Here is a 144,179-nt window from a genome sequence, read left to right on the forward strand (position 1 = left end):
TACTGTATGGCTTAACAATAATGGTATCTTCATGGGTAAAGTATTCTGTAGGGAAATAGATCCCCCTTTCAGGTCTCCGAGCAGGTACTAACCAGGAGGATGTTGTCATCGGGAGAAACAACGCCGGCGTCCTACGGGAACGCTAGATCTCTTAATCATGTATGTGTAAAAAAGGAAACAGTGAGGATGAAGTTACATATACTGGGTATTAATGATGTATGGGGCAGGAAGAAGAGGACTTACAAAATCAAGTAGGGGTAATGCAGGAGCAGGCCTAATAATGAATAAGAAAATAATAATGCGAGTAAGCTTCTATGAACAGCACAGTGAACGCACTATCATACCCAAGGTACACGCGAAGTCAACGCCCACCACAAAACAGGGTGTACGTAAAGTTCGGCAACACTTTCAATTATTTGTTGCATAAGAACTAAAAGTTGTACAGATGTCATACATATTGCATTTTGAAGAGAAACTCTGAAAGATTTTTTTTTACGAACATTCGATACGCGAACCTTGAGAGTCCCGGCAGACGTCAATACGGTAATCGAATTCTTGCCATACCCGTCCCAGCATGGCATCGTCGACTGTGGCAGTCGCTTCCCGTATTCTCTCGCGGAACTCTGCTACATTACGTGGTAGAGGCGGTACATACACAAGATATTTAATGTGTCCCCACAGAGAAAAGTCAAGCACAGTGAGATCTGGTGATCGGGGAGGACATTTCATGAAACAGCTGTCCCCACGGCCGAGCCATCGATGTGGCAGCTTCGTGTATGCTACTACCGCTGCCTATCGCAAATTACCAAACTACGCTGTGGCGGTATACATGAAAAAAAACTTTCAGGGATTCTCTTCAAAATGACATATGTATGATATCTGTACAATGTTTGGATCTTGTGCAGTAAATAATTGAAAGTGTTCCCTGTATTACAAGATTAAAGACTTACTAGCTCCGCAGATGCTGAGGAGATTGAAAGATAACAGAAATTATTCAGACATTTAGCGGAGACGAAAATATCATTTTGATAGGTGACTGGAATTCGGTAGTAGGAAAGGGAAGAGAAGGAAAAATAACAGAAGAGCATCTCTTTGGAGAAAAAGAATGAAGCGGGAAGCTGCCTGGTAGAATTTTGTGGCTGTATGTGTATCAAGATCTCAGATGGCAAGCCAGTACTAAACAAAGAAGGGAAAGCTGAAAGGTATGTGTAGAAGAGCTGTGCAAGGGAAATGAGCTTGAGAACAATATATATAATATACAGGGTGTTACAAAAAGGTACGACCAAACTTTCAGGAAACATTCCTCACACACAAAGAAAGAAAATATGTTATGTGGACATGTGTCCGGAAACGCTTACTTTCCATGTTAGAGCTCACTTTATTACTTCTCTTCAAATCACATTAATCATGGAATGGAAACATACAGCAACAGAACGGACCATCGTGACTTCAAACACTTTGTTACAGGAAATGTTCAAAATGTCCTCCGTTAGCGAGGATACATTCATCCACCCTCCGTCGCGTGGAATCCCTGATGCGCTGTTGCAGCCCTGGAGAATGGCGTATTGTATCACAGCCGTCCACAATACGAGCACGAAGAGTCTCTACATTTGGCACCGGGGTTGCGTAGAAAAGAGCTTTCAAATGCCCCCATAAATGAAAGTCGAGAGGGTTGATGGTAGCAGACAAGCCTGTCTGCTAGAGAACAGTAGGACCAACGTCGGAACAGATAGCTACGCTTTCTAAAAGCAAAGAGGTTTCTATTCTCAGTATGGTCCTGTCTGTCCTTTGTCATGTTGGTATAGGAAGCTGCCTCTCTGGTCACTTCCGTTTGTATCTGTGAAGCACCCCCAGTAGGGGCGCACGGTGAGCGTCTGAAGTGGCAAGATCGCCGGCTAAGCGCGTCTCTGCTAAGTCCGTAGGACAACGGATTTCTTAAGTTCAGCCTAACTGAAAATTTAATCACCTTTAGTTCAGGTTTAGATCTAGAATATCTTATGTTATCTTAAATTGCAACGCAGTGTAATTCGAGTGTGAAGTTAAGAATATCTTGCAGTAGTTGCTTTGTCACTAATTTGTGAGTAAAGTGGAACCACGAGTTGATGATCCGTAACTCTAACTGAGATCATCAATCTTAAATGCTAATGTGCGTGAGATTATAACGTCTCCTCTTGACAATATTTTTCAATATAGCAACTTTTCTTTATGTTCAACCCACGTGGGGTGTACCTTGTGAGACCAGTACCACGTGCTTATACAATTGTTTGACCCATCAGGTTAATAGTAAGACGATAGTAACCAGTTGGAGGTTTTTCTTTTGTAAATTGCGTTTCGATGTAATTTATTTTAATTATCAAAATTATTGTGGAGTTACACTCTTTGTGTAAACCAAGTTGACCACGTGAAGCAATTGGTGTAATCATCAAAGTAGTCCTCAGCTATTCTTTTCGGGAAGATTTCACAGAGAGTTAGTATGAGTTTAGTATACCAGTGTGTGGTAATTTCATGATGGACAGGATTGCGCTACGAACGTAACTTCTTTGGGTGAAATTTGAATCGGTTGGTTATGGTTAATTTCCTCTTGCATATGTCTCAACGTTCTTCGTGTGTTATTTTATGAATGCAGTGTTGTAAGTAGTCTCCCAATCTTCGCACCATATTTGATGTGTTCCGTAAGATTACAAAATCACATTTTCACAACCCTAAATAAGGCACCAGTTTAGTTATGAATCAAGTTTAATATGCTGAAAGTTTAACGGAACAATGGTCAATGTTAAAATAAATGTCCAAATATAAACTGATTTATTTCTTTTTATTTAAATTCTCCTTTTATATATATATATCACCGGTTGTTGTAAGATGACTATTAAAAGATTATAATTAATGTTAGTCTGGTTGGGAATTTGGTAAGTTAGATTGGATACCTGGTGAAACAGTTGCTCAGTAATGCAAGGTTAACTTCCCCAGATAGCTCACAGCTTTTAACCCGCTTTTATAGTCTTGAATATCAGCACCGCTTTCAGAACAACTTAATGCATCAACATTACAAAGGAGCAACCGACTTTCCATGATGATTAAGATTTCACGCAGACACACTGTGCTGCGGCACAGGGCTTATTATACCAGAAGAGCGCCACTGAAGATGGACCTAGTTCATCGAAACAAAACGGAAAATAAGTTGTAACACTGACAGGTAATACGTTTACTCTGAAATGCTACCTTTTCAGACAGCTTAGCTTGATAGTAAGAACTCTTTCTTCTCTCTCTCTCTCTCTCTCTCTCTCAGTTTGGTTCAGTGCCACAACTTGCAGCCTCCCGTTGGCAGCAAAGAACTAGAAACAGGTCACACTTTTGTCCGGCTGTGGCCCTGACATTGACATTCACGCCGACCCTCGTGGAGGGGGTCTTTCCTTAAGGTGAACGCGGCCGACGGAATGGTATCGAACGCGTGATCGGTGCCATCGGTCATTGGCATGCAACGAGCGGCGACTACTCCCTCTTCCGTTCAGTTGCCACCCGCTTGTGTGTGTGTGTGTGTGTGTGTGTGTGTGTGTGTGTGTGTGTGCGCGCGCTTTTCATATCCGGCAATGCATTCCGTGTCACATTGTGCCTCTCTAAGTAACTAATACGTGTCCCAAATCTGAAGAGGAAGAAAGTTCTACCACTTCCAGCTAGGTACTTGTGTGCTATGAACGAACTTTACTAGACTTTCTTTTATTTGCAGAATATTCCATCGATACTTGAAGGAATACACATATATTAAAAACTGAAATACACAGATTGATGATCTGTAATAATATTTTACAATTTGTTGTGAACCGCCTCTCGGCATTCTATCCCTGTGTCAGACCACTTAAAACTGAAGAGACAGTCCACACAATATAAGCGACTGGCTTCTAGCTGTACAAAGACTGTTATTTCCAAAGATCTGTAAGCATATCTAAATAAAAGTACAAAATAGGTATGCTTAAATATGACAAGGGTACAAGCGTATGTTGTTGTTGTTGTGGTCTTCAGTCCTGAGACTGGTTTGATGCAGCTCTCCATGCTACTCTATCCTGTGCAAGCTTCTTCATCTCCCAGTACCTACTGCAGCCTACATCCTTCTGAATCTGTTTAGTGTATTCACCTCTTGGTCTCCCTCTACGATTTTTACCCTCCACACTGCCCTCCAATACTAAATTGGTGATCCCTCGATGTCTCAGAACATGTCCTACCAACCGATCCCTTCTTCTAGTCAAGTTGTGCCACAAACTTCTCTTCTCCCCAATTCAATTCAGTACCTCCTCATTAGTTATGTGATGTACCCATCTAATCTTCAGCATTCTTCTGTAGCACCACATTTCGAAAGCTTCTATTCTCATCTTGTCTAAACTATTTATCGTTCACGTTTCACTTCCATACATGGCTACACTCCATACAAATACTTTCAGAAACGACTTCCTGGCATTTAAATCTATACTCGAGGTTAACAAATTTTTCTTCTTCAGAAACGCTTTCCTTGCCATTGCCAGTCTACATTTTATATCCTCTCTACTTCGACCATCATCAGTTATTTTCCTCCCCAAATAGCAAAACTCCTTTACTACTTTAAGTGTCTCATTTCGTAGTCTAATTCCCTCAGCATCACCCGACTTAATTCGATTACATTCCATTATTCTCATTTTGCTTTTGTTGATGTTCATCTTATACCCTCCTTTCAAGACACTGTCCATTCCGTTCAACTGCTCTTCCAAGTCCTTTGCTGTCTCTGACAGAATTACAATGTCATTGGCGAACCTCAAAGTTTTTATTTCTTCTCCATGGATTTTAATACCTACTCCGAATTTTTCTTTTGTTTCCTTTACTGCTTGCTCAATATACAGATTGAATAACATCGGGGAGAGGCTACAACCCTGTCTCACTCCCTTCCCAACCACTGCTTCCCTTTCATGTCTCTCGATTCTTATAACTGCCATCGGCTTTCTGTACAAATTGTAAATAGCCTTTCGCTCCCTGTATTTTACCTCTGCCACCTTCAGAACTAGTAGAAGCGAACCTCGGGGAAGATCAGTTTGGATTCCGTAGAAATGTTGGAACACGTGAGGCAATACTAACCTTACGACTTATCTTAGAAGAAAGATTAAGAAAAGGCAAACCTACGTTTCTAGCATTTGTAGACTTAGAGAAAGCTTTTGACAATGTTGACTGGAATACTCTCTTTCACATTCTAAAGGTTGCAGGGGTAAAATACAGGGAGCCCCTGGAAATGTCTTACAGTTTAAAACCTGGTTCCTAAATCTCTGTCGTACCATTATATAATCGATCTGATACCTTTTAATATCTCCAGGGTTCTTCCATGTATTCAACCTTCTTTCATTTTTCTTAAACCAAGTGTAAGCTATGATTAAGTTATGCTCTGCGCAAAATTCTACAAGGCGGCTTCCTCTTTCATTTCTTAGCCCCAATCCATATTCACTTACTATGTTTCCTTCTCTCCCTTTTCCTACTCTTGAACTCCAGTCACCCACGACTATTAAATTTTCGTCTTCCTTCACTACCAGAATAATTTCTTTTATCTCATCATACATTTCATCAATTTCTTCGTCATCTGCAGAGTTAGTTGGCATATAAACTTGTACTACTGTAGTAGGAGTGGGTTTCGTGTCTATCTTGGCCACACAAGTGTATACATTACGAATATTTAAGGACCCCTGACTGTTTATTCAACGTAAATACATAAAACTGCAACCAGCCACTTTTTTGAAGTAGGTATTTATTCCATCAACCCGTTTTGGAACCTTTACAGGCTCATCTTCAGATGGTATACAGGAGGTTACATACCTACACCGAAGAGCCAAAGAAAGTGATACACTTGCCTAATAACGTGTAGGGCCCCCGCGAGCACGCAGAAGTGTCGCAACACGACGTAGCATGGAGTCAGCTAATGTCTGAAGTAGTGCTGGTGGGAGCTGACAACAAGAATCCTGCAGGGCTGCACATAAATCATTAAGATTACGAGGGTAACAACACGTTGCAAGCCATCCCAGATATGATCAATAACGTTCATATCTGAGGCGTTTGGTGTCCAGCGGAAGTGTTTAAACTCAGAAGAGTGTGTCTGGAGCCACTCTGTACCAATTCTGGACGTGTGGGATGTCGCATTATCATGCTGCAGCTGCCCAAGTCCGTCGGAATGCACAATGGACATGAATGGATGCAGTGATCAGACAGGACGCTTACGTGCGTGTCACCTGTCAGGGTCGTACCTAAACGTATCAGGGGTCCCATATCACTCCAATAGCACACCATTACAAAGCATCCATTAACTTGAGCAGTCCACTGCTGACATGCAGAGTCCAAGGTTCGTTAGGTTGTCTCCATACCCGTACACGTCCATCCGCTCGATACAATTTGAAACGAGACTCGTCTGACCAGGCAACATGTTTCCAGTCATCAACAGTCCAATGTCGGTGTTGACGGGCCCAGGCTCTGTGTCCTGCAGTCATCAAGGGTACACGAGTGGGCGTTCGGCTCCGAAAGCCCATATTGATGATGTTTCGTTCAGTGGTTCGCACGCTGACACTTGTTGATGGCCCAGCTTTGAAATCTGCAGCAGTTTGCGGAAGGATTCTACTTCTGTCACGTTCAACGATTCCGATTCTCTTCAGTCCTCGTTGGTCCCGTTCTTGCAAGTTCTTTTTCCGGGCTTAGCGATGTCGGAGATTTCATGTTTTGCAGGATTTCTGATATTTCAGGTGCACTCATGGGATGGTCGTACGGGAAAATCCCCACTTGATCGCTACCTCGGAGATGCTGAGTCCAATCGCTCAATGCGCCAAGTATAACACCACATTCACACTCACTTAAATCTTGATAACCAGCAGCAGTAGCCTATCAAACAATTGCGCCAGACACTTGTTGTCTGATATAGGCGTCGCCGACAGCAGCGCCGTATTCTGCCTGTTTACATTTCCCTGTATTTGAATACGCATGCCTATACCAGTTTCTTTGGTGCTGCAGTACACATGAAACCGTAATGCTGGGTGCTAGCTTTGTGACAAGAAGATGGAACATCAGCACGCAGCATTATACTTTAAAATAGCTGTGTAACCCCCCGTAAACCATCTGAAGCTGAGCCTGAAAAGATTCGAAAACTGGCTCATGGAATAAAATATCTACTTCAGAAAAAAAGACTGGTTGCAGTTTTATATATTTACCTTCAAAACAAGAAACATTATGTAAAGATATACTCTGCTCTGCAAAACTTAAGGGCGAGATAAAATAAAGTAACTAACAATGCGGTAGAAATGAATCAAAGGGCGGGACATTTTGTCAGAGTTCTCCCTGTTGTGCACAGAATGCTGGACGCCATTTGGCTTGACTATAGTGGCGAACGGGATGGCACCGCTTGTAAGTAGGCTGTTTAGGTTTTTTTATTGGTAACGCCACGTAGCGCTCTGTATGAAAATCACTGGCTGTGCTGTGTGCAGTCTGTGGCTGGTTTGCATTGTTGTTTGCTATTGTAGTGTTAGGCAGCTGGATGTGAACAGCGCGTAGCGTTGCGCAGTTGGAGGTGAGCCGCCAGCAGTGGTGGACGTGGGGAGAGAGATGGCGGAGTTTTGAGAGCGGATGATCTGGACGTGTGTCCATCAGAGACAGTAAATTTGTAAGACTGGATGTCATGAACTGATATATATATATCATGACTGTTGAACACTATTAAGGTGAATACATTGTTTGTTCTTTATCAAAATCTTTCATTTGCTAACTATGCCTATCAGTAGTTAGTGACTTCAGTAGTTAGAATCTTTTATTTAGCTGGCAGTATTGGCGCTCGCTGTATTGCAGTAGTTCGAGAAATGAAGATTTTTGTGAGGTAAGTGATTCATGAAAGGTATAGGTTATTGTTAGTCAGGGCCATTCTTTTGTAGGGATTATTGAAAATCAGATTGCGTTGCGCTAAAAGTACTGTGTGTCAGTTTAAGCACAGTCATGTATAATTTTTCTAAGGGGACGTTTCACGCTGAAAGAGGCAGCTGAAGGAACTGGAAAAGACAGTGTGTGTGTGTGTCAACCGGCTTACAGTTACGATGCACTGTGTTGGTGATCTTCATTACAACATGACCCAGAGACGACTTTTGCACGACTTCACACGGGGAAGAACCATCGGGAAACTGGAAGAAGGTCGAAGTGTGACAAGTGTAGCCCAGCAGCTTGGTATTGCTCACAGCATTGTTTCACATGCATAGAGAACGTTCCGAACCATCACCCGAAGGAGAGGAGATGATCAACCACAGTGAACTGCAACAGCAGATGGCAGCTACAGTGTGCAACAGGCAAGAAGGAATCAACGTCAAACAGCGGGTACAGTTGCAACCACATTTAACAGGACTGCAACGCACGCAATCCTACGCTCCATAGTGGCACGGCGACTGCATAGGATTGTGGTCTCCTTGCCCGGCAGCCAGCTCGTTGCGTTCCGTTGACACCGCATCTTTAGGGATGCTGCCAAGAGTTCAAAGGGAGTCTACATTCTGTATCACAGAAGTATCCGGATGATGCTATATTAGTCGGAGGCGACTTCAACCTACCTAGTATAGACTGGGATGTCTATGGATTCATTACAGGTGGTACATACAAGCCGTCGTGTGAATTACTTTTGGACACATTATCCGAAAACTGTCTTGAGCAGCTAAATCGACAGCCAACGCGTAATGGAAATATTTTAGATCTGGTTGCCAAGAACATACCAGACCTCATCGACGGTGTCAGTGTTGAGACAGGGATTAGTGATCATGATGTTGTCATTACGACTATGGTTACGAAAGTTAAAATGTCGATCAAGAAGGCTAGGAGAGTATTCTTACTAGAAAGAGCAGATTAGCAGTTGTTAGCATCCCACTTAGTAAATGAATCGACTTCATTTACTTCCGGTACGATGCACGTGGAAGAATTATGGGCAAATTTTAAACACATTGTAAATCACGCATTGGACAAGTATGTGTCGAAAAATTGGGTTACGGACGGAAAAGACCCACCGTGGTTTAACAGCGCAATTCGGATAATGCTCAGGAAGCAAAGACAGTTGCACTCGCGGTACAAGAAAGATCGGGAGAATGAGGACAGGCAAAAATTAGTAGAGATTCGTGCTGCTGTAAAAAGATCGATGCGCGAAGCATTCAACCACTACCACCGTAATACCTTAGCAAAAGATCTTGCTGAAAACCCAAGGAAATTCTGGTCTTACGTAAAATCGGTAAGCGGGTCGAAGGCTTCCGTCCAGTCACTCACTGATCAGTCTGGCCTGGCAACGGAAGACAGCAAAACGAAAGCTGAAATTTTAAATTTAGCATTTGAGAAATATTTCACGCAGGAGGATCGTACAAACATACCGCCGTTTGAGTCTCGTACAGATTCCCGTATGGAGGACACAGTGATAGACATCCCTGGGGTTGTGAAGCAGCTGAATGGGTTGAAAATAAATAAATCACCAGGTCCTGATGGGATTCCAATTCGGTTTTACATAGAGTACTCTACTGCATTGGCTCCTTACTTAGCTTGCATTTATCGCGAATCTCTTGCCCAACGTAAAGTCCCGAGCGACTGGAAAAAAAGCGCAAGTGACGCCGGTAAATAAGAACGGTAGAAGGACGGATCCTCAAAATTACAGACCAATATCCTTAACATCGGTTTGTTGCAGGATTCTCGGACATATTCTCAGTTCGAATATAACGAATTTCCTTGAGACAGAGAAGTTGCTGTCCATGCATCAGCACGGCTTTAGGAAGCATCGCTCCTGCGAAATGCAACTCGCCCTTTTTTCACATGATATCTTGCGAACCATGGATGAAGGGTATCAGACGGATGCTATATTCCTTGACTTCTGGAAAGCGTTTGACTAGGTGCCCCACTGCAGACTCCTAACTAAGGTACGAGCATATGGGGTTGGTTCCCAAATGTGTGAGTGGCTCGAAGACCCAGTACGTTGTCCTCGATGGTGAGTATTCATCTGAGGTGAGGGTATCATCTGGAGTGCCCCAGGGAAGTGTGGTAGGTCCGCTGTTGTTTTCTATCTACATAAATGATCTTTTGGATAGGGTGGATAGCAATGTGCGGCTGTTTGCTGATGATGCTGTGGTGTACGGGAAGGTGTCGTCGTTGAGTAACTGTAGGAGGATACAAGATGACTTGGACAGAATTTGTGATTGGTGTAAAGAATGGCAGCTAACTCTAAATATAGATAAATGTAAATTAATGCAGATGAATAGGAAAAAGAATCTCGTAATGTTTGAATACTCCATTAGTAGTGTAGCGCTTGACACAGTCACGTCGATTAAATATTCGGGCGTAACTTTGCAGAGCGATGTGAAGTGGGACAAGCATGTAATGGCAGTTGTGGGGAAGGCGGATAGTCGTCTTCGGTTCATTGGTAGAATTTTGGGAAGATGTGGTTCATCTGTAAAGGAGACCGCTTATAAAACACTGATACGACCTATTCTTGAGTACTGCTCGAGCGTTTGGGATCCCTATCAGCTCAGATTGAGGGAGGACATAGAAGCAATTCAGAGGCGGGCTGCTAGATTTGTTACTGGTAGGTTTGATGATCACGCGAGTGTTACGGAAGTGCTTCAGGAACTCGGGTGGGAGTCTCTAGAGGAAAGGAGGCGTTCTTTTCGTGAATCGCTACTGAGGAAATTTAGAGAACCAGCATTTGAGGCTGACTGCAGTACAATTTTACTGCCGCCAACTTACATTTCGCGGAAAGACCACAAAGACAAGATAAGAGAGATTAGGGCTCGTACAGAGGCATATAGGCAGTCATTTTTCCCTCGTTCTGTTTGGGAGTGGAATAGGGAGAGAAGATGCTAGTTGTGGTACGAGGTACCCTGCGCCACGCACCGTATGGTGGATTGCGGAGTATGTATGTAGATGTAGATGTAGATGTAGAAGAGGACAGGGACAGTACCAGCGAGGAATTGTGTGGCGTGCTCTTTTCAGACGAGAGGAAATTCAGTCTGAGTAGTGAGTCTGCACTTACCCTTATATGGTGAGAGGTGGGGACAGGTGGTGCACCCAGGAACGTTGTTGAATATAATCCGTTTGGCGTTCCGAGTGTTATGGTGCGGTGGTGAGACAAAATGTTAATGTTGCACGGGCATGCTGACCGAATCTTTAATCCTGTACGCTTAATGGACAACGTTATTGTGACACTGTAATCCTTCCTAGTGTGCGTTTATCGGGGAAAGATTCGACCCTGACTTCATTTTTATGGATGACAATGCACGTTCGCATCGAACTGCGCAGGCTGAGGAGCTGTTGGAACGAGATTACATTCGACGAATGGACTGCCCTGCATGTTTCCCCCGGCTTAAATCCCATCTAGCACTTGTTGGATGCGTTGGGGAGACATGCTGCTGCACGAAAGACCATTGAGAAGCTCTCAACCGCGGTGGTGGAAGAACAGAACGCCCTGCCACGGGGTTTACTTACCAACCTTGTGGGCAGCATGTACGCACGTTGTAGAGCATGCACGGCCGTCCTTGGTGGTCACACATCCTATTAAAAACCGTGGTCAGCCTTCTGTAGTATTCAGGGGACCATCATGAATCGCGGTGGCTTCATTGTATAATTATTGTCTTTGATATGTATCTTTCTTTCAGTTACCTTATGTACTAAACTGCAGCAGTTATTTCTATAAATAGTCCAAGTTCCATCAAGCTTTGTTACTTGGCAGTGACACATTATTAGAAAGTTTCATTCGTCCGTAAGTTTCGCACACGAGTTTATTATGTAATGCTAATATTTTAGACTCTAAAGATGTGAGATTTTTTGTGTCATCAGTCTTCTGACTGATTTGATGCGGCCCGCCACTAATTTCTTTCCTGTGCCAACACCTTCATCTCAGAGTAGCATTTGCAAATAAGTCCTCAATTATCTGCTGCATGTATTCCAATCTCTGTCTTCCTCTACAGTTTTTGCGCTCTAAAGCTCCCTCAAATACCATGGAAGTCAGTCCCTGATGTCTTAACAGATGTCCTATCATTCTGTCCCTGCTCCTTGTCCGTGGCCGGCCGGAGTGGCCGAGCGGTTCTAGGCGCTACAGTTTGGAACCGCGAGACCGCTAGGGTCGCAGGTTCGAATCCTGCCTCGGGCATGGATGTTTGTGATGTCCTTAGGTTAGTTAGGTTTAAGTAGTTCTAAGTTCTAGGGGACTGATGACCTCAGAAGTTAAGTCCCATAGTGCTCAGAGCCATTTGAACCATTTTGAACCTTGTCAGTGTTTTTCAAATATTCCTTTTCTCTCCAATTCTGCTCAGAACCTCTTCATTGCTTACTTTATCAGTCCACCTAATTTTCAGCATTCGCCTGTAGCATCACATCTCAAATGCTTCGATTCTCTTCTGTTCCGGTTTTCCCACAGTCCATGTTTCACTACCATACAATGCTGTGCTCCAAACATATATTCTCAAAAATTTCTTCCTTAAGGCCTATGTTTGATACTAGCAGACATCTCTTGGGCAACAATGCTCTTTTTTCCAGTGCTCGTCTGTTTTTGAGATCCTTCTTGCACCGACTGCCATTAATTCTTTTGCTGCATAGGCAGTAGAATTCCCTATCTCCATTTACTTCGTGACCATCAAACCTCGTGTTAAGTTTCTCGCTGTTCTCATTTCTGCCACTTCTCGTTACTTCCATATTTGTTCGATTTACTCTCAATCCATATTCTGTGCTCATTAGACTGTCCATTCCATTCAACAGATCACGTAATTCTTCTTCACTTTCACTCAGGATAGCAATGCCATCAGCAAATGGTATCATTGATACCCTTTCGCCTTGAATTTCAATTTCACCCCTGAACCTTTCTTTTATTTCCATTATTGCTTCTTCGATGTACAGATTGAACAGTAGGGGTGAAAGACTACATCCCTGTCTTACACCCTTATTAATCCGAGCATTTCGTCCTTGGTCGTCCAATCTTATTATCTCCTCTTGTACATATTGTATATTACCCATCTCTCCCTATAGCTTACCCGTATTTTTCTCAGAATTTCGAACATCTTGCACCATTTTACATTGTCGAACGCTTTTTCTAGATCGACAAATCCTATGAACATGTTTTGTTTTTCTTTAGTCTTGCTAAGATATGAGTATAAATGCGTAAAGAACAACGTTTGACTGATCTAATCATGCTAAACTACACAACATATACAGAAATTAGTTAAAATCTCTAAACTATACACCGTGAGCCAGAACATTATGACCACTGCCTACCGCGACGTTGGGAGCCGCTTGGTGGCGTTACAGGCACGCGACTCGGTAACAAAAAGTGTGTAAGCCGAGCAGACACGGATCGGGGATCAACCTAGCGAAGATATGGGCAGAAAATGGGGAAATCCATTGAAATAAGCGAATTTAACAAAGGGCAGGTTATTATTAGGCACAGGCTGTGAACGAGTATCTCGAAAACGGCGAAGCCTATCGCGTGTTCACGTGCTGCTGTTGTGAGCATCTACGGAAAAAGGTAGAAGGACAGTGAAACTACAATTAGGCGCTAAATGGCTGGATGTTCACGATTGTTCACAGAACATGGGGTTTGATGGCTTGTCTGCTCTGTGAAGCAGGATATATTACCATCTGGTCTGATCTGTGGCATCTCTGCCGAAAGAGCACAATGCTGGTGCAAGCAGAGGTGTTGCAGAGCGGAGCGTTCATTGTACATTGTTGAAGATGGCGCTCCAGAACACAGCAGCCCTACGTGTCCACTTTGTAGAGGACAAGGGGTTATTTTTTAGGAAATATGGTGCCAAATTGTGATTTAGTGTGTTTCAGTGCGCGATGCGCCAGCCTCACGGCAGACGGCGGTTGAAGGCTGGCCGGCGCGTTATGCAGGTGACACAGTTTTGCATGTCGGTATGTGTGTACGTGCGCGGCAGCCATCAACAGCCAGAACGCAGCATTAGCAGAATTAAGCAGGCGCGAGCCGCGTGTAGCGCGGTTGCGTTAGCCAACTCATCGAGAACATTCTAATAAACACGGCGCCGTGTAACCGGCGGATTCAGCAGCGGTCTGTACTATTTAAGGGCATCAGAGGTGGGCGTCAGCATCGGTTCGACCGATTGGGCGTTCGGTCCCTGTTACGTTGTCGTCATCAGTGACGCTGTTCCCGAGGACCGGCCGGCTGAGGGCGTTGCCCGCTGCTGCACTGGCGACTCCCGGCATCGTCACGAGCCGCAGCGTCAGCAGGAGGCGAGCTAGGCTGGGCCTCGTGCTGCTAACCTCCTACCACCTGCGCAGCCGCTAACCGAGCACAGCATCACGTTCCCCGGGCTGCGCGCATCAGCACGTCTCCACCACGACACGAGCGGTGGGGCTGAGCTACTGGAAAATGTATTGGAAGAACCAACAATAAAGAGGAAGATTGCTAAAAACAGCCACCTTCTTCTACCCAGCCACGCCCTACAACCCCGACCACGTCACCGCTCCGGTCATCCTATTACAACTTGTTGACCCAACGGCATTGTCAATTACGACTGCGGCGAGCATGGGACCATCGGGATTCGACCGTCTGTCGATGGAAACGTTTAGGCTCTTCGGGTGAATCACATTTTTGCTGCACTGAGTCGATGTTCGTCTCTACAAATGCTGTCATCGAGGTGAATGGCGGCTCCAAACATGCAGCGTGCCACGAACGCAGGCTGGTGAGAACAGTATTATGCTAAGGGAGACATTCTCCTTCACTTGCATGCAATCTGTGATACCACTCAAAGACACGCTGACAGCTGTGAACCACCTGCATCCCTTCATACTTGATGTCTTCCCCGACGACAATGTCATCTTTCAGCAGTATAATTGTCCGTTTCTTGGAGTCAGAACCGTGCTACAGTGATCTGAGGAGCATTATAGCGAACTCATGTTGATGTCTCAGCGACCACAATCGCCTGATATAAATCCTATGGAACGCATATGGGTCGCTATCGGACGCCATCACGGCGTACTCAAATCAGTATCCCGTTATTTATGGGAATTGCATGGTCTATGAATAAACGTCTAATTCCACATACCTCCACAAACCTATCAACAAACTGTCGGTTCCCTGATATGCAAAATCAATGAAATATTCGTTTCAAAGACTGACAAACAAGCAGATAGTCATAATGTTTTGGTTCATCATTCTAGACAAACTGGTATTGAAGTACAAATAAAAAAGTATACGTTATATTATATTGTCTTAACAGACATGAAAAGTATATATGAAGTGTAAAGCAGTACCCAGATGAGTACTGGCACAGTTGACTAAGGTATACGGTACAGAAACGTAGATGGGTGTATGAGATGAGCTGTAAAAGAAGGGAGAGGCGGGAGGGGGGCGGGGGGAAGATAGGAGACAACCCAATCGCTATATGTGCCAATACTCACCTGGGGTACTGATTTTCAAAATTCCTGGTATACATACTGAACATAGCTTGAACTGGAAATCACGTTTTATTTGTAGATCTTCTCAAACGATTGAACTCAGCAGCCTTTACTCTACATGTAACTGTGGATCTTAGTCAGGGAAGTTTTTGAAAATTAGCTTACTTTGCTTAATATATTCATTGATATCACAGAGTAATATTCTGGGGTAATTGCGCATATAGATAGAAAATATTTTGAGTAGAAACAAACTGTAAGAGTAACATGTGGTGTCCATCCTAGATCCAGGCAAGCAGCTGTCTGAAATATTAGACGTACTGAACATGGCCTCAAAATACATTTAACCTCATATGAATTTTCTTATAAATATTCAGGAGCAACTTTGAAATGATAGTAATATTCATAAACATAATATTAGGAACAAAAATAACCTTCGCTATCCACAACTTAACTTTAGTCTTGTCCAGATAGGATCAGAGCTTGCAGCCATACAAAACATTTGGCTACCTTCCTAGTGAATTAAATGTTTTAAAAACAAATTGAAATCATTTATACAGCAGGCCATTACATTTGCAACATGATGAAAACGTCTAAATTGCTTGAATGTACTACATACTGGCACAGGAGATGAAGAAAAATATGGAAATACAGCGACAAATCGATGCTAGAACGCAAATACAGATGCTAGGTAAGCCTGCAGGTTGCGCTGTATAATCGTGAGTGCATTATATCGCAGCTAAGTGGCTTCGACGTGGGAAAATTGTTCATGCTCTTATGGTGGGTGCTCCCGTAACCGATATGGCCGAAGTGTTTCGTGTTTCAAGAGGTACGTATCGATTTACACCGCACGCAGGGAAAGTGGAGAAATCCTCCGCTAAGTCACAACAAGGACGGAAGTGTGTGTCGAGTCATCGTGACAGATGTTTATTGAAGAGAATTATGACGGAGAATAAAAGGACGGTAGCTGCAAAACTCACTGCAGAACCCTTTCAGCACCAAAACAACACAAAAAGAGTTCTGTAAGCATTTAATTCCAGGGCGAATTGCTCATTACTGATGCAAGTGCCTGTAACTGGAAAACGTGGTGCCGAAGCCATAAAACACTGGACTATGGAGAAATGGAAGAAAGTCATTTGATCGGATGAGTCTTGAAACTTCCTAGCAAATTAAAACTGTGTGCCGGACCGAGACTCGAACTCGTGACCTTTGCCTTTCGCAGGCAAGTGCTCTACCAACTGAGCTACCCAAGCACAACTCACGCCCCGTCCTCGCAGCTTTACTTCTGCCAGTACCTCGTCTCCAACCTTCCGAACTATACAGAAGCTCTCCTGAGAACCTTGCAGAACTGGCACTCCTGAAAGAAAGGATATTGCGGAGACATGGCTTAGCCACAGCCTGGGGGTTATTTCCAGAATGATATTTTCACTCTGCAGCGGAGTGTGCGCTGATATGAAACTTCCTGGCAGATTAAAACTGTGTCCCGGACCGAGACACGAACTCGGGAGCTTTGCCTATCGCGGGCAAGTGCTCTACCAACTGAGCTACCCAAGCACGACTCACGCCCCGTCCTCACAACTTTACTTCTGGCAGTACCTCGTCTCCTACCTTCCAAACTTTACAGAAGCTCTCCTGCGAACCCTGCAGAACTAGCACTCCTTAAAGAAAGGATATTGGTAGAGCACTTGCCCGCGAAAGGCAAAGGTCCCGAGTTCGAGTCTCGGTCCAGCACACAGTTTTAATCTGCCAGGAAGTTTCATATCAGCGCACACTCCGCTGCAGAGTGAAAATATCATTCAGGAAACAACCCCCAGGCTGTGGCTAAGCCATGTCTCCGCAATATCCTTTCTTTCAGGAGTGCTAGTTCTGCAAGGTTCGCAGGAGAGCTTCTGCAAAGTTTGGAAGGTAGGAGACGAGGTACTGCCAGAAGTAAAGCTGTGAGGACGGAGCGTGAGTCGTGCTTGGGTAGCTCAGTTGGCAGAGCTCTTGCCTGCGAAAGGCAAAGATCCCGAATTTGAGTCTCGGTCCGGCACACAGTTTTAATCTGCTAGGAAGTTTCATATCAGCGCACACTTCGCTTCAGAGTGAAAATATCATTCGGATGAGTCTTGTTTCACACATTTCCAACTTTTAGTGTACTATAAGTCTCAAGAGTTCGTTGATGCTTTGGACAGCCTTAACTTGTTATCCCACGTAACCCATGGCTACTTCGCAAGGTCGCATTACTTTTGAGGATATGCGACCATTATTGCTGATGAGGTACATTCCATGGTACAGTGTTTGTTCCCTGATGGTGATGTTGTGTTTCAAGAAGACAAGTCCCCTGTTCACACAGCTCGCATCGTCCAGGGCTGGTTTCACGAGCATCAGGATGAACGGCGCATCTCGCCTGGCCATCACAGTCATCAGATCTCAATATCATTGAACCTTTGACGTCTACCTTGGAAAGAATGGTGTGTGATCGCTATCCACTGCCAGGATCGTAACCAGAACTTGCCATTATTTTGCAGAATGAATGGTATAAGATTCTCTTGAAAACCATTCAGGTCCTGTATTTATCCATTCCGAGGCGACTGAAAGTTGTTCTGAATGCCAGCGGTTTTCCTACACCGCATTAAGCGTGGTAAAGCGTTGTGTTCTTGGTGTTTCCATGTATTTTGTCCAACCCCTGTACACGCGTATCATTAGTATTTCAGCTCAGCCACCCAACGTAGATAAGAGTAATGCCTTTTAAAATCTGTAATACACTGAAGCGCCAAAGAAACTGGCGCAGGCATGCATATTCGAATACACAGATTAGTAAACAGGCTGAATACGGCGCTGCGGTCGGCAACGCCTATATAAGACAAGAAGTGTCTGGCGCAGTTGTTAGATCGGTCACTACTGCTACAGTGGTAGGTTATCAAGATTTAAGTGCTTACACGGTGTTATATTCGGCACACGAGCGATGGGACACCAGCATCTTCGAGGTAGCAATGAAGTGCCCATTTTCCCGTACGACCATTTCACTAGTGTAACGTGAACATCAGGAATCCGGTAAAACATCAAATCTCCGACATCGCTGAGGCCGGAAAAAGAACCTGCAAGAACGGGACCAACGACGACTGAAGAGAATCGTTCAACGTGACAGAAGTGCAACCTTCCACAAATTGCTGCAGATTTCAATGCTGGGCCATCAACAAGTATCAGCGTGCGAATCATTCAACAAAACATCATAGATATGGGTTTCGGAGCCAAAGGCCCACTCGTTTACCCGTGATGACTGCACGACATAAAGTTTTACGCCACTCCTGGGTCCGTCAATACCGACATTGGACTGTTGATAACTGGAAACACGTTGCCTGATCAAACGAGTCTCGTTTCAAATTGTATCGAGCGCATGGACGTGTACGGGTATGGAGACAACCTCCTGTATCCATGGACCCTGCATGTCAGCAGGGGACTTTTCAAGCTGATGGAGCCTCTGCAATGGTGTAGAGCGTGTGCAGTTGGAGTGATTTGGTAACCCTGACACCTTCAGATACGACTGTGACATGTGAGGTACGTAAGAATCCTGGGGTCTACTGAAGAACGGGATACAACCCGTCGGCTTTGACCAGTGACGTCAGAATTTGCCAGAGATCATTTATTACACAGATGTAACAGCTGAGAGGAGTGTTCAGAAACAAAGGAATACACGAGAGAAAAAGTATGGTAGACATATATCAAGGCGAGTAATCTTTCGACCTTAATGTTAAGGATGTCGCTTGTGTCCTAGTACTTCTTTGGAAAATAAAGGGAAAAAAAGGGATAGAAGTAGTGGTAGCAGAATACCTCACGTCACATGTATATGAGCTGTATCCCCAACTTCAGTCGAGCTGTATAGGTTAACTGCAATACGGGATACAAATTTAACATATGTCTTGGATGCCAATAGTATCGACTGAAAGTTATAGTCTTACGAGCGACGACAAGAAAACCAACAGCAGTAAAATGTGTATCCCATTCTTTAGTTGAGCTATACAGGTGAACTGAAGAATAGAAAAGTAGTACTAGGGAATGGGAAATATCGACATTTATAACATACGTATTCTGTACTTCAATTGACCTATGTATGTCAATAAACTGAATAATAGGATACTAGTGCTACGGAAGACGAAAAATAGCGCCATACATAACATTTGTATACTGCTCTTCAGTTGACCTATATAGGTAAATCACATCAATGTTACACCTATCGCTCTTTTCGTCTAGGTAATACCAGTATCCTGTACTTCGGTCGCGCAGCTTGAGGCTGTTGCCAATTGGTCACCACTGTGGGGAGCCGGACTTGGGTATCACGGGGATGTCAACCTCGTCCCGTCTGTCCCCAGATCGCTCTGCCACTGTGGTTGCCCCGGTTGCTGCCCACAGTGGGGCTGAGCCCTCGCCTGTGGTTGATTGGGAGGTCATTCCAAGGCGTGGCAGGCAGCGAAAGACGCCCCCAGAGGCTGATCAAAAAGCTTCCCCGGTGCGTCTGACAAACAGGTTTCAGGTACTGTCTCTGGCTGAGCCAGATGCAGCTGCCTGCCCTGTTTCAGAGGATGATTCTCAGCCTTCAAGGTCCGGGCAATCGTAGAGGGTGGGCTTATTGGTAGTTGGGAGCTCCAATGTTAGGCGTGTAATGGGGCCCCTTAGGGATATGGCGGCTAAGGAGGGAAAGAAATCCAGTGTGCACTCCGTGTGCATTCCGGGTGGAGTCATTCCTGATGTGGAAAGGGTCCTTCCGGATGCCATGAAGAGCACAGGGTGCAGCCAGCTGCAGGTGGTGGCACATGTCGGCACTAATGACATGTGTCGCTTTGGATCTGAGGAAATGGTCTCTGGATTCCAGCGGCTATCTGATTTGGTGAAGGCTGCCGGTCTTGCTTACGAGATGAAGGCAGAGCTCACCATCTGCAGCATCGCTGACAGAACCGACTGCGGACCTTTGGTGCAGAGCCGGGTGGAGGCTCAGACGGTTTTGCGACCGTGTTGGCTGCAGATTCCTTGACTTGCGCCATAGGGTGGTGGGGTTTCGGGTTCCGCTGAATAGGTCAGGAGTTCACTACACTCAGCTGGAGGCTACACGGGTAGCGGAAGCTGTGTGGCGTGGACTGGGCGGTTTTTTAGGTTAGAAGGCCGCGGGAAAGTACGGGGTGGGCTGCAATATCAAAGGGTGCATGGAAAATACAGGACGTGCTTGGATCAAGGAACAGTCGGAATTGTAGTTGTAAATTGTTGTGGTTGTGCTGGGAAAGTCTCTGAGCTTCAAGCGCTAATAGAAAGCACAGAAGCGGAAATCGTTATAGGTACGGAAAGCTAGCTAAAGCCTGAAATAAGTTCTGCAGAAATTTTTACGAAGTCTCAGACGGTGTTCAGGAAAGATAGATTAGGCAGAATTGGCGGTGAAGTGTTTGTGTCTGTCAGTAGTGGTTTATCTTGTAGTGAAGTCAAATTAGATACTCCTTGCGAATTGGTATGGGTGGAGATTATACTTAACAGCCGAACTAAGTTAATAATTGGCTCCTTCTACCGACCCCCAGACTCCGATGATATAGTTGCTGAACAGTTCAGAGAAAATTTGAGTCTCGTAACAAATAAATACCCCACTCATACGGTTATAGTTAGTGGGGACTTCAACCTTCCCTCGATATGTTGGTAAAAATACTTGTTCAAAACCGGTGGTAGGCAGAAAACATCTTCCGAGATTGTCCTAAATGTATTCTCCGAAAATTATTTCGAGCAGTTAGTCCACGAACCCACGCGAATTATAAATGGTTGCGAAAACACACTTGACCTCTTAGCCACAAACAATCCAGAGCTAATAGAGAGCATCATCACTTATACAGGGATTAGTGATCACAAGGTCGTTGTAGCTAGGCTCAATACCGTTTCTTCCAAATCCACCAGAAACAAACGCAAAATAATTTTATTTAAAAAAGCGGATAAAGTGTCACTAGAAGCCTTCCTAAGAGACAATCTCCATTCCTTCCGAACTGACTATGCAAATGTAGACGAGATGTGGCTCAAATTCAAAGATATAGTAGCAACAGCAATTGAGAGATTCATACCTCATAAATTGGTAAGAGATGGAACTGGTCCCCCATGGTACACAAAACAGGTCCGAACGCTGTTGCAGAGGCAACGGAAAAAGCATGCGAAGTTCAGAAGAACGCGAAATCCCGAAGATTAGCTAAAATTTACAGACGCGCGTAATTTGGCACGGACTTCAATGCGAGATTCCTTTAATAGATTCCACAACGAAACATTGTCTCGAAATTTGGTAGAAAATCCGAAGAAATTCTGGTCGTATGTAAAGTACACAAGCGGCAAGACGCAGTCAATACCTTCGCTGCTCAGTGCACGATGGTACTGTTACCGACGACTGTGCCGCTAAAGCGGAGTTATTGAACGCAGTTTTCCGAAATTCCTTCACCAGGGAATATTCCAGAATTTGAAACACGAACCGCTGCTAGCATGAGTTTCTTAGAAGTAGATACCTTAGGGGTTGCGAAGCAACTCAAATCGCTTGATACGGGCAAGTCTTCAGGTCCAGATTGTATACCGATTAGGTTCCTTTAGATTACGCTGATACAATAGCACCCTACTTAGCAATCATATACAACCGCTCGCTCATCGATAGATCCGTACCTACAGAATGGAAAATTGCGCAGGTCGCACCAGTGTTTAAGAAGGGTAGTAGGAGTAATCCATCGAACTACAGACCTATATCATTGACGTCGGTTTGCAGTAGGCTTTTGGAGCATATACTGTATTCAAACATTATCATTATCAATCACCTCGAAGGGAACGATCTATTGATACGTAATCAGCATGGTTTCAGAAAACATCGTTCTTGTGCAACGCAGCTAGCTCTTTATTCGCACGAGGTAATGGCCGCTATCGACAGGGGATCTCAAGTTGATTCCGTATTTCTAGATTTCCGGAAAGCTTTTGACACTGTTCCTCACAAGCGACTTCTAATCAAGCTGCGGGTCAATGGGGTATCGTCTCAGTTGTGCGACTGGACTCGTGATTTCCTGTCAGGAAGGTCGCAGTTCGTAGTAATAGACGGCAAATCATCGAGTACAACTGAAGTGATATCAGGTGTTTCCCAGGGAAGCGTCCTGGGACCTCTGCTGTTCCTGATCTATATAAATGACCTGGGTGACAATCTGAGCAGCTCTCTTAGGTTGTTCGCAGATGATGCTGTAATTTACCGTCTAGTAAGGTCATCCGAAGACCAGTATCAGTTGCAAAGCGATTTAGAAAAGATTGCTGTATGGTGTGGCAGGTGGCAGTTGACGCTAAATAACGAAAAGTGTGAGGTGATCCACATGAGTTCCAAAAGAAATCCGTTGGAATTCGATTACTCGATAAATAGTACAATTCTCAAGGCTGTCAATTCAACTAAGTACCTGGTTGTTAAAATTACGAACAACTTCATTTGGAAAGACCACATAGATAATATTGTGGGAAAGGCGAGCCAAAGGTTGCGGTTCATTGGCAGGACACTTAGAAGATGCAACAAGTCTACTAAAGAGACAGCTTACACTAGACTCGTTCGTCCTCTGTTAGGATATTGCTGTGCGGTGTGGGATCCGTACCAGGTGGGATTGACGGAGGACATCGAAACGGTGCAAAAAAGGGCAGCTCGTTTTGTAATATCACGTAATAGGGGAGAGAGTGTGACAGATGTGATACGCGAGTTGGGATGAAAGTCATTAAAGCAAAGACGTTTTTCGTCGCGGCGAGATCTATTTACGAAATTTCAGTCACCAACTTTCTCTTCTGAATGCGAAAATATTTTGTTGAGCCCAACCTACATAGGTAGGAATGATCATCAAAATAAAATAAGAGAAATCAGAGCTCTAACAGAAAGGTTTAGGTATTCGTTTTTCCCGCGCGCTGTTCGGGAGTGGAATGGTAGAGAGATAGTATGATTGTGGTTCGATGAACCCTGTGCCAAGCACTTAAATGTGAATTGCAGAGTAGCCTAATCATGTATATGTAGATGTACTTCAGTTGTCCTTTATACGTCAACTGAAGTACCGTATACAAATTTTACGTGTGTCGGACTTTTCGCCTTTAGTAGTGGTAGTGTAGAATCGAAGCAATCGTACTGATACTAGTGTTGGGAAAGGCAAGAAGAGTAACAGCTGCAAAATTTGTATTACGTACTGCAGTTGACGAAAACATACGTAACAGTGTAATACAACAATCAAATATGTTAAAACAGACAAATACAGTAAAACAAAAAAAAATAAAAAACTGAACTTACCACACGGAAACTTCTCCGCAAAGAAACCGAAGCTCGCCTAGAAAGACATCAACAAAAATCACATACCCACATACACAAGAAACACAACATTACGCAAAACACACACACACACACACACACACACATTCACCACCACCCTCGTCCCAATCTGAAATTAACTAACAAATTTTGGACGATACATTTGCCCAACACCTTTAAGAAAACACTTAAACGGGAAATACGTATCGGGTACACTACGCCTCCATGAATATTCATCTAAGTGACTCTGTAGTGTCGAATTCCGTCGTTTCCCTCACCCTACAAAAGATTTTACAGCTGACCAAAAACCTTTTATGCTATTTGTACAAGCCTCAGTGGATAAAGATCTGAATTCAGTTTTGTGATTAACAACAAGACGCTGATAACCCCTATTCCCCAAATCCCTATATGAAGAAAAACCATCTGAAATCACTACGGAACACTCTGCAACATTATTTTCAACTAATGTGACCAAACTTTCCTTCGTTCGATCGGGAAATACTTTAAAAACTACATCGTCGCATTCTTGGCATGAAACTACAGCCCCCCAAACCCTTAATCCTACCGGAGGTTCAACCCTGTTGTACTTCCTTTTGCCAAAATGCGACTCGTCGATTTTGACTGTAACACACCCCCCCCCCCCCCCCCCCTCAACAGCCCCTATACTTTAAATATTCCCCACAAACTTCCCTACAAAAAGAGTACCAATCTGCAACTGTACGCTCACTCACACGACATTATGCACACACAGCCACACAGGATACCTCAAACACCAACAGCATGTAATTTTTATGATAACCCTCAAGGAGAGCTTAGATTTCTCGAACCATGTTCCTCGTCTAATGTACCGCCACAATCGATCTTTGGTGCAGCCCCATACGAATAAGTTGTGAGTTACGGCGAGCGGACACACTTGTCACGCGCCTATGTTCGCCGTACTCACGACATCGAACGTAATAGGTTCAAATGGCTCTGAGCACCATGGGACTTAACATCTGAGGTCATCAGTCCCCTAGAACTTAGAACTACTTAAACCTAACTAACCTAAGGACATCACAAACATCCATGCCCCAGGCAGGATTCGAACCTGCGACCGTAGCGGTCACGCAGTTCCAGAATGAAGCGCCTAGAACCGCACGGCCACACCGGACGGCGAACGTAATAGGCAACGAGACCATTCATTTGTAAAAATCGAATCGTAGCCGTCATGTCTACGCACATAGCCTCTTTTAAATCATCCAGATTCATTGGAATAGATAAATCCATACCTACAAACGAAAATAAAAAACTAAAAATTCTCCTAAAATATAAAATTATTAGTCCAAATTATCTCAAAATCACTAAGAATGACAGCCGGCCGAAGTGGCCATGCGGTTAAAGGCGCTGCAGTCTGGAACCGCAAGACCGCTACGGTCGCAGGTTCGAATCCTGCCTCGGGCATGGATGTTTGTGATGTCCTTAGGTTAGTTAGGTTTAACTAGTTCTAAGTTCTAGGGGACTAATGACCTCAGCAGTTGAGTCCCATAGTGCTCAGAGCAATTTGAACCATTTTTTTCACTAAGAATGAAATTAAGTATTGAATGAATTGCAAACAACGAATTACTTAAATCAATGTACACGAAAAAATTTTTACACAATATCTAGTGCTGCCTTTTAAAACCACATTAAATTTTTTAAATGTACAATTATGGCGCTTATCCGCAGCAGACGACTTATTATCTACGGCTGGAAAGTAAAGACACTAATATCTACGAGCAACCTATGACGTCATTGGTCAAAGCCGACGGTTGTATCCCGTGCTTCAGTAGACCCGCATCCTGTCTGATCACCCGCATCCATTCATCTCTATTGTGCATTCCGATGGGCCTGGGCAGTTTCAGCAGGACAATGCGACCCCCCACACGTCCAGAATTGCTACATAGTGGCTCCAGGGGTCTTCTGAGTTTAAACACTTCCGCTGGCCTCCAAACTCCCCAAACATGAACAGTATTGAGCGTATCTGGGATGCATTGCATCGTGCTGTTCAGATGGGTTCTCCACCCCCTCGTAATCTTACAGATTTATGGACAGCCCTGCAGGATTCATGGTGTCAATTCCCTCCAGCACTACTTCAGACATTAATCGAGTCCATGACACGTCGTGTTGCGGCACTTCTGCGTGCTCACGGGGGCCCTACACGATATTAGGTAGGTGTACCAGTTTCTTTGGCTATTCAGTGTATAAAGAAAGATTATGGGGCGAGGTTCTCAAACAGGAATCCCATTTGAATGATAGTGCTATGATTTGTGTGAATAGGAAGGACTTCTACAAGCACATGTCGGAATTCGAGAGAGACAGGATGACGGCCCATCGAGACTGCAGTTTACTGCTCCGCGATATGGCAGCTCGCGTTGGTCGGGTTTCCACGACTGTCATGCTAATATGCAATCCATGCGTTCCGGAAGCCAACGCCGTACAGGATCTCAACGGCCCCAAGCGACTTGCGCCAGAGAGGACAGACCTATAGCGTCAGGCATCAAACGTCTAGGGCTGATAGATCACGTGACGGGGTACTACAAGTTTTGTTAGAGGCAAAATTTTTAATGATGCTTCCCTGCGACGCTTGGCGTCATTTGTGTTGGTTATGCCCCTGACTGGCGCCAGGGCGTCAGCACTCTGTGGCGTGTGTATATCTTTTGTGTTGTCTATAACACAATCATCTTCTAGATACTCATTCTTAATATTTTCTTGTCGAAAATATATCATTTCACAGTGGTAGGTAGTGTGCTGCACACATGGTTAGTAGATCCTGTTTTTTCGACGAAATCACGTCGCCCCAGATCCAGCGAATACCAAAGGACACCTAGCGTGGCAGGGAAGCGTAAGCGATCATTTTGTTCTCAAACAAAAGTTGTTCTCCCTGACGTGATCCATCACCCCAAAATGTTTGAAGCAATGACCGTGAAACACTGAATTGTTCGCTCAGCCGCGCAGGATCGTACAGCCTCCTCATGTACGTTACTTAGGACATAGGCTTGTTTATGGCAAAACAATTATCCATGCAGACAGTGCTAGACTGACTGTCACAGTGCGATAGCTGTTGGAGCTTTCTATATCTACATCTACATAGATACTCCACCAGCCACCGTAAGATGCGCGGCGGAGGGTACCCTGTGCCACAAACAGCCTTTTCCTTTCCTGTTCTACTCGCAGATAGAGCAAGGGAAAAATGACTATCTATATGCCTCCGTATGAGCCCTAATTTCTCGCATCTTTTCTTCGTGGTCCTTACGTGAAATGTATGTTGGTGGCATTAGAATCGTTCAGTAGTCAGTTTCAAATGCCGGTTCTCTAAATTTTCTGAATAATGTTCCTCGAAAAAAAAATGGTAGCCTTCCCTCGCCTTCCCTTCGAGTTCCTGAAGCATGTCCATAACACTTGCGTGTTGTTCGAACCTACCGGTAACAAATCTAGCAGCTCGCCTGTGAACTGCTTTGATGTTTTCCTGTAATCCTATCTGGTATGGATTCCAAGCACTCTAGTAGTACTCGCACTAATAACCTACATGCGGTCTCCTTTACAGATGAACCACACTTTCCCAAAATTCTCCCAAGAAACCAAAGCTGATCATTCGCCTTCCCTACTACAATCCTCACATGCTCTTTCCATTTCATATCGCTCTGCAACGTTACACCCTGATATTTAAACGTCGTGACGTTGTCAAGCAGGGCACAACTAATGCTGCATCTGAGCGTTACGGGCCTGTTTTTCAACTCATCCAGATTAACTTACACACACACACACACACATTCCATTGATCGTGACTGTGCCAAATATCTCACGAAACAAGCGTCAAACGATAAAACTACAAAGGACGAAACTCGTCTAGCTTGAAGGGGCAAACCAGATGGCACTATGGTTGGCCCGATACATGGCGCTGCCATAGGTCAAACGCATATCAACTGCTTTTTTTTTTATAGAAACCCCCATTTTTATTACATATTCGTGTAGTACGTAAAGAAATATGAAAGTTTTAGTTTTAGTTGGACCACTTTTTTCGCTTTGTGATAGATGGCACTGTAATAGTCACAAACAATTTTAGTCTAACAGTTGGTAACAGGTAGGTTTTTTAAAATTAAAATACAGAACGTAGGTACGTTTGAAAATTTTATTTCGATTGTTCCAATGTGATACATGTACCTTCGTGAACTTATCATTTCTGAGAACGCACGCTGTTACAGTGTGATTACCAGTAAATACCACATTAATGCAATAAATGCTCAAAATTACGCCCGTCAACCTCAATGCATTTGGCAATACGTGTAACGACATCCCTCTCAACAGCGAGTAGTTCGCCTTCCGTAATGTTTGCACATGCATTGACAATGCGCTGACGCATGTTGTCAGACGTTATCGGTGGATCACGATAGCAAATATCCTTCAACTTTCCCCTCAGAAAGAAATCCGGAGACGTCAGATCCGGTAAACGTGCGGGCCATGGTATGGTGCTTCGACGACCAATCCACCTGTCGTGAAATATGCTATTCAATATCGCTTCAACCGCACGCGAGCTATGTGTCGGACATCCATCATGTTGGAAGTACATCACCATTCTGTCATGCAGTGAAACATCTTGTAGTAACATCGGTAGAACATTACGTAGGAAATCAGCATACATTGCACCATTTAGATTGTCATCGATAAAATGGGGGCCAATTATCATTCCTCCCATAACGCCGCACCATACATTAGCCCGCCAAGGTCGCTGATGTTCCACTTGTCGCAGCCATCGTGGGTTTTCCGTTGCCCAATAGTGTACATTATGCCGGTTTACGTTACCGCTGTTGGTGAATGACGCTTCGTCCCTAAATAGAACGCGTGCAAAAAATCTGTCAACGTCCAGTAATTTCTCTTGTGCCCAGTGGCAGAACTGTACACGACGCTCAAAGTCGTCGCCATGCAATTCCTGGTGCATAGAAATATGGTACGCGTGCAATCGATGTTAATGTAGCATTCACAACACCGACGTTTTTGAAATTCCCGACTCTCGCGCAATTTGTCTGCTACTGATGTGCGGATTAGCCGCGACAGCAGCTAAATCACCTACTTGGGCATCATCGTTTGTTGCAGGTCGTGGTTGACGTTTCACATGTGGCTGAACACTTCATGTTTCCTTAAATAACGTAACTATACGGCGAACTAGCGGGCCAACCATACCGCCATCTGGTTCCCCCCTTCAAGCTAGACGAGTTTCGTTCTTTGTAGTTTTTTCGTTTGATGCTTATTTCGTGAGATATTTGGCCCAGTCACTGCAAATGGCTCTGAGCACTATGGGACTTAACATCTGAGGTCATCAGTCCCCTAGAACTTAGACCTACTTAAACCTAACTAACCTAAGGACATAACACACATCCACGCCCGAGGCAGGAGTCGAACCTGCTACCGTAGCAGCAGCGCAGTTCCGGACTGAAGCGCCTAGAATCGCTCGGCCACAACGGCCAGCAGTCACTATCAATTAACCACCCTGTATATATATATATTCAAGCCATGTCCGGAAAGCTCACCTAACGACGCTATAGAGCGTCAAAGTTGTAGGCGCCCGCACCTGTAAACGAAATGTATGTACGTGTATACAGGGTGATCTGTAATGATGTTACAAACTTTCAGGGGTTATGGAGAAGAATAAATGTGTCAATATGTGGTAAGAGACGCTGTACCGAAAAAGGTCGCGTCTAAACTTACAAGTGAAAACTGTTCTGATACCTCTGACAGCGAAATACATGTACTGGTACTGTTGTTGCTACGATTGTAGGGTAGGCAACTTTCAGAGGTGGTAGTATGGACCAAAAGCACAAAAAAATTCCAGTAAACAGAGCTCTAAAACACTTACCTTAGCAGCGAAGATGAAGAAGTGCTCATAGCTCATCACCGAATCACCCTGTTTATACTTACACTCAAGAGCCGAAGAAACTGGTACACGTGCCTAATATCGTGTAGGGCCCCAGAGAGCACGCAGGAGTGCCGAAACACGGCGTGGCATGGACTCGACTAATGTCTGAAATAATGCAGGAGGGAACTGACACCATGAATCCTGCAGGGCTGCCCGTAAATCCGTAAGACTACGAGGGGGTGGAGATCTCTCCTGAACAGCACATAGCATGGCATCACAGATATGCTCAATAATGTTCACGTCTGGGGAGTTTGGTGGCCAGCGGAAGTGTTTAAACTCAGAAGAATGTTCCTGAAACCACTCTGTAGAAATTGTGACCGTGTGGGGTGTCGCATTGTCCTGCTGGAATTGCCCATATCCGTCGGAATGCACAATGGACATGAATGGATGCAGGTGATCAGACAGGATGCATACGTACGTGTCAAGTGTCAGGGTCGTATCTAGGGATGTCAGGGGTATCATATCACACCAACTGCACACGCGCCACACCCTCTATCCACAGAGCCTCTATCAGCTTGAACAGTCCCCTCCTGACATGCAGAGTTCATGGGTCATGAGGTTGCCTCCATGCCTCCATACCCGTCCGTCCGCTCCATACAATTTGAAACGAGACTTGTCGACCAGGCAACATGTTTCCAGTCATCAACAGTCCAACATCAGTGTTGATGGGCACAAGCAAGGTGTAAAGCTTTGTGTCGTGCAGTCATTAAGGGTACATATCGATGATGTTTCGTTGAATGGCTCGCACGCTGACACTTGTTGATGGCCTATCATTGAAATCTGCAGCAATTTGCGGAAGGGTTACATTTTTGCCACTTTAAACGATTCTCTTCGGTCGTCATTGGTCCCGTTCTTGCAGAATCTTTCTTCGGTCGCAGCGATGTCGAAGATTTGATGTTTTACCGGATTCCTGATATTCACGGTATAGTCATGAAACGGTCGTACGGGAAAATCCCCAGTTCATCGCTACCTCGGAGACGCTGTATCCCATCGATCGTGTGTCGACTATAACACCACGTTCAAACTTGCTTAAATCTTACTAACCTACCTCTGTAGCAGCGTTTACCCATCTAACAACTGCGCCAGATACTTTTTCTCTTATACAGGCGTTGCCGGCCGCAGCGCCGTATTCTGGCTGTTTACATATCTCTATACTTGAATACGCATGCCGGTACCAGTTCCCTTGACGCTTCAGTGTACATTTACAGGAGCCGGTGCCTATAACTTTGACGCTCTGTAGCGTCGTTGGATAACGTTTCTGGACATGGGCCCGTACGTAAAAGTAGATGTACTAAGCTCCCTCTACAACTACCAGACGTGTGTAACATGAATTGTGAAACACCTTGTATGTTCAGGAGCTTACAGCAGAATGAGAATGAGAAGTTGGTACCTACCTTGGTATGGTAATGAAGAGAAAAAGAAGACGAACCGCGAATATAGCCATTAACTACGTAGCAGCAGTCCTGTCTGCCTCTACGAGGATAGAGCATTCCATCGTCTAACCAACAAACATCGAGTAGGCCTAGAAGATGTCACACCCGAAATAGAGTGCAAAGATAAGGATATCGAATATAAGTAAACCACATCAGACACATTAGACACAGATCGAAACACAGAAGGAGAGGAGGAGAATGCATTGACAACAGCACAAACCCTAAAAAAACATAGACATCAATACTAGCTGTCACTGAAACTGACAAAATTATAGAAAGCTAAAACCAGGTAAACATGTCAAAAATTTCCGCAGAACTTATACAGGCCGACACAGAAACACAACCAAAATTGCCAAACGAAATCACAAACAAAAAAGAGTAAGATAAACAGTGATAACGAGCTAGCAAGGCCGTAAACACTTAGCTTATAACGAAGACCGATAACACTGTCCGTAAAACGGAGGAACCGCTCTTGAAACTATATTTCACCCGATCGTCCTAGAGTTAAGTATTTTTCGTACTATATACGTCTATGCAAATAATGAGTATAAAGTGGGCAGGTTGTAACTTTCAAGGATAGAAAAGACAGTAATAGTTTCCACATATGCAATGAATTATCTAGCTGAACAGATAAAGAGGTTCTGCTTTAATTCTTCTGCTAGAATGGCTGCCACAGTCACGCGATACCTCGACAGCAGAGACATCTGTGGATGCCTTTGAGAAAGCTAAAGCGTATCTTTGAATGGGGTGCAGCCACAGTACCTCTCGTAATGTGTAGGCAAATAAAGACACTTACAAAAAATTGTTCTGAGCAACGACATTTATAAACAAAACAGACTGGTCAAGGCCCATCGTATTTGAAGCCAAGTGAAAATTTTGCCGTCATGTTTTGCAACGTCAAGTTGGGCTCAGATTTTAGATTGTGACACAAACTGTAAATTTCTTAACCTATGTATTGCAATAGCAAATTGTTTTTATGTACAGTCCATTTATGTAACATGGTTTACTCGACTAAATTTAGAAAAATGTGTGTAGATAATAATAACAGACAATAGTGTGTAACTCTAGTAAGTAAGGCTCTGACTTACCCAGTAGACTGGAAAAAAATTGTAATGAGTTGATGTTAGAGCAAAATTAAAATAAAATAAAATAAATAAAAATATAAATTAAATACTAGTCCTACCACAGGATCATATGTTTGTTTTTGTTATACAAAAGCATTTGCTGCTTCCAGCCACAGAAACGATGCATTTTTGGAAATTATCCTGATGATGAAGTGTGTTTGTCGTACATTATGACATCTCATGCATGACATTTGCGATGTGAGAGCTGCTGCATTGTTTTGGTGGCTGCACTATAATGTTGTGGCGTCTCTGGCACAGAGTGCCTTATCTTTGACTCTGACCTCTTTGAACTGCTTTGTTCCATGTCTCTCTCGGCGCACAACTTGTGTACTACCATACTTTGTTCTTCTTGCTTAGTGTCTAATAAAAGCATTTACGATATTTAAAGTTATTACCGACCAGCATAACATGATAACCACAGTAGTGACCCCGACGTCGTCGTCATATGATCGCGAGTTATTTTGTGCTTCTCTTCATCATTAACAGACTTTGTGTGCCAGCCCACATTGTCTTCAGAACTATGGATCTACCAGTGTCTCTCAGTGCTAGTGCCATGCATCCAATTAACTGTGCTTGTGACCACAAGTGGTCAAATGTACCTAATGCACGTTTAGTTAAAAGTGAGCAATTACCTATGCCCAGCCACGCCAGCACCAACTTAACCTCAACTGGACCAACATGGCCACCATCAAGTGTGACAGTTCACAACGACCATAACATGGACAGTGTGAACAGCCTAATGACACTGTGGACTACCAACCAGCGAAGGACGTTGTGGTTTACCCCTCAACTACACAGTGTCCTTTGGTTCGGTTTGATGTGCTGACGAATTTCCACAACTGTGATTCGAACATTTCTGTGCACGGGATAGAACATTCTTTTATGTCTAGTGTCACAGCACCCTCCACTCCCCCCCACCCCCCACATGCACGCCGTCTTGGCGACGCCTCGATCATGCCGGTTTCCATGATTGTCGCTCTGTGGTTACACCACGACCACTTCCCACCCACTTTCGTAATGGCGCTGGCTTTTCCGCCCACGTCGGTTACTGGGTCAGCCCCCCATGGCTCCACCATGACCACCTTCCACCCGCTGTTGCAATAGCACCAGCTGTTACACCCACATCATGTTCATTGTCAGGCCTGCAGTTGGGACACAACAAACCGACTTTTGCACCCGCTCACTCTACACTGTGTGCTACATCCGGCCACCCCCGCCCCCCCCCCCCCCCCCACGCAGACCTCGGGCGACGCACCGTCCACTGTTACTACACTCCCAGTGTTGGGAGATTCCTGCTCTGCTCGCATGGATCTCCGTCTGCCGGTGCTGCATCAACATGTGTTACCTGCGAGGTTTCCTAAGCTACTTGCTTTTTAAAAAGGTAATCCAAAGACTTGGTTTGCATTTGTGGATCACCTACTGGATATCCACAGTATTTTGGACGACAACACAAGTTTTGTCTGCCTGGTGAGTCACCTCCACATTCATCCGGATCTCATCAGTGATGCTGGCCGTGGTGGCCAAGCGGTTCTAGGCGCTTCAGCCTGGAACCGCGCGACTGCTACGGTCGCAGGTTCGAATCCTGCCTCGGGCATGGATGTGTGTGATGTCTTTAGGTTAGTTAGGTTTAAGTAGTTCTAAGTTCTAGGGGACTGATGACCTCAGATGTTAAGTCCCATAGTACTCAGAGCCATTTGAACCATTTTCATCAGTGATCTGCTTCTCTCACCATCCACCTCGCACAAGTATTCGATGGCAAAAGCACTGCTCTTTGAGCGCCTTTCCCGCCCCCCAGCAGAGGCTATCCATCATATTATTCATAGTGAGCACCTCGATGACCACACACCTTCGCAGCTTTGTCGGCACCCCTGTGCATTAATTGATGATCAAGCATTACCTGAGGCCGCACTTTGGACATTGTGGATGGTCAAAACGCCTTCAGATCTACAACTTTACCTGCTGTTTCAAGTCGCCAGCCCACTCAAGGTTCGCTTATGCATGGCTGATTGAGCTTATGCTATCATTCATCACCAACACTGCCTGTCACGGACGACACCTCCATCACCGTCAGTTGGCACACCTGCACCTTCTGTTCTGCACCCTGCCGGCAGAAGTCAGCATGCTCGCCTCGGCACCTCAGCTATCTGTCAGGAGCTGCCACCTAGCTGCCTGCAGGGGATACTGCCTGCAGGCTCCTGACAGCAGCTGACCTCACCTGAGCAGCAGCCTGAGCGGCTACCAGCAACAAGGCAGCCAGCTGTGGCCCCCTCCCACTCCGCACTGCCTTGCCTCCCAGCCTACCCACTGTGCCGGTACCGTGCTACTTACAGGGACACTGCACACAACTGTCGCATGCCTTGGACTTACTCAAACGATTCCGGCTGGCACGTTTAGGTGCCACGTCCCGCCTCGTTTCTTCGTGACACCTTCTGTCTGACAAAGCACCACTCGCTTCAGCAGTGTGACATCTCTCTGCCACTGACTTACCATTGGGCACTCACTTTATCATCAATACCAGTGCTGATGTCAGCGTTATTCTGGCCAAGCAAGCCAGCAACACACTTTCACCTACTAACCTCACTTTGATCGCCACCAATCATTCTCCTGTTGTGGTCCTTGGCATATTAGTACACCGCTCTCTGATTTGTAACTCGTGCACACATATATCGACGAACTCTGCACCCAGAACAATGTGTTATATGCCCACAGTGCCTGTGCCTCTGCTGAATTGTCACATGCACAGAGTACAATACGTTGCCTATCTGCAGAACTGCAATGAGTCGACCCAACACTCCTCTACTGCATGTTCTCCCAAATCTGCTCATGTGTCAAGCAACCCACCACCTGCTGCCATTTTCCCATCACTGCAGACGAATCTCCAGCAGGCACCTGCCTGCGATACTTCAGATTTCTCACACTGCATGGCTGCTGCACCATGCCTTCCTCTGATGCCTACACCCAATGCCCTGCCTACATTGCCCCATACTGGCAAGGTCTGTGAACCGGCGTTGCTTCTGGACCCTCTCTCGACCCCTCTTGTTGGCCTCCTTCCGTGAGTATGGGCCATCTCAGTAATGGCACTTGTCATAGGATTTGCACCAGAGACAGCCCACCTGTATGTTATAAGACCAGGCGCCTTAACGCTTCCAAACTTCTACACGCAAAAGAAATCATTCAGGATTTGTCGGCATTGGACGTGCACTGTCCCTTCAATACCAACTGGTCTTCACCTATCCAGCTTGTTCCTAAAAAGGATGGCTCCTTACACATGTACGGGGACTACAGGTCTCTTAATGTTCACACAATTATCGATAACTACCCCATTTCTCATATCTTTGATTTCAAGCAATTACTACAAGTTTCGAAGTTTTCTCTGTTTTAGATTGTTCAAAGGCGTACCATCATATACCTATGCATCCTCTGGTTATTCCAAAAATGACCGTCATCACACCCTTCAGCCTATTTGAATACTGTTAAATGACTTATGGATTGAAAAATGTTGAGCAGACGTGGCAGCAGTTCATTGATTCCATTTTGCTACATTTACCATTTGCTTACACTTACTTAGATGATATACTGATCTTTTCCTCTTCTGCTGAGGAACATCAAGTTCACCTCAATGCAGTCTGTTCGGCCCTCACTGCCAATGGCATGGTGATTAAACATGATAAATCTCAAGTATGTTTCACAATTGTTACGTTCCTAGGCCATACTGTCTCTGCCGACGGCCTGTGACCAGCGAGTTCTTGTGTCGAAACCATACTTGATCTCCCTCTTCCTGAAGATTACACTCAGCTCCGTAGTTTTCTGGGTATGGCAAACTTTTACGACCGCCATATTCCTCAGACTGCCTCTGGTCAATTGGCCCTCACCGACGCCCTCTCCAACAAAAACACCACGAGGAAACGGACTGGACCAAACCCATGCACCATGCATTTGGTAACTCTAAAACTGCCCTCGCCAAAGCCGTTACACCCACCCACCCTGACCCTGAGGCTCATGTTTTGATCACGAATGATGCCAGTGACTCAGCTGTGGGTTCTGTTTTACAACAGCACACTGCCAACTCAGCCCAACCATTCCACTTCTTTTCCAAGAAACTGACTAAGAGCCAGTGTAAGTGGTCAGGTTTCGATGTGAGCTTCTCGCTGTGTATGAGGCGATTAAACACTTCCGTAGTGGCCTTGTGGGGCGACCTTTCACGATCCACTCAGATCACAAGCCTCTCATGGACGCTGTTCCTAATCTGGCTAAGGACCTTCCACCAAGACATTTCCTTCATTTGGACTACATCTGTTAGCACTCATCTGACGCATGCTATATCTGCAGTGTGGAGAATGTTGTGGCAGATTACCTATCCTGCATCTGCATGCTAACTGCACTGTTGAACTTGGAAGAGCTCGCCTCACTTCATGCTGAAGACGACAATATACAATGATTAATTTCAGATAGTGACTCATTGTTCTTTGTCCATCCACACATCCTACATGGGTTCTTTGAGACATCTCTATGGGCACTCCTCGCCCCTTGGTCCCTACTGCTCTTTGACATGTGGTCTTTACTGCTTTGCACACTTGGCCCAACCAGGAATGTGGGCCTCAACAAGGCACTTCATCTGGCCCTGCATGAAGCACTACTGCCACACTTGGACCCACGCGTGTGTACCTTGCCAGCATAGCAATGTTGGCAGGCATGCTCAACCCCCATTAGGCAAGTTTGATGTTCAAAGAAGATGCCTTCGGCACATCCACATCGACATCATGGGCCCCCTCCACCCTTCCAAGGGGTACAGATACATCTTATCAATCATAGACCGCGTAACATGTTGGGTTGAGGCAGTCCCTCTAGTCGACATCACAGCCGAGACCATCGCTCATTCTTTCATATCCAGATGGGTCGAGCGATTTGGTTGTCCTCTTTCCTTCATAACTGACCAGGGACGACAGTTCGAGTTTGTCCTCTTTGCACAGCTGTGCGAAATCTGTGATGTTGCTAAATTCCATACCATGGCCTACCACCTGCAGGCAAACGGGCTGGTCGAACAGTGGCACCACACCATCAAGACCATGCTTATGTACCACAGCGGCATATGGTCCGAGGCCCTCTCTTGGGTCCTGCTGGGCATCCACTCAGCACTTAAAGAAGATCTGAACACATCACTTGCTGAGATTCTATACGGCGAGCCCCTCCTCCTTTGAGCAGAATTTGGGGAGGACTCACTATCAGCTGATACTATGGACCTTCCGGTTCTGGTTGAAAGGGTTCATGCACACGCTGTATGCCTCTGCACCCCCTGCCATGCCCTCATTCCATCCCACCTGTGGTCGTTCACAAGGACCTTGAATCATGTGAATTTGTGATGCTGTGCAACGATTCTGTGCGAGCGGCCTTGCGACCACCTAATTCGGGGCTCACCAAGTGTTATGTTGAGGTGTGAACATATTCGTAATTCATCTACATGGAGGACCACAGACCATGTCCGTTAATCGCCTGAAGCTGGCGTGGTCTATCCCTGACCTGTCTTCCAATGCTTTCCATGTGCCTTCTGTTGCTACCACCCCGCCTTCCATTGCAGATGACCTGACCTCGATCATTGCCTCTCCAGATATGCAGCAGTTGGCCAAACAGGACCTTTTGCAGTACAGTTTCCAATGCACCTTCCTCTCGCACAGGCTGCCGCCTACAACAGCCGCCTACAACAGCCGCTCTGGCATGCGGATTAAGATTTCAAGTGATGAAGCTTCCCTCCACCGTTCTCTGCACTCTGCACTGCCGGGGTGGAGGCGGGGGGGGGGGGAGGCTGTGGCGTCTCTGGCACAGAGCCCCCTATCTTTGACCCTGACCTCTTTGAACTGCTTTGTTCTATGTCTCTCTTGGCGCGCAACTTGTGTACTGCCATGCTTTGTTCTTCTTGCTTTGTGTCTAATAAATGCATTTACTATATTTAAAGTGTGTTTTTACCGACCAGCATAACATGATAACCACACTATAAACAAGCGTATTTCTGTAATAAACCAACGTGTCTTTCTGTGTAAAGTCAGGCATATTCGTTCAAAGGCGCATTGAACAATTTGTGCCAGTCTTTACAGTGAAAGCAAATGATGACTACACAAACAATTTAAAAATGTGGTTCGAATGCTTAATTCTTATTGCTGTTGAGGAGAATTACCTATATGTAAGCAGGACTTCTTGTTGTTACAAAGTTATGTTGTTTCCATGTGGCTTTGGGCTATTTAATGAAAACCACAACTGTCATGTTTTATGTCACGTTGCGTTAGGATATTTGTTTCTCGGAACAGAGCAGTTATGAAATCCCCTTTGGTCAATGAATTAAGGTTGGAATATGCATACAGTTGCGTAACCAGCTGCATCACTCAACGTTCTGCAGCCCACCATAAATATGTTATCAACCTGCTGCTTTCATTGTATAAAAGCAAATAAAGCAAATATTACTGTTTAACAAGCAATAGTATTGCTTTTACAGTAGCATGCTTTCAAGAACCATTTGATAATGGATAAAATAAAACTGAATTATTTTATTGCATGTTTTGCACTCAGATAATAAACGAATCTCTACTGAACATCTAATAGTTATGTTGTAAAGCTAATAGGAATAAATAGAAATGAATTTAAACAAGTGTATAGTATACAGTAATCAACAAGTATAATAATAATTAGTGCTTTGTTTAGACCTACAGTTATTCGATATTAAAATGTACCTGAGACTATATTTCTACAGTAAGTTAGCCAATTTACAAGAAAGGGCTATCTTTACCCTATACATAATATTAACTTCATGTACATTCATCTGACCTATTTTCCTTCTCGCAGGGTAACATGAAGACTTGGTTGGATAGGATGTCTTGCAGAATAGAAAAGAAAAACTCTGTGTGTGTGTGTGTGTGTGTGTGTGAGAGAGAGAGAGAGAGAGAGAGAGCGAGAGAGAGATAGAGAGAGAAATGTGAAATGAATATTTATGAAGTACGGTATATGAAAGTTGCAAAATATGGCGTGTTGTACTGAGTGAAATTTCAGCATTTACCTTAAATACATTTTCTGGTACAGAACACTTCCTTTATTTATTTTTATCACAACACTGTCATTCTCATACCTCGGTTGTATATTCTACCTTGTAAACAAGTCAATAAGAAATCAACAGACTGAAGGTGAATCATAATGATGGGGACAAAAAAATCACAGACACACATGCATGCACACACTCACACACAAGACACACACACACACACACACACACACACACACACACACACACACACACACACACACATACACACTGTAATCAAAGTAAAAATTGTGCTGCCTTTTTGGAATTACCTTGAAATTATTGTCTTTATGATTTCATTAACAGGCATAAACTATTAGTATGTAAGATGCTATCAAACTCCTGCATGTATTTTTTAAATGAACACACAACCATCTGAATGTTTTATTGTTTATTTAAGTACAACCCAGGTTTCGGCCTTTTATGCCATTTTCAAGTACTTGATAAAAGCAAAAATTGCATACAATAAGATCAAATAAAATTTCAAAAAATGTAAAATGTCTTGAACAATACATGTAAATTGTTGTATAATTACGAAATATGTACTTACTTTTTATGTCTGTAACATATATTGCAGGGCACTTAATATAATGTCAAGCTCAAAGTTGGTCATAAATTAAAAAAATATGCCAGATGTAAAATTAGCATCATGTAACAAATCAGTAAATAATGGTGGGAGCTCGTCAAATTTAGTAAATATTGGGTTATATTGGTAAATAAAAGATAAGTGCATGTTCTTAAAACACAGTGATAGTGAAATGAAAGAGTGTGGTAAATAGAAGATGTGAATACTAAAAAGACAAAGTGTCATAGATATAGGGCTATTAATGTTAAATATATTCAGACTATATATAATTATCTTTGGAGTGGTAGTGTGCACTGTCATCTTTGCAATAAACATGTATAAATACGATCATCAACAACTGTAAGTGGATTATGTTAATTTGGATGAGGAACTGAAGTCTAAAAGGAACAAAATGAAATAAAATCAAAGGACATTGAATCACATATAAGAATATCGTAAGTGCCATTAATAACACAAAATACGAAAGTTAACAATAGGAGTCAGTAATTAAGAAAATTCAGACACTTAACAGTGTAATTAAGACAGAAAGGGATGGGTATGAAATCAAATCAGAGAGAAGGGGCTGAATAAAATGACAGTATGGATGTGAGTGCAGATCTGACTAAATACTGAAGCAGGAAAAATCAAAATGACACTGAAGAGATAGGAAGAAGTTGTGGTGGTGGATTTGGGGGGGGGGGGGAGGAGAAGAAACTTCGACTGACCTACCTATAGGCAAGTGGTTTAAGGCTCAAAGTAGAGGGGGGGTTGGAAGCGGCAAGATATTGTAATATATAATGACAAGCGATATATTGTGTAACAAGGAGGGGGGGAGTGCAGTAGGTGGGTGAGGAAGGGTAGTGATCGATTAGATTAGGTTGGCAGAGTAATGCTGGCAGGGTGGAGAGCAGGGGGTGAGAGGAGAGACCAGAAGACATGGGAGGAGGAGGGGGGATAGGGAGGAGGGGGATGTGTGGGGGTTCCAAGGTGGATAGAATTGATAGAAAACATGAGACTGCAGTTACAGTGGAACATTTATGAAATATAGAAAAAGTAGGAAAATATATGGTAATTATATTATACTTATGGGAATGCAAAAATCCATTGCACTTGTATAAAATAGAGTAGTTGCCCCTTAGGAGGAAAAAACACCTAATGAAAGCCACTTTGGTGTTACCTAGCAAAAAGAGATTAGTGTATGTGTAAAACCTATCTTAATCACAATAGGTACAGATCTTATTTGTTACATGTTCCACACCCACAAGACTCATCTCATTTTTGGGTCTTTGGAGCATAAACTGAGTCTAATCTAATCTAACGAGAACGTTAACTAAGCACAGGGAGATGAAACACCAGCCAGCATATTTGGTTAACATTGACTTGACTTAGAGACTATTTATATAAAACTTGTTCCATATTTGGGTTTTGGATGTGAGAATAATAGTGAGCTGGAGGGGAAAGAAATGTAGTGTTAGAAGTAGGCATTAGAGGAAGGGGAGGGTGAACAGAAAATGTAATATTATATGCTTCTAACATACTATGTCTGTTGACTTACATCATACACATAATATTTAACTGTTATGCTATTTGTTACAGTAAGTAACAGTATGAAGTATTTTACTTCTATGTTTGCCTATGGTTTTCCCAGTTCAGTAGGTGTGATGAAACTATTATTAACTAATGTACACTGTTAAAAAATCATGTAAATGATTTGTATGAATGTTGTATATATTGGATCCTCCATTGTGGCTTGTGCCTACAAATGCATCTATTTTTGATACTTTTGTCATTGGCAATATGAACATTAAATCTTCTTTAAGTCACACCATATCTACAATGTTTAATGGTTTTATGTTCATTGTTAATAAGATACAATGTAAATGTGTACTGATACATTACTGCTTAGTTAAACCAGAATAATTTTGTTTAGGTGTTTTTTACCTGCTATCAAGCAGTTATTCAAGACTTCTGCTGGCTTATCACAGCTGTTATATACTTTTTATTTGTGTATTGTGTTACATATGCATGCTTGGATGCTGCACTGTTGTGGTGCAGTTATAGTCCCTTATTCTCTATTGCCATTTACCCTTCCCCCCCCCCCTCCACTCCCTCTTTGTTACCCGCCTTTCTTATTCCCCACACTGTTTTTTTAATCCCCTATTCACCCCCTCCTCTAATACCTACTTCTAATACTCCATTTACTACCCCTTCACCTCAGTGTTACTCTTACATTCACAACCCAAACATGAAATGAGTTCTATATAAATAGCCTCTAAGTCAAGTCCAGGTTAATTGAATATGCTGTAAATTCTGTCACCTCCCTGGCTTAGTTAACATCCTTGTAATAAACAAGATCTGTATCTATTGTGGTGGTGGTGGTGTGTTGGGCTTATGGTATCTATTGTGTTCGAGATAGGTTGTACATGTTCACTAATCTATTTATGCTATGTAACACCAAAGTGGCTTTGCTAGGTGCTTTTTCCTACGAATGGGCAACTATTTAAATCTATCTTTGTGGCCTTTAAGGCCTAATCATCATACTCTGGCCATCTGCAGTGTAATTTAAAAACTGAAATGTATGTATGACTGTATATTCATTCAGAAGTCAAGTATGATAACTTATACATGAGGTTATATGTTAGCTTATCTGTTCCTGTTATTTATATGATAAGAACAATGTACTTGTGCGCTAAACAACAATTTGTAAAAATTTGGCTCATCCTATATCCTGAGATACAGTGTGTGTCAGGAGGAAGGGTACATGATTTGAGGGGTGATGAAAATGGTTACTTTGAACAAAAAACTTCAAATGAACATATGCTCTTTTCTTAAACATATCCAACATACAGCTGTTTAATAATCACTGGCATTAGTAACTTATCCATCTTCACCATCACTCGCATGCAAATACAATCGAAGCGAAATTAGGCTACATAGTGTTGTCTTTACTGATCATTTAAATGCACACTTCACTTGTCCATTGTGAGGTGACGAGTGCTGCAAGTGTCTACATTGCTCAAGTAAACAACCTTATGAATGAGCTCCAATCGAGAACACAGTAGCTGTCTACAAGAGATGCAAAATGCATTGCAGTTAACAGTGGACAGTTTGACTGTCTTTTGTGGGGAAATGTACAAAACTAAGCAAAACATTGCACCATAATGTTTCATTTACTGTCACCTGCATTTGTATTGTTGCCCATTGTTTTCATTAGTTTTCTTGGAGACTGTTAAGAACAGAACATATGTTCATATGGCATTCTTTGTTCAGAATCACTAATACTATCATCCCTTAAAGGATGTACCTTTAGTCCTGACTCACCCTGTATATTCCCATATGGATCTACAGAATTCTAAATAAATAAATAAAATAAATAATCTACACTCCTGGAAATTGAAATAAGAACACCGTGAATTCATTGTCCCAAGAAGGGGAAACTTTATTGACACATTCCTGGGGTCAGATACATCACATGATCACACTGACAGAACCACAGGCACATAGACACAGGCAACAGAGCATGCACAATGTCGGCACTAGTACAGTGTATATCCACCTTTCGCAGCAATGCAGGCTGCTATTCTCCCATGGAGACGATCGTAGAGATGCTGGATGTAGTCCTGTGGAACGGCTTGCCATGCCATTTCCACCTGGCGCCTCAGTTGGACCAGCGTTCGTGCTGGACGTGCAGACCGCGTGAGACGACGCTTCATCCAGTCCCCAAACATGCTCAATGGGGGACAGATCCGGAGATCTTGCTGGCCAGGGTAGTTGACTTACACCTTCTAGAGCACGTTGGGTGGCACGGGATACATGCGGACGTGAATTGTCCTGTTGGAACAGCAAGTTCCCTTGCCGGTCTAGGAATGTAGAACGATGGGTTCGATGACGGTTTGGATGTACCGTGCACTATTCAGTGTCCCCCCGACGATCACCAGTGGTGTACGGCCAGTGTAGGAGATCGCTCCCCACACCATGATGCCGGGGTGTTGGCCCTGTGTGCCTCGGGTCGTATGCAGTCCTGATTATGGCGGTCACCTGCACGGCGCCCAAACACGCATACGACCATCATTGGCACCAAGGCAGAAGCGACTCTCATCGCTGAAGACGACACGTCTCCATTCGTCCTTTCATTCACGCCTGTCGCGACACCACTGGAGGCGGGGCTGCACGATGTTGGGGCGTGAGCGGAAGACGGCCTAACGGTGTGCGGGACCGTATCCCAGCTTCATGGAGACGGTTGCGAATGGTCCTCACCGATACCCCAGGAGCAACAGTGTCCCTAATTTGCTGGGAACTGGCGGTGCGGTCCCCTACGGCACTGCGTAGGATCCTACGGTCTTGGCGTGCATCCGTGCGTCGGTGCGGTCCGGTCCCAGGTCGACGGGCACGTGCACCTTCCGCCGACCACTGGCGACAACATCGATGTACTGTGGAGACCTCACGCCCCACGTGTTGAGGAATTCGGCGGTACGTCCACCCGGCCTCCCGCATGCCACTATACGCCCTCGCTCAAAGTCCGTCAACTGCACATACGGTTCACGTCCACGCTGTCGCGGCATGCTACCAGTGTTAAAGACTGCGATGGAGCTACGTATGCCACGGCAACTGGCTGACACTGACAGCGGCGGTGCACAAATGCTGCGCAGCTAGCGCCATTCGACGGCCAACACCGCGGTTCCTGGTGTGTCCGCTGTGCCGTGCGTGTGATCACTGCTTGTACAGCCCTCTCGCAGTGTCCGGAGCAAGTATGGTGGGTCTGACACACCGGTGTCAATGTGTTCTTTTTTCCATTCCCAGGAGTGTATATACAGGGTGGTCCATTGATCGTGACCAGGCCAAATATCTCACGAAATAAGTCTCAAACGAAAAAACTACAAAGAACGAAACTTGTCTAGCTTGAAGGGGGAAACCACATGGCGCTATGGTTGACCCACTAGATGGCGCGGCCATAGGTCAAACGAATATCAACTGCGTTTTTTTAAATAGGAACCTCCATTTTTTATTACATATTCGTGTAGTATGTAAAGAAATATGATGTTTTAGTTCGACCACTTTTTTTCACTTTGTGATAGATGGCGCTGTAATAGTCACAAACATATGGCTCACAATTTAGACGAACAGTTGGTAACAGGTAGGTTTTTTAAATTAAAATACAGACCGCAGGGACGATTGAAGATTTTATTTCGGTTGTTCCAATGTGATACATGTACACTCCTGGAAATTGAAATAAGAACACCGTGAATTCATTGTCCCAGGAAGGGGAAACTTTATTGACACATTCCTGGGGTCAGATACATCACATGATCACACTGACAGAACACAGGCACATAGACACAGGCAACAGAGCATGCACAATGTCGGCACTAGTACAGTGTATATCCACCTTTCCCAGCAATGCAGGCTGCTATTCTCCCATGGAGATGATCGTAGAGATGCTGGATGTAGTCCTGTGGAACGGAACGGCTTGCCATGCCATTTCCACCTGGCGCCTCAGTTGGACTAGCGTTCGTGCTGGATGTGCAGACCGCGTGAGACGACGCTTCATCCAGTCCCAAACATGCTCAATGGGGGACAGATCCGGAGATCTTGCTGGCCAGGGTAGTTGACGTACACCTTCTAGAGCACGTTGGGTGGCACGGGATACATGCGACGTGCATTGTCCTGTTGGAACAGCAAGTTCCCTTGCCGGTCTAGGCATGGTAGAACGATGGGATCGATGACGGTTTGGATGTACCGTGCACTATTCAGTGTCCCCTCGACGATCACCAGTGGTGTACGGCCAGTGTAGGAGATCGCTCCCCACACCATGATGCCGGGTGTTGGCCCTGTGTGCCTCGGTCGTATGCAGTCCTGATTGTGGCGCTCACCTGCACGGCGCCAAACACGCATACGACCATCATTGGCACCAAGGCAGAAGCGACTCTCATCGCTGAAGACGACACGTCTCCATTCGTCCCTCCATTCACGCCTGTTCGCAACACCACTGGAGGCGGGCTGCACGATGTTGGGGCGTGAGCGGAAGACGGCCTAACGGTGTGCGGGACCGTAGCCCAGCTTCATGGAGACGGTTGCGAATGGTCCTCGCCGATACCCCAGGAGCAACAGTGTCCCTAATTTGCTGGGAACTGGCGGTGCGGTCCCCTACGGCACTGCGTAGGATCCTACGGTCTTGGCGTGCATCCGTGCGTCGCTGCGGTCCGGTCCCAGCAGGTCGACGGGCACGTGCACCTTCCGCCGACCACTGGCGACAACATCGATGTACTGTGGAGACCTCACGCCCCACGTGTTGAGCAATTCGGGCGGTACGTCCACCCGGCCTCCGCATGCCACTATACGCCCTCGCTTAAAGTCCGTCAACTGCACATACGGTTCACGTCCACACTGTAGCGGCATGCTACCAGTGTTAAAGACTGCGATGGAGTTCCGTATGCCACGGCAAACTGGCTGACACTGACGGCGGCGGTGCACAAATGCTGCGCAGCTAGCGCCATTCGACGGCCAACACCGCGGTTCCTGGTGTGTCCGCTGTGCTGTGCGTGTGATCATTGCTTGTACAGCCCTCTGGCAGTGTCCGGAGCAAGTATGGTGGGTCTGACACACCGGTGTCAATGTGTTCTTTTTTCCATTTCCAGGAGTGTACCTTTGTGAACTTATCATTTGTGCAGATCGGCCGTGACAGCAGCTAAAACACCTACTTGGGCATCATCATTTGTTGCAGGTCGTGGTTGACGTTTCACATGTGGCTGAACACTTCCTGTTTCCTTAAATAACATTACTATCCAGCGAACGGTCCGGACCCTTGGATGATGTCGTCCAGGATACCGAGCAGCATACATAGCGCACGCCCCTTGGGCATTTATATCACAATCGCCATACGTCAACACGATATCGACCTTTTCCGCGATTGGTAAACGGTCCATTTTAACACGGGTAATGTATCACGAAGCAAATACCGTCCGCACTGGCGCAATGTTACGTGATACCATGTGTTCATACATTTGTGACTATTACAGCGCCATCTATCACAAAGTGAAAAAAGTGGTCCAACTAAAACATTCATATTTTTTACGTACTACACGAATATGAAGTAAAAAAATGGAGGTTCCTATTTTTAAAAACGCAGTTGATAGTCGTTTGACCTATGGCAGCGCCATCTAGTGGGTCAACCATAGCGCCATCTGGTTTCCCCCTTCAAGCGAGACGTGTTTCGTTCTTTGTAGTTTTTTCGTTTGATGCTCATTTCATGAGATATTTGGTCCAGTCATTATCTATGGACTACCCTGTATACAAGTGTAATGAATTTTTACATTTCTGTAAGCATATTATAATAATAAATATTTTTCCTACTTTCACTATATTTCATAAATATTGCAGTTGACTGCATTCTCATGTATTCTATCCACTTTGGACCATTCCACACCCTTCCCACCTGGAAATCCCCCCCCTCCCTCCTGAGTCTTCTGGTGTCTCTCCCATTCTCTCATCCCTTGTCAGCATTAATATACCAGTGTAATCTAATGGATCCCACCCAGCTGCCCCCCCCCCCATTCCTCAATGCTTTGTTTGATGTTATATATCAGAATCTCTTGTCACCTCCCCCCCCCCCCCCTATTTTGAGTATTTTGAGCCTGCAACCACACGCCTATGAGTAGGACTGTAGAAGTTTCTTGCCCCCCACCCCACCCCCAGTCCACCGCGCCAACTTTCTTCCACCTCTTCACTTGCATTTTGATTTTTCCTGCTTCAGCATTTAATCAAATGTGCACTCATATCACTACTGTCATTTTATTTGACCTCTCCCCATCCCCAACATATAATCTCCTCTAATACTGCTTTTCCCACAGCTATTGTCTTTTACCATTGTCCCCCCCCCCCCCAATGTATTTGATTTAAAACCCATTTCTCTCTCTCACTTACGCTGTTAACCGGTTGTAAGTCTTGGCTTAATAATGTATATTCCTGTATCTCTCCCATCCCTCTTCAGCCAGCATCCATTTACCCCTCACTCTCCTGAATTTTTAACTCCTATTGTTAACTTCCGTATTTTGTATTACCACTGACACTTACTATATTCTTATATGTGATCCACTGTATTTAAATTTTATTTCATTTTGTTCCTTTTAGACTTCAGTTCCTCATCCAACTTGATGTAATCCACTTACAGTTGTTGACGATCGTATTTATACATGTTTATTGCAAAGATGATAGTGCACAGTGCCACCTCAAAGATAATTATATATAGTCTGAATATTATAACATTAATAGCCATATATCTATGACAAATCACAAGGACGCTAATAAATTGAATTGAATCGAACTTTGTCATTTTAGTATTCAGATGTTCAATTTATCACACTCTTTCATTTCACTGTCATTGTGTCTTAAGAACATGCGCTCATCTTTTATTTACTGTTTCTACTAAATGTGATGTGCTTATTATTCACTAATCCGTTACAAGATGGTGATTTTTACATCTGTCATTTCGTGGGTAGCCAATATTTTTCTTAATTTATTGCCAACTTTGAATTTGACAACATGTTAAGTGTCCTGCAATGTTTGGTAAGACATAAAATGTAACTACATATTTCGTAATTAAACACCAATTTACATTAACCATTCTGCCGCGCGGGATTAGCCGAGCGGTCTGAGGCGCTGCAGTCATGGACTGTGCGGCTGGTCCTGGCAGAGGTTCAAGCCCTCCCTCAGGCATAGGTGTGTGTGGTTGTCCTTAGGATAATTTAGGTCAAGTAGTGTGTAAGCTTAGGGACTGATGACCTTAGCAGTTGAGTCCCATAAGATTTCACCCACATTTGAACTTTAACCATTTAAGACATTTTACATCTTTTGAAATTTTACATGGTCTTACTGTATGCAATTTTTGCTTTTAGCAAATACTTGAACATGGCATAAATGGCCGAAACCTGAATTGTACTTAAATAAAAAATAAAATAGTCAAATGGCGGAGTATTCCTTTAAAAAATATTGTATGATTGTTGTTGAGAAACATCAAAAACTGTTTCCTTCGTGTGTGTCATTGTCCACTTCCCTACATACTGTTACATGGTCTACAACTGAAAAGACGACTCAGCTGAGCTGAAATAACTGTTTGCACTTCCTGCAATCCTCAGTGTGTTGTGTGTGTGTGGTGGAGTGGTGGGGGGAGGGGGGGACGAGAGTAGAGAGAAACGTGTCAAATATGTTTTTAATATTTGGGATACGTTTGGCTTTGTAGTACAGTTAATCAGAGATCGGATTTTTTTCCAGTTTCTATTTAGTTTGTAACGTAGTTCGAAGACATGCATTAAATGCAATCATTATATATGTCAAAGTGTTACCACTAAGGGAAATGTGTTCTAGCCTACAAGGAGGAGGAAAATAAATACACGAAAACTGGACAAAAAACGACGAAGAAGTATGTAGTATAATCGCTGATGTGTGGAAAATTTAGTACTTTTTGGGACACTTTTAAAGGCACTGGCTTACTATTAAGCCATTCTAAGATGATATCACAGCAAAGATTTGCCACAATGGACTCGACACTATGATGAAGTTCCATATAAAACCCAAAGATAGTTGTGATTGTCCCAGATATTAAAAAAAAGAGTGCATCTGTACTGTGACACTTGTCGCAAACGAGCAAAGATGCCTCTTCGTTTTATTCTTCAAATATAGTGCGTCCGTTTTATTCCAAGTATCGAATGCAGATTGTTATGATGTTTACAAAGTGTCTAAACCAAATCAATGGCACCTACGAAGGGAATCTGTTTGTACTAGCGATGTAATGACATTCTAAACGTACAAGGTGCTTTCAGGCAAGCCTATGGTGTCCCGAGATCAAGTGATCATGGTGGTTATGTCTCTTGACCACATACGACTTGTTCTGCATATCCGAATGCTCGCTCCAGAGGTATTTCACTGCATGGTATCTACCACAGAACAAGCAAAAAGAGAAACGGAACTCCCATGTTAAAAGTGGGAAACACAGACCGACAGCAGCGCCTCAAGTGGTATGGAGATGAACTAAACTATGAAAACATTGCGGGTTGCGTCCCCTCCCCCTAATTTATTTACGTTGTAGGTTTTTATTTTTATTTTGATTCTACTACCTTATTTTTCTGGGCATACTATGTAATTATTTTGGCTGGCATCATAATAAAATAATTGAAACACATCTATAGCACACTGTATTACAGCAGAGAAAAACCTATTCAGTAATATTTTCAGTTTATTTTTGACGTTTGCGTCTGACAGGCAAGAAAACATGATAGTAGCAGCGACTGTCAGGCGCAAACGTCAAAAATAGACTTTTAAATTGACATGCTTATATTGTTACCTATCAACATGTAAAAGCTCCAGCATAGATGCAACACTTGAAACTGAGAGTAAGTCGAAACAAGCCTGTAGTGTAAATAATTGAAGCAAAGAAAAATAACATTGTAGCAGCTAAACTGGCTACAAATATTCCTGAATAATGTCATAATTTTTACCTCATACAGGCTGCTGGATCAATGGAGAAAAAAAGCCTATTATTAAGAGAATAAGCAGCAGTTAAAGAGGTTCAATTAAGAAATATTTATCACAGTATTAATTAATGAAGAATTCTAAAATTTGTTACAACTATGTTTCAGGACTAGTAAGTTTCAGGACTAGTAAGTTCTGAGTAACTGCCCAGCAAACTTGCACTACTGACCATTAATTTCTTACAAAGGTTCCTACATCTTACTACTGTAAATGCTTCAACACAAAAAAGAAAACATCAATATCACGTACCTAAAGCAGGAAAGGTGGATAAAAACAGTGAAATGAAAACAAAAGTTACTTTTTATTTATTTCTCAAGCACAAACAAAAAAAATTTTCTTTTAACTGTTATAATGCTTTAAACCGTTTTTCACAAGGAACACCTGTCACATGTTTTGGAAACACACCCCAGTTTAGCCTATGCCTTCTTTTATTCATAAAATCATCTTCGAAAAAATGATCTTCACAAAGAAAATAAGAAGCACAGTTCGCATCTGGTGACAGTTTACAAACACTCTTCCACTTTAGAAGCAATTCTTGATGTTGTTTTGGAAACCTGTAGAAATGCTTGTTGCAAATTTCCTCCGTTGAACTCACGTAATAGCCAGATGAACAGCTGGGGAACTTGTAGGAGTATTTCAACGTCAATCTGTTGTGTTGAATATTCTGAAAAAAACATAAAAGTCTTCATTAAATAAAACTACTACAGACATATCAAAGTTATTTAAATAAACAAATGGAAACCACACTGCTTAATTCACAATAGAAGAGAATAAATTTCATTTATAGGCTACGAGATTATTTAATGAAAAATCAAATGTCTTACCTTACAATTAACTGTGGACATTTTTCAGCAGGAAATCTCTTCAATTTCACGGTGAACTTCACGAATTTAAAGTAAAAAATCTGTTTAATTGTGGACATTTTTCAGCAGGAAATCTCTTCAATTTCACAGTGAACTTTATGAATTTAAAGTAAAAAATCTGTTTATATTGAAGATGAGTAGCATGTAAATAAGAAACAAATACAAAGACAACTGCAACCGAGGACCACAGACTTCAGTGCAGAGCAAGACGATAGAATATTTCAAAACAACCACCACTGGAGTTTAGACAGCTCTCATTGGTCAATTCCAGCTTCGTTTGACCCCTAGCGCCTCTAGTGGTCTGGAATGGAACTACGTAGCTTGTTGCCTCTTCACCCATATAGCTTTCACCCCCGTGGCATCTACCACAGTCTAACAAAACAGTCACGACACTTCGCCTCGTTTTTGTTACCTACTGCGCCAGCAGCGCACCAAGCGGCCAGTAAATAAAACTGTTGATTTCGGCGCGATCGTGAAAGCGAAAGCGAAAGGGAATAGTAATTGTTTATTTTGGTTTGTACAATGGTTTTTACGTGAAGCAACACCAAGAAGAAGACACCACGTCTATCTTTTTTTTAAGTTTCCCAAGGGCCCTCAGAGCTATATGCTGTAGGAACCGCCTGATGACACACTTTGGCGTTTATTCTATGAAGAATATTATTTACGATGTGTTTATTCTTTGGTTTTGTTCTAGCGCTATGCCATCTCTTTTTATACATCTTGGCTTTTGTATTGTTCCTGTGTTCAGCGACATGCAAAAATAAAGTAATATTCTTGAACGCATTACTCTCTCTCAAAAATAATTATTAATTAGCCTCAGTCTAGAACAGGTACATAAACAACTTGAAGCACTGAAGTTAGCATCAGAGATGCCTATTACTCCAACGTCAAACACGCGTGCGGCAGTACAAACCAACAGCCTGACGGAAAACATGCAGCACGTAAAAATTCGAACAACGCAGTTCCTGTCTGACAAACTGCAGCTATGGTTTGCAATGATTGAACTCACGTTTGCCCAAAGCGAGATACATGATGAGCACACGAAGTTCGCAATAAAGGTGACTGAGCTGGATGCTAGAGCAGCAACTACAGCATGAGATGTAATACTCCGACCTCCATCAGAATGACCATAAGCGGTGTTGAAAAACTTATTACTCACCAGAATGCGTAAACTGTTAAATCAACGCATACGGCAGGTGCTTAAAGAAGAAGCTATAGGCGACAGGACACCGTCGGAATTTTGGAAGCATTTGCGCGGTATCGTCAACGCAGATGAATTGTCATATGCGACACTCCTAGATCAATAATCAAGCACGGTAGAAGCTGCACTAAGTAACTCATGGAAAAGACAACATGCAGAACCTCTCGGAGATAGCAGACAAAGTCCACGACCATAGGCAATCCACGAATGGCTTGCATGACAATCTTTAACGGGGAAGAAGTGTCAGAAGTGATAGCAGCAATACAGAAGACTCAGTATACGGGCGTCAACAAACAAATACAAGAACTAACACGACAGATGACATTATTGCAGCAACAGGTCTCACAATTGTTACTGAATGAAAACAGCAAGGCCAACGGCGAAATTCAAAAATGACGGGTATGTTGGTACCACCAACGCTTCGCGGATAGAGCAACAAAGTGTTAGCAGCCATGTGCGTGAGCGGCGGTCAGCAGTAGGAGCAGCGAGCCGTGGTAGCACAGAAGAGCGCCTGCAACAACGACGTGAGACAGACGCAAATCTATGAACGAGTAAGTAACATCACTAATTTTCTTACTACCTTCAAATGGCTTTATGTAAGAGATGCCAAGTCGAACCGTTGCTACCTAATAGACTCGGGATCCGGTGTGAGTGTGCCCTCCTTTACTGACTATTAAGGAACGGATAGCACTCCACTGATGCAATTAACCGCAGCAAATACGTTTGTTGCTCATGGCACACCTAAAATCGAAGTCGCTTTAGGTTTCAAACAAAGCAGTCAGTGGATCTTCATTCTGGCAGAGGTGTCAGAGGCGATATTGGGTGCAGACTTTCTTTGTGACACATTACCATAGATCTTGCTAATGCACAGATTAAACGAAATCAGGAGACAGTAGATGGCATCACAGAACGTGACACTTATCGCGCTGGCAAGCATAACTGTGACGCAGTGTCATATGCCGTAAATGATAACACGGTCACAGAAAAATCTGCAGTAACTCACAAAACCGTTCACTATATTTAAACCACGCCCGGTCAGCCAATACATCAACAACCACGCAGGTTAGCACTCTTTCGGTTCATGGTAGCAAAAGCAGAATTCGAGGCATTACTGGCATCAGGTGTCGTACGTAGGTCAGACAGCCTGTGGGCGTCACGCATACATTTGGTAAAGAAAAAAGATGGACTGTGGAGACCATGTGGTGATTACAGGAAGTTAAACGCACGTACTATACCAGATCGTTACCCAGTGCCTAATATTCACGATTTCACAAATCAATTAGCTGGGGCAACGATCTTTAGCATTATTGATTGTAAAAAAGCTTATCGCCAGATACCGGTCGCAGAAAACGACATACCGAAAACAGCAGTTACAATACCTTTCGGTTTATTTGAATATGTCCGATTGCCTTTCGGGTTAAAGAACGCAGCTCAAATGTGGCAACGATTTATTGATGAATTATTGTGCGGGTTGAAAGGATGCTTCGAGTATCTTGATGACATATTAATCTCATCAACGATGGCAGAAGCACACAGAAGCAACTGTCTGCAGTGTTGGCTTGCATAAACCAGTACGGAATAATAGTCAACAAAGCAAATTGCAAACTGCCAAAATGGCAAGTGACATTTCTAGGATATGAAGTTCCGGCGGAGGGCATACGCCAGCGAGAGGACAAGATAGCAGTAATCGACAACATGAACCGCCCCAAGATTTACCATCAACTCAAAAAATTTTTGGGCGCGGTAAATTTCTATAGACAATATTTGCCGCGAACTGCACTATAGTTCAATTCTTTTATCTTGGCGGTTCGCGCATGCCCGACCAGACGCGGGAGATTGCTGCGTTGCCAGTTGCACGCGCCAAGCAAACTTACGTTTAGGGGGGAGCGCGCAGTTTGAAGTAAAGCCACCATGGCCGCATTAATCCTTTCGCTGCTACAGAAGACGTGCTCCCCGCATTCCGCGCTGTGCGAGATTTTGTCATCACTGCACTGCTCGCCTGTGTGGACACATGGGGTTCCGACTCCTTTGACACACTTAACATTCGATTTCACAAAAACTATTTGGCCCAAAAACTTGATTTTTACATATCTTCTTGACTGATACCTTCTCCCCATAAATGACTTAATTTTCTTTCGATGTTCAACGCAGTTATTGTGCAGCATTAAATGTAGTAAACCACAGCACGAAATTTTGAAGAGTTTGCAGAGGTATAAGTCCATAGCGTATACTTTCTGTATGGTTGATTTCAGTTTCTACTAGAAATTTCAAAAAATTACATCAAACGAGTAAAATTCATGAAGTAAGACACTCCGATATTGTTTTTAAATAAAGAAAATATTACTCACTGAACAAGATTTGAACTCAGAACCTTTCGCTTAGCACCCAAACACTTTAACCATTGCTTGTTTGGTTTGATTAATTAATAGAATATGAAGCAATTGGTATAAAGAATGCTTTTTCCAAACTTTCTATAAAAGAAATTCTGCTATCAAGACATTGCTTACGTTCAGTTACTTTATTTATGACTGAACGTTTCTAAAACTGAAGACACTCGTCCGTGCTCTGTACAGCAGTCGAGCTCTGGCAACGTCGTTCGCTGTTCATTGGCTGACTGTGTTTTGTGACGTCAGATGCGCAGAACGAACCTAAACTCGGCCGCCATCATAAATGACGCGCACTTTAGTACAAGCGCCCTTGACAGACGCTCTCGCAGGTAAAAATGCAAATGGCAAACGACATTGCAATGGAACGTGGACATGGAGAGAGTATTTCAACACATGAAGGCCGACTTACGAAAAGTAGTACTCATTACTCAACCTGTACCAAAAGTACATCTGTCAATAATAGTCGACGCCAGCCGAGACGCGTTGGGAGCTGTACTGCACCAGAAAGTAAATGACAAATGGCAGCCTTTTGGTTTTTTCTCACGAAAACTTACAGATCCATAAAGGAAATGGAGCACATATGACAGAGAACTATTAGCGATATATGAAGCTATCTGGTACTTTCTCTTGTATGTAGAGGCAAGAGGATTTACTCTAATCACTGACCATAAACCAACAACCTTTGCATTCTGTAAGTCGCAGGATAACTTTTCTCCAAGTCAATTTCGCCCCTTAGAATACATCAGTCAGTTTACGACAGATGTCAAGCATATCAAGAGAGACGAAAACATAGTCGCAGATTTCCTGTTGCAGGTCTCGGGTATTTCACAAACCACAGACTATGATAAATTAGCCACAGCACAAGCTAATGATGCACAACTCCAACAGTACTTACAGGACGTAACAACCACACTTCAGTTAAAATTAATCCAGCCGGCAGGCGCGAATGTGAAGATATGGTGCGACATAGCTACAAACAAACCCAGGCCTTTCATCCAAAGGCAACTACGGAAAGAGGTCTTCGACAGCATACACGGACTCAGTCATCCGGGTAGCAGAGCAACTATCAAAATACTCACAGAACGTTTTGTCTGGTCGAGTATAAGGAAGGATTGCCACGGTTGGGTAATGACATGCATGCTGTGCCAAAGGAACAAGATTGGATGGCATGTACATAAAGCAGTTGGAGATTTTTCCCCAGTAACAAAGCGGTTCTTCCACGTTCATTTGGGCATTGTGGGCCCTATACAAGATGATCAGAAGCTTCTCCACTACCAGACATTTCAGCAGAGACAGTAGCTCGAGTATTTTTGGCTTCTTGAATCTCCCGTTTTGGATGTCCACAACCGATCAAGGAAGACAATTTCAATCCACTTTATTCCAACAATTATCCAAGCTCTGTGGATTCCACCATCACCGCACCATCATTCAGTGAGCTATGGCATGGTTGAGCGGTGGCACGGTACCTTAAAGACAGCATTGATGTGCCATAAGGACAGCTGGACTTCAGCGTTTCCAGTGGTGCTGCTAGGTCTCCAAACTGCCTGCAAATCAGACCTAGGTGCATCCATGGCTGAACTGGTTTATGTAGAGAACCTCAGGCTGCTGGCAGAATTTTTCGTTGACCCGACGGAAGCGACAGTGGGCAACATGCCTTACATCTTACAACAAGTCCACAGCCACATGGCACAGCTATGACCGACACCTAGTTCTGGACATGGCACCAACACGCCATTTGTTCACGAGCAGCTTAGCGATTGCCCTCATGTGTGGCTGAGGACAGACGCTGTATGAACACCTCTTCAGCCGCCATGTACTGGGCTGTATAAACAACTCACGAGAGATGAACATACGCTGCAAATAAATGATGACGGCAAGCGATAAACAGTTTCCAATGAGAGAGTTAAACTGGTGCACATGTGGCCACCAGCTGACGAAGAAAATAAAGATACCAGTAAAGAATCGCCGCCTACACAATATGACGAAGAGGTGGTGAATTTCAGACGAGATGATCTTATGAAAAAAGTCCCTGTTTACCTTTATAATAATGTTAAGTTTTGTTCGCTACTTAGAACCGAACAAGTTGACAATAATAAAATGTTGTGAATGCACTACCCACACTGTCCGACGTCTCAAATAAGCCACCTCAAGTGATGATGAAAAGGAAACTGTCACAAAGGTTCGACAATCCGTCTAAAGCTGTAATACAGTCCTATGGCATAGAAGCAGGCAGTTCAACTCTCCATATATCAGTGCCAGATTCATCTGAATCGTCAACACAGACCTGTTTGACGATGACGTGGTTAGATTAAGTGCAGTTATTTGTGTCTTGCCAAAGCGTGTGAAGTGCTGGAGTGTGCAGAACGCTAGACTTCATGCAAAACTATTAAGGGACATGGAAAGTGCCTGTCATTTTAATTACAGACAGCAACAGAGACTGTATCAGAAGGATCAAGTAAGGAAGGACAAACAAATTTTGAAAATTATAGGATTTTAAGATGGGAAGAGGAACAAAAATAAGCTGTTTGCTCTAAATCTATTATACTACAGCACTTGGGCATACAGAGTTTGCCAGACTGTTTAATGCTTCCATCGGTGCGTACATTACAGAGGTATGTGGGAGGTATACAAATAAAATGTGGGATAAGCAGCAATATTTCCACCTTTTAAAGCATAAGGTATAGCATTTCTCAGATACTAATAAACAAGTGAATACTGCATTGGATGAAATGTCTCTAATGGCAAATTTAACATACGACAGCACTTACGACGGCGTCATTAGTTTTGGGAACTTGGGGTTTATACGCGCAGCACATTTCTCCCACTATTTGGCAGTTGCTTGTCCCACTTAGAATTACAAATTATTTCAGCAAGAGTGCTGAGCAACCGAGCTGACATCTTTTCTTCATCCAGTCACGAATCGAAACACTTTTCTAATTTTTTTCTTATGCAGCAATTCTGCGCAACAGGCTTTAACTCCATCACAACTCGTGCGACGTGCAGCTGCCAAAACTTTCGCTTCAGGCACGACTCAGGAACCCACAAAACGACGAAACTGAAGTGTGTATTGATTTCGCCATGTCAACATTCAAATATGAAACCATTTGCGTGCAACTCATTCCACGCAACGAGTGGCGCAACCCAATTTCGTCGTGTAAACTAGGCTTAACACCGACAGTCGCAACACTTCACACATAAGACACAATGACTAAACCGCAGTATGCCTACGGAACAAATGGGGCGGTGCCTTTTGCACGTAGAGATACATGTCCGTGCTTCTTACGTGTGAATCTGTGTGTTTATATTCTTTTGATATCAAAGTGGTTCCTCTCAGGGGACACCGCCTTATAGTAGGCACCTTCAGTGCCTGGCGGGAGGGTTTGCGTGCTTCGGTGAAGTCGAGAGCTATGCCGGCGATAGCATAGCTACTGGCAGGGTCTCCCAAGCCGGACTGGTCCCAACAGAGGAGCCAGACAAAGTGTGTCCCACAACATAGGGCAGGGAGGGCTCTAGAGGCGTAGTGAAGCCAGCTTCCCTAGAGGAGTAAACCTCATACAAATTCTGGTCCTCCAGGTTGGGGGTTGGGCATGGGGCTAATAACCCCATACTGTAAAAAAAAGAATATTACGGAAATTCAACAGAAGCCTCGGAAACTGGATGGAAAGCATGTATCATGACCCCGGCAAAGGAAACGGATAAAGGATCTAACAGTAGCATCATGGAATGTGAGGACAATGCTTCAGCCTGGAAAGATGAAAGAAATAGCCAATGAAATTTTAAAATTCAAATATGATATTGTAGGGCTACAGGAAATAAGATGGCAGGGGAATGGGCAGATAGATAAACCAGAGTACTCATTGGTATATAGTGGACCAGAAGAAAGAACAGGCAAACTTGGAACAGGGTTTATAATAACTAGGGAAGTTAAGAAAAGCCTTCTAGAATTTGAACCCATAAATGAAAGGATGTGCAGACTCAGACTAAAAGGTAAATTTAGGAATATATCAATAGTTAATGCACATGCACCAACAGAGGAAAAAGAGGATATACTTAAAGAACAGTTCTACGAAGACTTGGAAAAAGTATACGGTGCAGTACCTAAATATGACCTGATGCTAGTAATAGGAGATTTTAATGCAAAAATAGGGAGGAATGAACATATCTATGGAGTTTCTGGAAAATATTCACTACATGAAGAAAACAATGAGAATGGAGACTTACTATGCCAATTCGCAGCAAGGAATAATATGATTATTAAAAGTACCTGCTTTCCACATAAAAGGATCCATCTGGGTACTTGGAAGTCTGCAGCCAATGGAGTAGTCAATCAGATTGATCATATTTTAGTGATTGCACGCCACTCCACGTCAGTTACGGATGTACAGAGCTGCAGAGGACCAAACTGTGATTCAGACCACTTTCTGATAAAATCAGTCTTGAGAGAGAAACTGTCACTAACAAATGGCAACAGAATGGGAAAGATGATGAAATGGAATACAGACAAACTGAACATCCCTGATGAAGTAAAAAAATACCAAGTAACACTAAGCAGAAAGTTGAGCAATGAAGAGACCACAGTAGAAGTAGATGAAAGGTGGAACAGGTTTGAAAAAGCCATTAAGGATGCTGCAGAGGAAATAATAGGCATAAGAAGGAACAGAAGAACCCAAGAGTGGTTTGATGAAGATTGCAGGTCAGCAATAGAATAAGAACAGGGCAAGAACAAAAATGCTACAGAGAGAAACCAGAAATAATGTGGAACAATATAGAGAATTAAGGAGAAGAGCTAACAGACTGTGCAAGAGAAAGAAAAGAGAGTGGAATAAGAAGAAATTTCAAGAACTAGAAGAACTAAAGGAACAGAGTTAAATAAGAAAGTTCTATCATGCCATAGGCAAAATGAAGAATAGAGTCCCACCAAAAACAATGGCTTGTTCCAGTAAAGATGGGAAAATGATAAGGGAGGAAGAACAGATAGTGGAAAGATGGGCAGAATATTTCAAAGATACACTAAGCACCAGCCTAGAAGATGAAGAGACAGCTGCACAGGAGGGAAGAGTGGAGCTGGAAGTAGACAATGAAAACAATGAGGCAAGAAAACCAACACTACAAGAGGTCTCCCAGGCTGTGCACAAGTCAAAAAACAATCGAGCCCCTGGGGAAGACAGCATAATTGCTGAATTAATAAAAACTGGTGGTGAGGCTGTAATAAAGGAACTGCACACATTAATATCAGATATATGGGAAACAGAAACTATGCCAGATAATTGGAAAATTGGAATAATAGTCCCCATTTATATGAAAGGGGACAGAACAGCATGTGAAAACTATAGAGGTGTAACACTCCTAAGTACAGCTTATAAGATCTTCACAAGTATATTAAACGAAAGGATACGGAAGTGTGCAGAAGGCATACTAGGGGAATATCAGTGTGGCTTTCGACCGGGCAGAGGAACAACTGATCAAATATTTGTGATAAGGCAAATGATGGAAAAGTTCTATGAATATGATATAGATCTGCATTTCTTATTCATTGATTTCAAACAAGCCTTTGACAGCATAAATTGGCAAGAACTATACAGAGTACTGAAAGAAGTTGGTATATGTGCTAAATTAATAAGACTAATCAGAATGACAATGACAGAGACAAGAGCAAAAGTAAAGGTCCTTAGCAGAACAAGTGAAAGCTTTGACTTTAATAAAGGTGTGAAGCAAGGGGATAGTCTCTTCACTGTCCTATTCAACATCGCCCTGCATAGTGCAGTAAATAAAATCAACAAAAGAGGCACCATATTTATGAAAACTAGCCAGATATGTGCATACGCTGATGACATTGCTATAGTAGGAAGAAATACCAATACACTCCTAGAAACATACCGTACAATGGAAAGAGAAGCCTTAAAAATTGGCCTCATAGTAAATGTAAACAAAACAAAATATATGGTAATGTCACAATCTGAGGCCAGAAGAACCCCTAAAAACCTAAACATCAATGGGAAATGCTTCAATGGAGTGTCCTCTTTTAACTACTTGGGAGCCCTAATAACAAATGATAACAGTATTGGAAAGGCTATAAGGGAAAGGATACAAGCAGGAAACAGAGCTTACTTTGCAAATATGCAGCTTTTCAAAAGTAGCCTTGTTACAAGAAAAACTAAATTGCTAATATATAATTCCCTAGTCCACCCAGTTATCACATACGGCTCAGAGGTATGGACGTTGACAGAACACGATAAAAATGCTCTAAGATGGTGGTGGTTAGTGTTTAACGTCCCGTCGACAACAAGGTCATTAGAGACGGAGCGCAAGCTCGGGTTAGGGAAGGATTGGGAAGGAAATCGGCCGTGCCCTTTCAAAGGAACCATCCCGGCATTTGCCTGAAACGATTTAGGGAAATCACGGAAAACCTAAATCAGGATGGCCGGAGACGTGATTGAACCGTCGTCCTCCCGAAAGCGAGGCCAGTGTGCTAACCACTGCGCCACCTCGCTCGGTAAAAATGCTCTAAGAAGCATTGAGCGGAAAATACTACGCAAAATCTATGGGCCAATAAGGGAGGAAGAAGGCTGGAGAATACGCTACAATGCTGAATTACAGGAGTTAATACAAGGCAGGGACATAGTTAAATTTGGCTAGGCTAGGACACTTGGAGAGAATGGCAGAGGATAGAATTCCAAAGAAAATGATGAAAGGTATGATCCATTCAGTTAGGCGAAAAGGGAGACCTAGAAGAAGATGGATCGATGAGGTAATAATGGATATCAGCAATATGGGAGTCCGGGGGTGGAAAAGAGCAGCAAATAACCGAGAATTGTGGAGGAAGATTGTTGAAGAAGCCAAGGCTCACCAAGGGCTGTAGAGCTACTGAAGAAGAAGAAGAAGAAGAAGAGAAGATATCAAAGTGGTAAGCTGCAGTTCTAACGCCGCAAGTGTTTTTTCACGAATGTGTTGTTTGCCACTGGATTCACGATTTTTATCCCAACTCGCGCTTATTTTAGAATAATTTTTATAAACATCTATGTCTTCAGATATTAGACAATCTCTCGCGGCAAAAAAATAATTCAAATATTTCGTAAATCACGTACGAAAGGGACGCAAAACAAACATTATGCTTACGACGAATCTAATGTTCTTCTTTCACGCCCCTTTCAGCGCTAGTGTCGCTCCAGCTGTCAAACGGTAACAACTTTTACAGCAGCGAGTGTCGCGACTGTCATGTTAAGCCCAGTTTAGACGACGATATTGGGTTGCGCCACTCGTTGCGTGGAATGAGTTGGACACAAATGGTTTCATATTAGACTGTCGACAAGGCGAAACCTTACACACTTCAGTTTCATCGTTTTGTGGGTTCCTGAGTCGTGTCTGAAATGAAAGTTTTGGCAGCTGCACGTCGCACGAGTTGTGATGGAATTAAAGCCTGCTGCACGGAATTTCTGCATAAGAAAAAAATAAGAAACGTGTTTCGATTCGTGACTGGATGAAGAAAAGACGTCAGCTCGGTTGCTCGGCACTCTAGTTGAAATAATTTGTAATGGAAGACCCAAGAAGTTCTTTTAATTATCTTAGAATGTCACCAGAACTGTTCACGCTTCTTTTAAATAGAGTTAATTTTGCGATAAGGAATAAAGATACTGTAATGCATGAAGCACTTCTCCAGAACTGAAATTACATAGCACATTGCATGCATTACAATCGAGAACACTCGGCATAGTATAAGATGCGATTTAGTTGGTGATGACACTTTTTCATTAACACTAATAATTATTAACATTAACAGTAATAATTATTAACATTATCGGCAATGATAATTCGAACAGGCCGCATTAAGAAGAGAATGGTTTGCAGACTACTCTCTTGAAGATAGATCTGTACAGTGGCAATATTTCGAAAGTCAAACATATGTGAATGGAGAGCACTGCTGCGACGTTTTAAATAGGCGAATATTGAATAAAGAATGCAGATTCTTGATTTGTGTAGCCTTCTCTCCTGTCAACAAGATCCCTTAAAAAAAAGTCGGCCAACTCGAACGATGAGAGCATTTCTTGTAGACGACAGCATTTCCACAGTTAGAATTACATTTGCTTGTATTTTTCTTAATTAAGTTGTATATGTGCTTCTAATTCAATAAATTTTGTCCTGCAGCTCGGATATTGTCAAACTTTCTGTGTTCTGATTGCACGTGAAGGTCTCAGGGGCAGCAAAATATTGCTTATTTTTGTAATCAGCATCACTGAAATCCCACAAGCACCAATGCAAAGTATAGATATCCAAAACGCGAACATTATTCTCCGTTCTTCACTGCATATTTCAGTTTGTCTACACTATACGAACTCACATAACCTCAAAACTCATACAACTACTGTCGCCACAGTTGGAACACGCCTGAAGTGTTCAGTTTCACCGACGAGTAGCGCAAAGTGTGGCACGCATGCGCAGTGGCCGATAGCACAGTTTCCTGTGTCGTCGTGTAAACTAGGCTAATGCTCGGTTTACACTAGCAAGTTATTGCAGCAATTTACTTGCGCGGAGGAACTTGCCGCGCAATTTGCGAGTGTAAACATATCGCCAAGTCGACTTGCGACTGTAGCAATTTATTGCGGAAGTGACTTGCTGCACGTTTTTCGCTTCCAGTATGAACACCACGCAAGAAGTATCTGCAAGTAACTTGCAGCTTTTAGGATTTATTTCTATTTCCTGCAAGTAGGAAGCGCAAGTTATAGTAAGTATGTCGTCTGCATAACATTCATATTTAACATTTTACTTAATGTGGTGACTTAATTTTATGCAACCATCTTACGTATTATATGCAAACAAATTTCAGAAATGGAGGAGAAACGGGAATGGATGAAGCAGAATACAGAACATTTTATTGAAGCTGTGGAGAGCTACCCCGAAATATGGAACGTGCATAACCGAGACTTTAAGGAGAGAGTGAAGGAGATGAGCGCTTTAAATGAAATCTCGTCGATATTCGACACATCTATAAAAGAAGTACATAGAAAGTAGCATAACTTGGAGACACAACCCCTTTGCCACCTGCATCCACTCGATTGTTGTTTTAGGAGTCTAGAAAAAGACGATGTGTAATTATTACATGTTCTATTTACTTAGCTTTTCACTTTCCATTTTATGAGCATTAGAAAAAAAAAACATTTTTATAACCATATCATTCTGTAAAATGCAGTTTATTTCAATAAAAATTTCATTTCATTGTTGTGTTTTCACATGCCTTCAAATAATTTTCCCTTTTCAAGACACTGAAAAAGGCTCTACATACATCGGGTACGATCAGAGAAATCGTGCAGACGGGAATATGAAACAAGTACATTAGGAACTTGTATGAGTCTCCTACAAAGAAAAGGTTTCAAAATTCAAACTTTTTTTGGTTGTATGTTTCACATAAATAAATGAAATGCCTATTTTATTCGTAGCTCACCGGTAGCTATAAATCATAGAGTGACTAGCAAACATTCCTTTGCTAAAATAGCAGTACCAAAGTTTGTATCTCGTTTTGATATGACGGGCGCTATTAATATCAACAAATACTCAGGATCATTTGAAGACATTCTGCAAAAGTATCCATGCTCTCGATACTAAGTTCTTGCAAAAGGTTATTACAGGCACCATGTTGCGATCTCATTATCTACTCTCTAACCAAAATACTTCTCCTTTTTTTCACGTTTTGCATTACAATTACAAGAGCTGCAGCATCTCACCCACCTACTTGTCATTTTACACTTCGGCTGACACTCGTAGTGGTACTGAAAGCATATGTAAACACTATCAGCAAGTTGTTGACGCAAGTTTCTTGCCAAAGAACTTGCGGAAGAATCTTGCTTAATTCTTGCGCTGCTGTGTGAACACAGCTGCAAGCGGCTAGCAATAACTTCTGCAAGCGACTTGCTAGTGTAAACCGGAGGATGCTAAGGTCACCGGACTTGGATACGATGTGACGTCATTATGACGTATACACGCTACATCGAAAACGATAGAAACCGTATATCGACTATTCGACTTTTGTGAACTTTCGAGAGGTTGTGACAGGGTGGCGCTGTGCTCTGCGCCATTCGTTTAGATGTGTTTTGCGTTCCTTGCGTTTAAATCGTATATTGTACTGTGTTTGTGTCCTGTGCGTTGTTTTTCGTTTGCTTGTCTCTAATTATGTGTTCAGCATTCGAGAGACTAATGAGAGAAAAGCTTACCACCATGGAATGTTTTGACACTGCATTCAATCATTTCATACGTCAATCAGTACTAGACACTAACCTTTGGTTAAGATTACATTGAGAAATCCACTTCCCCTCGTATTTCATCCCCGGTCGACGATTTTTCTTCAACAATGCCTCATATTTTTCTTTTTAAGTTTGAAATTCAATCATTCTACACATCAGTCATTACTGGACACTAAGGTACCTGTCTCTGCGGTCCGAGTGTAAAATTACGTGGAATTATGGTTGATAAAAGACTATCTTGGGATGGACATATAAATTACTTAGCTAACAAACTTGCACGAGTTCTCTTTCAGCTATATAAATTAAGAAAAAAATGTCAGCAAGAGTATGCTGCTACAATCTAATATGTACTGGCAAGACCAATTGTATGAAACCAGACTAAAATGTTGATAATAAACAAATATTATTTTCGGCGTAAGCATTCAATACAACAATCACACAATCTAATCTGGTCGGGACATAAGAAGACATCACTATTTTACGTGGTGTTTTCAAGGTCACGTTCAGGAATATTTCTATTAATATCCAGCTCTTTTATTTTGGCGAAATACATATACGCTGCCACACTGAGCTGTTTTCAGAATCGCACGTGTCAAAACAAACCACTAGCTGACGACAGTTCAGAATCTCGAACGTTCGTAAGAGTCGATAGGTGCGTTAATCGACTAAAGCGTGTATACGTCATAATGACGTCACATCATATCCAGGTTGGGTGAACTTAGCATCCTCCGTGTAAACCCAGCTTAACTTTGGTATCTAATACGCATCTCTGACGGGAATTTAAAGTATGTCTGAGAGTTTATGACGTATATCTTTAGCGCTTTGACGTTTGCAGGAAATGTCAGTCGAATGTTTTGGTTATACGCCAGCCGTAGATTTTGAAAAGAAGGGGAAGGATCTTGTTTTGTTAATAGCGCCCACTCGTGAACGCCTAAGGCTGTTCAGTTAATTAGATTTTGGGCTCTGAGATGCCTCAAGAGGTCGCAATCTCCTAAGCACGGGTGGTAAGAAACACAATTTTCTTAATACTGTCCGTGATCTGGATAAAACATGTTTGATCGTTAGAGATTGTATGACATAAAAATGGAAATACAGCCGCAAAGAGATTAGTTTTCACATGTTTGAATCCACCAGAAATTTGGATTCTTTTTAAAAGTTTATTAGTAAATGTTCATATTGTGTAAGTACTGCTTTTGTATATTAACCTTTGAAAGAATCGCAATTAGTTAAGGTTTATTGTTGGTATATTCGTTTGGGTATCGAAATAAAAGAAGCCTTCGTTGGTAGTTACGTAGTTAGGGAAAAGCTACCGTTTCAAGTAACGCCTCAGTTGAAATGAAGGTAATATTGAGAAAAACGTTGTTAGAAAACTGCACGTTCAGTAACTTGTATACTTAAGAAAATCACGTGTAGTGGAATATGCCATAATTGCATAAATTTGTATTATTAGACAAGAGAAAGAATTAAATATATAAGAAAATAGGTAAGCCACATGGTATTTAGGTTGATTGGCGCAAAAAATTGTCCATTAAACTTCGGCATGTAAACGTAAGAAGTCAAATCGTTTTGACTGATGTTTAGGCATGTAAAAGCAGCCGATTGCCAGGTTCATACGTGGAATTGAGTCGTCATAGCTGTGTGTCGAAAACTAATGTAGTCTGAGCTCGTGCATTTCATGACCTTATGTTGATGTAACCGCACCAGTCGAAGTGTTGAAGAGCCCATGCTTTCCTTTACTTGTAAGAAACAGCTAACTCATTTTAGTAACCACAATGGAAGGAAGCATTAAAAATGTTTTGAGATTAGGTGTTTTTAATTAGCAACAGTGACCATCTATATTTGAAAAATTTGCGTAAAAATACACACTTGAATCGTGGACATGTAGTTGTATGTTTCAAGTTTAGCTTTTTCTGTTTTGTAAGTATAGACTTTTTTCTGATAAGAAACTGATATTGTTGACACTGGTGTGTAGAAGTGTGTTGTGCAAGGTGACATATTTCTTCAGGAAATCGTAATGTAAGGTTTTCCTATGTACAGCTTGTGAAATCCCCCAACTGTGTGAAACACTTTCTTAAGCCAGATTTGTAAGATATTTGAATGTTGTTTATGAAATAAATCGGGCAGCAAGTTCAAGAGCTGCTGAAAGTTTACTAGTTCGTCTACACGTTTCACACAGCTTCACTTCTGTGGAGACTAGACAAAAGTGTGCAGGCAACTCAAGGCATTCAGGAATACACTGACAAGACAGAAGTAAAAGTGCAAGACAAAGTTAGTGGTCGTCAGAGGATTAAAAAGACCAGATCAGTCCTGCTTGAGAGTAGTCATGGGGAAGGGGGAATGTTTGAATTAGTAGAGAAGTCCATAGTTAAGGAATACCAGGTATCTAACAATTTTATGCCAAGCGCAGGGCTCAGTGATTTCACGACTCTTTAAGCGATATTAAAAGTCCTGGATGAAGTGTTATGTAGAACATTTAAATGCAGAGCTATGAGAGTCATTCAACCGTATGGAGGGGTCACACAAGGGTGAGAGTGATGCATCGCCCCTCCTGTGATTGGACCACAAATGGTACGGTCTGCAGCAGAGTCTCTGGTTATTTGCATGACCAGTTTTCTTGAAGCATTCAGTGTAACCAGAACAGTATCTGCACAGTCCCCATGATTTCCAAAATTTTCACTAGGTAAATGTTTTCAATAGATACAGTAGTCAAATAACATACTTGCAGTAAAAGAAAAAGAGAAACAAAAAATGGCAGAATGTTTAATACAAAGTTTAATGTACGTAATACATAACTGAACTTTTCCGCCAAAATATAAGGTTGTTAGATTGTTATGTTTTAGCGTTAATCATCCAAGGACCATATCATAAGTATATAGGAATTTTTATGTTAATACAGTGGAAATCACTTGCTCAAAATATACAACACACAAAATACAAACATGCTGTGCAAGGATAGGACAGGTAGCCCCCCAAGGCCTTCATTAAGGATTCATCTCTGTGTTTATGTGATTTAGCGAAAACCCCATAAAATCCAATTCTGGATGACCAGACGGAACAACTCCATCCTTCCAAATACGAAGTCAGTCTCTTAACAGCTGCAGTGCCTCATTCGGTAGGCCTGTGGTTTCGTTCATCGTCACACACAGTGACGTCTGCCGGTGACTCCTGGACCGTAAAGATTGCGCTGTGCCCCTTGCACTAACTCCAGTCTATTTAGAAAGCTGACTCCACACCTGCACTCATTCAACTATGCTCCTCAGACCATCTGAAGTGCTGAGTTGGTATCCGCCATTATGAGTGTGATGTTGAACCCAAGAGAATGGCAAGACGTTAGTATTGTGGACTTGACACAGGATTTCCTCATGAAAGCCATAAATCAGGATTGTGTTTTGAAATGTCACAGGGTGGTGGTATCCCCTTTCATTATTACCCTCTACTCTCAGCCTTCTTAGTCTTTAATTGTGTAGTATGCATTACTTATGACGAATGTTGTAGCTACTCTTTTTGAATTGATATATTTTAGTAATCTTTATTTCCTATGGAAATTTATTTTTCAGTTTCATTTACTGATAAAAATGCTGTTTTGAGTTTTTTGTTTGTTTTTCCCGTGGTAATTGTAAGTGCAAACTCACTCTTGTTCCATGAAAATGTATAGAATTGTTAGTGAAATACCTGGTAATGTCCTTGACATGCACTACAGATTGGTAGATGTACTCATTTTGTGCAGTAAGAATGCCCAGTTTTTTAAATAGCTCTTTACAATGAGCCCAACCACTACTTATAATTATTATTCTTGTGACCCTTTTCTGCAGTTTAAAATTTTTCCATATTTTGTCCCTTTGATCCACAGAAAAGAAACACACAACTATGAATTGAGTGTATTTAAGCATGGTATGTCACCACACAAGACATTGGCTGTTACAAACTGATATTGAAACCCTAAGATCATAACACGCTGCCGAAATTCTTTTTGGCAGTAGTACTGTGTGTTCATACCACATCACTTGCTATTCAATCTCCATTCCTAAAAACTTTGTGTTTGTTTCACAAGCTACAGATTTATCATCTGTGCTTAATGTTACAGAATTGTTGTCCCCCTTTATGCTGATGTGTATAAGACTCATTTTCTTTATGTTCAATGTTAATGTAGTATACCATGCCAAATTCTCGACAGCCGTGAGGGTTTCATGTGTTTCCTCAAATAGGAGCTCTGGTGTTTTATCAATGACTGTAGATGATGCTGTCATCAACAAAGAGATCATGCCTTATCCTGTCTGGAAAATCATTGATATACAGAGTGAGTCACATAAGATGTAACACCCCTTTTATTTCATGAACGGTTTTAGTTACCGAAGCGAGTTTTTCGGCAAGTGATAGCACACTAAGGGACACGTACTCTGGTATGGTGTGTAATAAAGAATTTTAACTCTTGTGTATAGGTTGAATACTGGATCAAGTATGATTTTTTTTAAATGGAATGTTATGGTTTTTTCAGCATCCCAAAGTAAAGGCAAGTACATTGATCTCATTCTTGTTAATTTTGAGGCGTAAGTTCTTCTCAAAAGAATGTGATAAATATTCTAAAATTGAAAAACAGGTCGGCCGAAATCAACTATTGCATTGTAAACCACCAGATGACATTGTTGTATAAAGTCTTTTGACTTGTTAATTGCATTCACTTTAGAACTAGCAGGAACTGTGTTGTCTATCAGTTGGCAATTTTTACTTCAACATTTCTTGAATGCAGAAATATACACCAATGAGGAGAAATTAGACAAGCTGCTTTTGTATGGTGAATGTCAAACACTGTTGAAATGGTACTGGAAAATTGCATGATGCAACCATAGTTGTTTCCACAAAATTCAGTTATGAATGCAGATAGGAAATAGTTTTCCTAAGCCCCATTTGATGTGTCAGAAACAAATATTTGCTGTAGTTCCATATACAAAAATCGTAGCTGACCCTGTACCTGTCATACAGGAAATGAGGCTTTATCTTCATAACACAGGCCTGTTTTGCTGCATTAGCCGTAAAATGGAGCCTGATGAGCTGTGCTTAGTGTTGTTTACACGGCGTAACTGACTGGCTCCATTGCTTTCCAGTTTTAGTTCACTTCTCAGACTCTTTTGCGGAAGGTTTCAATGTCAATACTAACAAGTGCTGTATCACTGTAATTGTCTTACCAAGAGCTGTTGAATGCAGTTATGAAAAGTATAAGATTTTTAAAAAAATATATATATATATATATTTTTTTTTTTTCATCATCCCGGTTCATATCAGAGCTCAGAACATTATCCATACAAAATCTTGTAGGCCCCCATCAGCGTACTATCAATTGCAGAAAACCTCATTTTGATATCTGGAACTGTCCAGGAAATAAAAAGGGACTTATCTTATGTAACTGACCCTCTATATTAAGAACAGAATTGGCTCCAATACTCTAGTCTGAAGAACACCTGTGTTTATATGTTTCTTGTCTGACAATTGTATCACTAAAAATTTATCAGCAGCAGATGTGTGAACTCCACCTTTTGCACCAGTTTTTCAGATAAGGCTGGAACCACTCATTCACTGTTCCTTGTATAACTCTTGCTCATTAAATTCTTCTCAAAGCTAGCGGAATTTTTATTCTCTTTGTGTACTTCTTGATGACTCAATGCTTAATGTGTCTGCTATTCAGTGAGTGGCCTCCTTTAGTCCTGAATTATTTAGAGAGACCACAAACATTTTTAGGCCACTAAAAAGTAGTAACCTCTTTGGTGGTGATTGTATGTTGGCCAAAATACTAAACCTTGTTCTGACTTGATAGTGCCCTACCTTGAGTTACAATTGTAATCAGTATCTCCTGAGAGATTGAAGTATCTGATGTCAGGTGGTGGAGTATGCATTATCTGTCCAAGTAAGTTTATTGCATCTGCTTTTTGACAGAAATCTTTTGTCTCCAAATCTACTGTAAGGAAGAATTCATTGAATTTAGTAGTAAATGATTTTAATTTCACATTAGCTATACCTTTGGTGCTGTCATCTGGTAGTTTGGTATCATTTGCCTTGCCAAGTTTATTCATTTATGCATCTTAATGCTCCTAATTGTCCTTTGCTTATTCTTGCAATTTTTAATGTTTTGTGTTAGATTATGGTTTTTGTCTTCTTGGTGACATACTGAAAAATTCTGCAGTACTGCTTACAGCGCATTTTTGTCTCCATTAGAGCTATTCCTTCATATTACATAAAGCTCTCCCTCTTTCTAGCACAAGATATTCTGATCTCAGATGTTGGTTGCTCGTTTTCTCAACTTCCATTGTAAATGTCTGTGACTTTGTGTGAAAGAAACTGGGCTCATAATGTTACAAGAATAATTTCAGGAAAAAAATTATATTTCTCATTTCTTTTGTGTTCTTGGTAAACTATTCTGTTTTTCATCCTGTAAATTCTCTGTGAAAAGTGTAACAGTCAGCATTTACATTTTAGAAAAATTTTGCTTCTTTCTTAAATGTGATGACAGGGATGTATTAGTACTGCTTACTTCCAAAGTAAAGCAGTACCATCATAAAGACTTTAGGATTATGTTCTAAATTATGACAATGTATGTGAGGAGATAATGTACTGTAAAGTATCTCTGTTATCCAGAATGAGGTTTCCACTTTGCAGCAGTGTGTGCACTGATGAGAAACTTCCTGGCAGATTTAAACTGTGTGCCAGACTGAGACTTGAACTCGGGACCTTTGCCTTTCGCGGGGTAAATGCTCTACCGTCTGAGCTACCCAAGCACGACTCATGCCCCATCGCCACAGCTCCGTTATCATTGGAAGGGTTCTGTGATCACCATGTTGTCATACTGAAGCACATGCAAAAATTTTTTGCACCTAAAATCTGGTCAAAATTTTACTGACAAAGCACTTCTTTTCCTATGACTAGCATGCTCCCTTACAGCAGGGACAAGAGGGGAACCACTGGGGAATATGATCCTATTGGATCATAAAAAAACATGAAAATGTTCACATTTATTTCAAGACTCTGACTGAAAAGTGGATTGAACCTTCCTGGCAGATTAAAACTGTGTGCCGGACCGAGACTCGAACTCGGGACCTTTGCCTTTCTCGGGCAAGCGCTTGCCCACGAAAGGCAAAGGTCCCGAGTTCAAGTCTCAGTCCAGCACACAGTTTTAATCTTCCAGGAAGGTTCATATCAGCACACACTCCGCTGCAGAGTGAAAATCTCATTCTGAAAAATGGATTACCAGCTACCTTATTCTACCTACCTCAGCATCTTAAGAAATTTTACCAAAAATTTTGACTTGTGAACAAGTTAACACATTTTTATGTTGAGAAAGGAGGAGACAGTGGGTAAGAGGGGGGGGAGTAGTAAGTACTGGAAGATAATATACAGTGGCTGTGGGAGAGGAATAAAGAGAAGGAGAAAGTGGATGTGGTTGAAAGCCAGTGCTAATGAGACAGGCTATGAAAATGACAACCAGGAAGAGAGATGTAGTGACCACGAAGGGACAGCAGAAGTGGGAATGAATGAATTAGATATTAGCAGTAAGAGAGAACATAGGGAGGCAGTGACAGTGAAAGGAGGGTGTAGTGGTAGGATAGAACAAGGTGACTGTGGCTTTGAAACAGGAGCCAGTAACAATTAGACACAAAGAGATAATGACAATTAGATGAGCAGAATGAGTGAGAATGGGCATGTGGAAATGGAAGGGTGTCAGCAACTTTCAGCAATGGTCTACTGGATGTGACTGAGTTACATTTAGGGGTGAGTTTCATGTTTGAGTGCGAATATGTTCACATGCCAAAATGTTTGGGGAAAACTTTTAAAGGTGCTGAAGGAGGTGGAATGAGACAACTTGTACCCCACTTTTCAGTCAGTCTTTTAAACAGCAGCATAATTTCCTTTTTTGTGCTCTAATAGGAGAATTTTTCCACTGGTAAAAATCATATGTATAAATTGTCCATGATGTAGTTATATTTTATAATGGCCAATTTGTATCTTTTCTTTATCTGAAAGTAGTCTGCTTTGTTAAACTCTCCTTTGATTTGCTGTAAGATCACTAAAATTTCTAAGCTACAGAGGATGAATTGAAACCAGTTGTGTGTACTTCCACGACCATATAAGTTTCACTTGTGTCCATTAAATAGTTGAAGACAATATTTATTAAATATGCCAAAAGTATATTTATAAATCTGTCACTCTTTATTAATATAGACACAGATGGACTGGGAGTTGGACTACTTGTTGATACGAAAGCATTAACATTTGACTCGTTTCTAATGGAGTTTTTCACATTTCTGTGTGAAATTTTTTTGTCTGTAGTTTTAACCATATTCCGTCATGGTCTGATATTGATTTCTCTACATTAATTATATACTTATAGATATGTAAACTGTCTTGTTGTTTACTGTTTGCATATAATATACAGTGTGCCCTGAGAATGTTGGACAAATGTGTGTGTTTTGTTGTTTCAGGCCTAATATTTGTAACTATATTTCCAAAAATTAAAATCCTGTGGTGGCAGCAGTTTTACAAATGAGAAATAACATACTTTAGTGTACTTGAAAACTGCTCTGTATTATTCCTGGGGTTACTGCATACAGATATTGAATTGTTTCAAGCTTGGCAGTATCATAGAAACTGACTCATTAGTTTCAATAGAGAAGTTAAAATGTTATTAATTTAATGATTGGTAAGATGTAAAAGAAAGAATTGTTTGAAAAGACCGTCCAATGGAGGAAGAGGTCAAGCATTCCAGAATTTAAGTTAGCATCTCACTTAGCAGAAATTGAGGGAGGAGGTATTGCTACGTTAGTCAGGAAGTGTTATACATTTAAGAACATAGACATTAATGAATTTTGCATAGAGCAGCATATGACCACATGTACTGAAGTAGAATTTTATAACAAATCCTTTTTAATAGTACGTGGATACTGAGCAGCAGGAAGACCTTTTAATCTGTTCATCAATCATTTAAAAACTATATTGGCCTCTGTAGCAACTATTTGGCAGAAATTGTGGTTGCTGGAAATTTTCTTAAAAAATTGTTCCAGTAAAATAATATTTACATTGGTAACATCATCATTCAACTAAATTCCTTCCATAAACTTTCCAACTAAGGTAGCTGACTGCTCAGCACACCTTTTATAATATAGTCATTGGCCGCTGACAGACAGTTTTCCCCCTGCAGGTCTGGGGGTTACAATAGGCCCGAGGTATTCCTGCCTGTCATAAGAGGTGACTAAAAGGAGTCTCACATGTTTCAGCCTTTATGTGATGGTCCCCTGTAGGGTTTCATCTCCATTTTTCACAATTTTCCTGAAGAACGAGGCAATTTGGGAAGGGCGCCTTACATAGTGCATAGTGTCCATGTGCTGAGACCTCTAGCATCCTTCATAGACATGGATCTGCACCTCCGCTCATTCTCCAGCTGTTGGGTGAGGTCACCCTCCTCGGTGCGTTTTCCTCCATCCTCTGTGCAGCATCACTTTCTGCGCTGTCGACTATAATGGACTTCTTACAGGGTATATACGATCCGGAACAACCGGGAGATCCGGGAAAAACCTGAGAATTTTTTCATCCAGGAGAAAACAGGGAAAAACACCGGAATTTTTTAGAATTCTGGGAATTTTTCATTGTTTTAGTTTTCAGTTAAATTTTTGTAACTTTGACTGGTAAGAACCAATACTCTAATAAAGGATATTACTTTATCTCACTACTGCAGAATAATACTGTAGCAATAAAACATGAATGAGAGGGAAAAAAACAAAAACAAAATAACTTAAGTTGCAAAGGAAATGTGCCAATACAACAACAAAACACAGTGCTCATACAAGCGTCTGCCAACAGCAAAATGTGTCAAAGGCTTTAGGAAGATTATGCAATGTTTCATAACAACAAATTGCCTCCAATGAGCTTGACATCACAACTGTTTACCTTAAGTCTAGTTTACACGACGATATTGGGTTGCGCCACTAGTTGCATGGAATGAATTGCACGAAAATGGTTTCATATTTGATTGTCGACACAGTGAAACCAGTATACACTTCAGTTTTGTCGTTTTGTGGGTTCCTGAGTTGTGTCCGTGATGAAAGTTTTGGCAGCTACACATCGCACGAATTGTGATGGAGTTAAAGCTTGATTGGAATCGCTGCTTAAGAAAAAAATAAGAAACGTGTTTCGATTCATGACTGGATGAAGAAAAGACATCAGCTCGATTGCTCAGCATTCTTGCTGAAATAATTTGTAATGGAAGACCCAAGAAGTTCTTTTAATTATCTTAGAATGTCACCAGACCTGTTCGCGTTTCTTCTAAACAGAGTTAATTTTGCGATAAGGAATAAAGATACTGTAATGCGTGAAGCACTTCACCAGAACTGAAATTACATATCACATTGCGTGCATTACAATTGAGAACACTCGGCATAGTATAAGATGCAGATTTAGTTGATGATGACACTTTTGCATTAACACCAATAATTATTAACATTAACAGTAATAATTATTAACATTAACAACAGTAATTATTTGAACAGGCCACATTAAGAAGAGAATGCTTTGCAGACTACTCTCTTGAAGATCTGTATGGTGGCAACATTTCAAAATTCAAGTGTGAATGGGGAGCATTGCTGTGACATTTTAAGTAGATAAATACTGAATAAAGAATGCAGCTTCTTGATTTGTGTAGCCTTCCCTCCTGTCAACAAGATCCCTTAAAAAAAGTAGGCCAACTCGAACGATGGGTTTTTAGTCTTGTAGACAAGAGTATTTCCACAGCTAGAATGACTTCTGCTTGTATTTTTCTTAATTCAGTTGCATATGTGCTTCTAATTCAATAAATTTTGCCCTGCTGCTCAGATATTGTCAAGCTTTCTGTGTTCTGATCGCATGTGATGGTCTCAGGAGCAGCAATGTATTGCTTATTTTTGTAATCAGCATCACTGAAATCCTACAAACACCTATGCAAAGCATAGCTATCCAAAAAGTGAACATTATTCTCTGTTCCTCACTGCATATTTCAGTTTATCTTCACTCTATGAACACGCATAGCCTCAAAACTCATGCAACTAGTGTTGCCAGAGTTGGAACACGCTGAAAGTGTTTAAGCCTAGGTTACACGACGACACTAGGTTGCAGGGAACTGTGCTACCGACCACTGCGCATGTGTGCCGAGCGTTTGTGTAACTCATCGGAGAAACTAAACACTTTCGGCGTGTTCCAACTTTTGGCAACACTAGTTGCATCAGCTTTGAGGTTATGTGTGTTCGTAAAGTGTAAACAAACTGAAATATGCAATGAGGATCAGAGAATAATGTTCTCTTTTTGGATAGCTATGCTTTACATAGGTGTTTGTAGGATTTCAGTGACGCTGATTACAAAAATAAGCAATATATTGCTGCTCCTGAGACAGTCATGTGCGATCAGAACACAAAGTTTGACAATATCTGAGCATCAGGGCAAAATTTATTGAATTAGAAGCACATATACAACTGAAATAAGAAAATGCAAGCAAATGTAATTCTAACTGTGGAAATGCTCTTGTCTACAAGACTAAACTCCCATCATTCCAGTTGGCCAACTATGTTTTTTAAGGGTTATTGTTGATAGGAGGGAAGGCTACACAAATCAAGAAGCTGCATTCTTTATTCAATATTCATTCATTTAAAACATTGCAGCAGTGTCCCCCATTCGCATATGTTTGAATTTCGAAATATTGCCACTGTACAGATCTATCTTCAAGAGAGTAGTTTGCAAACCATTCTTAATGCAGCCTGCTTCGAATAGTTACTACTGTTAATGTTAATATTTATTGGTGTTACTGAAAAAGCTTCATCACCAACTAAAGCCACATCTTACAGCATGCCGAGTGTTCTCGATTGTAATGCATGCAATGTGCTATCTAATTTCAGTTCTGGAGAAGTGCTTCATGCATTACAGTATCTTTATTCCTTATCGCATAATTAACTCTATTTAGAACACACTTGTACAGTTCTGGTGACATTCTAAGATAATTAAAAGAAATTCTTGGGTCTTCCATTACAAATTATTTCAGCAATGGTGATGAGCAACAATTTTCTTCATCCAGTCATGAATTGAAACAATTTCTTATTTTTTATTATGCAGTGATTCCTCACAACAAGCTTTAACTCCACCATAACTCGTGTGACATGCAGCTGCCAAATCTTTTTTTTTTTTTTCAGACACTACTCAGGAACCCACAAAATGACGAAACTGAGGTATATACTGGTTTCGCCATGTCTACAGTCAAAGATGAAACCATTTATGGGCAACTCATTCCACACAACAAGTGGCGCAACCCAATGTCGTCGTGTAAACTAGGTTTTGATTGATTGATTAATTGATTGATTTTAACAGGGGGGCTAAAACAGCTTAGGTCTGACCCGCCACTGCCTGCACCGAAACTAGATTTATTGTGCGGTATCGGTCCCTGTATATCTAGTAAAGCCAACCAGTGCCCTTAAATAGTGCAAGGAGTCCCTCTACCAGTTCTCTGTTAGACACAATTACTTCAGGTCTAGTTGTCCCAAAGATTCTGTATCTTTTACTCTCCAATGCCATGCATTCGAAGATTAGGTGTGATGCAGTTTCTTCATCCTCATCACAGATCCTACATTATGGTCCTCTTCTGTTATACCCATTGTGTGTAGGTGTGTTTTGAAATTCCCATGGCCAGTCATGAGTCTGATCTCTTTCCTGTTCAATCCCAGGATTACAGAGCTTCTTTTAAAACATGGCTTGGGCATCATTACCTTACCATTGTTTTGTTTATGGACCTTGGTCCAATATCCTATGTGCTGTTTCCTAAGCCAGTTCCGTAGTTCTAATTTGATCATAGCCTTGGTGATTGTCAGGACAGGTTCCAGTCCAATAAATGGAGTTGTTGCCCCCATCCTAGCCAGTCTATCGGCTTGTTCATTGCCACAGATCCCTGAGTGGCCAGGGACCCACACTGGGTCCACCCTATTGCTTCCCCCTAGCTCCACCAGAGCCCTTTGGCAATCTGCAACAATCTTAGATCTTGTTGCAGGAGCTGCCAATGATTTCAGGGCTGCCTGGCTGTCCAAATAGATGTAGATGCTACGGTCATTGTAGCACCTATGCATATTCTCCTCCACACATGCCCTGATTGCAGTAATTTCAGCTTGGAATACACAGGCCAGTTTCCCTAGAGAGATGATGCTCTCCAGTCTTGGCTGAACCCTGTACAACCCTGCCCCAATGCCTTGGTCTGTTTTCGACCCATTGGTGAACCAAATGATGTCCCTCATACAGTGCCGAACTGTTTTCTTCCACTGCGCCCTACTTCCAATTATTATGATGTAAGGGCTTGTCGAAGCAGTTGGGAGTTATTATATAGTCAGCAGGCATTTCCCCAACTGTACCCATATTTACCTCACTCATTATGTTAGTGTGTGATTCTGGATATCCAAATGAGACCCAGTTTTGGCCAGTTTTAAGTCTGTGTGCCCCAGCTGCTGTCTCCATCTTGACCCAAAGGTGAAGTGGAGGCATATCCAGCATGGCTTCCATTCCAGCGGTTGATGTGCTGCTAATTCTGCCGATTATGGCTAAGCAGGCCAATCTCTGCACCTTAGCAACCTCCTTAGCAGCAACCCGATGTTCTACCTTCTTCCACTACACTACAGCTCCATATGAAATCCTAGGTCTAACCACTGTGGTGTATATCCAGTGCATAACCTTGGGTCTTACGCTCTGGTTTTTGCCACAAGCCCTCCTAGTACTCACTAAAGTACTTTTTGCGTTGGAGCAGATGCTCTTAATAGAGGGGTCCAAGTTAGCTTCTCATTCAAGGTTGCCCATAGATATTTCACTATCCGCTTCACAGGTAGAGTTTCATCAAAGAGCTGTAGATTCCAACTTTCGTGCTGAATATGTCTCTTCGTAAATGGCACCACAACAGTCTTCTTAGGATTAACTCACAGATCCTGTTTAATGCACCATTTTTGCACAATGTCCAACCCTCCTTGTGCCATATTCCTGACTATGTCAGTGAATTAGCCAAGTATTACTATGACAAGGTCATTCGCGTATCCTTGGCAGAAGCATTGTCTGGAATTTAGTTCCTCAATGAGTTCATTCACCATTAGATTCCACAATAGAGGAGACAAAACTCCTCCTTGTGGGCAGCCTCTAGTGGTCTTAATTACCATCTTTTCATTCATCATGGTAGCCACTACGTTCCTTCCACTAAGCATGGCCCTGGTCCACCTACATATAGTGGTCCCCAGGTCATGTACCTCTGCTGCCCTTACCATGGAATCAGAGGTCGTGTTACTGAAGGCCCCCTCGATATCCAGGAAGATGCAGAGGGCTATTTCTTGAAAGTGAAGTGCTTTTTTTCACCTTCCCAACAAGTCAGTGGAGAGCTGTCTCACATGATTTACTTGGTTGGTATGCTTGTTGGTTCAGGTGTAGAGGGATCCTACTTAGCCTTCTCTCCCCAACATATACATTACCCAGTTTTTCCAATGTTTTGAGAATGGAGGAGGACAGACTGATTGGTGTCATATCCTTGGCCTTGGTTGATCAGTTCTCCCTGGCCTTGGAATGAAGACAACCTTCACTGCCCTCCAAGCATTGGGAATGATTCCTACTGCTAGGCTAACCCTGAATAGCCTGCATAGGACTCTTATAAGCTTTCCTCCTACCTGTTGCAGGAGAGCTGGAAAAATTCCATCTGGGCCAGGTGACTTGAATGGTTGGAATGTTCCCGTCACCCACTGGATTTTGTTGAAGTTCACACACTCCTTGTCCGATTCCCTGTCCCCTCTTCAAGTGCCTGAGAACCATTGTCTCTCTGGGGTCACATACTGGTCTGTATTGTCCAGCAGAGCGTATTGAGGAAAGTGACTTTTGAGGAGCAATTCCAGCATCTCATGTACTGTCTTTGTATATTCCCCATCCTCCTTTCTTAACGTTGGTACTCTAGTGAGAATCTTGTGAAGTCTGGCTTGTGCAGCTGTGCCCTCCGCTTCCTCACAGAATGCCTTCCAGGATCCCTCCTTTGCTTGTCTTATTGCAAGATTGTAATTGACAAGGCCCTCACGATATTTAGTCATTGTCCTTTACGTCTCACAATATTAAACAGTCTCCATACCTGTTTTCTTTGCATTTCTAGTTTGTTATTCCACCAAGGAACACTCCCATTTGTGCACTTCCTGGTGATTGAGCAGTTGTCCTGATATGAGGTCACTATGGTCACTTCCTCAAATTCTACTGGCTTCCTTATCAAGGTTTTAATTTCCGATAAGCCTAAGTCAAGGTTTCTCCCAGTCTGTTTTCCTGGGATTCCTATTGGTCGTGGTCTGTCTGATTCCCATTTCAACCTTGAATTTAATGTACATGTGGTCCGATGAGAATGGCTCCAATACCACATGCCATTGTTTGACATAGCTATTCATAGCTATTCCCTTCTGCTGTTCCTGAATGTAGGTTCATTGCCCCTATTCAGAACCTCTAAGTTGTTAGCTAAAAGAAATTCAAGAAGGTACTCACCTTTGCTGTTGGTGTCCTTGCTGCCCCACACTAGATTGTGGGCATTGACGTCGCATCCCACCAGCAGTTGATCACCTTGCTGATGGAAAGTATCTACCAATCTCCTCACCTCCAAGGGAGGAGGAGAGTTGTTTTCGTAAGGAAGGTATGCTGAGGCCAAAATGATTTCCCTCATGATATCTTTCTCACATTGCTGCATTTTAATGGTCACTAAGGCCCTAGAGCAGAAATCCATCATTGGCATGAAAGAAATGCCATTTCTTACATAGATGCATGTTCTGGAGTTTCTTAAATTCCTAGCATAGATCAGCTTACTTCCATTGCCTCAAGGCCCGATACACCCTCTTTGTATAAATAGGGCTCTTGTATCAGGGCCACGTCCACTTCCTGTCTCCCCAGTCAGCGGCTCAGGGCAGCAGAGGTCCCTTTAATGTGCTGCAGATTAATCTGCAGCACCTCCAGGCTCCGTTTTACTGCCATCTTTGAGGTCTTTGAGAACCCTGACAGTGACCTGCGAGAACCCTAAAAACAGTTTTACATCTACATGATTACTGTGCATTTCACATTTAAGTGCATGGCAAAGGGTTCATTGAACCACAATCATACTATCTCTCTACAATTGCACTCCCGAACAGCGCGCGGGAAAAACGAACACCTAAACCTTTCTGTTCGAGCTCTGATTTCTCTTATTTTATTTTGATCATCATTCCTACCTATGTAGGTTGGGCTCAACAAAATATTTTCGCATTCGGAAGAGAAAGTTGGTGACTGAAATTTCGTAAATAGATCTCGCAGCAACGAAAAACGTCTTTGCTTTAATGACTTCCATCCCAACTCGCGTATCATATCTGCCACACTCTCTCCCCTATTCCATGATAATATAAAATGAGCTGCCCTTTTTTGCACCCTTTCGATGTCCTCCCTCAATCCCACCTGGTAAGGATCCCACACCGCGCAGCAATATTCTAACAGAGGACGAACGAGTGTAGTGTAAGCTGTCTCTTTAGTGGACTTGTTGCATCTTCTAAGTGTCCTGCCAATGAAACGCAACCTTTGGCTCGCCTTCCCCACAATATTATCTATGTGGTCTTTCCAACTGAAGTTGTTCGTAATTTTAACACCCAGGTACTTAGTTGAATTGACAGCCTTGAGAATTGTACTATTTATCGAGTAATCGAATTCAAACGGATTTCTTTTGGAACTCATGTGGATCACCTCACACTTTTCGTTATTTAGCGTCAACTGCCACCTGCCACACCATACAGCAATCTTTTCTATATCGCTTTGCAACTGATACTGGTCTTCAGATGACCTTACTAGATGGTAAATTACAGCATCATCTGCGAACAACCTAAGAGAACTGCTCAGATTGTCTCCCAGGTCATTTATATAGATCAGGAACAGCAGAAGTCCCAGGACGCTTCCCTGGGGAACACCTGATATCACTTCAGTTGTACTCGATGATTTGCCGTCTATTACTACGAACTGCGACCTTCCTGACAGGAAATCACGAGTCCAGTCGCACAACTGAGACGATACCCCATTGACCCGCAGCTTGATTAGAAGTCGCTTGTGAGGAACGGTGTCAAAAGCTTTCCGGAAATCTAGAAATACGGAATCAACTTGAGATCCCCTGTCGATAACGGCCATTACTCCGTGCGAATAAAGAGCTAGCTGCGTTGCACAAGAACAATGTTTTCTGAAACCATGCTGATTAAGTATCAATAGTTTCAGGTCCCGCTCCCTCATCACCTTCAGGACTTCTCACCAACCTCTACCACCACGGTTTGTCTTCCGGAGCAACCTTCTGGTTAACCACTCTCCAGTCTTCTGTCGAGACTTTTGGGTTCTGGGCCCCTATTTTCCCCGAACAGAGGCTTGGGAGAGACTTCCTTAAGGATCTTAGGTACACATAATGATATCTTTGCGGTCTTAAGAAGCTCCGCTGCCATCTTGACCAACAGCTTCACATCTCCCCATGGGGATATCATGGGCACCTTGTCCTTGAGCCACTCTACTGTGTGCACCCCCTCACAGACAAAAATGAGTGCACCACGATCTAGATAGACCCTCCTGAAGTTGGGACCTGGGCCAGTGTCCCCCCCCCCCCCCCCCCCCCCCCCAATCTTTTCAAAGAGGGCCATCTGAACTAGTTCCTCCTGCTGTGAGGTGATGGCCACCCGTGGATAACCTTCCTGGATAACTGCCATCCTAAAAACTGAGACTACAGTATTATAGGTCAGTTTCCCTACTTCTTGCCTCGGTTTTTTCTGGACTCACTTATACAGGGAGGAGGGAGTCTTTGATTCCTTCCTTAACCGCTTACTACCTGTCTTTGACGTTGTGGGGGGTCTGCGTGTCCCCTTCAACCTGAGACAGTTTTCTCTTGGGATTCTTAGGTTCTAGTCCTTTTACTTCCCTCCACTTGTTTTTTGGAAGCCATTCTTTCCCTTCCTTTTTCCTCTGTTCCCTGAGTAGCTTCCTCCTCTGGGCTCCAGACAAGCCTTTGATCTTAATCTGGTCTAGCTTCTCGGTTACACTTCCCACTTCTAGCTCAGGTCTAGACCCTGATTCAGTAGTGGAAACGCCTTCCATCGGTTTTGTCCCCGATGTTTGGGTATCTGAGGTCTCAATTTGCCCCTCAGTTTCTTTTTATTTATTTTCTATAATCGTGTCCATATTGGTCCCACAAGATTTGGGGATCCAGAAGGTCCGCACCACGAATACCCCGCGCGGTGTAAGGCTAATTACTCAGAGAGGTCGCCCGGTATCCCTGAGGCTTCGTTTGTGACACGTCTTCCCATGTGCCACGCACCCCTCAGCACGGATCGCATTGCATCACAGCTTAGGTTGGGTCAAGGAATAGGGTAGGACTAGGACTGGATAGGGAAGATGGGACACTCTTAGTCTGATCCATCGGCATAGCCCTCAGCTTCCCGCGGACATGCAAGCCTCTCCACCCACACAGACAGTGCTTCGTCAAGGTGGTGTCCCCCGGAGAGTGAGACTAGGTTTTAGTTTCACTGACGAGTTGCGCAAACATGCAGTGCGCTTGCGCGGTGGCTGGTTGCACAGTTGCTTGCAACCTGGTGTCGTCGTGTAAAGTAGGCTTATTGATTCGTATGAGCGGTTGCAAGCGAGCTCATGTGCATGCGGAGTTGAGTCGCATATGACTAGTACCTTCTCCTGCTTCTGGCAGCAGAAGTGTGGCAATTAGCTGTATAAGCAATAGCAGTAGGAAGCCAGATGCGGTCTGGAAAATTTTCGCTGGTGTGCCGAAGCGGGCAGATTCATGTATGTGCAACAGGCCCCGAGTTAGGGGGTGGGGGCAAGCTGGGGTATCTGCCCCAGGTGGCAATTTAAGGGGGGGGGGGGGGGGGGGGGAGGGAGGGGAGAGGGCACCAGATTCATAGTATTGAGGAAAAGACCTTGTTTCACAAAGCGCCTAGCATCCAGCGCACACTGGTCTATCAATTATTCATACGATTTTGAAACGCATCCCTGTTGATTTTTGAACAAATTCTAAGTTGATTTCTGAATGAATAGAAAGTTGATTTTTGAATAGTGTATGTGATGTCTCTGCCAGGGGAATCCCCATCACATCTAGAAATAAACTTTCCTTCAGACAAAAGGGGCTGTGGCTATACGAGCTGTGCTGAATAAGCCGAACGGGTGAATGACAATCGCTGTTTATGTGGATCAGTGTCGCTACAATTACTAGCGAAATCCATAGATTTAAACTACCAGAGTGGAAATAAACAACGAACAGGAATAACGGGTAACAAAGATTGCATATTATCTTCTCCATGTATCCAAGAAAATGAAATTTTGACAGAAAATTTTTGGCCAGACTGCTACAGTACTAAGGGCCAGTTACACAGTCTCTGGCTAGCAATGGCAAAAATTCTATTCTGGGAGTAGTGCGGAAAATGCTTTGTATGAACACTTAATAACACCTAACTGGAGAATAAACTCGGAATAACTAAACCGGTAATTGTGGCAGGGTGAGTGAAGTTAACCAGAGAATAAGTAATGGCACTGGCAGGAATAGTTACAGAATTAGTGATGACAGTATTGTTTGTTAGAATGAGGAAGGGGAAGAAACGGGGACTCTCACAAATTATGGAAGAATGACAATTCCAAATTTATATAAAAATTTCGTACTACTACTTTTCAATCTCATGCTTTAGAAGCTAGAGAGTATGAATGAAATGTGAAGCTATTTCCTAACATAAAACTTTTATCCTGTATTTGGCCTAATAGGTGTTTGATATTGGTACTTCGTGAATTATATTCTGCTGTGTTATAAAAATAACCATTTGTGCCAAAACAGTCAAGTTTATTTGGTGTGTAACAATTGCTGCAATATTATTCAGGCATATTTCGTTTTATCTAGCAGACAGTGACAAAATACATGTAATCATCAGATTGAGAAACCACACCAGTCTTGGGGACTATTTGTATTAACAGCTTTTCTAGTATTAGACAACAACATTTTGTTTTTTCATGTAGCGAATCGTTGATGAACTTTGATGAGGTAATAGGTCCTTTCCCAGAAAGGAAAGAACGCCATATAAAGCTGTGGCAAGTTTAGAGAGGAAAAAAAAAATGCTAGGACTTAAGGATTGAAGAAATGTGTACTGTCTTGCTTGTCTGTAGTCTTTATTGGTTTTATGTATCCAATATTTAATTTTACGTCACACAAAACAGCACGTTTTTAGCTAATAGGCAGTAAAAACTGCAAATTTTCTGAAGAGTTCTTGTTCTGCTGGTTACAAATAATCCCTTCCAGTGTTAATTGCGAGGTGTAATTTTGTAAAGGTAGGGGCAGGATGTCAAACCAGCCAACTGGGAGCAGGAGAGGCACCACAGGACATTTTAATTTCAACTGTCCTGATTATAGGTTGATAGCACCCTTTACGAAATATTACACATTTGAATTCCACAGTGTGATATACAGAGACATGCGATGGAAGAATGCTGTGTGAAGAGGCGTGGCACTGCACTTTGGCACACTTACAACCAAATAACATGTCTTATGTTCCCTCGAACATATGTTTTATGTATCGGACTCTTCAGAAAGATGCAAAAGGAAGATATTTTTGAAAAGTCGATTTTTTTAATTTTTGGCATCGGACCTCAAATACTCAAGAGAGGGGGGAGCTCTGGTTTGGAAATATCGTAGATCTGGACCTGATGCACAGAGTGGTCAGAGTTGTAGTGAGGAGGTGGTAGTCTCCATGTGACCCATGTTTATGTTAAGTAATTTTGCTGTTCCCTCTTCATTAAATACTCTCACGTCAAATGAAAACAAAATGGATTTCTGTGACTGGGAGGTTTCAAGTGAATTAAAATACATTCACATAATTACGGAAGGCTACAGTATGTTATTCGTTTCAGATTTTGTTTTATTTCCACCTTTCTGACAGTCAAGCATTAACCGGCTTGCAGAACAATGAAGTTATTTTTGACGGTTTGTTAAAGAATTTTGGCTTTAATTAACCTTCACTGTTGAGGCAGTTAATTTATTTTAAAAGAAGTGTTTAATTCCACACTGTTGGCTAGTTTCAACTGTTTGCTGCATTTTGATTGCATGTTTTCATCTTCTAGCACGTATGGCATTATGCCATAATAAAGAACCAAACATGAGATAATACAGTAATGGTACTCCAAGAAAATTTACATCCGAATCTGGAATTACGAATGTGCTCTTTAAGCCAAATTATGCATTTTAGTATGGGTCTCAAAATTACCATGCTCTTTGAGTATCCTCTGCTGTCTTGTTTCTTTTATGACATAATGCAAGATCTTTTAATGTTTTACATGTATAAACATATGGGCTTCTTGTATCATCGTAGCTGCGCAAGTGCAGTGATGCCTGTTATCTGGCGCTCTCTGGCAACTGCTGAAATGAACCTATTTCTAACAGGTTGCAGAAAAATATGGTTGTTTGAAAAGTGTTACTTTCAAACTAAATTTGCTTTTACACAAGATGAACTCTGTGTTAGAATGTACGATGAATTTTTTGAACCGCAGAGCATTTGACTCTCATTCAAAAGTCAGCTCTTTGAGGATGACCATTTAGAATAATTTCGAGCCAAGAAGATCAGACATTTATGTCGTTACAAATTTTACTGGCACATTTATTTGATGTACCTTAAAGTGTAACATGTGCAAAAAAATATGAATATTATGTGTGAAAGCTTAGCTTCTCTTGCATCTTAGAGGCCAAAATTATATGTGAAAGCTTTTCTTTTCTTGTAGCAGCACTATGTAAATTAATTTAAACCATTACCATTTTCCTATCTGTGTGATCACGCTACTTAACAGTGATGTTGCTATTGGCTGACTATATCACACGTCCTATGCTCGAAATATCAGCTGGCAGGGTCACTTGACATGAGCTACGTCTGGCTTACAAAAGCGCATCGCCATCTTGATATCAGTGCTTCAGAAAGTAACATGCAGTGTTTGGTGGAATTCGAATTTATACTTTCGTACCACGAAAATATGCAGTGTACATGTTGCTACATGTAAGACATCATTCCAAAACGTGTTTTTCTTCTCCTGAGTTTCATTTTCTAAAGTGCCGGGCAATTCTACGTCGGTGTATAAAACCACAACCATTGAAAGAATTGATAAGTTTTACAGTTATGAGGAAAAGTATAGTGTCACGTAACACAGAAAAAATGTATTTTCATATGGGAGAAAGTGTATTTTTAACTGGGAAAAATCTGGGAATTTTTTTTCCCTCATCCACGTATACACAGTCTTAGCTTGTTTGCACCTGATATCCAGCCCTGTTGGTTGTAGCCCCCTGACCGCACAGGGATCACTCTGCTGATGCCTGTGCTATTAACTTCCCAAGTATGCCAAGGAGTAGATGGTTGTCACCCTGGGGCATCGGGACTCTTGGCGGTGGCCATCGTGCCAGGTGGCCTCTGCTGCGGCTGGATGGCACCCGTGGGGAGGGCCCCTGGTCGGGGTGGGTGGCACATATTGGCGGATGACACACGATGAAGTGTAGTCAATCATCTCCTGCTGCTGGTGAAACACCAGCAGTCGGTAAGTGTTCACAAGCTCAATTCAACGCACAGAAATATGACCCCAAATCATTCCCCTCCTGGACGCACCATGTGAGGAACATCAGGCTAAGGATGGCAGTGGATCTTGTTCGCCCCGGTACCTTGTATGTTCGAGAGCTGATGGGGAATCTTTCATGACGAAGTCTCATTTTCTTGTTGAGCATTTAGAGGACAAGTTTGTGGAGGTGGAGGGCTTGTCCAAAATGGGATCTGGGTCAATCTTGATCAAAACAGCATCCTCTGCCCAATCGTGGACTTTACTCACTTGTAACAAGTTTGGGGATGTTTGTCACCAACATGCCACATAAGAGCTTACATATGGTCCAAGGAATTATCTTCCAGAGGGACCTTCTTTTGCAGTCCAACGACGAGCTATGCACCCATTTAGAGTGGCAAGGTGCTCATTTTGTGCAGCGTGTCCATCTGGGTCCGAGGGATAATCAGATTGCCACCGGTGCCTTTATCTTGGCCTTAAAGGGTGACACCTTACCTGATAAGGTCAAGGTGATGGACCAATGCTGTGATTTCAAGCTGTATATCCCTCTCCCGATGTGGTGCTTTAAGTGCTGGAACTTCGGCCATATGTCTTCCCGCTGTACTATGTCGAGATTGTGCACATCCATCACATCCCAATAATCCATGTGGCCTGCCTCCCATCTGTGTCAACTGTGGAGAGCATCATTCACCTTGCTCACCAGACTGCAGGATTTTACAGAACGAGACGAAAATCATGGAATAGAAGACCCTGGACTGACTGACCTACAATGAGGCTAAGAGGAAGTTTGAGTGCCTACATCCTGTGGCTACAACCTCCTTATACACCACCGCTATGAGAACAGTTCTAGCCCCATCAGTTCTGCGAATTCTAATCGGCTCTCAGAGCCAGAAGGCTACACCTGCTCCCTTGATGGTGAGGGGCACTTCCCCCCCCCCCCCCCCCCCTGTTGCTCCCACATCACCTACCTAGGGAGCACTGCCCCCCAACCATCAGGGACACCAGTCCCCGCTTCTCAGCCAGTGAAGTGTAAGTCTTCTTCGGTTCCTTTCACTGGAAAGGGGTCCCTTGGGTCACTCCCTTCCCAGGTTTCTTCTAATGGGAAAGATGACACCCACCAGTGACTGAAGTGCCAAAAGCAGCTGGTCATAGGGCTTCACGATCATCTTAAGTCCCGGAGACTGAATCAGTGAAACCCTCCCAGAGAAACCCAAAGAGCAGCGATAGAAGTCAAAAAAGAAGGTCCCTAAGACCAAGGAAATTGCGGTGGCACCCACACCGCCGCTACCTACAAGTTCTGCGTCTGTGGATGTGGTGGAGATTCTGGTGTCCACTGAGGACCTAGATCACGACGGACCCACAGACACAATAGATATAGACTGCTCTGGCAATAAGTCGGTGGCAGCAGGTGACTCTGAGGTGTAAACTACCTCACTGAATGTTCCATGCCTTCCCAGTCTCACGATGACATCGTCCTCCAGTGGAATTGTGGCAGTTTTTTCCACCGCCTGGCTGAGCTATGGCAACTGTTAAGCTTCACACCTGCCTTCTGCGTTGCCCTCCAGGGAACCTGGTTCCCAGCATTGCAGACCGCTCTCCTCGTGGCTATAGGGGATATTACAGGAACCATTGCGACTATAATCGAGTGTCAGGTGGAGTTTGCGTTTATGCCCTAAACTCAGTCTGTAGTGAAACTGTGGCCCTTCAAACCTCTCTTGAAGCTGTGGCTGTCAGAATAAGGATGGCACAGGAAATAACTGTCTGCAATGTATATCTTCCTCCAGATGGTGCAGTACCCATGAATGTATTACCTGCACTGATTGATCAACTCCCTAAACCTTTCGCACTTTGGGGAGATTTTAACACCCATATCCCCTTCTGGGGTGGCACTGTGCTTACTGGCCAAGGCAGATATGTCGAAACTTACCTGTCTCAGTTCGACCTCTGCCTCTTAAATACTGGGGCTGCCACACATTTCAGTGTGGCTCGTGGTAGTTACTCGGCCATTGATTTATCCATTTGTAGCCCAGGACTTCTCCCATCTATCAACTGGGGAGCAAATGACGACCCGTGTGGCAGTGACCACTTCCCCATCTTCCTGTCACTGCCCCAGCATCAGGCACATGGACACCTGCCCAGATGGGCTTTGAACAAGGCAGATGGGAACTTTCACCTCTGCTGTTACCGCTGAATCTCCCCCACACGGTAACATCGATGTGATGATTGAGCAGGTGACTAGCACAATAGTTTCTGCGGTAGAAACCGCGATCCCTCACTCTTTAGGCTGCCCGAGGCGTAAGGCAGTCCCTTGGTGGTCGCCGGAAGTCGCTGAAGCAATTAAGGAGCATTGGTGAGCTATACAGTGGCAAAATTGGCACCCTTACCTGGAGCACCTCATAGCATAGCCTTTAAACTGCTCCATGCTCGTGTTCGCTATCTGATCAAACAATGGAAGAAGGAGTGTTGGGAGAGATACGTCTCCACCATTGGGTGCCACATGTCACCTTCCCAAGTCTGGGCAAAGATCAAACGTCTTTTTGGGTACAAGGCTCCAACAGCTGTCCCGGTGTTACCATAAATGTCGAGTTATGTACCGACGCAAACATGATTGCTGAACACTTTGCTCCAGCCTCTGGGTCAGAGAATTACCCCTCAGCATTTCGCACACTCAAACGGTGGCTGGAAGGGAACGTCCTCTCATTCACTACACACTGCAGTGAATCCTATAACGACCCATTTACAGAGTGGGAGCTCTTCATTGCCCTTGCACATTGCCCCAACACAGCTCCTGGGCCTGATTGCATCCACAGCCAGATGATTAAACATCTCTCATCCGACTACAAGCGACATCTTCTCGTCATCTTCAACCGGATCTGGTGCGATGATGTCTTTCCGTCGGAATGGCGGGAGAGCACCATCATTCTCATGCTCAAACCTGTTAAAAACCCGTTTGATGTGGATAGCTATCGGGCCATCAGCCTCACCAACATTCTTTGTAAGCTGCTGGAATATATGGTATGTCAGTGGTTGGGTTGGGTCGGGTCCTGGAGTCACATTGCTTGCTGGCTCCATGTTAGGGCAGCTTCTGCCAGGGTTGCTCTACCACTGATAATCTTGTATCCATCGAGTCTGCCATCTGAACAGCATTTTCCATATGACAACACCTGATTGCTGCCTTTTGACTTACGTAAAGCACACGACACGACTTGGCAACGTCATATCCTTGCCACATTGTATGAGTGGGGTCTCCGGGGACCACTCCCGATTTTTATCCAAAACTTCCTGTCGCTCTGTACTTTCTGTGTCCAAGTTGGTGACTCCCATAGTTCCATCCATATCCAGGAGAATGGAGTCCCTCAGGGCTCTGTATTGAATGTGTCTATTTTTAGTGGCTGCTAGCAGCAGCTGTCGGGCCCTCTGTCTCACTTTCTCTGTATGCAGACGACTTCTGCATTTCGTACTGCTGCTCCAGTACTGTTGTTGCTGAGCGGTGCCTCCAGGGAGCCATCCACAAGGCGCAGTCATGGGCTCTGGCCCACGGCTTCCAGTTTTCAGCCGCAAAGTCGTGTGTCATGCACTTCTGTCGGCATCATACCGTTCATCCGGAACCCACACTTTACCTTAATGATGATCCACTCACTGTAGTTGAGACATATCAATTCCTAGGGCTGGTTTTCGACGCTTGATTAACTTGACTCCCTTGGAGAGAGATGTCTTGACCGTGGGTGCTATACCTCACCTTCCCAAGTCTGGATGAAGGTCAGACATCGTTTTGGGTACCAGACACAACAGGTGTCGCTGGCACCAACATCAATGGTGTGTTATCTACGGATGCAAGCACGATTTCTGAGCGCTTCGCTGAGCACTATGCTCGAGCCTCTGTGCCAGAGAACTACCCTCCTAGCCTTTCGCACCCTCAAATGGTAGATGGAAATCAAAGTCTCAAGTTCGCTGCACGCCACAGTGAATCCTATAATGCCACATTTACATTGTGGCAGCTCCTCAGTGCCCTTGCACATTGCCCTGACACAGCTCCTGGGCCAGATCAGATCCTCAGTCAGATGATTAAACATCTCTCATCTGACTACAAGCAACATCTCATCATCATCATCTTCAACCAGATCTGGTGCAATGGCATCTTTCCATCACAATGGTGGGAGAGCACCATCATTCTGGTGCGTAAACCCAGTAAAAAAAAAGCTTGATGTGGATAGCTATCGGCCCATCATCCTCACCAACGTTCTTTGTAAGCTGCTGGAATGTATGGTGTGTCGGCAGTTGGGCTGGGTCCTGGAGTCAACGTGGCCTACTGGCTCCATGTAAGGGCAGCTTCCACCAGGGTCGCTCTACCACTGATAATCTTGTGTCCCTTGAGTCTGTCATCCGAACTGCCTTTTCCCGATGCCAAGACATGGTTGCCATCTTTCTTGATTCACGAAAAGCGTATGACACCACCTGGTGACATATCCTTGCCACATTTTACGAATGGGGTATCCGAGGCCTGCTCCCGATTTTTATCCAAAACTTCCTGTCGCTTCGTACTTTCCGTGTCCAAGTTGGTGCCTCCCATAGTTCCCCCCATACTCAAGAGAATGGGATCCTGGAGGGCTCCGTATTGAGTCTTTGTCTATTTTTAGTGGCCATAAATGGTCTAGCAGCAGCTGTAGGGCCGTCCATTTCACCTTCTCTGTATGCAGATGACTTATGCATTTCGTACTGCTCCACCAGTACTGGTGTTGCTGCGCAGCACCTGCAGGGAGCCATGTACAGGGCGCAGTCATTGGCTCTAGCCCACTGCTTCCAGTTTTCGGCTGCAAAGTTGTGTGTCTTGCACTTCTGTCGGCGTCATATCGTTCATCCGGAACCAGAACTTTACCTTAATGATGATCCACTCACTGTAGTGGAGACATACAGATTCTTAAGACTGGTTTTTGTCGCTCGAATGACTTTGCTTCCTCACCTGCATCAACTTAAGTGGAAGTGCTGGCAGCACCTCAATGCCCTCTGCTGCGTGAACACCACTAACTGGGGTGCAGATCGCTCTACGCTGCTGCAGCTCTACAGAGCCCTTGTTCAATCCTGCCTTGATTATGGGAGTTTGGTTTATGGTTCGGCGGCACCCTCAGCATTGCGTTTACTCGACCCAGTGCACCAATGTGGCGTTCGTCTAGTGATGGGAGCTTTTAGGACGGATTAGTCTGGTGACCAGCGTCCTGGTGGATGCCGGAGTCCCTCCATTGCGAATTAGGTGTGCACAATTGCTCTCCAGCTATGTTGCACACATTTGTAGTTTTCCTGCGCATCCGAATTATTCCCTCCTTTTCCCGCCCGTGGCGGTTCATCTCCTGCATCAGCACCCCAGGTCAGGGCTTACAGTTTCAGTTCATTTGTGATCTCTCCTTCCCAAACTGGAGTCATGCGTTTACCACCTATACTTGAGGTTCATTCACGAACACCTACGTGGTGTACACTTAGGCCGTGGCTTCGCCTGGATCTTTCACTTGGCCCTAAGGACTCAGTTAACCCTGAGACTCTCCACTGTCACTTTCTCTCGATTCTCGACATGTACTGGGGCCATGAAGTGGTTTACACTGATGGCTCAACAGCTGATGGTCACGTTGGCTTTACCTATGTTCATAGAGCACACACAGAACAGCACTCCTTGCCAGATGGCTGCAGTGTTTTCACTGCAGAGCTGGCGGCCATATCTCGTGCTCTTGAGCACATGCACTTATTCCCAGGCAAGTCAATTCTCCTGTGTACTGACTCCTTGAGCAGCCTACAAGCTATCAACCTGTGCTACCCTCGTCATCCTTTGGTAGCGACCATCCAGGAGTCCATCTATGCTCTGGAATGGTCCAGTCGTTCAGTGGTGTTTGTCTGGACCCCAGGTCATGTCTGAATCCCAAGCAATGAAGTTGCCAATACGCTGGCCAAATAGGCTACGCAGAAACCACTTATGGAGATTGGTTTTTGTGAAACTGAGCTGTGTTCAGTATTATGCTGCAAGGTTTTGCAGCTTCGGGAGACGGAATGGCATAACCTCAGTACGCGCAACAAGCTGTGTGCCATTCTACATCTACATCCATACTCCGCAAGCCACCTGACGGTGTGTGGTGGAGGGTACCTTGGGTACCTCTGTCAGTTCTTCCTTCTATTCCTGTCTCGTATTGTTCGTGGAAAGAAATATTGCCAGTATGCCTCTGTGTGGGCTCTAATCAGTCTGATTTTATCCTTGTGGTCTCCTTCGAGATATACGTAGGAGGGAGCAATATACTGCTTGACTCCTCAGTGAAGGTATGTCCTCGAAACTTCAAGAAAAGCCTGTACCGAGCTACTGAGCATCTCTCTTGCAAGGTCCTCCACTGGAGTTTATCTATCATCTCTGTAACACTTTCACAATGATCCTGTGTGGAAGACCTCCACGCAGGCCTTTTACAGGGACTCTGTTGTTCTGTCGGCTCCGCATTGGCCACGCTTGGGTGACATGCGGCTACCTCCTGCGCAATGATGACCCACCTCAATGTCGGTGCAACGCCTGGCTGACATTGGCCCGTATCTTGGTGAGCTTTCCTTCTGTGGCTGCCCTGCGAAGGACTCTTCAGTTACCGGACTTGTTGTCATTAATTTTAGCTGACAACGCCTCACCGGCTAATTTAATTTTACGTTTTATATGTGATGGTGGGTTTTATCATTCTGTAAAAGTTTTCGTGCATGCCATTTGTCCCTCTGTGTCCTCCACCGTAGTGCTTTTAGGGTGGAGGTTTTAATGTGTTGCAGAGTGGCTGGCTTCTTTTTATTCTCATGGTCAGCCAGCCATGGTAATCTGCTCTCTTGTTTTGCTCTCTTCTTCACGTTTCTTGCATCTCTCTGTAGTTTACTTCTCCGATTTTGTGCATTTTAGTGTTTGTTGCCCTTCTGTCATTCTTGTGGTTTTCTCCTTTCTTCCAGATGTGTTTCGTATGTCTTGATTATTTTACTCCCATCCTTGTGGAATTATTTTAATTGGGACAAGGACTGATGATGTAGCAGTTTGGTGCCCCCCCCCCCCCCCCCCTTCTTTTAAACCAACCAACCAGCCAACCTATGACACACAGTTCGCCATTTAAATGGTAATATTGATCAGGATACAGAATCTACTAACTCTGAGTTCAGGGGGATAATTAGTAAGCAAGAAATTATTCCAGGTAACTCAATGACATGAACTGGAATGATGGTACACTGCTCATGACACACATGAAAAATACAACACATTTATGAAAAACATCCTCACCTCATTTGGAAGCAGTTTTATTCAAAAAGCAATCCAGATTAGACCAAAGGCTACAAAAAAATGGGTTACTCAAGGAATAAAGGTATTCTGTAAGACGAAAAGAAAAATATGTCATTCAGGTACAGCACTGATGTTGATATTACAGTTCACTACAGGTAACAAAATAGACAGAATGGGATATAGTAAGGTGTCAATATATTCTAGACCCAAATTTGAGACAAATTGCAGGTTATGATAGCACAAAAAAAATCTTAATTAAATATGTTAAATACAAAATATCATTGTAATTTGTTACTAAGGCCAGGCCAACTGCATTTATCAATGCTGTGAATTCTTCAGCTTGTGTGTATTCTTAAACAGCATGTGGAAAAAAAATCAATATAGGTTTCATTGTAGTTCGCCCCAGTCACTAATATTGCTTTCATATTTTGCACAGCTATGTGTGTTGTCAGTGGTCCATGCATTATTCATGTGGGGAAAATACCCTTTCAGTAGCAGCATAGATGGTCCACTAACTTGAGTAAATTGCACATGATTCTGGCCGAAATGGGAAATAAGTGGCAAAATGTTGTTCACAGCGCATTCACCGATAAATTTTTTTTTTTTTTTTTTTTTTTTTTTTTTTTTTTTGGGGGGGGGGGGCACAAACTGTTTGATAAAGACATACTAATTGCAAGTTTCACTTTCTGTATACTGAACCCATGACAGTTCTTATAACTGTAGTAGTTCTTTCGTCATCTCAAAAGGTTTTTGTTCAATCTTTGAAACTTTCTTCCATCCATTTTTTTTTACGTAGGATACCCCAGCTTCATAGGAATATAGTGCAGCACCATGCAACCTTTTTACCCATGCTGGAAGCAGACCCTCCTCTGTTTCAAGCTTTTCAACAATTATTCTAACACGAGGGAAGAAATTGGTCTTGAAGTTTGGACTCCAAGGTAGTTTTTGACTTACTAGTACGATTAGTCACTTCAGATAGTGACTGTTTGTCCTCCAACTCTTTTCAGTGATTCATGAAATGATGTTTGCCTGTGAACCATACTTCAGAAAAGTTGTGAAAGAGGTTTTAAAGGAACACTACGCATTCCTTTTTGGATTGAAAGTATGATTTTAGTGGTTTAAACATTTCAGTGACTCGTTCAACAGCAGGCAACTGTTCTAGCCTCCTTGTTTCAACATAACCCAAAATCCAGAAAGTTGCAAAAGCCCTTTAGAGTTTCGGCTATCAGTGTATAATTTGAAGCATAGAAATATTTTGGAAACTACTATTTCTACATCTACATCAAAATCTGTAGCTGTTCAAACAGTATTATGCAATATATGAGCAGCACACCCAACTCCTGTCAGTCCATGGCAGAGTTGCACTTATAATTTGCAAAATCATTGTCCTGACCTTTCCTTTTAGCACTTCCAAATCTGCAGTTAGTATTATCAACACACAGTCCAACAACTTTTTCTTCCAAACAATTTCTCTGAGGCATCTGTTAAATAGTCTGTACAGTAGTAGGTGCATCCACAGGCAATGATTTTAATTGGTAATATTCCTATTTTTACACCAGTTTTGTAATTGAAATGGCTAACAAGGAGAGGAAACATCATAATCTTTGTGTTCGTATGTATGTCAAAAGTGAAATAAATGTCAAATTTTTCAAATCACATCACGGCATACACTGTGATCAAAAGTATCTGGACACCCCTAGAAACACATATTAGGTGCCTTGTGCTGCCACCTACTGCCAGGTACTCCATATAAATGACTTCAGTAGTCCTTAGACATTGTGAGAGAGCAGAATGGGGCACTCTTTGGAACTCACGGACTTCGAATGTGGTCAGGTGATTGCATGTTACTTGGGTCATATGTCTGTATGTAAGATTTCCTCACTCCTAAACATCCCTAGGTCTACTGTTTCCAGTGTGTTAGTGACTAAGTGGAAACGTGAAGGGACACATACAGCAAAAAAGCATAAAGGCCGACCTTGTCTGTTGACTGACAGACTGCCAACAGTTGAAGAGGGTCGTAATGTGTAATAGGCAGACATCTATCCAGACCATCACACAGGAATTCCAAACTATATAAGGATCCATTGCAAGCACTGTGACATTTAGGTGGGAGGTGAGAAAACTTGGATTTCATGCTCGAACGGCTGCTCATAAGCCTCACATCACACCGGTAAATGCCAAACGACGCCTTGCTTGATGTAAGGAGCATAAACATTGGACGACTGAACAGTGGAAAAATGTTGTGTGGAGTGACACACAATGTGACACACAATGTGGCGATCCCATGGCAGGGTGTGGGTATGGCAAATATCCGGGGAACATCATCTGCCAGTGTGTGTAGTGCCAACAGTGAAATTTGGAGTCGGTGGTGTTATGGTGTGGTCGTATTTTTCATGAATGGGGGCTTGCATCCCTTGTTGTTTTGTGTGGCACTATCACAGCACAGGCCTACATTGATCTTTTAAACATCATCTTGCTTCCCACTGTTGAAGAGTAATTTGGGGAAGGTGACTGCATCTTTCAGCATGATGGAGCACTGTGGCAGAGTGGTTACACGACAGTAACATCCCTGACCTGCACAGGGGCCTGACCTGAATCCTATAGAACACCTTTGGGATGTTTTGGTATGCTGGCTTTGTGCCAGGCCTTACCAACCAACATTGATACCTCTCCTCAATGTAGCACTCCATGAAGAATGAGCTGTCATTCCCCAAGGAACCTTCCAGCACCTGATTGAACCTATGCCTGTGGGAGTGGAAGCTGTCATCTAGGCTAAGGGTGGGCCAACACCATATTGAATTCCAGCATTACCAATGAAGGGTGGCACGAACTTGTAAGTCATTTTCAGCCAGGTGTCTGGATACTTTTGTTCACATAGAGTATCTGAAGCATGAAGAGTTAACACATTCAGGATTTTGTACATGCACACACAGATTTATGACCACAAAGTTTCTCAGATTTAAAGACTGACTTTAATGTTGTACTAATGCTGCTACAGAGACTTCTCTCTTATGTTTTTCACAGTATAAATGAAGTTCTATATCTCAAAGTGTACTGTGACTTAATGAGGAACTAGGAAGACACATGTCTCATCTCAGTTGAGTCCAAAGACCTAATCTGATGAATCGAAATTCTTTTTGCCGTTGTTCATTGAAGGGGCACTTGCACTTCTGGGAGCCCATTCGTGCTAGGAAGTATGATTACTGATGAATAAAAACTACTAAATTTAACTAATACAATATACACTGAGGTGACAAGTTGTGAGACAGCGATATGCTCATATACAGATGGCAGTAGCATCACGTTCACGAGATATAAAAGGGCACTGCATTGGCAGAACTGTCATTTGTACTCAAGTGATTCATGCGAAAAGGATTCCGACGTGATTATGGCTGCACAATGGGAATTAAGACTTCGAATGTGGAATGGTAGATGGAGTTAGACACATGGGACATTCAGTATCAGACACTGTTAGGAAATGAAACATTCATAGTTCCACAGTGCCAAGAATTTACTGAGAATACCAAATTTTAGGCATCAACTCTCACCACGGGCAACCGATGGCTGACAGCCTTCCCTTAATGACTCAGAGCAATGGCGTTTAGATAGTTGTCAGTGCTAACACACAAGTGACACAGCATGACATAACTGCAGAGATCAATATGGGAAGTACGATGAACATATCTGTTAGGACAGAGGGGCAAAATTTGATGTTAATGAGCTATAGTGGCAAACAACCAACATGAGTGCCTTTGCAAACCGCCTGATATTGCCTACACTGTCTCTCCAAGGCTTGTGACAATATCAGTTGGACCCCAGATGACTGGAAAAAGTGGCCTGATGAGATTTCAGTTGGTAAGAGCTAATAGGGTTACAATGTGGCACAGACCTCACAGGCCATGGATCAAAGTTGTCAACAAGACACTGTGCAAGCTGGTGGTTGCTGTGTTTACATGGAATGGACTGGGTCCTCTGGTCTAACTGAACTGGTCATTGACTGGAAATGGTCATGTTTGGCTACTTGGGGGCCATTTGCAACCATTCATGGACTTCATATTCCCAAAGAATAATGCGCCATGGCAGTGGGCCACAATTGTTCGCAATTGGATTAAAGTACATTCTGGGCAGTTCAAGCGAATGATTTAGCCATCCAGATTGCCCAAAATGAATCCCAATGAACATTTATTGGATATAAAAAGAGAACAGTTCATGCACAAAATCCTGCACTGTCAATACTTTACTATGACTTATGGACAGCTCTAGGGGCAACATCAACATGGCTCAGTATATCTGTGGGGGACTTGCAACAACCTGAGTCCTTTCCACATAGGGTCAATCCATACCAAGTGATCCAAGAAAAAAATAATTTGTTGCTTGACCATCTCAGAAAAATTTTAAATTTGCTGGGTGAATTCCCCAATGTTTAGTAGTCACAAAAATAAATTTAAAAAAATTTATTGTATATATGGTTCTCGGGCGAGACGTCGGATGTCATAGTGCAAACTCCACAATATTTCATCCCACAATATTTCATCTGCGCAACTGGCCGACATCTTCAGGTGCGATGAACACACTGCTAAGGCATGTCTAGAGCCCCCTATTTATGCCAGTCTTAGGCAGGAAGTGCGCATGGCGTGGAGGCGCCAAATTTGATGGCAAATAGCAACAATATCAACTGATAGCTCGAAGCTTCATCTTGCAGGTGGCGCTGCTGTCCTTCAAACTATTGGTTGATATCGTCACTATTGGCCATCAAATTTGGCGCCTCCATGCATGCGCACTTCCTGCCTAAGACTGGCATAAATAGAGGGGGCTCTAGTCATGCCTTAGCAGTGTGTTCATCGCACCTGAAGATGTCGGCCAGTTGCGCTGATGAAATATTGTGGAGTTTTCACTATGACATCCGACATCTCACCCGAGAACCATATATACAACATGTCTGTCAGGAAAGCCTCAAGCAACACAAAAAATTTATTGTTTATTATGTTGAAATGACGGCTATATTTGTTCCAGGCTGCATGTGTTTTTTCGTATTTACGAGTATCTGCATTTTTACAATTATTCAGTAGTGGATTGTCCTAAGCCTTTCAGATAAAATGCACTTAGTTCATCACACTCTGGGCTACAAATTAACATCATTATCACTTAGCTGAATGTATTCTTTAATATATTTTTAATAGTTCAAAGTTATCAGCCACAAATTAAGAAAACTCCATTTTTGAACAGTAGTTTTCCAAAGAAAGATTAATTTCTCAGCTTTAATATTTTTTCTGCTATGACACTCTATACTTTTTATAGAGTATCAATGGTCAGCAGCTTACACTTTAAAAAATACTCTTTTAAAAGTGGATTTTTAAAATTTTTTTCCATTTTGTGGCCTGCAATATCTTTGCTGGGGACCAGATAAAAATCTGAAAATTTCACAGTTAATAGACCTTTATGATATCAAACTTCAGTATATAAATTTCAACTTTGAGATTCATTTCGAAGTTATGGAAAAAACATTGCAAACACAAGTCAAAAATACGTTTAACATCTGCGATATCTAGGTTTATGGAATAAAGTATATCGGTTACAGTACATAATGTAATCATATCTATGATTACTTACTTTTTTATTGAAAATAAGCCTACTAATTACACTATATTGATTTGTTGTTATTTGTTTTTAGTACATCGCTCATTGAACGTTTGAGAAATTTGTTCACTCAGATTGGGTGTTAGATTATAAGTTCGCCCAGTCACAGTTGTAAATTCCATTGGAGACAGCTTCCTTAGTACATTTTTAAGTGGCATCCAAACTTGATCCTTCTCGATTTTTTTAAAAAAAATGATGTCCTTGGTCCTGGAGAGTGATAAAATACAACTTGTACATCTTGGTTTTGACAGTCAGTATTATCAACTTCGCCAATCCACCACTGTTCATTGTAAACACGAGCCACTATGTCTTTATTTTGAAGAACCAGTTGTACAAGTTTTTCACACTGATGAAGTTCACTATCAGGCAAAGTTGATGTGATCTTAAACTTCAGTAAGTTGTGTGAATGGGGTACAAAACAATGAAAAGATAGTGCCTTTAATCTTCTGACAAGTGTTGTACCTTTCCTTCAAGACCCTGTCATAAACTTCTTGAATTTACTCACATTGTACAAAAACGTAGGTGATTCCTTTGATATGTTTTTTACAGAATTCAAACATTTCTTGAGGTGTTATAATATGATTGTCATTGGTCCGCTGCAGACTTGCTTTTGTGACTGCTCACTTTGTTGTACCCCCGACACCATCACAAGCATTCTTCCCATGGCATGAAGCGAAAAAGTGCCATTCTACATCAAACCCAAAATCTTATTTATGAAAGAAGATGTTAATAATTTTTTTGTTTTTATATTGACTTGCTGCCCCATCCGAAAAGTAAATCAATTTTTTCTATGGAAGGGTAGTGCTGTTTAGTGTAGTTTGTTAATTTTAGTTGAAAAATGTGCACTGCTGTAGTGTTGTGTTCAAGATAGTCACAAAAGGTGACACAAAAGCTGTGGCTCATTAGTTTATCTTCATCTTTATGTGTGAACAGTGGCCTGTTTGTTTACCCAGTGGTGCCCTTGTACGTCATCCTGACCAACAAAGGAATAATTTTCCAAAAATTCAGCAAGAACTAAGCATTCATTGGCTGCCAAGATTTGCTTTTTGTCTTTCAAAAATTTACTTTGAGCTTTTGCACTAAAATGATGCATTTTCAGAGTTGCAAGGTTAGCCACCAACACTTCAAAAAAACTCTTCTCGTGATTTTATGACTGTCACCATTTCAGTTCTGTCTTGTCACCCATTGTTTGTATTTTATATTGTCTTCTTCGGATTCTTCAAACATATCAAGTAGGCTTGTTTGCCTGGACAATCTCCACATTTTCCTTTGATCATACAATTGTAACTGTCAATATTGCAAACCATAACTTCCAAAAGGTTTTTATAGTCAACTCTAAGATTGGCCCCATCTATCGTCAACTTTACATTCTGATGATACACAAACACAAACATTATGGGTGCCAGATGCCCCTGCAACAATACACCATCTTGGTCTCAACACGCCAAACTTTGATCTTCCAATTTTAATGTCAGGATTTTCTTTTTTAAATTCAGTGAATAGTTCATTTAAATTACACAATATTAACCTTTTTTGTCTTTGAATCTTAGAACCATTTTCTTTCACAGAAACAGTCTTTTTTGCCAGACATCAAACGGCTGTTATTGTCATCATCAAACTATTGGCAGACGATGAAAGTCAGTTAGAAACGTGATTTACTGATTGTGTTTTTATCTACCAAATTAGATGCACTTTTCTTTTGTAATGCTGGTAAAATTCTCTGTTCTTTTACTAATTGCCGTGTTAACTTAACAAGACGTTCTGACACATTAAATTCACCACTAACTTTTGCTCGACTCCAAGAATTCAGCAGTAAACTGATAATTTTATCCTCTTTGTTCGAAGTACTGCATTTAGTTTTAGTTTTTCTATCAAATCATCATATTCAGTTGGTGAAGTTATAGAGCTTCCATCTGTTTTAGTACAAATTGTATTTTGAAATGAAACTTCCAAATTCTTATTGACTGTTGCTGCCATTTCTCAATTTTTGTCTTCAAGGCACTTGGTCTATAATCTTAACTTAGTTTTCTAATTTTACTAACAGGCGATATACCCAGGATTTCAAAAATTGTATCTACTTTTTTAATGGTTGCTGATAAGTCACAAAATTCTGTAACTGAAGTTTCACTATCCTTTCTCTTGTGAATTACAAATGTCTTTCTAACATGTTTGACACAATGATTTTCCTGGTATGAGATTGACAAAAGGGAATTTATTTTTAGAATGATCAAATGTTATTTCTCACAGACCTTTTGTTATAGGTTTCTTATGTTTCTCAAAAGGTTCCATGCAAGACTGACCAAAAAGATGATGAAATTTTTTTAAGTATTTCATTTCATGGTACTTGCATGTTGATTTGACCTCTGGGCCAACTCGTAAGTAAAACAACACTTCTTCTCCTTCACTGTAATCTTCAATTAATGTAATGTCTTTAGGATACACTCCATACACACTTTTATGACAACCTTCATTAATAATAACACCAACAGACATCATTTTTCAACTGCACACTTCAAGAACTTCTAGCTAAATAAGTGTGAGTAGACAATTGTTGGTGTAAGGGGGAAGACAACAATCAGACTTGTATAGGCTTGCAGATGCATTTGTTAGCCTGCTGAAACAATTATCACAGCCTTTTTTTTATAAATAATCATTAGCTAGTGTAATGTGGTGTGTTACATTATGCAATTGGTATACTTTATTTGATTAGCCTACCAGATATCGCAGATGTTAAAAAACATATTTTGACTCGTGTTAGTAATCTTTTTCCATCACTTCCAATTGAATCTGAAAGTTGAAATTTTTACTGAAGTTTGGTATCATAAAGGTCTATTGACTGTGAAATTTTCCGATTTTTATCTGGTCCCCCAACAAGGATATTGCAGGCCACAAAATGGAAAAATTTTAAAAAATCTATTTTTAAAAATAGTGTATTTTCTTAAGCGTAAGCTGCTCACTATTGATAATCTACAAAAAGTAACTATACTATACAGTGTAATAACAGAAAAAATATTAAAGCTGAGAAATTAATCTTTCTTTGGAAAATGACTGTTCAAAAATTGAGTTTTTTTAATTTGTGGCTGATAACTGTGAACTATTAAAAATATATTAAAGAATGCATTCGGCTAAGTGATGATGACATTAATTTGTAGATCAGAGTGTGTTGAAATAAATGCATTTTATCTGAAAGGCTTAGGACAATCCACTACTGAATAATTGTAAAAAATGTAGATGCTTGCAAATACAAAAAAATGTATGCGGCCTGGAACAAATATAGCCGCCATTTCAAAATAATAAACAATGAATATTTTTTAAATATTTTTGTGACTACTAAACATTGGGGAATTCACCCACCAAATATAAATTTTTTCTGAGATGGTCAAGCAACCAGTGCTGGACTACTTGGTATGGATTGACTCCATAGAGATGCTGCACTTCGGAGCTACGCTGGACAAAAGGAGATTCAACACGATACTAGTAGGTATCCCATGACTTTCGTTACCTTGCATTATATTCTCTTTCACTGTTTACAAGTCTGCCATTGCTGGGTAACTTTTTGATTCCATGAATTTAGAAATCACATTGTTTTGAGGTGGAGAACTCATCAAATGATGATCTTAGTGCCTTGTCATCCAGAGAGGAAGTTCCTCGAAATGTGTTAGGCAGAGTGGAAAAGGTGAAAATCCGATGGTGCATGATCACGTGAATAAGTTGGTTACAAAATAGCTTCTCAAGCCAACTTAGTATCGTATCTTTTGTCAGCCTACCAGAATGCAGGAGGGCGTTATCCTAGAGACTTCCTGGTTGTTGTTCTTGGATTGCATCAGCAAGGCATCTAAGTTCTTGATAATAATTGTAAACAGTGATGGCTACACCTCGGGGAAGCAATTTGTAGTACGCCAAAGTGTCGCTGTTCCACCGGCATGTGTAGATGAAATGGTTTGTTTACTGAGGTGTCGTGCATAGTTGCTGGCTGGGTGCAGCTGAGATATGTGCGTCACTTCCCTACTCCCTCATTCCTACTGCTTCTCCTCCTTCTTACCCCTCCCCTCAGCTTGCAGTCAGTGCTGCCACCACTTCTTGCCACTAGCCTAGCAGCTGGCAACAAGAGGCAGGGAGGTGTGAGGAGTGGTTTGTTTGTATCTGATTCTGATTCTCAGAGACCGTAGACACAACAGCCGGATACAGTGGTCGTGTGTACCTCAGTAAGGTTTGAGTGATCTTGTGTGTGTGCGTGCGGGTATGCATGTGCGCTCTCGTTTCCTCACAAAAGCTGTGGCTGAAAATTTAGTTGTGAGAGTGTGATTGCATTTTCTATGTGCTTGTCTATGGCTCTGCAATCATCTTTACAGTGAGTTGCTACCTATCCTCATTATTATTGATTCTCAGAGTATTTAAACAAGTTATCTGTTGCATGGACTGATCACCATGGACTCATTACATCAACATGGTGTATGTGACTCGTGAATAGCTGGTCACATGAATGGATTTCTGCAATGGGCCAAAACCGGAGGTAGTTTCTGCGGTTATCTGTAATGGATCAGGCCTGCCGATCTGAAGCCATTCAGTTCCCACTAATGTGCAGGACCTGCCCATCGGATGTAGTCTCACTGATCTGCCTGCAGGCCAGGTCTGTTTGCGTATTGTGTAATGCATCGGATTTTCATGATATGTCCATGGACCCAGGAGTGCAGGCTCCTCAGCAGGCCAGAGGCCATGGGTGATGGATTTCAGGAACTGAGACTGTCTCACAGCAAGTACACTGTACAGTGTATTGTTTTATTTGTTGTAGTACATTTTAGCACTTCAGAAGTAGATTATATGTAGGAAAGTATGGACTGTAAGAAGAAAACTGTCAGTCACTGGTGGTCTGCACTATTGTTGGCGGTCACCTGCAGTGTTGGTTTACGTAATTCTTCCCCATGTTATACAATTCTTTCAAGAGGCCTACTTGTTTCTCAGGTTATTTCTGAAATCAGTGAAGATATTTTAAATTTGTCCTCCGACTCCAAGGAAATGCGTTCTCACCAAATGTGCTTCGTTTTATTGAAATAAAATGATATCGCTGGTCTTAAGGAAACACATATACCGTATCACTTGCTTTCTCCATCTAAAAACAATTCATTACAAAAGTTGTTGATGTTAGTACTTAAGATTTTTGCTTACATCAGGTAATGCCATCTGCTTGCAAGTTTTTACAGATATTTCCTTGTTTGTACTATTGCATCTTGTACCATAGCTGCAAAGACAGATTGTCAACTTACGTCTTAACTTACCCTTGAGATCTCAAAATTTGTCAGGGAAAAATGCTAAAGCTTGTCTGGAAATCAGGGAATTTCACTTTGGGAAACTTACGGCAACCCTGTTAAGGAATTAAAAATTCTTGGCCATCTGTTGTACTCAGAGGCCCGGCTGAAATTTGGCTCTCTCTACCTGGTATCTTTAATGTCTACCTTTGCTGCTGTTTCCTCCTCCTCCTCCTCTTCCTCCTCAACTCCAGCCTGTCCCCCTTCCCTTTCCTCCTCCCTGATCATTCCTGTTACCTCCCCTTATGGAACCACTCTTTCTCCTCTGCTGGAGAAGAAACCCTCTTCTGACACCTGCTGGGGATGGGGCTCCCTCTAGAACCCCTTCCTCCCTCCCTTCCCCCCAGGCACCTCAAGAACCCTGTTACTTTGTCAGATGCAGGACCTGCATTCTGTGGCCCTCAAGGCACTTGTTCTTTTTCGGATTCTGATATTGCTGTGATTTTCTCTCTTCCCAACCTCAGCTCCTCTTGCCCTCAGGAGGAGGAGGAGGTGGTGGTGGTGGTGGTGGTGGTGGTGGTGGTGGTGGTGTAAGTCTCAGTACTAGGCCTCCCACCTCCCACCCCCCCTCCCCCCACCTCCCAACTTCCCAGGGGGTGTTGGCTCCTCCCTCTCAATCAGGGTCTGATATTACATTCATGGCTGTCACTCCATCCTTACCAGTGACTGACACTGACTTGGCACAATGAAAGGTTTTGGCTTCTGACTTGTCTGACGACCATCCAGCCTCTTGAACTACTCCCCTCCAGTGGAACTGTAGTGGCTACTATTGCCACCTTCCAGAACTGCAGTCTCTTCTTTCTTTCTACTCTGTCTCTTGTGTTGTATTCGCAGGAATCTCATTTTGTGGATACTGATTTGACGACTCTTCGTGGTTTCCAAGCCTTCAGCCAGAACCAGGCCAGCCCTTCACAAGCCTCCAGAGGTGTTTGTAATTTGGTCTGCACAGACACAGTTAGTGCCTGGGTTCTGCTTCATACTATGATGGAAGTGGTGGCCGTTCAGACCTATTTGGATTCTGCAATAACTATATGCAATTTTTATCTCTGCCCCCCGCTCTCCTTCCACTGCCCCCAGACCTGCCTCCTATGTATGCTTCCTGCTCTTTCTTGGCCTCCTTTGATAGCCTCTGCTCCCCTTCCTTCTCCTTGGATATTTTAATTTTAACTCCCATAACCCTCCAAGAAGTGGAACTGTGACCACTGACCGGGGCAGGGCTTGCTCTGTCTCCTCAATGCTAGAGCCCACATTCAGTGGGCAATTCTTGATTGTGCAACAGCTACCACTTTCTAGTCATCTTGTCTTTTCTTTAGCATCACTTGCCTGGATGCCCTCCAAAGTCAGCCTTTAATAATGCAGACTAGGATGCCGTTTCCTCAGCTGCCACCCTCCACCACACAGCAGCATTGATGAGTCCATACAGAGTTTAACTGAAGTGATCCTTTTGGCACCTGCTTCGGAGATTCCTTCTTTCTTGGGTTCTACCCAGTGAATACTTTCCTTTGGTGGACCCTCGTAATTTCTGCGGTTATTAAAGACCGCCGTCTTACCCTCGAATGCTACCATCTCTCGACCATCTCCTGATCTTCAGATGGCATCGTGCTAGGGCCTGTTATCTTCTTAAATGCCAGAAACGAAATTTTTGGAAACAATATGTTGCTGTCATAGGCCACATTCTTCCTCTTTGCAGGATTGGGCAAAGGTGAGAGGCATTTTTGGCTGCTGTTGTACTGGTGTCCCTGGAATTTCCCTAAGTGGTGTTATCCTCACCAGCTCGTACTCTATCACTTAGCATTTTGCTGGGGATTTCATCCAAGCCTCAGTGTTGGTCCACTGTCTGTCCATGTTCCATCTTCTCAAACACAGTCTGGAACAACTACCTTTCATTCTCTGCTGCATGGAGCCTTTTAATGCCCCATATAGTGAGTGGGAATTCACCAGCCTCCTTGCTCTCTGCTCAGACACAGATCCTGTGCTGGACTGGATGCAAGATCAAATGCTTCAACAGTTATTGGTGGTGAGCCAACATCATATATTTGCCCTTCTTAAATGTCTCTGGAGTGAGGGGAATTCCCTTCTCAGTGGTGAGAAAATGTCATTGTTCCGGTTTTGAAATCAGGTAAACTGTCTCTTCAGATGGATGGCTATCATTCATCATTTTAACCAGTGTCCTCTGCAAGTTACTTGAATGCATGGGGAGTCAAAGGCTGTATTGGATCCTTGAATCTGGGGGGGCCTTCTGTTTTTGACCCAGGGTGGTCTTCACTGAGGCAACTCTTTTGCAATTATTTAGTCCACCTGAAGTCAATCCAGACAGCTTTTACCGACATCAACAACCTTGTTGCAGTCTTCTTTGCTCTGTGTAAAGCTTATGAGACAATGTGGCACCACCACATCCTTACCACCCCCCAGGGGGCTTGCTGCTCTTTGGCAGGTCCGTACTTGGCTACCATGGGGCTGCAGCCCTTGCAGCATCTTTTACCTTCTGTGCTGTGTGTCTATCCTCATGCTATTCTTTTTCCCCTCCTTTGGGAAACATGTCTGGGATGTTTTTCGGAATGTTCTGCATATTCAATAGCCCGACACCAGCACACTCTCCGCTGGTTTTTCGTTCTTTTTTTCTTTCTTCCCCTCTGCTGTCCTTTCTCCGATTCGGCATTTTTCTTTTTTTCCTTATTCCTTTCTGTGCGCTCCTGAAGACCAGTCTACACAACTGACGCATAACAGGTGACTGGGTAACGCGTAATTCCCAGCCCTGGGTCAACAGGTAGGGTTCACATGTACCCCTTTTACAGGCCAAGTCCAGGGAGGGGTGATTGCCTGTTACCTTCTCAAATTGCCAGTTGGTCCCCCTGTTAGGTGTTCAGAAGGTGAGACCTGAGAGATGTGAACAATTACCTAAGGTGGGTGAGTCCCCTTCTGAGTGGGACCCCCAGTTGGAAGGAGCACGCCATCGGAGATGCTGGCAATCGTGGGGATTTTCTCGTGATGAGCCAATCATCATCATCTCAGTCTGCGTGGACTAAATGTAAATGGAATGAGGATAACAATTCAAAGACCCTCCAGCTGCACCATGGTTCCTCATGGTTTTATGTACTGAAGATAGTCAGCCCTTTGCTATGGTAAATCCATTTATTATTCAGAAAGGTATTGATGCAGTTGCTGGCCCTGTGAAATGCTGCTCTCATTTACACAATGGCACTTTGCTTTTGGAGCCAATTTCTGATTCTCAAGGACAACTGCTTGCAGCTTTGCTCTTCCACGGCTATCCGTTTGTGTCGAGGCTTATTGAACGCTGAATTCTTCACATGGTGTAATTTACACTAGGCTGCTCGATCGTTTGACTGAGGCAGAAATCCCAGCCAAATGTGTAACCTGTGGTAGGGGCAATTGTCCGCCTCCTTCTCCCCACTGCATCAATTGCAGTGGCGACCATGCAGCCTCCAGCCAAAATTGTCCTGTGTATCTTGATGAGCAGGCCATCCAGGAGATCCAGATGAATGGAAAACTGCCTTACCCTGTCACTCACAAGCTGTTGGCTTGTCGGAAACTCTGCATCTTGCCATCTGGCACTTACAGTACCGTTCTTGCTACATCTTGCTACATGAAGGACATGGCCAAGCAGACATGCCATCTCAAATTCAGCACCACAGTTGCAAAATTGCCCAGTGTCATGGTAGCATCCCTGTCTCCTCCTCCTCCAGCTGTACAACAGCCCACCAGATTTTTGCCTCACGTGGCAAAATCACCTGCGACACAACCGGCAGGCAGGAAAGGACAGAAGGAATACTCTAGTGGAGACTTTTTATGTCCCTCCAGCCAACAAACATCTGAATAGTCATCTGCCAATCACAAAGGCTCCAAGAAATCAAACGTGTCAAGCGGTCTTCTCCTTCACTGACGCGAAGATCCTGTTTAATGGTGTCACCGTGTGAGACCCTCACCTGGCTGACCCCTGTGTCACCGATGAGCACCAGTAACCATTTTTCTGCTCTGGACTCCACAGACCAACCGAGGGAGATCTCATGGAGCAGGATCCTTCAGCCTCCTGCACCTTGTAGCAGAGTCTTCAAAGGCTGGCACTCGGCAGCCGCCGATGTGACACCCCTTCATTTTTCCCTCCTTTCCTTTCCTCATCATGACTCTCCTCTAATGGAATATCTGTCGCCTTAGATCCAACAAGGAGGAATTATGGCTGCTCTTGGAATTGCAGTGTCCACTTGTTCTCTGCCTCCAGGAAACTAAACTGCGTCCTCACAACCGTTTTGACCTCTCACATTTCTTTCCAGTTCACTTTGACCTTCTCCCAAGGATGGCATTCCATCTCATCGGGCAGTCATGTTGCTCATCTGGGATGAAGTTTTCTCTGAACACCTCGATGCAAGCTGTTGCAGTCCACATTTTCCTTCCTCACTTCACCTTTTCCTTTTGTACCATTTATGTCCCTCTGTCATTTGGTGTCACCAGGGTGGACTTTCTCCAGCATGTTAGGCGACTCCCTCATCCCTTCTTGCTGCTCGATGACTTTAATGCACCTGTCAGAGAGGTGCCCTCTTTGCTGACCTTGTCAATCAACTCAACCTCATGTGCTTTAACAATGGAGCACCCACATTCCTTTCAGACTCCAAACACATCTATTCCTTCTTGGATCTCCCATTCTGCACTGCCCATTTTGCCCTTCATCTTGAGTGGTCCATTCTCCATGACACATACTCGAGCAACATTTCCTGCGTGCTGTCTGTTTGCTGACTCCTACCCCACCTACGTGGACTCCCAAATGGTGGCTTACTAAGGCCAACTAGAGGCGACCTTCGACGAACATTGTTTCCCCAGTTGTGATGACCAGGTAGAATATCTTACCAATGTTATCATTACCGCTGCAGAATTATCCGTTCCTCGCACTTCATCTTTACCGTGGTGTGTTCCAGTTCCTTGGTGGACTGAGGCATGTTGTGATGTAGTTCACATGCAGAAATGCTCTCCGCATTTTTAACAGTCATCCTACGAAGGCAAACTGTATTCATTATAAACAGTTGCGTGCACAGTATTGTTGTGTTCTTCGGGATAGCAAAACAACTAGCTGGATTACCTCTACTAGGTCTGTTAACAGTTCCACTCCTCCTCCTGTTATGTGGGCCAAGATCCATTCCCAGTTTTCTGGCCTGACTGTAGCAGATTGTGTCACAGTAAACTCTATCCAACACTTCAGGCCACTATTTTGCAGAGATTTCGAACTCTCACATCCTATCAACTTGCTTTCCTCCATGGGAAAAGAGTGGAGGTGGCTCGGCTGATACCCCTATCTTCTCAGAATCGTGAGTGCTACAATGCCGCTTTTACTATGAGGGAGTTTGATTATGCTCTGAATTCACACATGCTGGAGGACTGGTGTCCTCTGTGCTCTCTAAACATGGGTCTTCCAAAGCCACCTGACCCGTTTCCTTCAGCAATTTTTAATAGACAAGAGTTTTCAAAATATATGTTGGTTCTGCCTTGTTGAACACCTTTATCCAGGAAAACGGTGTGCCTCAGGATTACGTCCTTAGCGTTGTGCTCTTTGCTATCGCCATTAACCCAGTTATGGCCTGTTCCCCGCCAGGCATCTCTGGCTCCTGTTTTGTCGATGATTTTGTGGTCTATTACAGTTCTCCAAGGACTTTTCTCCTTGAGTGGCATCTTCCACATTGTCTGGATTGTTTTTACTAGTGGAGCATTGACAATGGGTTTCACTTTTCCCCTGACAAAATGGTTTGTATGAATTTCTGGCAGTGCAATGGATTTCTTCCACTGTCTTTACGTCTTGAACCTGTTGCTCTTCCATTCATTGAAACTACAAAATTTGTTGGGTCATGCTTGATAGGAAAGTTTCTTGATCCTCCCATGTCTTACCTGGCCACCTGCCGAATGGTCCCTCAATGTCCTGCATGTCCTCAGCAGTACTTCCTGGGGAATGGATCAGACCCTCTCCTCCGTTTGTACTGGTCCCTTGCCCATTCGAAACTAGATTATGGGTGTTTTGGTAATGGCCTGCACATTCTTCCCTCGTACGCAGTCTCAATACCATCCACCACCATAGCATGTGTTTGGGCACTGGTGCTTTTCACACTGTCCCGGTTGAGAGTCTGTAAGCAGAAGCTGCCCTACTACCACTGTCATACCAATGTGATGGTCTCCTCAGTGAATACGCATGCTGCTTATTTGCCATGCCTGGCAACCCATCCTATGTATCCTTCTTTGATGACTCCTTTGATCCTAACGAGCGATCTGGTGCAGTGGTTAGCACACTGGACTCGCATTCAGGACGACGACGGTTCAATCCCGTCTCTGGCCATCCTAATTTAGGTTTTCCGTGATTTCCCTAAATCGCTTCAGGCAAATGCCGGGATGGTTCCTTTGAAAGGGCATGGCCGATTTCCTTCCCCATCCTTCCCTCACCCGAGCTTGCGCTCCATCTCTAATGACCTAGTCGGTGGGACGTTAAACACTGATCTCCTCCTCCTCCTCCTCCTCCTTCTCTGATCCTGTTACCTCCTGGAGTTCGCTTACAGCTGTTACTCCAGCAGCTTAACTTCATACTATGTGCCACTTTCCCGATGGGTGTGAACCCATTGTCACCTTGGCTTTGTTTGGTTGCTTGTGTTCACCTTGGCCTTCATTCACTTCCAGAGTGGAGATTTATCACTTCTTAGGACTGGTCTTAATTTTTCAGTTGATGTGGATTCCCCATTTCCTCCAGCTTAAGCAAAAGTGCTGGCTTCACCTTAATACCCTTCACTGCGTGAGTAACACCAGCTAGGGTTCAGATCGCACTACCCTTCTGCAGCTTTACAAAGTCCTGACACAATCCCACTTAGCTGATGGGTGTCTAGCATACGGTTTGGCATCGCCCTGAGTATTGCAGATACTGGATCTGATACACCACTGTGGGGTTCAGCTTGCGACAGGAGCCTTCCGAACTAGCCCTGTGAGCAGCTTGCTCATGGAGGCTGGGGTCCCTCCATTGCAGATCAGGTGACAACAGCAGCTTGTCAATTGCGCTATACAAATTCATAGCTGCCCTAGGCATCCAAACTACTGACTCTTCTTTCCAAACACGGTAATCCATCTCCTGCAATGGCGGTGCCGATCAAGAGTTTCAATCACAATCCACATCTGGCGTATCCTGTCTGAACTTCAGTTGTTTCCTCTTTCACTTCTCCTGTGGATCCAGTCCCATACACCTCTGTCATGCATCCCTCGACCACAGCTTCTTCTTGACCTATCACAAGATCTGAAAGACCCAGTCCATCCCAAGACCCTCCACTGCCAATTTTTCTCTATCCTTGGAGCATCCCACGATTCAGAAGTTATCTACACTGATGGCTCGATGGTTGCTGGTCATGTAGGCTTTGCTTGTACTCGTACGGAAGATACTGCTCTCCTTGCCAGATGGCTGTATATCCATTCCTGCATTGGTGGGTCCTTTCGCATCTGCAGTGACTCCTTGAGCAGTTTGCAAGCTCTCGACCATTGCTATCCAGAATTTCCTGTATGCCCTTGAACAAAGTGAATGCTCAGGGCCCTTCGTCTGGACCCTGGGCCATGTCGGGATTCCAGGGAATGAATTCACTGGTAGCCTGGCCAAACTGGTTACCAGTAAACCGACTCTTGGGATTGGTATTCTGGAAACAGACATCCGATCAGTATTAGATTAAGTTTTAGGCACTTGGAATATGGAATGGCTCACTCTGACTTAACAAAACAAAGTGCGGGTGATAAAGGAGACTACGAATTTGTGGAGGTCCTCTGTGCTTCTCTTGCTCTGTCCATGTTGCCAGTCTTTCAAAGGCAGTCTCAGAGTAGAGTACCTGTGGTAAGTGGCGGGGCTGGGAGCTGTATGTCTCTTCATTGCACTCTGCTTTCAGGGGCTCCCGGCTGCTCCCTAGGTGGGGCACCTTGCTTGCCTTGCTTCCTCTGTCTCCCTTTCTTCTTTTTGCCCCCTTTACCTCAGCTTTGCAGACAGTGGTAGACCTTGGGGTTTTCTTCCCCTGGGTTTTGCATGGTAGGCTCCATTGTGATCTACAGTCGCACAGACCTGTCTGTTCGAAGACAAAGGGACCGATGCCCTAGTAGTATGGTCTCTTTAAGCATCCAACCCCACCCCCCCTCCACACACACACACACACACACACACACACACACACACACACACACACACACACACACAGCCAAATTAATTTCACATTGGCAAAAAAAAAAAAAAAAAAAAATTTGTAGACACATTTTGAATTGTTCCAGTGAATAAAATGCCAGGTTCCAAACAGGATATGTAATGCATTGCTTAAATTTATGCCACATTGAATTCGTAATCTAATAATGCATGGGCTTTGGCTCTTATTTCCATTTGAAATTTTGATGTGTTGCTGCAATAGTTCAGTTGGTGTTAAGACGTCTACAAGCTGTGGAGTACCAACCATACAAGTTAAGTTTGTATTCTTAATAGTGTGTGTCTTTTCTTTTTTTCAGAATCTCAATGGCATATTTCAAACAGGAATCCTCAGAAAACATTTTTGAGACATGGGCTAACTGGTGCTGATAAAGTGTATAAATCCATAATCCCATGTCTCTTTGCACGTAAACAAAATACTTCAAGATGGTAACTCTGGAGAGTTGCAAAATATTGGCAGATATTTAAAATAAAGGTTAGTGTGTGTGTGTGTGTGTGTGTGTTTTAGTTACAAAATTTGCAATCAATTACTTTGACTGAGAATAAATGAAGTGTATAAATAAATTGTTCATGTTTTCTTCATACAGGTCCTAACAATTCCATTTATAATGTCAATCAGTTTGGATGATGTGCCAAATGAGATACTACTGGAAATATTTTCACGATGCTCAGTGGAAGATCTGGTGCTGAACATACAGCATGTGAACTCACGCTGGAGGTCTCTGGCTAGACACCCAAATCTCTGGCAGAACCTTGCATTTTTTCCTGAAAGGAGTACATCTGTTAAAAAAATTGTAACAGTTCTAAGAGCTGCCCCATACTTGCATTCAGTTATTTTGGTAGCTAATGTTGAACATTCTGTCATTGAAACACTGTGTGAATGTTGCCCTAAAATAAAAAGCCTTCAGTTTTATGATACAAGACCAGTAACAGTGGTTATGCTGAAAATGTTGTTGGCTTCTCTGCCGAATATTGAATACCTGACATTAAGAAGCATGGATATTGATTCAGAAGATTTTGGTTACATACTAAGTAAGTTTGATAAAGTTCGGTATTTATCATTGCTGCATACATTCTATACTGGTTCAACTTTAATGCGCCATTTAGCAGATGGCTGTAAGTCATTAGAGTATTTGCGACTGGATGGAATTGAAGTAAGAGATGATAGCATACTGTATTTTATTGCAAAAAAGGGGAGTCAGTTGAAAGGACTTGTGCTAGATGGTTATGGGTTTGGATTTACTGCTACTTCTCTTACACCAATCAAAATTTGTCAGAAGCTAATAAAACTAAGGTTTTATGACTGTTCACAGTTGACTGAGGAGTGTTTCCAAAATATTGTGCTCTTACCAGAACTGCAAATTTTACAAATACCAAATGCATCTCATATATCGCCTTCCGCTATAAAATGGACTTTTCGGCGAATACATTATCCAAGAATTGTTGAGATTGACTTGACAAACAGCAGACTTGATGATAGTTGTGCTGAAATTCTGTCTCAGAGTTGTCGTAACCTTCAGAGATTGTGTGTAGCCATGTGCAAAAGTTTGACAGATGAAGGCTTGAAGTTCATCTGTAGGTGTCATAAACTGCAGCAACTTAATGTCAAAGGTTGTAATATTACTGATGAGGGAATGCAGTACTTACCACAGTTGCCAAGACTGAAACATTTGAATATTTCTAGAAATGATATTACAGATGAAGGTATAAATTATGTTCTCAATTGTAAACAACTTGTTATACTGAAACTCAATAACTGTTCTGTGAGTTACACAAGTATTTTAAATTTATCTTCACATCTTAATGAGCTCATGTATCTGAGCATTTTGAATAATGCTCATGAAATGGATTTTGGTTCACTAGAAAAAATTCAAAGTCAGAAGAACTCTAAGTTGAAAATACACATGTCGTACAGTTAATTGTGAAATAATATGAGTTAATTAATGTGACTGCTTGTGAATTTTTCATTACCAGTTCATTTACCTCAAATGTGATTGAGAAGTTTGTATCAAGATTTGTAATTGGAAAGTACTCAGAAAGAAGAGCTTTAGCAGCTTCACTGTGATAACTAAATATTTACAATGCCATGTTCATGTGATTGAAAACTGCCCCAGTTTTTTTATTGTTATTGTGAAAAGGAAGCAGAGGAGGCTGCTTACGTGACGTACAAACTGCTTGGAGGACAATAATATGAGAGTCAAAAAGTAAGATTGATTTCTTCATATGAAATCTGAGACTTTTTGTAGCAGGCATAATTTTGTCAACTGAGTACGAAATTATTTGTGAATGTTACCATAAAGGAAGACAACAAATGTGCGTTCTTGACAGCCTACCAAACATGCACTTCTCTTTTACAAATATGAGTTGTAAAATCATCTAGTGAAGTTGTTTGTATTTCTTGTTGAGCATAGTGGTGAACAAATAACATATTCATAATATGTATCAGAAAGATGAAACAAATCGCTAATGAAAGTATATATTTATACCATCAAAGAAATTTTCAAGTTAATTTTTTCCCCTTACCTCCGATTTTGTATTGGTGCATTATTTCTGTAGATTGTTTGCATCATTTTTAAACTACTGGCTTTAACAAAAGTAACTAAGATAAAAAAGCAGAACATCAATGAAATATTCAAAAACACATGGTTGTTAAGTACAAATTCTTGTACTTCAGAAATACACATTTTGTTGGTGAGACTGTTGAATCGGAATTATCCATAAAAGATGAAGGTTGAAAAATAGTATCTATTCTGTGTGTGTGTGTGTGTGTGTGTGTGTGTGTGTGTGTGTGTGTGTGTGTGTGTGTGTACCTACCTTTTCTTGATGATTCTAATTTCTTCAATCTCAGGAATGTTCAAGCAGGCAATTCTTTTTGGCAGGCTTTTTCATAATACAGGGTGTACATAAAGTCCGGGAATACTTTCAATTATTTAATTCTCAAGAACTAAACATTGTACAGATGTCATACGAACTGCATTTTGAAGACAAACTCTGAAGTTTTTTTACATACAAATATTCGATATGCGAACCATGAGTGACCCGGCAGGTGTCAATACAGTAATCGAATTCTTGCCATACCCTTCCCAGCATGACATCATCGACTGTGGCAATCGTTTCCCATATTCTCTCCCAGAGCTCTGCTACATCATGTGGTAGAGGCGGTACATACACCAGATCTTTAATGTGTCCCCACAGAAAAAAGTCACACGGAGTGAGATCTGGTGATCGGGGAGGCTATTTCATGAAACAGCTGTCCCCTTCTGTAGCACGACCGATCCATCGATGTGGCACTTCCGTGTTCAGGTATCCATGAACTTCACGACGAAAATGGAGTGGACCCACATCCTATTGAAAGATGGAGAGTCCGACTGCATTTGAGGCATCAGCCATTGCTGCAATGTCTCTCTTATGTGCTCCACATGCACGTCACTCACACTGAGACATCCACTTCCCTTTGCCGGACACAAGCAACCTGTCATAACGAATTTGTTCTGCCAGTAGTAAATGGCCTTCCTTGTTGGTGGCTTCTTACCACACTTGGTTCTAAACATCTGTTGAACAGCTGTAGTACACTTGTTTTTGTCGAACTCCAACACACAGAAAGCTCGCTCCGCACCTGAACTTGCCATGTGTGCGACTAGTGCTGACTACCGGCAAATTACACAGTGGCAGTATACATGAAAAACAACTTTCAGGGTTTCTCTTCAAAATGATTCATATATGATATCTGTATAATGTTTGGTTCTTGTGTAATAAATAACTGAAAGTGTTCCCAGACTTTATGTACACCCTGTATTTTATCCACAACAATATTTGATATGGGTTTCTGGGATACTAAATTGTAGTCATTTGTAAGAAAAAGGATGTTCTGTTGTCTTTTACATTAACAAAAAAAATAAGTACAATGTTTACATATTCCAACTATAAAGTGTTAGCTTTTTACTTTGCACACTCACAAATAACAATCTTTAACCAGACGTGTACAGACAAAAACAAAAAACTATAAAAAAAGTAAAATATATAGTTACTCCTACCATCTAACTCCATTGGCCCATGGTCATACGATCCATAAAAATTGCAATACATATTTGTTTGCATACAACTGTGTACATTCCTTTGTAGTGTTTACACATATCGTTTTATACATAAAGTTGCGACAGGCAACCCTATAGTTGAAGACAATCAAAGATAGAAATATGAACACAGATGTGTTTGCTCTAGAACACTATATTCACTTATATGAAGGGTACACTTTACTTAGGACAAGGGGAGTGGTGCAGACGCATGATCAATAACCTCCATTGTAACTGATTCAGACTGTAGCTATTGGACCATTATGTAATCATTAGACAAGGTCATCCTCTGAGCACAGGAAGTGTTCACAAATCGACAGGCATTGAAACATGATAGGCAGCAGTGTCACATAATAATACATGTCATAGCTGTGGCACCATCTGCTGGAACATGTGTATTGTGGGAAATTTCACCTAGATTTTTCCGATGGGAGAGAAAAGTGATTTGGAAAAAATAAGTGCCAAGACAAGTCATCCAAAATGAAGTGGTTGAATTTCTACTTTCTTTTATAAAGGTAACATTTGGATAATGCAGTGTTGAAATGGAAGCTGTAAATATAGCAAGACTCTAGAGCAGTGTGTGTGGATTTTGGTGATGTAATGATCTAAAAACAAAAAGGTGAATTTTATAACAAACAATGAACAATGGAAAAAACTGGGATGGAATGTAACAATATAATGTAAACAATAGTTCCTACTCACGATATAGCAGAGGTGCTGAGTTGCAGAAAGGCACAACGAAAAGACTGTCGGAATGTTGGCCTTTGGCCAACAAGGCCTGCCTCTCTCTCTCTCTCTCTCTCTCTCTCTCTCTCTCTCTATCTATCTATCTACCTACCTATCTATCACACACACACACACACACACACACACACACACACACACACACACGTTCAGCATAGGCTTGACACTTGAGATTCAACTGTTCAATTTGCGCTTCTAGATCATCTGACATCGCGGTGCCAACTGCTTGGTGCGAACGACTCTGCAGTGACCTTGGTGTAGTAAACGAAGCACTTCAGGGTGGAGAGCCACAAGGCAGAGAACACAGTGTTCAGAAGTTCAAAACAGTTTCACACTGCCGCCTAATGAAGAAGACAGCTGTACATATTATCAGATCAGCTTTGTGATAGGATTGAAGAGTTCCTGCCAATAGGACACAGTACCTCTTTCATATGGGAGAGAAATCTTTAGAGGTAAAATTAATTTCAGGCACACTCCAAGGGAGCACTATAGGACTTCTACTGTTCACAGTATATGTAAACGACATAGTGGATAACGTCGGAATCTACATAAGGCTGTTGGTGGATGGTGTTATACTGGAGAATAGTTGCCCAACATGCAGAAAGATATCCAGAGGGTGGATGCTTTGTGCGAGGATTGGCAGTTGACCCCAAATATAAACAATTGTAATGTATTCCACATAAATAGGTAAAAAAAATCCATTATTATGAGTACACAATTGCTGAACAAGCACTGAAAGCAGTCACATTCATTAAATGTCTTGGAGTTCATGTACAGAGTGATTTAAAGTGAAAGAAACACACAAGACTAATTTTACACCTACAGCTATATTCTGCAAACCACTGTGAAGTTCATGGCAAAGGGTATGTTCCATTGCACCATTTATTAGGGTTTCTCCCCTTCCCTTCACACATGGGAAGAATGATTTTTTAAATGTCTCTGTGCCAGCTGTAATTAATGTTATCCTGCCCTTCTGATTCCTATGTAAGCGATATGTAGGGGATGGTAGTATATTCTGAGAGTCAATGTTTAAAGCTGGTTCTTGAAACTTCATAAGTAGGCTTTCTCAGGATAGTTTATACCCATCTTCAATAGCCTGAAAATTCCGTTTCTTCAGCATGTGTGTGACACTCTACCATGGGTCAAACAAACCTATGACCATTTGTGCTGCCCTTTTTTGTATAGGTTAAATGTCCCATTAGTGCTATTTGGTATGGATCCCATGCAGTTGAACAATATTCTAGAATGGGTTACAAGGGTGATTTGTAACAATCTCCTTTGTAGACTGATTGTATTTCCCAAGTATTCTAGTATTCATCCAATAAACTGATGTCTACCCCACTTGCTTTACCCACAATTGAGCTATTGTGATATTCCGTTTCAGATCCCTACAGAGCGTTACACCCAGTTATGTGTGTGACTTGGCTGATTCCAGCTGTGACTCACTGATATTATAGTCACAGGATGCTACAGTGCTTCATTGCACAAGTGCACAACTTTACATTTCTGAACATTTAAATCAAGTTGCCAATCTTTGCACCATTTTGGAATCTTATCAAGATCAGACTGAATATTTATGCAGCTTCTTTCAGGCAGTACTTCATTATGGATAACTGCATCATCTCCAAAAAGTCTTGAGCTTACTATTAATATTGTCTGCAATGTGATAAACAGACAACATGAACAGCAAGGTTCCCAAAACACTTCCTTGGGGCATACCCAAATTTACTTCTACGTCTTGACAATGACTCTCCCTCACAGATAGCATGCTGCATCCTCCCTATCAAAAAATCCTAAACCCAGCCACAAATTTTGCTTGATACCCATATGATCATGCTTTTGAAAATATAGATGTGGTACTAAGTCAAATCCTTTTTGTAAATGAAGACGTACATCATTTACCTGTCTGCCCTGATCCAAAGCTTTCAGTACGTCATGTGAGAAAAGTGTGAGTTGGGTTTCACATGATTTTTTAATCCATGCTGGTTGGCATTATGCTTGAGCTCAGAATATGTTCAAAGATTCCAGAACAAATTGATGTCAAGGATATTGGACGGTAGTTTTGTGGATCACTTCTATTCTTCTTGTAGACACGTGTGACCTGTGCTGTCTTCAAACTACTGGGTGCAGTATTTTGATAGTACTCTACAATAGATTACAGTTAGCAGAGGGACTAACTCAACTACAAACTCAGTATAGAATCTGATAGGGTTTCCATCAGGCCATATAGCATTGTTCAGTTGTAACTACTTCAGCTGTTTCTCAGTGCCAGAGACACTAATTGTTCTGTGCAACTTTGTACACAATGATAAACAGAGGTGGGCTACAGTGTGGTGTGGCAACTGTCATTGTAGGAAATCTGGACAGGAACAGAAATAGTTAACCTGGACAAGAGCCGAGAGAGCGCAAACTGTTCCCTCAGTGGCAACAAATTGAGGTCCATTGTCAGTCACAATCACGTCAGGCAATCCCTCGAGGCAAAAGATCAACAACAAGGACTGTATTGTGAATGAGCCATATTAGAGCGCACAGGAAATGTGAAGGGAAATTTGCTGAAAGCATCAACAACAACAAGCTAACGTATATACCAGTAAGGACATTTCAAATCAAAATGCAAATGTTGCCAAGGTGCCTGAGGTTTGGGCCATACAAAGAATTGATATGGTAGGGCTAACTGATGTTCAGCATAGGTTTGACACTGAGATTCAACTGTTCAATTTGTGCTTCTAGACCATCTGACGTCGCGCCAACCGCTTGGTGCGAACGAGTCTGCAGTGACCTTGGTGTAGTAAACGAAGCACTTCAGGGTGGAGAGCCACAACATATGAGTGGTCATTATTGGCGTGAAGCAAAATGACAACCCTAGTGAACTGCAGCGATGTGGCAATAGTTGAATGTGGCCCACCAGTGCAGATGTAGTGCAACAGAATCTGCAAATCAGGATCAGCTGCTGTGGCCTGGGCAAGTATTCCAGCAATTAAGTAGAAAGCAATGCAAAGCATCAGTGTCTTGTGCATCAGTTCAGCGACAAAAAGCAGAGCCTCATCACATCCATAATCTGAGCCACCAGGGGACGAGAAAGAGCATCTGTATTCGTATGCTTAGAAGTGAGTATGCTTAGAAGTGAGCCAATACACAATTCACAGAGGTAATTTGACAAAAGAAGAGCCCACCACTGCAGATTCTGTACTGCGCAAATTGAGACTGAATGAGAAGGGCTAAACAAAGATTGTAGATGTTTATGGTTAGTCACCAAGTAAAATTTTCTGCCAAAAAGATACTGCTGAGACTTAGTGACACTTTAAGGCAATAGTGAAAGCCTCCTTTCCAATTTGCAAATAATTACATTGAGCTTTGTCAACAGCTTCGAAGTAAAGGCAATTGGCCTTTCAACAGCACCAAATGTATGCGACAAAACTGCACTGATGCCTTAATATGAAGCAGCCACAGCCAAGACTACAGGTTTGGGTGGATTAAAATGAATAAATCATCAATCACTAAGCAAGGCATCTTCCAACTTGTGGAAATCAGACTGACACTGTTCTCTTGTGACCAAACAAAAGGAACATTCTTCCTGTGCAAGTGATGCAAGGCAGCTGCAATTTGATTGGTACTAGGAATAAATTGGATGTAAAACGTGAGATTCCCTAACACAGACTAATTCCTGCACATTGCATGGGGTGGTAGGTCACAGATAGTAGGCAAATGTGGTTGCAATGGGTTAACACCATATCTATTGATGACATTTCCTAAGTACTAAGGTTCAGTCTGAAAGATCGCACATTTGTCTCTGTTACATTTGAGACCAGCTGCAGACAACACTTGAAACAGAGTGTGATGATTGATAATGTATTCATAAGGAGTGGGACCAGAGATGACGATGTCATCTAAATAATTTGAGCAAAAAAAGAACTTTTGCAGTCAGCTGCTGCAGAAAATGCTGAAATATTGTGTGTGTGTGTGGAAGCAGTGCCAAATGGCAATTTTAAAAATTCGAAGGGGATCAGATGAGTATAATTGACAAAAACCTCTTGCAACTGCTTATCCACAAGGATCTGCAAGTAAGCATTGCGCAGTTTAACTTTTGGAAAAATAACGACCAGCACCTAGTTTATCCATCAGCTCTCTGTGCACGGCAAGGGACAGTTGTCAAGTACTGACTGAATATTCACAATTTTCTTAAAATAGGAACACAGCGAGAGTCAGCTGGACGGCTTTTTTATAACAGCAAGAGGGGAAGTCCACTAACTGGTAGTAATGAGTGCTACAACCCCACTGTATTTCAGAGCAGTAAACTCCTGAGCCACCTGTTCTCGGAGAGCCTAACGGACAGGACAATCTTTAATAAAACTTGGCTGTCCATTGTCCTTCATTGTGACATGGGCAACAAAATTATTGGCTTTGCCAAAACCCTTAGAAAACAGATCCTGAAAGTCTGCACATAACTTAGGAACACTGACCCAAGGAACAGAAAGTATATTGCCCTGAAAGCTTAACCCAAACAAATCAAGAGTGTAGGCCAAAAATATTACACTGTCTCAGGAGGTAAGCACTATAAATGCCACTGTTGTCAAATTTCGGAAAGTTGCAGGAGGGCTACAAGTGCCTGAGACAGGAACGTCTTGGCATATATGCCACCAGTATGGTGCTTTGTGCAAAACTTAGGTTTTACAAATAAATGATTCATTTGAGCAATGTCACTGAAGCACCAATGTCAAGTCACAAACAGACCATTGTCCAGAAATAGTAAGAGAGACAAAACGTTTGTCGTCTTCATGCAGCACTGCATATGTGGTGGGAGCCTTTCCTGAATGGCTGCTATGCTGTTGTTTTGCACCAATGTCACTGTGGGACTTTGGAATCACACTACACACTGTCTGTACGTAGATCTGCATGAAGGAGTAACGGGAAAGGGTGCCTTTTGCTTCTGTAAGCACACAGACTGTACTTGTCCACATCTGCCACAAAAAAAAGCAAGCCGCTTCACATGAGGGAGCAAGATCAACAATTGTGTGCCGTAACACAGCGAGGGCACGACTTCACACCTTCTGCTGGAAGCAACACATGTTTACATGAGCACTGTGGCTGTGGCCAACCGGGCCGCTGTTTGCGAGCTGACTGCGAGGCCTGTTTGCTGTGTCTGTCTACTGAAAAAACAGGCACTACCTCAAACCTGTCTGCTGTGCTTTCGCAGGAATCTCGATAGTCTGGAATCTGTAGAATCAATTGCAGGGAAGGGTCTGAGTATTTAAGAATCTGTTCTCGAATTCGAGAGTCACTGACATTGTGCTTGATGGCATTACAAATTAGTGCATTCAGAATGAGATTTTCACTCTGCAGCGGAGTGTGCGCTGATATGAAACTTCCTGGCAGATTAAAACTGTGTGCCCGACCGAGACTCGAACTCGGGACCTTTGCCTTTCGCGGGCAAGTGCTCTACCATCTGAGCTACCAAAGCACGACTCACGCCCAGTACTCACAGCTTTATTTCTGCCAGTACCCCGTCTCCTACCTTCCAAACTTTACAGAAGCTCTCCTGTGAACCTTGCAGAACTAGCACTCCTGAAAGAAAGGATACTGCGGAGACATGGCTTAGTTCTGCAAGGTTCGCAGGAGAGCTTCTGTAAAGTTTGGAAGGTAGGAGATGAGGTACTGGCAGAAGTAAAGCTGTGAGTACCGGGCGTGAGTCGTGCTTCGGTAGCTCAGATGGTAGAGCACTTGCCCGCGAAAGGTGTAGGTCCCGAGTTCGAGTCTGTCGGGCACACAGTTTTAATCTGCCAGGAAGTTTCAATTAGTGCATTGCTGTTGTTTTTGCCACAGTCAAATTTGAATCTACGATGTCTATAAGACCTTGCAATTAGGTCACCCACGGGCAGTATGTCTGTCCTTCTTGCTTATGCAACCTAAAGAACTTGTAAAGGACAGCAACCATTAATATTCTGTCCTTCTAACACTTTGTGAGCGCCTGCAGTAGGTTCTCGTATTGTACCAGCTCAGGGCACAAAGTGGGCGGGAGGAGTGGGGGGTGGGGGGGAATCACACACAAGCAAATAAGAATGTTTGTCAGTACTTTGTATGTGATGCACTGCGATGTGTGTGTTGAACTGTGCAAGGTACTTCGTCCAGTCTTCCTTTGTCTTATCGATCTCAAGAAATGGCAGTACATATGCAGGTGGTGGAGCTGCCATTGTGTCCAGCATCTTGTGTGAAGTCATCTGCATCACCAAGAAGCGATTCATCACTGCAATCAGTTGTGCCACTTGTTGACTCTGAAATTGAGTGAGTGCGGCTTAGTAACCGTAGTGACTAAGCATAGCACAAAATTACAAGACAAATAAACACAGGGAAGGGGTGCAAAAGCAGCAACCATGGAACCTATAACATAAAGATCAAAATCAAGGCAAATACTGAGGTCACAGAAGACAATCAGTAACAGCAAAAACCAATCAAAAAGGTGAAAGAACAGGAAGCAGTCAACTTGAAGGCTGCTACACACAGCAATGACGCCTCGTTACCAGGTATGTCTGTACGACTTTAGACACAACAGTAAGGAGAGGTGGCCTACAGAGTGGTGTGGCAACTGTTGCCATAGGAAAGCTGGACAGGAGTAGAAATAATTAGCAAACAAGTTAATACAGTTAACAGAAGATTTACTTAACTTGTATCTTTCCAAATGTACAAAAACTCGTTACAAATAATGCAGCAAGAAATAGAGTCCAGTTAATACAATAGCAAAAAGGCTGAAGCTCTCGGAACCAAAGCTCGAACAATGGTGTAGCTTCATGTAGCGAAGAGGGTCCAAGTATGAACGGCTGTATGGCTGCCACCGGCTGTCCTACATCATGACAACAGAAGCTGTTTGTGGTACGGAGCTGCTGGAGGCAAGGCTGAGTGGGCATGCTCCATTGGGTCTGCCAGATTCCATATGATCGCTATCGGTATCTGATGGAAACTTGTGTTGCCTCTACCAACTGTGTGACATGAGTGGGGTGGAATCAATAGGTGATACAACACTAACATCCGTTTCATTCGTCTTTCCAGTGGTAAGAGAATTAAACTGAGGTAATTCCTCCGTGTTTTCCTTTGTGAAGGAACGTGCTTTGCTACCCTCAGTTTTAATCACTGTCTTATTCATGAGACTGGGCACTAACTGTGATGCCACTAATGGCTTTTACATATTTTTTGGGTTTTATGAAAGATCATTTGACAATATTCTGCTGTGGTATAAAAATAATGTTTGTTAAATGAAGTGGGTTAAGACCAAATATTAAATTTTTGTGCCATATCTAAGCACAGCAGAGCCATATTGAGGGATAAATCGTGTTCTAGTGAACCGATTGGTGGCAGTGGGAGGGAGTGGGATGGAAGGTAGAAGTGTGAAGGAAAGCAGGTCACCAGCTTGAGGTCACTTACTTGACTTGTTTTTGTGTGTGCGAAATGAAGGGTGAGCAAGTGAGTCCCCACTCTCTCTACACGCTACGTCACTGAAAACAACTGCACACTGTTCCACAATCATACTGCAAATTATTGATGACAAATTATTGATGACAAATGGCACAAACACACCTGGAGAGTGTTTATTTTCCACAAAATGCTTTAATGCCAGGTGGAATATAGGTATTAGCTAGTAATAAAGCTACACATACGAAGAGAATCTACATAAATCTCTGCACACTGCCTTGTACTGCTAGTAGGAAAATTGACTGTTGTCATAGAGGTCAGTTCCCCAACCACGAGAACTACTCGCTCTTCAGTTTACACACAGAATAGTTGACTACACACTATCCAGCATTTCCTGTCCAGTTCTCGTATGTGAGCAGGCAAAGTAACTTCACTGTGCTCATGTTTAAATAGTGAGTGACTTCCAGTTTACGAAGTGAGCACTTATTTGCCACAATTAAGAGAATTTTTATGTAAAATATGAATAAATAATCGCTGAGAAATGTTTAATCTGGGTGAGAGATGTTCTCAGTGTGAAGTGAAACCAGTGCTATATCATTGTAAGATGTACAGTGGTGAGCGAGTGTGCCGTCAGTGTATGCCTAACTATATAAATGCTGACATCGTAAAGTCTCAGAATGATCAAGTGAATATGTCAGGCAAAATGTATGATTTTAAGAAAAAAAAAAGTGGTACTGAATAACATGACTACAAAGCTAAAAATTATTTGGAATATGCAAATGTATATCACAATTAGAAGTCACAAGTCTCAAATTGGTAAGAACAATATTTTGCTCAAAAGTGGCATTTTTAAAACTGAAGGCATTAAATATTACACTCAAAAAGATGAATTGGTCTTTAGACTCAGTTTGATGTAAAAACATTAAATATGTCACACCAATAAGCTATCTCTATTAGTTTTCAAGTTATTCACTAAAAACCAAACTTGGTATAAAAAAAGTCCTTATTCATCATACATTAAGTACCATTTGTATTTTTAATAGAAAGTTCTAATTACGGCACTTGGATTACATTCAAGCAATAATACAACTGTACCAAGTTTCAAGACTGTATTGTAAATAACAGGGGTTACAAGCAGTAGTAAGAATCAGTTCAGAGGTCATTTTCTATAGCCAGTTTTGTTCAAGAAGTCTAGCCTGCAAAGTTTAAATGCAGTAGAGCTAAAAGTTTTTCAGTAACTAAATCAAACTTAACGCTGTGTATATAATAATTAAGAAGACTGTAAATTTTTAAACAACAGAGGTATTAATTAATGTGTGTCCAAGAAAGGCACCATGTAGATCCTGCTACCTCTGCCTAGGATGGTTGATAGTAGATGTTCTGCTTGGCAGACCACTGCGCCCCTATATAAATATGGCAAGAGAGGCAGTTGGGAAGAGAGATCAATCTTCATATCAGTCAAATGTCTGTGTGCTTAGTGACTCGGATGATGTCAGAGCTAGGCAGACTTGATGATGATATTTGGTTTGTGGGGCATTCAACTGCATGGTTATCAGCACCCATACAAATTCCCAACCTTTGCTCAGCCCAGTCTTGCCACTTTCATGAAGGATGATGAAGACAACACAAACACCCAGTCATCTCAAAGCAGGTGAAAATCCCTGACCCCACCGGGAATCGTAGAATCGTACCCGGGACCCCATGCTCAGGAAGCGAGAACGCGACCATGAGCTGTGGACAGGCCGACTTTCAGTTAAAGTAGGAAATGCACTCGCAACACGAGCTGTACACCATCCTGGATCACTTAGATTTCATGTAAGAAACCTTTTATGTGCTACTTGTTATGTTGGTGAAACCATGTGGCAAGTGGCAAGATTATTTTCCACTTTTACGGCTAGCAATTAACTTTTGGTGAATAGGAATCAGATTGATAGACCATTTTACTTGGTACTGCCTGCGGGGGTCACCTCGGAACTGTTAATAGTGCTGTTACCAATGCGAATAGTATTAAACTTTGTGCATTGAACTTTTACAGAATACATCAAACAGTTAAAACTCAAAAGCTTTTATTTATCGTCATAGTTCCTGATCCTGCTGAATAAATAGCAAGTAGGAACATTTTCTTTCAGTGAGCACAAAGTAATGTGGATTTGCAGACTGGAAATTATGGTCAGTATTTTCTCCATTCCTTTCTGGCTGACCGCAAAAAATAATTTTCAGGCTCTTGTAAATGGCGAAGGTATGAAAGCACACACAGAAAATTTAAGTGTCTTTTCATAACGACATAATGAAGTATGAACCATTGGATATTTACCTGCCACCCCTCAAGTGACCCATGCAATGTCAGTGAAGAAGGAATACGTGGATCGCTAAATGCCATTTATTTGAGAAAAGATGGGAAAGTTGATAGTTTCATGAACAAAAAAACATTTTGTTCATGCATTTTACAGAAAAGAGTGTACCGGAGCTAAGTCAATTAAAAGATTTCTAAGAGAAGCTATTTCGGAGGAGCAGCCTTCAACATCAGCTAGAGTCAAAGATTTGCATTCAACTGAAGCGAAATTTGATTTTAAAACTAGCTTTCTGTTTTGTGTGGAAGACACCCCAAAAATGGTGGTGAAATGTTTACAGTGTTTGATCCTCAGTTACGATTATGCAATAACAGTTCATGCAGAGGAGAGGAAGGATGAATGGGGAGACACCACCCAAAGGCCAATGTACTCTGCTGGAGATCCACATACTGCAGATGCAAGATATCAACAGGATTGCTATAAAAAGTTCTTTACAGGCTCAGTACCTATACCTAGAAAAGGTGGATGCCCTGAGGAATAAGTTTCGAGGACATTATCTCATTTAAAGGCAGTGAAGTACAGATTGACAGAAAAGTCTGGGGACTGTGTTGTTGTCAGCACACAATTTGAATGCTGAAAAGAGGACATCACGCATTCCATGGTTTGTGGCATGTGCCATGGAACGTGTACGAATGATGCACTGTTACTCAAACAGCAAGGTGGTGGTGATACAAATGTTGATTTTTGAAATGCACCCTTTAAATATAAGATATTATTTTGTAATAACTAATGTAAATTTTCCGTTTTCATAAGTTTAGTGGTCGTTAAAAATCAATTTTATAACATTAAAAAACTATTATTAATAATTTGCGATTTTTCCATCCCCTGTAACGTGGAAACTATTAGTTCTAGAGAAAAGATGAATTGTACCTTTTTTGTAGAAAATTTAATGTACTTTACTTTTGTACTGTGAAATATTTTCGATAGAAGCTACGGTTTTTGAGCTATTCAAGAAAAACATAAAAAAGTGGCATATAAATGCCCCCCCACCCCAATTCTCATACCCCACAGGTAGGCATTTTTAGTATGTTGTTCATGACACTGTCTCCTATCACTATAAAAAAAAATTTCCTTCACTGACTTGACTACAAGGCAGAAGGGCAAGGACAAACATTACTGATCAATGAATCCTACAGGGACATGTCTATTGCAGTGGAACTTAAATGGCTACTAATCACATGTGGAAGAAATGCAGCTTCTGGTCCAGGAGAGACTGTTCTGCATGTGCTTATAAATAACTCATTTTAAAGTCATTGACACACCTGCATTAACAGACTGCCATCCCTAAACGAAGGACAATATTACTGCAAGTAGGGCCTTGGCTTCACTGAGTGGACAGCAAGAAAGGCACATGCCTCTATTTTTTATTGATGAAAAAAATTAGAATAACCGTAGCCACAAGGTGTGCTATGTGCTGATGGAGTGAATGGCTGCTGTGGTGAAACAGTCTGTGGAGTGGCTGTTTTCGTTGATGACAGATGACACTCCTCTCCTGTCCCTCTTACCATGGCTATAAAAGCAGTTGCAGTGGAATTTCTCTCGCCTGCTAAGATCAGTATGTTCTTTATACATTCCACCTCAAGATCTGCTGAATACAGATCCACTGACAGAGCTTTTAAAGGCACTTCCCTGCCCATTCTCCCTCAGTGATTTCACTGCACACAATGTGCTATGGGGCTCGCCTATCACACGCCCTGGGTGTCAAATTATTGGAGGCCTCCACCATTCAGGGAGGACCTACCTTTAATTGGTTGGGTGACACACTTAACTACAGCTACAGGTTCACCTGCAGCAATTGACCTTTTTTTATGATCTGTAGTTTTTACAGTCTGTTCAGTGGGAAGTGGCCACAGATACACATTCCTGTGGCCACATTCCGGTATGGATCCACCTGCTGACTAGGTCAGTGATCAACAGGAGACCACAAAGATGGGTGCTCCAAGGGGGAAAATTGGTTGCCATGGAGATGTTGGACCGCCACCTCAGACAATGGTCTGTTCATCGGTGGAACAAAGAACAGCACTGTTCATCGGTGGAACAAAGAACAGCACTTGGCAATTGGAGCCAGTGCACAGCTTTGAGGAACTTCAAACACCATCCAGCTGCAGAAAATATGTGTACCTTGAGGACTCCAAGATCACAATTAAGGCGAGTGGTAAAAGAATGGAAGAGAAACTTCTGGAAGGAATTTGAATCTTCAGTTAATTGGTCCAATAACACTACACGAGTTTGGGAATCAATGAGGACGATTTCAGGCAAGAGTGGTACACCTCCTCATATGACCTTGTTGAGTAGTGGGATCTTGGTGGACACGCGCAGCAATGTAGCTGAGGTTGTACCTGAACACTTTACTGCCACTGCATTATCTGGACAATCTCCTGAGTTTGACATTTCATAGCCCTGTGGAGATGACTACGCTTCTTCTCATGTAATTAGGAGACCTACACACATACATTCTCTGTGTGGTAATTAGAAACAGCTCTTTCCATATCACGACTAGATCAGATTCATTATGCCAGGCTCTGTTGCATGTGCTGTGAAACCCAAGACAAGCTCTTGTTTTATTGCAATCAAATCTGATGTGATGGACAGTATCGCACCACTCAGAAGGAGGCAATATTATTTCCTTAAGGAAACCAGGCAAGGACTGTACCAACCCTAAGAGTTAACAGTGTGTAGCCCTTACTATCTGCATGGGTAAGATCCTCGAGTACATGGTCAACCACTGCTTTGTCTGGCTCTTCGGATCCTGAGGTCATCTGTACTGTTCCCAGTGTGGTTTCAGGTACTACCGTTCCAACCTTGACAAGTTATTTCTACAGTAGATGGTGATTCATAAGTCTTTTTTACATCAAAACCATTTAGTCAATGCATTTTTTGACCTTGAAAAGGCACACACTACCACTTGGGAGGTACAACATCCATCGCCAGCTTCATAAATGGGGACGCTTCTTATTGGAGCCTTCATTGGAGATAGGCACTTTTGCCATCTTATTGCTGAGACCTTATCTGATTGCTTTGTTCAGGAGAATGGGAACTGCCAAGGCAGTGTACTCACTGTCACACTGTTTGTCATAGATATTAATATTTCCTCTACAGTAAGAATCTCTCTCAAAAGTCCTCTGTTTCTGGATGACTTTGAGATCTTCTTCTTTTCCTCTGATTTTACAGTGACAATGAGGAAACTACAGCTGACCATAAGGAGGTTGGTAACCAGGGCCAATAAAACTGGTTTTAGATTTTCACTAGAGAAGACTACCTGGGTCAGTTTTAATCATGCTCATCAAAGTTTTGACCAACCAGAGCTCACGATGGGGGACAGTATTTTAAATTTTAAGGACAGTTTGAACTTTATGAGACCACTATTTATTGCAAAATTAATCTGGCCCCTAGACCTCAAAAAGCTGTGTACAGATAGCATCAAATTATTGAATATTTTGAAATGGCTTAGCAGAAAGACATATGGAGGTGACAGGTACCAATTCCTGCAGTGTTATAGGGTGTACATCAGATCACGGTTAGATTACAGCACCATGGTTTATGGATCGGCACATGTTTCCTACCTCAAGATGTTAGACACTGTCCGACGTGAGGTAATTCAGAAATCAGCTGGAGTCTATCTGCCCAGCCCAGTTCAGTCCATGTGAACAACTACTACCGATTCAGTGGAACCTCCTCCTGACTTTACAGGCCCTGAAAATCTTAGCATTGCCTCAGTAACGGGCATTTAATGCAGTGGTTCATCCCAGCTTTGAGCAGCTGTTAAGGAATTGGCCCCATGCGGTCAAGCCCTTTGGCATCTGCGCTACCAACTGCATCACAGGTCTGGATACAGGGTGGTTATAATTAAACTTTTTGTACTTGAACAAGTTTAGATGGAAAGCTACTTACCTGACGGGTACCCAGCTGTATAGGAATGATGTTCAGACTGTGCACCGCAGGATTTGCATTGTTAGTAGTGTTAGTGTCATGACTTGCCATTAGGCACTGGTACTGAAACGGTGACATAGGGCTGAAACATGAGCATCAGTATGCATTGCAGTTGCAGACAGTCAACAAGGGTCTGGACAAGGTAAGCAGGGCTTCACTCATAAAGCTGTTTTGTAGAAACAACAGCAGTAGAGCTGCTGCTCTTCATGTGTATCAACACATTAAAGATATATAGAGAGGCCCTCTTTCCACACCAGAGTTGAAGAACACAGTTCGGTAGTTTGACTTAACTGTCAATTTGAGAATTGCTTCTGGGACATGCTGTTGGCCCATTCCACCACAAATTGTTGGAGAAGTCACTATTGCTGCCATGGCTGAGAACACTGTACACAATGTTCAATCTTAAAGCACTGCACGAACTGTGTCACGACAGCTGAACATTCTGTGTTCCATAGTTGTTTCAGGCAGAAGTAGAGCAATCTCTAGTGCAATTCCAGACTGTTGCAAAAGCACATGATCATCACATTGAGCAAAGTTTGTAATCTGGAACATTATGGTGGTACACAATTAGTAAATGTTACCCTATTGTGTGGAAATTAAAATGTGTGTCTTTCAATGATTTATTCATTATTTCTCTTCTGTGTGTCCTTACACATGTTTCCACAAAGTATCATGGTCCCAATATCACTCACTTGTTGTGGGGGCCCTCTCAAATACTAAAAGTTTAATTATAACCATCATATACATCAGACCTCCAAATATGCAGTCTGGAATGGAACAAATTGCTGCCTTGGCATCTTCTTAATCCCAAAGTGATTTTATGTTTGGTGCAGAACAAGAAAATTTGTACTGCAGATTACATTTTTTTTTTTTTTTTAATTAGTTTCTTCAATTTTAAGTATGTGCCAAGATTTTATTGTATAAATGGAGGCCAGCAAGAGTATGCACCCAGTTCAAATGGCTCTGATTACTATGGGACTTAACATCTGAGTTCATAAGTCCCCTAGAACTTAGAACTACTTAAATCTAACTAATCTAAGGACATCACACACATCCATTCCCAAGGCAGGATTCGAACCTGCGACCATAGCGGTTGCACTGTTCCAGACTGAAGCGCCTAGAACTGCTCGGCCACACTGGCCGGCTGCACCCAGTTGCTCAGCTGTTTTCTCAGATAGGGTTTTTGTGATCAGTTTTTATATGCTTCTACATATGAGTAAGTCTGTAACTGGCTAAATTTACTATGCAATATCAATTTGTACCAGAAGTTTCTCTGTTTTGTTTTTGTGTGAGGGTACCATAATTATTTGTGTAATATTTATATTGTGTAATATTTTTCTTGTATTTGTCATTATTTGTGTAACATTTATACTATGTAATATTGACTTTTGTAATGCCTCAGATGATCTCTGAGGTCTCTACAACAATAAAAATCAATCAATCAAAGTATGGCTTCTGAAACAATTTACAAATTATGGTGCAAATTTACACAGCATTATGATTGCACTGCAGTGGATTCAAAGGCATCACAGTACAAAGTTTCTTGTCTGTTGTGACTTACTCAGTATCCAGTAAACCAGTTGATTTAGATCCTCCATGACAGCTTATAGCAGATACCACACCAAGATAACGAGGTGATATTTTGCTGAGTACCTGGATGTGTCGGGATACAGGGAAATGAAACAGCCAACACAGCAGTGAAAGAAGCATTTAGGAGTGGTGTCATATGTTGATGTGCCATATCCTTACACACTGTCATCTCACTGTCTCTCCTTAAGAGAACAGCGTCTCGGTGTTACGTTCTCCTACTCCGGGAACGGGTCATCGGTCCTGCATACTCCAACTCCTGATGACTGATGTTCGCCCTGGCGGTGATCTTCTTAGAACTTCCTTTGTCACTACGCTCTTCGTCACTTTTCCGCTTGTTGCCATGTCGATGGGGCTTTGAATTTACCCTGGGTTGCAGGATCCTTATGGGGCTTAATTCGAAGGATGTGGACCGTATCTCTGATCTTTCGTCATCTTGTGTCAGGGTCGAAATCTTCAACATCAGAAAACTGTCTGACAAACTTATAAAGTCCAAAGTAGCGCCTGAGGAGCTTCTCAGAGAGTCCAACCTTCTGAACAGGAGTGAAGATCCAGACTAGGTCACCAGGCTGGTAGACAACAGAGCGGTGGCTCGCGTCATACCTTTGGCGATCGTTTTCTTGAGCCTGCAGCGTGCGGACTCGATCGAACTGCAGAGCTTCCTCATCTCTGGTTAACACCTGGCTGATGTACTCGTCGTCCACATCATCAGGATGTAACGGAAACACAGTGTCCGTAGTAGTAGTCGCTTCACGCCAATGCACCAGGAAAAATGGCGTAAATCCTGTGGTGTCTTATTTGGCAGTGTTGTAGGCAAACGTCACGAAAGGTAGCACCTCATCCCAGTTGCTCTGCTCAATGTTGATGAACTTGATAGCATGTCAGCCAAGGTCTTATTAAGGCGTTCAGTAAGCCCGTTAGTTTGTGAATGTTAGGCAGTCGTCACGTGATCAGTATGTTGCACCGACGGTTTATCTCGGTCACAAGTTTCGATTGAAAAACTTTCCCTCGATCTGTAATTAACGATCTTGGGTCACCGTGTTTTAATACAATGTCTTCCACGATGAATTTGGCTACCTCGAGTGCTTCGACTGTTTGACGGCTTTTGCAATAGCAAAGCATGCCAGATAATCAGTGCAAACAATAATCCATCTTTTGCCACTAGCTATGTTGGTAATCATCCGGGGAGGCCAATCCCAACATGCTGGAAAGGCGTTTTGGCTGGTAGAATTGGTATGAGTCAGGCAGATGGTTTCTGAAGAACTGCCTTTCTCCTCTGGCACACTCGACAGTGCAACGGACACTCCTAAATAAACCTGGCCAGAAAAATCCCTTGCGGTTCCTATCGTATGTCTTAATAAATCCTAAATGTCCGGCCTCAGGTGTGTCATGGAATTTCTGTAGAAGATCTAACAAGGGAACCTCCCCATCGTACCCCACTCATATTAAGTTATAAGTTGGCACAGTTGATAGGCCTTGAAAAACTGAACACAGATCAATCGAGAAAACAGGAAGAAGTTGTGTGGAACTATGAAAAAATAAGCAAAATATACAAACTTAGTAGTCCATGTGCAATATAAGCAACATCAAGAATATTATGAGGTGCAGAGCGTCATGGTCCCGTGGTTAGTGTGAGCAGCTGCAGAGTGAGAGGTCCGTGGTTCAAGTCTTCCCTCCAGCGTATAATTTAATTTTTTTATTTTCAGACAATTACTATCCGTCCGTCCGTTGTTGCAGTTTATTCGACAAACTCTTATGTTTTCATCACTTTTTTGGGAATGATTATCACATCCACAAGAAAACCTAAATCGGGCAAGGTAGAAGAATCTTTTTACCCATTCGCCAAGTGTACAAGTTTGGTAGGTCGACAACATATTCCTGTCATGTGACGCACATGCCGTCACCAGTGTCGTATAGAATATATCAGACGTGTTTTCCTGTGGAGGAAGCGGTTGACCTATGGCCTTGCGACCAAATGTTTTCGGTTCCCATTGGAGAGACACGTCCTTTCATCTACTACTTGCACGGTTTTAGGGTGCGGTCGCAAAACACAGATACTAAACGTATACAGTGAACAGTCAATGAACGAACAGACAGATCATAACTTTGCGAAAATAAAGAAAGTAAACTTTTCACTTGAGGGAATACCTGAACCAGGGACCTCTTGTTCCACAGCTGCTCACGCTAACCACGGCGTTCCTAAGCTTAGCCTGTCCTTTATGTTGCCTATCTTGCTCATGGACTACTCAGTTTGTATATTTTGATTTTTTTCATAGTTCCACACAACTTGTTCCTGTTTTCTCGATTGATCTATGTTCAGTTTTTCAAGACCTATCTATTGTGCCAACTTATAACTAAATCTGAGGGGGGTGCGATGGGGAGGTTCCCTTGTAAGTGCATGTGTTTAGGAATCACTGGTAGCCACCTCTTTCCAAATGGATCAAAGCTTTTCTTGCAAAGTAATCCATTATCTACATTAAATTGTCCTTTCACATCCTCTGACTGATTTAAGGCAAGCATAATTTGAGATATCTTGGCGTCCTTCTGCTCAGCAAAGAGATCCTAGAGTGCAGCGAGATAGTCATTATCTACATCAAAGTCTTGATGGTCTCCCACAGGGTTTCTTGAGAGACAGTCGGCATCTTAGTGTTTTCTTCCACTTTTGTACACTATGGTAATCTCATACTCTTGAAGACGTAGTGCCCACTTGGCTAGTCGTCCTGTTGGATATGGCTCGAACTCAGGTTTCTCACCACGTAAACGGCGGCTCTGTCGTGGCCTGATGGGAGCCACTGTGTCGTCGATAATGTACGCTCGAGCGGTTCTAGGCGCTTCAGTCCGGAACCGCGATGCTGCTACGGTCGCAGGTTCGAATACGGGCAAGGATATGTGTGATGTCCTTAGGTTAGTTAGGCTTAAGCAGTTCTAAGTCTAGGGGACTGATGACCTCAGATGTTAAGTCCCATAGTGCTCAGGGCCATTTGAACCATTTTTAATGTGCTTTATCACAAGTTCCAAGACCTGGTGCCTCCACCAGAATAATGTCACGTAGAAGAAGGTGTAATTAGATGAATGATGAACACTAACTTCACTTAACGAAGGTTTATTCAGCACTTGCCCATACAAGAGCGCAGAGCGAACTGCCTCTGGCCAGAGCGCATACAATATATGTACAGTTACAGAACATTCCAGTACCATGATTCTTGGTATTTATGGATACTCTTAGAATGTCCTCGAACCGAATATAGAAATTAAAATTTTTTAGTTGAGGTGGGTTTTGAACTCACGGCTCTCTATGCAACAGTCTGGCATAACAACTGCTACACCACAGTGCCGGTGCGACAGAGTTTCTTTTGCGACAGTATTACTGAGTTGTCTTCAGACATGTCTGTGATTACCGGGGTTCAAAGAGATCCGAGTTTCGTCCATAAAGAGCACCCAATACCAATCGCGGGGCATCCATTCTACATGATTTTTTGCCCATCTCTAATATAATGTTGTTGTGCACAACATGAGGCTCTCAATGTTCGTCGTGAATGGAGATATGCATCTTGCTGTCATCTCCTAACAGTTTGATGTGATGCAAGCTAACCTGTAGCCTCTTCAAAAGCCGAATTCAGTTCTGGCGCTCTCAGTCCTCTGAACCTCTCATTCAAAAGTCGTAGATATCGATCATTTTGTGCACCTGTAGAATGTGGACAACAGGTGTCATGTAAGTCCTCAGCATTACCTAACAACTGGAACCAGTTCTATGTCGCACCACATCACTTTGACTCTACTGCTCATGTCTGAGAAACTTCTCTGATTGACAAACCTTCTGCACATAACGTGATGATGAGGACATGATCATTGGTTATGACTGTCCTTCGTGGCATGATGTATGTTCACATGTTCACACTGCTGTTCCACATACTTCTCTAATACATCCCTCTTTGTGATTTACATCTATAATATCAGTCAATTTCTGTCATCTTCTTATATCTTAATACATCCATACACCAATTCTGTGTGTATCCTGCTTGAAAAAACTTCTTCCAAAATCTCTAATACTCTGTAGGATTAAAGTAGCCTGATAACCTCTTGAAATATACTATTTCTTTCTGCCTTTATTTAAAACAAAGTTTTGAAAGGTTTTCTCTCTCATAATTACAAATATTTACATTAAAAAGGAAATTTTCAAATATATAATCACATCATATGATTCAGAAATCAAATAATCGAAGCACATGCATCGATGAAATCTTCTCAAGTTATCACCTGAGTCATGGCATCATGTTGTCACAATATTTCAGCGATTTGGTTCAAGGAAAATACTTTATCATCATATTATAGAAGAGTCAGTATATACTGTTCAGTACTCCTCATGGCCATAAATAAGAAACAAAAACGGATTTCTCAAACAATGAAATACAAAAAAGGGTTAAGTTTTTGACTCTACAGATACATCATAATCGTAGCTGGAAAATCTACTGCCTAGAATTGAAAGATTGCTTTAGTTCAGCTACATATGCAGTTTATGCTATTATTCTATAGGTAATTTAAATATAATGAAACAAGTTTGTTCGCTACATTTTAATTTACTAATGAGATAATTACAGCATAATCTTTTTGGTGAAATTCAATTTATAGAGAATTTTCAGAATACTGAATTATAAGTGGAGTCATTTCTAGAACACTCTGCAGACTTCTTCAAAGCACCTAGCATTTTGAGAACTGCTTCACAAGATATACTTCTATTCATTAATATCCAGTGTTATTGCCAATATTTTTTCTCCAAAATAATAATGAGAAACTTGAATGTAAGAATAGGTCCATAATCAGCATCCACAAAGACATCAAGTGTTTAGACTTAGTAAAGAATATATGTATATAATGTGGCACACCTTAGAATGAATTCTAGAACATTTTGTTGGGCAATGCCTTCTACTCCATTGAAGAGTATCATGACAGACTCTCTCAAATTTATTGTTTGGGGATATTTTTAAATTCTGCTTGCCACTGTAACACTGCAGTCCTTTTTAATGATAGAGCCATTCATTACTTTGCTCTTAAATGAATTTCAGTGAACGTCTTTCACTTTTTTTCACATCTCAGAGACCACTCTCTGTGGAATCCAAGTAATGTAATACAATATCCACTCCATTTTTTCGAAGCTCTTCCCACTATTATAACCCGCTACAGTAATCAATCGACAATTATCAGAAGTCTTCAGAGGAATGGTATTAATAATTCTGTCAACTGATTTGGAAAATGAAAATCTATGCATTGTAAATTTGTTATATATATTAAGGTCACTCATGCATACATCATACAGTCATAAAAGTTCAGTTATTTATTCACTTCTTTAGAGTCTTTTTTAGCCCTTTCTCCATGCCCCTGTTTTAGCTGTCTTCTCTAATGTCACTTGGGATTGATGTATAGTTGTTTTTTAACTTCTCTCTGTCTTTATGGTCTATAGTTTTGACTTGGGCGTGTGTGACTCCAGTTGTTTTTTGCGCCCTAAAGCAAAACAAAACAAACATTTTTTTCATGTTTTCTCTTATATTAAACTTTAAACTGAGTGTTTCTTTTCATGTTGTCAGCATAAGTGCTCCAAAATTTGTTTAAATGTTTGTGTGGTGTCTCAGTTTTGATCATTGTTGTAGGTTTAAATTGTGAAAAGTGGACACCTACTTGTCTTATTAGTTTTTTTATATAAAACATTACATTTCGCTTCTCTAGTCTGTCATCTTGTACCTTAATGTTATTCAAATTATCAATATTGATTCGTGCCAGTTTCACAAATTCACACTTTATCAAAATCTCATAGAGGAATCTGTGTTGAATCACATTAGTTTTTCGTTTTTTTTTTTTTTTTTTTTTTTTTTTCTTATATGTAAACTAAATGGATTGTAGACACCGACAAGGATAATTAATGACTTATTTTGTGGCAAGGATAATGTTTTAATCTGTATGAAACAAAACAAGAAATACACTCTTCAATTTATTAATTCCTGAAATATCACCCTTTTGTTTTGACAAGTGGTAGCATATGCTTGTATCCATTATACCATCATTGTTAAAAATCTGCACTTCAACTCTACATTAAAAGTGTTATAAAGAGTTATTGAAATGAAGTCCCATGCTTCTTTACAGAGCGTAGGGGAACGATGCGGGAGACCCGCACCGCCTTACTAGGCAAGGTCCTAATGGAAGTGGTTTGCCGTTGCCTTCCTCCGACCGTAATGGGGATGAATGATGATGATGAAGACGGCACAACAACACCCAGTCATCTCGAGGCAGGAAAAATCCCTGACCCCGCCGGGAATCGAACCCGGGCCCCCGTGCTCGGGAAGCGGGAACGCTACCGCGAGACCACGAGGGGAGGACATACAGAGTTATTAAGAAAGCAAAATTTATTTCCACATTTAAGACATCCATTCCTATCTGTTCATCATTTGACTCTACACTGAGATCCTGCATCAAGAGGTTCGGAGCTGATAAAAAGAATCCAAATGAAATCCAGAAGAGCAATCCTGCATCAACACTGTCACAATCATGACTAAACACAATTGAATTAATGTGAAACCATATGTAATACAAATTATATTTATTGACCTTGAATGTATTGATATTGACGGTCTGTTGATATTGGTATCAGTTAAAGGTCACCCGTGATTGTATATATATTCATAAATTACCTTCAAATTTCTTTCAACTATTCTTTCCAATTAACTTTTCCAATTATTCAACCAATTATCAGTCAGCTTCCATTATCTCCCCACATATACCTACTCAGTGGCGACTGTTTAAAGAACGGTGCCAAGCGAAATGTGAACAAACCTTTCAATTGTTGAGATAAAAATTTTTGAGACAAATGATTCATATTACTGTTATAAAGAACTAATGAAACTTTCATTGTATCTGTTACATGTCTGCGAGACGGGGAATCATAAAACACTGAAGAAGTAAATTAAAATTAAATTCTGCCAACAAAAGAGATGAGACGCAAATGCTGATTTCAGCAGTAAAGATAGAAAGCTGCTATGCTGTAGACTTGGCCACTGTTTCTATGTTTCGATACAGTGTATCGATACGTGGAACTGTTTCAGTGTTTCAGAACGGCTGTGGTTCACTGTTTCGAAACAGTGGTGTTTCATTCCGCCCCTGTCTCGGATATCCGGACCAGATTCGATCTCGAGCCAGACACAGAAACTGTATCGTTGTTTCAAAATAAGGCTGTTTCAGTCCACCTGTGCTTGGAACGGACTGATTGTATCGAAACAATGATGTTTCATTCCGCTCTGTGTCGGACGAGATTCGGGCTCGGCACAGGTACTGAACCACAACATACCACTTCGTGAAACACTTTCAAGAGTGTCGAAATCGTTTTGACAAGCAATAGCATGAAGCTTAAGATATCCGAAAATTAAGCTTCGTATCTAGATGACTGTCCTATTCCGAAATAGCGTAACATTTGCTTTATAAACATTAACCAAACAATAAAACAACGCGTACTATTCACATTCAAAATAATAAATATGTGAAAATCATTCAGTTAAATTACACTTTTTTTTATAACATACGTTTCTCTGTTCAAGTACAGTAATCATATTAAGAAACGCAAGTAAGCCTAGAACATTTTGAATAAAAAAAAAGGCGTAGAGTGACAGTTATTATACATATACATAAATTTAATGTAGGTATAATTGCAAGCAATCTGTTTGACATATCACTGATAGTGTAATGGTGAACGGGAAGGGCTGGGAAGCATGGTGAATTTATAGTAACGGTTCGAAACACCTTGAAAGACAAAATTTTTTTCTGTTATATTTTGTTATTTATTCGAATTATTTGTGAGTCTATAGTCACTGTGCCTATTATCCATAATGATTCCCATTGTGTGCATGGGAATTAGCAGGATGGGTATATTCCCATACTAGCGGAATGTGGGAATCCCAGTACCATATCCGTTGTTTCTGCAGTTCGCTCCCACCTCCAGTTCCGTTCGTGGTGGTTCTTCTGTCTTCAACTATGGCTGTCCTCAGCCAATTGAAAAGTATGAAAGTCACACGACACGAAAGCAGCGTATTTGCTGCATGAAATACGAAACTGCCAAGACGCCTAAGTGATAGTTTCATACTTTCTGCGATATGATCAACGCTCTCACACCTCATTTGTGTTTATATGGCCATACCTATACAGTAGACATTCAAGATGATAAAATGTCTAGGTTTATTAGATTACAAAACACAAACTGTTTCACTGTTTCGAAACAGCGTATCGAAACATTACATTGTACTGTTTCATTTGTTTCGAAACAGTTACGTGTTTCAGTTTGCCCATCTATGCTGTATGCTTATATGACTGCATTTGGCGCCATCTCTCTGGCAGTAGATAATCTCTTCTCCTTCCAATTAATATCCTATACAGAAAGTGCATTTCTACAGAAAAGACGAAAATTTCACAAATTCATCATTAAAGTGCAAGATAAGTCATTTAAATTCTATAAGACAGTGTCAGATAATAATCAGGTTCATTTGTGACTATGGCGCTAAACCTACTTTAATTGAGAAGTACCGATACAAACAAAATTTCATTTTTTCAAAAAAAAATTATTCAAAATTTTGTTAAAAACTGTTCACAAAGGAGTCAAAGGAAATTGCTATTGTTCAAAATCCATTACAAATTGCAGTACGCCAAGATGTCGGAAAACCGAGCTTGGCAACAGTTGAACTTAATGCGGCAACTCATGAACCGGATGATGGCAACCAAAATAACAAGGTTGCCGTCCCACTATCAATAACTGACGACACAGGTTATATAACTAATCACGATTTCACTTTTATGACCGTCGATGAGACAATTGCTCAGTTATCACCGGGAAACATATTTTCAATTAGTGAAATTGAATGGTGCAACAGCGAAAAATCTTTTGATTACTTGCTTACGACATTGCGACCGCAAGAACAAGAAACAGTTCGTAATAGCAATGTAAATACTAGTGAGACACACAATTTCATACAATTCATGCAACAAATAACTCAACAGTTTACAAAAAACAGAAATTTCAGGAAAGTGTAACAAAACAACTTAACCCATTATGTCCCGAATTAATTTAAAAAAAAAAAAAAAATACGAAAAATGTTCGTAACCATAACATAGTATCCAAAAACTGTCAATACTTTTCTTTCGCACTTCTCACTTTCTCCCAACAATGCCATATGGCACTGCTGGGTCATACAGAGGAAATTGATACTCAAACGCATTTTTCATTCCATACTAGCATTTATTGGGTACAGACATGGGAAATTTCATTATTTGCATGAAATATGAAAATACAATAATATTTTACGCGTGTTTAGTACATTTTTAAATGGTAATTTTGAAAACATTTTTGCATAGTCAGTTTCACACTTTGAGCATGCAGTTTGACCGATTGTGGAGCAGTTTTCACCAGCACATCTCCTTTTCTTTTCAATTGTAACTGGCCAATGGTTAAGTCCACCATAATGTAGATTTCCATAAGGTGTATCTTGCAATGCACACATGCGTGCTGGGCCTTTGGATTTTTCGCCATAGTGATTCCAGTAGTAGATGGCAATTTGGCAGCGAAATTCCAAGTGAGATGTGGTAGGATGGGCAATTCTATGTAGCTGCCATGCATTATGCAGGCACTTATCAACCAACCATGTAAAGATGTAACTCCACCATTTTTTACCACGATTCCCGATTCGATAAAGGTTTACATTCAGGTCCATTCGGTCCATGCCATTGTATTCTTTGATAACACAGGGGCAGCTATCACTGATTTTCTTGTTGTGTTCTCTGGAATAACCCTGCAACAATGAAATGGGGTTCTTTCCATATGTTGTCGATGCAACATTTACAACAGCATTATCTAAACATTTGGTGACAATTATACCAGTATCCTCCATTTTGATAGAGGTAACATATCCTCTTGGCATTTTCTTTAGAGCTGCTTTGCTTTCAAGTGGGCAGTTTTTCGGAAATCTGTTCTAACAGATAGTTCCTGTTCCAGAGAACCCACGAGATTTCAGTTCCGCT

General features: G+C 42.3%; 1 protein-coding gene across 2 annotated transcripts; it reads left to right on the top strand.

The window, feature by feature from the left end:
• The first annotated feature begins 65,701 nt into the window (after positions 1 to 65,701).
• On the top strand, positions 65,702 to 116,537 carry LOC124802598 (dynein regulatory complex subunit 6-like). 2 transcript variants are annotated; one of them, XM_047263478.1, is made up of 3 exons: positions 65,702 to 65,798; positions 114,346 to 114,521; positions 114,634 to 116,537. In XM_047263478.1, the coding sequence occupies exon 3, from the start codon at positions 114,655 to 114,657 to the stop codon at positions 115,963 to 115,965; it is 1,311 nt and encodes a 436-aa protein (XP_047119434.1). In that variant the 5' UTR covers positions 65,702 to 65,798; positions 114,346 to 114,521; positions 114,634 to 114,654; the 3' UTR covers positions 115,966 to 116,537. The 2 variants fall into 2 exon arrangements, with proteins under 2 accessions (XP_047119434.1, XP_047119433.1); XM_047263477.1 differs by lacking the exon at positions 65,702 to 65,798 and adding an exon at positions 65,805 to 66,017.
• Positions 116,538 to 144,179: the final 27,642 nt, after the last annotated feature.

Source organism: Schistocerca piceifrons, chromosome 6 (genome assembly GCF_021461385.2).
Source record: "Schistocerca piceifrons isolate TAMUIC-IGC-003096 chromosome 6, iqSchPice1.1, whole genome shotgun sequence".
In the NCBI taxonomy this organism is placed as follows: Eukaryota; Metazoa; Arthropoda; class Insecta; order Orthoptera; family Acrididae; genus Schistocerca; species Schistocerca piceifrons.

What these genes read in the sequence shown, in the direction of transcription:
- LOC124802598 (XM_047263478.1), top strand. Translation starts at nt 114,655, where the DNA reads ATGTCAATCAGTTTGGATGATGTGCCAAATGAGATACTACTGGAAATA.